This window comes from Cyprinodon tularosa, unplaced genomic scaffold (assembly GCF_016077235.1).
Source record: "Cyprinodon tularosa strain WSP-4 unplaced genomic scaffold, ASM1607723v1 ctg407, whole genome shotgun sequence".
In the NCBI taxonomy this organism is placed as follows: Eukaryota; Metazoa; Chordata; class Actinopteri; order Cyprinodontiformes; family Cyprinodontidae; genus Cyprinodon; species Cyprinodon tularosa.
Genome location: NW_024039127.1, coordinates 776,419 through 918,252, shown reverse-complemented (window position 1 = coordinate 918,252; position 141,834 = coordinate 776,419). Strand labels below are relative to the sequence as shown.

The 141,834-nt window shown below is 47.9% G+C and overlaps 3 protein-coding genes across 3 annotated transcripts; all 3 read left to right on the top strand.

Moving 5' to 3' along the window:
• The first annotated feature begins 8,615 nt into the window (after positions 1–8,615).
• abcd1 (ATP-binding cassette, sub-family D (ALD), member 1) lies at positions 8,616–21,630 on the top strand. The gene is made up of 17 exons (XM_038298435.1): positions 8,616–8,819; positions 12,220–12,432; positions 12,504–12,607; positions 12,678–12,835; positions 14,678–14,865; positions 14,949–15,123; positions 15,189–15,379; positions 15,455–15,635; positions 15,711–15,853; positions 15,922–16,096; positions 16,197–16,291; positions 17,238–17,383; positions 17,550–17,695; positions 20,141–20,225; positions 20,353–20,478; positions 20,549–20,636; positions 20,712–21,630. The coding sequence occupies exons 2-17, from the start codon at positions 12,304–12,306 to the stop codon at positions 20,859–20,861; spliced, it is 2,280 nt and encodes a 759-aa protein (XP_038154363.1). The 5' UTR covers positions 8,616–8,819; positions 12,220–12,303; the 3' UTR covers positions 20,862–21,630.
• A 1,969-nt stretch (positions 21,631–23,599) lies between these two features.
• Positions 23,600–110,446, top strand: plxnb3 (plexin B3). Its single transcript, XM_038298426.1, has 39 exons — positions 23,600–23,921; positions 57,570–57,974; positions 58,051–58,783; positions 59,893–60,072; positions 81,249–81,377; positions 81,461–81,561; positions 81,700–81,832; positions 82,591–82,750; positions 82,820–82,928; positions 90,566–90,674; positions 90,751–90,867; positions 90,985–91,098; positions 91,170–91,260; positions 93,882–94,051; positions 94,126–94,277; positions 94,430–94,535; positions 94,700–94,836; positions 96,058–96,234; positions 96,316–96,481; positions 96,560–96,691; positions 96,798–96,902; positions 96,978–97,139; positions 99,169–99,320; positions 99,403–99,503; positions 99,576–99,793; positions 99,871–100,049; positions 100,291–100,357; positions 102,803–102,949; positions 103,028–103,108; positions 103,183–103,261; positions 103,351–103,454; positions 103,535–103,613; positions 104,785–104,951; positions 105,038–105,198; positions 105,345–105,492; positions 105,575–105,639; positions 106,587–106,662; positions 108,453–108,527; positions 108,640–110,446. Exons 2-39 carry the CDS (start codon positions 57,586–57,588, stop codon positions 108,742–108,744), a joined length of 5,676 nt encoding a protein of 1,891 aa, XP_038154354.1. The 5' UTR covers positions 23,600–23,921; positions 57,570–57,585; the 3' UTR covers positions 108,745–110,446.
• A 3,725-nt stretch (positions 110,447–114,171) lies between these two features.
• srpk3 (SRSF protein kinase 3) lies at positions 114,172–132,419 on the top strand. Its single transcript, XM_038298434.1, has 17 exons — positions 114,172–114,517; positions 117,360–117,441; positions 120,648–121,909; positions 124,301–124,409; positions 124,486–124,573; positions 124,645–124,732; positions 124,809–124,915; positions 127,021–127,186; positions 127,387–127,412; positions 129,061–129,153; positions 129,276–129,327; positions 130,338–130,511; positions 131,132–131,229; positions 131,326–131,433; positions 131,551–131,620; positions 131,700–131,792; positions 131,862–132,419. The coding sequence occupies exons 1-17, from the start codon at positions 114,508–114,510 to the stop codon at positions 132,044–132,046; spliced, it is 2,811 nt and encodes a 936-aa protein (XP_038154362.1). The 5' UTR covers positions 114,172–114,507; the 3' UTR covers positions 132,047–132,419.
• Positions 132,420–141,834: the final 9,415 nt, after the last annotated feature.

Here is a 141,834-nt window from a genome sequence, read left to right as displayed (position 1 = left end):
TAAGCCAGACGTTCAGAGGTCCAAAGGGGTATGGGAGGGAAATCCAAGGCGGTGTCAGCAGACAGATCCAAGGTCCTCAGCAGGCAGATTCCAAAGGAAGTCCAAAGACAGGATAGGCAAACAGATCAGGACAGGCAAACCCAGAAGTCCAGGGGCAGAAACTAGTCAGGATCTGGCCATCAGAATAAACACACTGGGGTACGCTAGAGAACACTCACCTATGGTTCTAATAATCTGGCACTGATGGCTGGGACCAGGCAGTTTAAATAGGAACTGAAACAGATCTGATGGGTGATAATGAAAACTGGGAGGAGCTAGGAGGGTGGAAGAACTAAACCAATAATCCAGTCATCAGTGCCAAGATTATGACACAGCAGAGCTCGGTTGTAGTTTTATGCATAAAATAAAAAGGAAACCATTCACTAGGTCCATTAGAGACATCAGGTGTTAAAAATAAACAGGAGGATGCAATCAAAGACTGAGCAGAGAGAATTTAATGTTTATAGGGAGAGGGTTCTCTGACTGTGTATACGTCTTTTATATTCAGCTACTGTTTCACCGCAGACATTCAGAACTTATCCATCCTCACATTTGCAGTACTGACTTCTTTAAAAGGTATTTATAATGAATAAATATCATATCATCAACATCATTAGAGACAACAGCTGCACAGTCAGAGACTAATTTACCGTCTGATGGAAGACAGAAATAAAATGAGGAGGAATCCCATGAGATGATGAATAGGTCCTTCCTGTTTGAACAACTTCTTTATTCTTCATCTTTACCTGCTGACAGGTGCGCTTCTCTCCCATGAGATCCAGCCAAAATATAATACATAGATCCACTACCATTCAACCAGTAAGCTAGTTTTCCCCTCTTAATGTTATCGTGATCAGAAGCTATGGCAGGCTGTTTAGATATTTATTAGTTTGTCTAAATAGGTATTTCTGATATCTGAAAAAGAAATTCTTGTCAAAATGACAGTTCCAAATAAAATAAATTTCTTTCACCTAGAATAAACATTCTGGGTGTCTAGAAATTAATTTCAGATCTCCATATTCCTATCATCACTGATCATCATTTGTATTATTTTGACCATGAAGAAATTTATTTCCGTTACAAATAAAGATTCAGTCAAGCTGATAAATATCAAAATGGCCACTTATAATGTCTAAAAATTTCTAGGTATATAAAGCTTAATTCTTACTAATATAGAGGTTTTTTTTACTTTTGAAATTCAATTTTTGCTGGAAAAATGTGATTTAGAAAATATATTATTACATTTCAGTCTAGAAGTTGGATTATGATCAGGAAGAATCCTATTTTAATTATCAAAAAATGGAACAACCTCTGCTGGAGGTTTCTTCCTGTTCAAAGGAAGTTTTTCCTCTCCACTGTCGCTACAAGCATGCTTAGTGTGAGGGATTGCTGAAGAGTCAATGAGTCGATGCAATCAGCTGGTTTTCCTTAGATAGAAAACTTTGAATCAATCTGACTGGATGATCTGGTGAACTGGAAAGTGACCTGAGATGACATGATGTGAATTGGAGCTATAGAAATAAACTGAATAGAATTTAAATTGAGAGTGCTTTTGATAAATGTAAAAACGGCCTGCCATATCTCTGGAGTAACTCAAGCAGCAATCTTCTCCTTCGCTATCTTCCTCACTATCTGTAGCTCTGTTTCTCTGTCTTTTAAACACATTCTATATTTTTCCATTTCTTCTTTAAAACTTCCAGTTCCAGTCGGGTGAAATAGGCACTTCCTGTTGCCTGTTGTCATGGTGACTCGTGGAATCGGTGCTCCACTGATAATGGCTTTTCATACTTGTTACTCACGTGTTTACATCTGAGTGGATCTACTTAGAGCTGATTGAACTAATTCACAGCAGCTTTTATGAACTCAGTGTTTCCAACTTTAGGCTAGATCAATTCAGAGTTGAGGATTTGAGTCTAAATTTGTTAAACCTGCTTTATGAAAAGGAGGAGCCCTGTACTCTTCCACACCTGTGCTGTTCAACACCTGTGTTCCTCATGTTATCAAAGAAAGATTCCTGACTAATATGAAAAAAACCCCAGTGTTCTAGACCACGCCCCATTAGAAACAGGTCCCTCCCACTGCAGAGATTGGCAGCTGCTCTGCTCCGCCCACATGTTTGTTTCTTTTCCTGCAGGTGTTCCTCATCATGTCAACGTGGATCACTCTCCTAAAGACATGATGTTTATAGCAGAGCCTCAAAGTAGTACTACTGAAGTACTGTTGTGTACTACAACAGCTGCAGTGCCTTATAAACTGCAGTCTTATAGTCTTTTTTTAATAAAACAGTATTATTTTGAAAGACTACAGTACGACCGCCTGCTTCTGCCTGTAGGATCCTACAGTAGCAGCCATTCAAAATGACCTTCCCAGTCAAACGCCAGCTGAATGGCCCAATTACCATTTCCCTGCAACTCCCAGCAAAATCCCCTCCACCTTCCAGCCACTGGTCCAGCGTCTGACCAGGAGATGGCGCTTCTCTTTAGATCTTAATGTCCACAAATCATGGTAAAAAGAATATTTTAGTACAAATATTGATTGGTAAAAAGGAATTGTAGGAGAGCAGCCAAGGACTCATCATGGAAGTGTGGAAGTTTTGAATGTCTTCTACTGTATGGGAACTCCAGGTCAGTATTAACTCAGTAATCAAACAGAGGGAAGGAGGTTCAGGGTCGGTTCTGCCACCAAACTCTTTACATTCCCGATAACGTTTGCTTTTGCTGCATGTTTTCAGGAAGTTGTCTCCCTTTGGCAGCAGAACCGGACCTGCTCGGTACCGTAGCAGCTTCTGTGTGGATTGTTTCCTGTGATGGACCGGATGTGTTTGTGGTTCTGACTCATTTTGTGTGTAAATAAAGCCTATGCATGTTCCAGTTCTGTTCAGTTCTACCCCAGAACACATGAAGAGTCTCTGTCCATCGCTCTGTTCTGTTCTTCTATGCAGAGGTGTCAAAAGTATTCATGTTTATTACCAAAGTACAAGTTAGAGTATCATATTAAGCTTTTACTCCAGTAAAAGTACCATTTTAGAAACTTTTTAAAGTGTAAAAGTAATGCAGGAAATAATGTCTTCTGGTTTATTTCAGCCTCCTTTCAGTCACCCAAAACAAACATTGATGTAAACATCGTTAAATTCCCTGGAAATGCGTCCGTTTGGCTCCATTCAGACGGGTAAATGGAACCATCTTCTCTTTAGCTTGAATTGGGACAATGACGGCACCAGATCTTTTATTTATCTCAAACAAAAGTGTTTGAACAGCAGATAATTTTACCTACCAACTCAAAGCAATTGCAAAAAAATATATATATATTTCTATAAAGGTTTTATTTATTTTTTACTCCCCTAGCAGAGCTGCCAAAAGTATTCATGTTTATTACTGCAGTAGAAGCATAAATCATACGGTTTAAAAACACTTTTATAGAAGTTAGAGGATCAACTTCAGCTTTTTATTCCAGTAAAAGTGTAAAAGTACAAATTTTAAAACTACTTAAAGTATGAAAGTAAAAGTAATGCAGGAAAAAATGTCTCCTGGCTTATTTCAGCCTCCTTTCAGTCACCCAAAGCAAACATTGATGTAAACATCGTTAAATTCCCTGGAAATGCGTCGGTTTGGCTCCATTCACACGGGTAAATGGAACCATCTTCTCTTTAGCTTGAAATGGGACAATGACGGCACCAGATCTTTTATTTATCTCAAACAAAAGTGTTTGAACAGCTGATAATTTTACCTACCAACTCAAAGCTATTGCACAAAAAAAAAAAAATTCTATAAAGGTTTTATTTATTTTTTACTCCCCTAGCAGAGCTGCCAAAAGTATTCATGTTTATTACTGCAGTAGAAGTATAAATCATACGGTTTAAAAACACTTTTATAGAAGTTAGAGGATCAACTTCAGCTTTTTATTCCAGTAAAAGTGTAAAAGTACAAATTTTAAAACTACTTAAAGTATAAAAGTAAAAGTAATGCAGGAAAAAATGTTAAGGCCAGAAGCTTTCCTGCTCTACCCCATTAAAGGAACATTTTTCCTCATTTCTGGATGATAACTTCCTTAGACTTCATTTTCTTAGTTTTATAACTAATGGGAACAGAGTCACATTTAAATTTGCTTCATCTGGAAAAACTATTTTGGTATGTGGTGAGCAACAAGTTGGGGCAGCACCGAGTCCAACCACAAAGATGTTAATTGTCTGGATGAAACTAATTATTATTTCAATGTTTTTTATTTTTTTAGGCCCTAATGAAAATGAGCTTAAATGAAGCAAAACTAACGAGTCTAATTTTAAATGTAAGAGGTAGAAAGTAGAGATAATTGCATAAAAAAAAAATAAAGATTAGAAGTAAAAAGATGTTTAAAAATAATAAATCTATAAATAATAAAGTAAATAGCTAGAATTTCTACTTAAGTAAAGTTAGGAAGTATTGGTGCTTTCTTACTGACTCCTCTGGTTCTATGAATGATCTGCAGAAAATCATTTACAGTTTTTAAGATCTCAAACCATCAGAGCTGCCTGATAGATTTCTGTTCTAATCCGCTGATTGATCAAATCTGACCTGCATGACGGAGTATTAGGGACAGGATGGAGATTTTTTTCTTCTATTTCGAGAATAAAGTCATAATATTAAGAGAATAAACTCTTTATATTATGATAAAGTATTTTATAACATCTCTTCCATGAATCCCTTTCTTCCCTAAAAAGAGGAATGTGGAGCATCGTGTGAAGTTCTACTTTAGCATCGGTTTGACAAATCAGGAAATCTTTTAGCAGCAGCATCAAACTGGGCAGGATGTCAAAGTGGACTCTGGTTGCTGATTGGTGGAGCTGGTCGTCCGTCATCTGCTGGGCGGAGCTCCAAGCTTTCTTTCTGAAGCCGGTTGTTGTATGATAACTTTATTCTCGTAATTTTACGACTTTATTCTCAAAATAAAATGAAAAAATCTCTAGCCTGGCCCTAATACTCCATCGTAGACCTGAAGTAGTTTTTAAAGGAGAAGTTCGGTCAGCACGAATAATCAATGGATCTTTATTTATACCTAAAGCTAATACGTTCGCTGTGATTTAATGAATTTAGCGTTAATCAATAAAAAAATGTAAAATCATTTCTGTTGCGATCACTGAGTATGGGAGCGGCCATTTTTGCCCAAATATAGTAGCCCCTCCCTCCTGCCATCTTCCAGCAGTGACGTCACGGTGCGGTAAGCCTAGCGCCATTCTCCCCGCTTTACAAGCTAAATCAATGGGAACTACTAGACACATCTGCAATCAACAACAATTATTGAAGATTTCCAGAGGACTTCACCATTGAAATTCACCAGAGCTATAGTGAAACTGACAATGCCCACGTGCATGGCAGCTGGATGCTGGAATACATCGGGGAAAAGTGGAAAAAAGAGTTATTCCACCTTTCTGATTCCTGATCCTCCACGGACGGGTTGGTCGTTGGATCGCCAACTTGAAGAGGGAGGATTTGCCATCGAACTTCTGGCCAGAGAAAAAACCCGTAATATGTAGCCAACATTTGGAAGAAGAATGTTTTCAAGATGACTTGGATAATAGCGCGTTGTGACAAACACCAGATACAGCACTGGGACTTGATCAACAGCCGATACCGCACCGTGACGTCACTAACCAGTAGGTGGCAGTAGTGTTCTTTGACAAACATGGATGCCTCCAGTAAAGCACATTCACATGGAAAATACTCTGAATTAAAAACACTGATCATTTATTGAACAGGATGGAATCATTTCACATTTAAAGAACTTTCAGAAGTTTGGATTCTGAATATATGTGAGCTTTTCCTTTAATAAACAGGCTGATTTTTAAGTTGAATTCTGGCGCCCCCTGCTGCTAAGCCCCAGTACAGCAGGGGACCTACAGGTCTGGACCTGATCAAAGGTTCTTATTGTTCTGGATCAGAGCTGCATCATGTGAACGTTTGATCCTCAAAGAACTGTTACTGTTCCAGCTTCTAGAGACCGACAGGAAAAACAAAGAAAGTAAAAACACCCGATGGTCCTCAGGCAGGAGAACACCTGGGAGCAGGGCCGTGCAGAGACCACTAAAGGGGCAGGTGCTCAAAAAAAAAAAGGGCACATCTTATCGCATTTTAGGACAGAATATTAACAAAGTCACATAGCTTTCAGAGTTTAATGAACAATGATAAATTACAAAATTGTGAGACATACAATCAAAGCTAAGGGAAATCTCTACATAGAACTATGCATATGTAAAATATTTTATTAGTAATTTCTTTCTGCAGGTCTATTTTGTTATAGGAAAGTATTACAATATTCAAACCTGCAATTTAGCCAAAGATGTACATCAGAGCTGGACCACCAGACATATTTTGTCTTTACAGAATTAAACTGTTAAAAATGCATACAAGGGCACAATGCAACCTTTTAGTGTACTGTAACCTATAAAAAAGAATGTCTGCCTGGTTTGCTGTACTGACAGTGGAGATGGAGACGGTCCATTCAGAAAAGCAGAGCTGCTGCATCAAACTTTAACGTGGAACTGCAGAAAAAAAAAAGAACAAAACAAACATTTTATTAATGCATGTCACCATGAGAAAAGCCTACTCTGTTTGTGTCTTAGTGTATTTTGTAAGTACCTATATACATTTTCTTCAATCTTTCCTCTTCGTTTTTTCTTGTCAGTTTCTCTTTTCTTTTTTTCCTCATTGTCTCATCTTTTCTGTGTTGAGTGAAGGTCAATGTCTTATTTATTTCAGTCTCTTGCCTTTCTTTTCCCCCCAAACTAAATCCAAGATTATGATCCAAAAACGTATTTTCCGTCATGGTGATTTAACTGTTTAAAAACAAATTTCCAACTTTTAAGCATTTTTGCTATTTTTGTTCTCTTTTGTCCACAGCAGCAGTTTTCTGTTAGCCATGTCTTTAAAAATGTTAATAACCTCACTGTGAATGATTGGCACATCCTTCTCGATTGCCAACAAAAGAAGGTCTGACAACCGATCCTCCTTGCATAAGCTGCGCAGTTTTGTTTTCACCAGCTTCAGACATTATATCTATCATATATCTATCATGGTAGTTCTGGATGAGTTCTCCTTCAAGATACATTTACCTAACGCTAGAATAAATGAAATGTACATCATGCAGCAAAGGAAATTAGAAAATCAGACATATATCCATTATGGAGATAATAGGTTTTTGATGGGCGATGTGCCCCTATTGCATAAGTAATACTGAAGAATGTCCTACTGTCATTAACGACACAGGGAAGCTTTTTAGTTATCTTGCTTTGCTAGCAAAGTCATTAGCTAGCAGCTAGCTCATAGCACAAGAACAACAGCCTAATGTCTGTATGATAAAAATACTGAATCGATAGATAAGAACAGCTTTTCCTCACCTGGCTGTCTCCTCCCGCTCAGTAGTTCTTCAGAGAAAGGCGCACCGCGTCCTATACTTTCCTCCGTTTAAACCGCTACTCTTTGCTAAAGTAGAGAAATTATACAACGTTCAAAGTTTTCCGTTGTCTGACAAGTAGGAAGCCTACTCCAGTATTTTCACCAAAAATTATGTTTTTTAATTCACAAAAGAACTGTTCTGTAATCATTACAGAACAGTTTTTTGTGAATTAAAAAACATAATTTTCAATGTAAAAGACTAAAAGCACAGAGCAAACAGTGTTTTAGATCAAACAATACTGCATCATCCATGGGGCTCATTTGGTTTCACTTACATCTCTATTCAGGTTGACATTGGAGAGGCAGTGCAGACTGAAGACATAGCCATCCGTCCGATCATGGTTGATCTTGCTTAGGGCCAAATGAGCAGCGGCCACAGTGTAATGTGGAATGTTCGCTACCTTTAGCTCCGCAGTTAGCCGCCTTATCTGACTGTGCGAGAGGCAAGTGCGTCGTCACCGGCAAAAGGTCAAAGGTAACAATGTGACCAGAGGGCTTATTGTATTGTTTTTCTTGCCCAAAAAAAAAAGATAATAATAATAATTTCAGTACATGTGTCAAATAAAAAAAAAAAAAAAAAAAAAAAAAAAGGGACCAAAAGGGCACATTGGGATCATGCAGCAAAAGGGGCAGGTGCTCAAGCCCCCTTAGCCCCCCCCTCTGCACGTGCCTGCCTGGGAGAAGGTTCTCAAGTAAGGTTCTCATCAACTAGTTCATGACAAATAGAACCTTCCAGAACTTGGACACGTTCAGCGGTGTGTATGTACGATGGAGTATTAGGGCCAGGCTGGAGATTAGTTTTAATTTTATTTTGAGAAAAAAGTAATCATTCAACAACCAGTTTTAGAAAGAAAGCTTGGAGCTCCGCTTAGTAGATGACGTCAGACCGGCTCCACCAATCAGCAACCTGAGTCCACTTTGACATCCTGCCCAGTTTGATGCTGCTGCTAAAAGATTTCCTGATTTGTCAAACTGATGCTAAAGTAGAACTTAACATGATGCTCCACATTCCTCATTTTAGGGAAGAAAGGGCTTCTGGGAGGAGTTGTTATAAAATATAACTTGTTTCTCTTTATTTAATGACTTTATTCTATTAATAGAAGAAGATCTCTATTCTGGCTCTAATGATCTGTTGTAATATGCGGGCCTCGCAGAGTTGCTTTTGTTTCTATCTATATAACAAAGAACGTTCTCTGACTTTCAGAGGTCAGACTGAAGAACGTTCTCAAGCCTCTCGGCTCATTGCGTAACTTTCGGTCCTCACAGAGGCGGTAACCCGCAGCAGGCAGCCCAGGGAACACCGAGCAAACTTTGTCCTTAGAGCAGCTCATCCTGGACCGGTTCGGCCATGAGGTAAGAGTTCTGCTCCAGCTGGGGGGGTGGGGGGCCTCCCGCGGTCCGGACGGACGGACGGACGGGTTCGGTTCGGCAGAACAAGCTCGGTCACCGGAAACGGGAGTTTTTCGTTAATTTCTACATCAAAGTTCCGGTTAGCCGCTAGCTTTAGCTTTAGCTAGCCTGACTGACACCGGCCGGTTCCGTCCAGTCAGGTTTAGGTTCGGAAACAGCTGCGGCCTCAGACCGGAACTAGAACCAGTTCAAAGGTCAAGTTCGGTCCCGGTTGACCCGAACCGGTCCGGTTCCGTCAGACTCTGGACCCTTTATGTTCTGCTGATTTCTAATCCTGACAGGAAGGTTCTGATCAGTTCTAGTTCCGCCGAACTTTTCATCAACAACCGAGTTCTGGTGCAGTTCTAATAGAACCCAGCATGTTTACACTGCAGCGGAACCACAATCAGCATCTGGAAACACAAGTTCTAGCAGGACTGAAGTCTTCCTGACCCGGTTCTGATCCAGTTAGAATAAAACGGATCGATTTATAAAAAATCTAATCAGTTCAGTAATAAAATAAACAAAGGTTTCTAAAGTTAAGAAGTTCCGGACCAGGCAGACCGGGACCAGACAGATCTGGACCAGGCAGACCGGGACCAGACAGATCTGGACCAGGCAGACCGGGATCAGGCAGACCCGGACCAGGCAGACCGGGACCAGACAGATCTGGACCAGGCAGACCGGGATCAGGCAGACCCGGACCAGGCAGACCGGGACCAGACAGATCTGGACCAGGCAGACCGGGATCAGGCAGACCCGGACCAGGCAGACCGGGACCAGACAGATCTGGACCAGGCAGACCGGGACCAGACAGACCCAGACCAGACAGATCCATGATCAACCTCAGTTTGATCTAACCCAACTTGTTAACCTTTGTTTCCAGTCCTGGTTCTGGTTCTGGTCCTGGTTCTGGTTCTCTGGGATCAATGTTCTGTGTTTCAAACTAAACAAAGTTCTGGTTCTCTTCTGGATGACTTCGGGACTCCCTGTAGTTCCAGCTGTGTTTGCAGAGGAACCGGTTCTGACCCGGCAGCTGCTCCTAGTTCCTGGTTTCCCTGTTTGCTCACAGCCTTCAGCAGAACGTCTCGGATCTTTGGACATCCGGTTCCTCCTGAAGGTCTGGTTCTGGTCCGGTTGAGGTCCGAGCAGCAGTACTCTGAAGAAGTTCTGATGTTTGGATGTTGGTTCTGGTCCGGTGTACTTTGACAGCTGGACTGGACCATCTGGGCAACAGCTGTGGTTTTCAGACCGAACCAGAACCTCCTTTAAAGCTGCCGTTTCTCCACTGAGACCAAAAGGTCCGGTACCTCGGAGCTGGTTCTGCTGGGTCGGTCCATTGACTGTTGATCAACAGAACTTCTCTGCTTTAGTAGATCCTCCTTTTGCCAAACCAGCAGCTTCTAACTGCTTCCTGTAGCTCTGAATGAGTTCCTGGATCCTGGATGAAGGCATTTTCTTCTTTTTGAAAACTTTTCCAGTTCAGATGAGTTTAATGGTCGCTGAGCGACGGCCTGCTTCACATCATCCCACAGATGTTCTATAATCTTCAGGTCTGGAGATCTGGATGGACATTCCAGAACACACACACATATATATAATGCATGAACAACCTGCAACTAGGAAAGTACTGCAGCATCCAGAGACGTGTTCTGGTAATTCAGTCTTCATGTAAAATCTTGAAATTCTGTGTAATATGTAATATTATGTATATTACATTGTTACGACCAGCCAGGCCACGACACATTTGAGGACACGAGACAAACATGAGGTTCAAAAGAATTATTTTATTCTTAATCTCTGGAACTTCTTTTTAGATCCGTTTTTTTTTTTTCTGCAAAGAGAAAAGAAAACAGAGAGTCAAATTTTTCCCCAGTTCCCCGTGACCAAAAAAAAACTCTTAAGAAAAAAAAAACCCAAAGTATGAACAGAAACTTGGACCAAAGCAACAAAACGGTACAGCAGAGGGCCAACCCTATACAGGGCTGTTGAAGCCTCTGCTAGTACCGAACTAACGGTAAAACTCTAATAAAAATATATTTAAAAAAAACAAAAACAGGACAACCGGTCCCACCAGGTCAAAGTTACAAAAACCAGCAAAAAACAAAGGCTAACAAACAAAAATACCACATGGCAGGCTGGAGAGGTCAGCGGCGGCCTACAAAGACGGGAGACGTGCGCATCGCGTCTAGATGCTCCCTCTGTGGCGGCGGCTCGATCAGAAGGTTCGAAGGGAGAGAGAGAGAGAGAGAAAAACCCAGCCTACTTATAGGCGGACCGATATCACAACCAATTAACGTAATCGAATCATTTACATAAGAAAAAAGAAATAATTATCAACTCTAAAATTTAAGTGACTCAACTAAGGTCTATACAACACTAAAAGGGAAATGAAAAAAGAAACAAAAATAATTAATGTGCTCGACGCACATAACATACATGAACATCATCAATTTATCACTTTTGGCTCATCTGTGTTATTCTGCTCCATTAAAACATTAATTTTATTGGGATGGATTTGTATAAATGTTATATTAAATTATTTATAGACTTCATAATGACTCTGTAATGTGATGGGCCTATTTGTTTATTCTAAGTTAAAGTTAATCTACTGATGCTATGAAACAGCCATTCTGTCAAAGTGATGAATTTATCTTTATTTTAAAAGCTTTAAATCCCCCTGAAAATGAGAACATCATGATGTTTGATGCTGTAGCTCACAGATTGTTTACATTACGACCGGTCTAACTAGGGAGTACCAATATGGCGGCCGTTGGCTTCACTTCAACCCCATACTACCAACAGGCAATCAGCAATCCACCGAATAAATAGAGATCAGTGGTCGACAGGCACAAATAATCAATATCTTGAATTTATCATCACACAAATATGTTTATATCAAATTAAAGCTGCAGTCGGTGGAGGATCCGCTCCGGCCGACAGACAGAATCCACTTCATAATCTCTCTGCTGCCAGCTTTATAATCATAGAACTATCAACAAAAACAAAAAAACGTATTTATACATGTGTATACACTCGACTAAATTAGGTAGAGCAATTAAAGCAATGGTTATAAATAAATAACCAGTGGAATGTCTTCCCACAGCAGCCAAATGCTACACACCTCAGCGTTTTCATGGTGCAACAGAGTAGGGAGTACCAAGATAGCAGCAAGTGGCTTCACTTTTTCCAGCCTATCGGCAATCCACTGATTAAATAGAGATCTTGGTAGGGAGTTCACTGCTCTACGCTGACCCCTGCTGACACCTTACAGAACTGCCATGTGATTAAAATGGTAGCCACTGGGAATGTTTTTATTTTTTTGTAAACTATGCATTAAAACTGTAACCTTACCTGTGTGCAGGTGGAGCGTTCGGCTCTGAGGTCAGCTCAGGATCCAGGTGCTCTCCCTGTGCACTGATTGGACATCCGTCAGCTGTCCGTCATCATGCAGCTGACCTATGAGAAGCTGCCAGCTCAGCTGAGGCGGAGCTCCAAGCTCAGGAAGTTGGCCGCCGTCCTGATTGCTGCCTACGCCGTCAAAAAACTGTCTCCATATGTGTGGAGGCGGCTACAGGTGAGACGCACACCTGTCCGAAGGTCAGAGGTCATGGGAACGCTGCAGCTAACTCTGTGTCGTTTTAACAGAGGGGTGCAGCGGGTAGCCGGGAAGGGGGAGCTAAACCACCTGTGGGCGTGGTCAGCGGCGTGGATGACAGAGAAAAGGAGAAGAAGAAGAAGAAATCCAACAGGTGACAGATGAAGATGACATTTCTCAGCGTCCCAAACCTGTTCTCACCTGTACCTTCTACCCATCTACAGGTCTCCATCAGTGAACAAAGACTTCGTCCTCAGACTGACTCACCTGTTGAAGCTCCTGTTTCCACGGTTACTGTGTCCGGAGTTCGGCCTGCTCGCTCTGCACTCTGTCACTCTGATGACCAGGACCTTCCTGTCCATCTACGTAGCTTCTCTGGATGGTCTGCATCTTCCTCTACCTGTTTAACCCTTTCAGTTCACATCCGTCTTCTCCAGTGGTCTCGAACTCGGTTCCTCGAGGGCCGGCGTCCTGAACCGTTCAGACGAGTCTCTGCTTCGACACACCTGACTGGAAAATTAGCTCATCAGGTTGGATATTTGATTCAGGTGTTCAGGGCGAGGAACACGCCTAAACGTGGTAGGACGGCGGTCCTCGAGGACTGGAGACCCCTGGTTTCACGCTTGTCTACGCCTGTCCAGAGAGAACGAGATTTTCACTGTTTCTCAGTTCACCAGAGCACGAGTACCGACTCGTTCTCACCAAGTCCTTTCTTGACAAGGACACAGTCTGGACTCTGGGAGAACGCAGAATAAATCTGGGTCAATTAGAACAGCAGCGTACTGATGACATCATCACATTCAAAGCTAGTCTGGAGCTGCTTTTCACCTCCTGTTATTAATAATCTCTAGATGATAATAAATTCTGACTTTTTCATTTAGTGGAGGAATAATAATGAACACAGTCAGATAAACACAAATCAAATGAACATTTTACCAAATAAAACAAAAATCTCGCCATCAGAGGCAGCGGTACTTCACACATAGCTATGCAGAGAGAGGGCTGCTGCAGACGGGCTAACGTTAGCCTTGGCTGCGGTTAGCCGCGTTCCTCTTTTTTCATATATTAAGCATTAAATCAGTAAATGTTCCATAAAGTGAAGCTTAAAGTATAATGTTCTCGCCTCAAATGATCTTAAAACGTTCTTTTATTGAACAACGGCAACAGAAAAGAGAACTTTTGTGAGCGCTAACGTGGAAGCTGCCGCAGTGCATGCTGGGACAGCTGTCAGTCTGGAGAACGGACAAGTCTGCTCTGATGCATGCTGGGTAAAGAGGGAGGGGCCAGAACAACATCCGGAGACTTTGGCCGTTTCTCAATATGTGTTCTTGAGCGTTCTCGTGTACTCGTGACACGTCATCAGCCTCAGCCCGAGTACCGTTCCAATTCTCGAGAACGAACGCCAGATCGAGAACGCACCAAATCCCCGGATGTTGTTCTCGCCCCGCCCTCTTTATCGAGCATGCATCAGAGCAGACTTGTGCGTTCTTCAGACTGACCGCTTCCCCAGAATGCCCCGCGGCCGCAGCTTGATTCCAGACAGCGCTCACAGTGTTAAGTTAAACATTCCCTTTTCTGCTGCTGTTGTTCTTCAAAAGTACGTTTTGAAATCGTTTGAGGCGATAACATTATACATTGAAGCCTCCCTGTGTGGCCTGTTTACAGAGTTAGTGCGAAATTTAAAAAAAAAGTCCGACGTTGAGCGGACCAGAGTGACCAGCAGACCTCCGAGGGTAACCGCAGCCAGGGCTAAATTTACCCCGTCTGTAGTGCACTTCTCTCGGTCTAGTTATGTGTGAACTACCGCTCGTTGATAAATAGTTTTGACTGTTAAAGCAATGCTAAAGAACGTTGCCTGTGATGACGTCACGAGTACGCTTCTGTTCCAATACACATACGTGCTTGCGTGCTCGCGTGCTCGCGTTCTCGTCAAGTCCAATCTGCCTGCGTTCTCGCCAAGAACGGACTTGACGAGAACGCGAGTACGTACTCGCGTTCTCGTCAAGTCCAATCTGCCTGCGTTCTCGCCAAGAACGGACTTGACGAGAACGCGAGTACGTACTCGCGTTCTCGTGAATTGAGAAACGCCCATTGTCCGTTCTCGGTCTTATTCTTGTGAATTGGAACAGTGCTAGGGCTGATGCTGATGAGAACGTCCAGGTACACAGACTGAGAAACGACCTGCAGCGTCGGCCGATTCTTACCCCCCCCCCCGTTCTCTCAGGTGTGATCGTCAGGTGTATCGTGCAGAAAGATCCACAGGCGTTTGTGCTGCAGCTGCTGAAGTGGCTTCTGGTTGCAGTTCCTGCAACGTTCATCAACAGCGCCATCCGATTCCTGGAGGGTCAGCTGACACTTAGCTTCAGGAGCCGCTTGGTCAACCATGCCTACCAGCTGTACTTCACCAACCAGGTAACGCCGCGTCGCTAACGTCCGCATCGCTAACGGCCGCGTCCGTCTCGGCTGAGCGAGTCTAAATGGTCTCCCGTTCACAGACGTATTACCGCATCAGCAACATGGACGGCCGCCTGTCCAACCCCGACCAGTCTCTCACCGAGGACATCGTCATGTTCTCCGCCTCCATCGCTCACCTGTACTCCAACCTGACCAAACCCATTCTGGACGTGGTGGTCACCTGCTACACTCTGCTGCGCACGGCTGAGGCCAAAGGTACGCCTGCTGACACGCCCGCCGACACGCACACCGCCGCCAAGCCTAAATGTGTCGTCCCATAGGAGCCAACACCACCTGGCCGTCCGCCATTGCTGGCCTGGTGGTGGCGCTCACCGCCAAGGTGCTGCGCTCCTGCTCGCCTCACTTCGGGAAGCTGGTGGCCGAGGAGGCGCGGAGGAAGGGAGACCTGCGCTACATGCACTCACGCATCATCGCCAACTCTGAGGAAATCGCCTTTTATGGAGGACACAAGGTGAGCGGCGCTCTGAGCGGCGACCTGTCGATGCTTTGGTTCTGTGTAACCTGCCCGGGTGCGTCTGCTCGGCAGGTGGAGCTTTCCCGGCTGCAGCAGAGTTACGGCGCCCTGTCGGCTCAGATCCATCAGATCCTGCGGAAGCGTCTCTGGTACATCATGCTGGAACAGTTCCTCATGAAGTACGTCTGGAGCGCGTCCGGCCTGGTCATGGTGGCGGTGCCCATCATCACCGCCACAGGGTACTCCAAATACGGTAAACGCACGGCGCCGCAGGCCAGAGCGAAGGCTGCAGCGGCGCCGTGTGACCTCTGGTCGTCGCTGTGTGCAGATTCTGAGGAGGTGAAGCAGGCGGCCATTGGGATGAAGGAGGAGGAGCTGGTGAGCGAGCGCACTCAGGCCTTCACCACCGCCCGGAACCTTCTAAACGCTGCTGCCGATGCCGTGGAGAGGATCATGAGCTCCTACAAGGAGGTCTGTGTCCGCACCCCCTCCCCCCTTTCTCCCACGTAGTCATGTGACCTCAGACGTTCTTCCTGCAGGTGACGGAGCTGGCCGGCTACACTTCCCGTGTTTGGGAGATGTTTGAAGTGTTTGAGGACGTGAGTCAGGGCGTATACCGTCGCTCCGGCGACAGCGAGGAGGAGGAGTCTGCAGCACAGCGAGGAGCCCAGGTCAGACACGGACAGAGGATCTGTGGTCCGCTGGAGATCAGAGGTGAGCCGGGTCGTCCTCCGTACCAGAACTCGATGAGCGGTTCCGGTCCGAATGCTTTCAATCATGGTCTAAGTTCTGCTGGTTCTGTTGCCGCATGCAGGTCAGGTGATCGACGTGGAGACGGGGATCCGCTGCCAGAACCTGCCCATCATCACTCCTACCGGAGACGTGGTGGTGTCCAGCCTCAACATCCAGGTACGGCAGCGCCGGCGCTGGTTCTGGTGTCAGGCTGTCAGAAGGAGCCGGTCCGCTGGATCTGGTTCTGTTCCCTTTGTCTGATCAGAATCTGTGGTGAACCCAAAGAACCAAAGAGCCCGACCCGTCAGCGCTCCGTAGAACCAAACCATTATGTTTCTGAGTGTCTGCCCAGTGTTCAGGTCCGGTTCAGTTCACAAGGAGATCCAGCTGGGAACCAGAACTTCTTATGTCCTTCATTCAGATCCAAACTCTTCTAAACACAATAACAATTAAAATCTCACCACATGTGAACCAGAACCGGTTCAGAACCTGATGAGTCTGAGGCTCAGAGGGTGAAGCTTCAGCTGCTGACCAGCAGGTGGCAGCGCTGCAGCTCTGAACATCAGACCTCCAGGCAGACTGAGCTCCTGATGGGTCACAGGAGGTTCTGGTTCACAGGAAGTAGCTTCGTCTGGGTCACAGGAAGTTCCTGTACGTTCTGTATGTGTTGGGGATAAGGCACGGACCTGAAACCCGAGTGGCCGGTTCCACGGAGCCCATCAGAACCTTCCTGTTTTCCTCCAGCTCAGCTGAACAGTGTGTTCAGGGGACTGAAGACTTGAGACTGGTTTTCCTGTTCAAACAGATACAAGTTCAATCAGGATTCTACTGACTGCCTGGGCCCGTCTGGTCCGGTCCGGTTCGGGCCGGGCCGTGTGTAAAGAGTCTCTTTGTGTTGTGAGGAAGTGAAGATCAGAGGTTAGCTTGGCTCTGAGCGACAATCAGAGGAAGTCGTGGAAACAGATCGGTCACTGTGTTCTGATTGGCCCGTTTTCTCTGAGTCACGCTCTAAGAATCTGCTTTCCTAGTCCCGTGACGGCTCGGTCCCCTCACATGCTGGGTACTGGTCAGTGTGTCGGTTCTGGTTCTGCCATCGTGGCCTCATGACTCGTGTGTGTTGCAGGTGGAGGACGGGATGAACGTGTTGATCACGGGTCCCAACGGCTGCGGGAAGAGTTCTCTTTTCAGGATCCTCAGTGGGCTGTGGCCCGTCTACGGCGGCGCGCTGTACCGTCCACCGCCTCACAACATGTTCTACATCCCTCAGAGGTACAGGTCCACGGTCTGCCCGTGGTGACCCAGTCACAGCCAGACCCGTAGAATCTAGATATTAATCACTCAGATCCTGTCTGACAACATGAAGTAGGTTGAATAGATGTCAGGAAGCAGGAGATGAGAACGCCATCAGTGACGCTGCTGCTGTGGTTCTGTGCAGACCCTACATGTCAGAGGGGACGCTCAGAGACCAGGTCATATATCCTGACTCGGTGGACGACATGGTGCAGAAGGGGCTGACGGACTCGGACCTGGAGGAGATCCTTCGTACCGTTCACCTGCTCTACATCCTGGAGAGGGAGGGAGGTGAGTCAGAGCGCTGCCTCACAGGACTGTAGTATTACAGTAGTAGTACTACAGCACAGTACTATAGCAGTACTAAAGCAGTACTATAGTACTGCTATAGCATCACTATAGCAGTACTATAGTACTGCTATAGTACTACTATAGGATAGGATAGTACTATAGTACTGCTATAGTGATGTTATAGCAGTACTATAGTACTGCTATAGTACTACTATAGGATAGGATAGTACTATAGTACTGCTATAACATCACTATAGCAGTACTATAGTACTATCCTATCCTATAGTAGTACTATAGCAGTACTATAGTACTGCTATAGTGTCGCTATAGTACTATAGCAGTACTATAGCGACACTATAGTGATGCTATAGCAGTACTATAGTACTGCTATAGCATCACTATAGCAGTACTATAGTATACTATAGTATAGTACTGCTATAGTGATGCTATAGCAGTACTATAGTACTATCCTATCCTATAGTAGTACTATAGCAGTACTATAGTACTGCTATAGTGTCGCTATAGTACTATAGCAGTACTATAGCGACACTATAGTGATGCTATAGCAGTACTATAGTACTGCTATAGCATCACTATAGCAGTACTATAGTATACTATAGTATAGTACTGCTATAGTGATGCTATAGCAGTACTATAGTACTATCCTATCCTATAGTAGTACTATAGCAGTACTATAGTACTGCTATAGCATCACTATATACTATGCTATAGCAGTACTATAGTACTATCCTATCCTATAGTAGTACTATAGCAGTACTATAGTACTGCTATAGCATCACTATCACTATGCTATAGCAGTACTATAGTACTATAGCGACACTATAGCAGTACTATAGCGACACTATAGTGATGTTATAGCAGTACTATAGTACTGCTATAGTACTACTATAGGATAGGATAGTACTATAGTACTGCTATAGCATCACTATAGCAGTACTATATTATAGTATACTATAGTACTGCTATAGTGATGCTATAGCAGTACTATAGTACTGCTATAGCATCACTATAGTGTCGCTATAGTACTGCTATAGTACCGCTATAGTACTGCTATAGTACCACTATAGTACTGCTATAGCACTACTGAAGTACTACTAAAGTACAACTATAATACTGCTAAAGTACTGCTGTAGTACTACTGTAGTACTGCTGTAGTACAGCCATAGTACTACTATAATACTGCTGTAGTAGTACTGTAGTACAACTATTATACTGCTATAGTACTACTATAATACAGCTATAGTATTACTGTAGTACAGTTATTATACTTCTATAGTACCACTATAGTACTGCTATAGCACTACTGAAGTACTACTAAAGTACAACTATAATACTGCTAAAGTACTGCTGTAGTACTGCTATAGTACTAGTGTAGTACTACTGTAGTACTGCTGTAGTACAGCCATAGTACTACTATAATACTGCTGTAGTAGTACTGTAGTACAACTATTACACTGCTATAGTACCGCTTTAGTAACTGCTATAGTACTACTATAATACAGCTATAGTATTACTGTAGTACAGTTATTATACTTCTATAGTACCACTATAGTACTGCTATAGCACTACTGAAGTACTACTAAAGTACAACTATAATACTGCTAAAGTACTGCTGTAGTACTGCTATAGTACTAGTGTAGTACTAATATAGTACTACTATAATACTGCTATAGTACTGCTATAGCACTACTGAAGTACTACAGCAGTACTTTAGCTGTATTATAGTAGTACTATAGCAGTTACTAAAGCGGTACTATAGCAGTATAATAGTTGTACTACAGTAGTACTATAGCGGTTCTGTAGCTGTATTATATCGGTGCTTTAGTTGTACTACAGTAGTACTACAGCAGTATTATAGTAGTACTATGGCAGTACTACAGTATCACTATAGTAGTATTACAGTAGTACTACAGCAGTACTATAGTAGTATTGCAGTAGTACTACAGCAGTACTATAGTAGTATTACAGTAGTACTACAGCAGTATTATAGTAGTACTATGGCAGTACTACAGTATCACTATAGTAGTATTACAGTAGTACTACAGCAGTACTATAGTAGTATTACAGTAGTACTACAGCAGTACTATAGTAGTATTGCAGTAGTACTACAGCAGTACTATAGTAGTACTATGGCAGTACTACAGTATCACAATAGTAGTATTACAGTAGTACTACAGCAGTACTATAGTAGTATTGCAGTAGTACTACAGCAGTACTATAGTAGTATTACAGTAGTACTACAGCAGTACTATAGTAGTACTATGGCAGTACTACAGTATCACAATAGTAGTATTACAGTAGTACTACAGCAGTACTATAGTAGTATTGCAGTAGTACTACAGCAGTACTATAGTAGTATTACAGTAGTACTACAGCAGTACTATAGTATATTATAGTAGTACTACAGTAACCTGTGTGTTTCAGGCTGGGAGGCGCTCAGCGACTGGAAGGACGTTCTGTCTGGAGGAGAGAAGCAGAGGATGGGGATGGCCCGCATGTTCTACCACCGGTACCTGCTCTGCCAGCCCTGATGATGTCACAGCGAGACCTCGCCTCCCTGTGACATCATCCAGTGCTTTTTATATAAGGACGGCTCTGATTGGTGGGAGCTGATTGGTTGTCTCTCTGTGATGCAGCCCGCGGTACGCCCTGCTGGACGAGTGTACGAGCGCCGTCAGCATCGACGTGGAGGGGAAGATCTTCCAGGCTGCAAAGGATGCTGGGATAGCTCTGCTGTCAATCACCCACCGCCCCTCCCTCTGGTTAGAAACGTTCTTATGTTCTTAGAACCGCCAATCCTCCGGCCGCCGCTGACCTTCCCCTGCTCCACAGGAAGTACCACTCCCACCTGCTGCAGTTCGACGGCGAAGGAGGATGGAAGTTTGAGCCTCTGGACGCCTCGGCCCGGTCCTCCATGCAGGTGAGTTCACGGCGCTCACGCTCTCCCTCAGCTGGCGGGTCGGTGTTCTAAAAGCCGTTTGTTCTCCTGTTCCAGGAGGAGAAGCAGCGCCTGGAGAACCAGCTGTCAGGCGTTCCCAAGATGCAGCAGAGACTGTCGGAGCTCCGGGTTCTACTGGGAGAGACGGAGCAGGACGGCGAGGACGCAGCGGAGAGCCAGGACCCGGCAGAGGCCATTCTATGTTAGAGCTGTGTGAGAGACGGACGCGAGCGTCCACGTGAGAGACGCGAGCGTCCACGTGAGTGAGGTCAGGTCAGGTGGTTCATCATGTGACTGAATTTAAGATTTTTACTCCTAATTTTTTAGAGTAGTCCTTCTGCTGTCTGAGGCTCCTCCCCCTGATGGGCGGGTCTCCCTCCCCGTCCTGCTGTGATTGGTCAGGGCGTCACCTGTGGAGCTCAATCAGCGCACTCACCTGTGGTTTTACATTTCAAAGCTTTTAATGACTGATTAAATTATTGATTATTAGATATGATGATGTCATCCATGATGGTGCCGCTGCATTGGCTGAGCTGCTTTACCTCCGTTTAGCTCACCTGGAGACTCGGAGGGGGCGGAGCCTCACCTGAAGCAGTTTTAAAGGTTCTTCTGCTTTGATTGGTCACCAGGTGCGGGCTCCGCCCCCCACACACACCTGAGCCCTGTTATTGCGACAGTGAAGCTGCTGCTGGTCACAGCTGGCGCTGCTCGTGTCCGGGGCCGTGTGCACGGGTTCCCCTCCTGTTCCGGGTCTTAGCAGCTGAAACGGACCTGCTGACGGCCGCCATCAAGTCACATGACCCAGATCACAGGTCACGGGACCGGGCTCTAATGTGCCATTTTGACCCTAACTTTGTGAACCAATCAGAGAGCCGATCAGCGACCAATGAGCTGCTGTCGTTTCAGTGCAATCAGTGATGATGATGATGATGATGAAGAGGCCTTATTTTACAGGAAATAAAAGATTTTCTGCTAATTGATGTTTGTCTGGTTTTTTCACAATAAAAGTTCTCTGTTTGAACAGAACCGACCAACCAAACGAGGTCGGGCCTCCAGGTGTTTCTGACCCGCCCCGGTGTTACACCTGGAACAGGTAGAAGGTGCATTAACCCCCAAAATGAGTCCAGATTAAGGATGCTAATTTAAAAACAGATCTGGTTCTAATGTTTCTACGCAATGAGTGGAAAGAAAAAGTAAACTTAAAGCAACTAAAAGCGACTGAACAACTTCAGACCCCGAAGGCGTGGATGGACTGGGAATCCAGCCTCACTCACGACTCAGACAGGTTAATCATCTCGCTATCTCAAGTCAGAAATAACTCGTGATTACAAGATAATTCTCATGAAAAAAATGGTTTAACCGTGAAAACGAGATATTTATGTCATTATCTCGAGAAGACAAAAATAAATAGAGTTCGACCGCTCTGGGCTTCCGCAGAAAAGTCTCTAAATATAGCAACTAAAGCGCTAGTTTGCTAACGCTGCTTGGACCTTTTTGAACATGTGCAGCAAATGGACTGATCCAATATGGTGGACACTGAAGGGGGGGGCTGAGACACACTTAATATAATCAGCGTCCTGATGGCATTTTAGCAAAAGGATTTTTATTAAGAACACAATTAATGTGCACAAATAAGGAATAGTTGTATTAACCATACATATGAGGCCCCCAGGAACTTGGGGCCCTAGTATTGCCTAATGGTCAATCCCCTCTGCCTCGCGGCACTGTTCCTGTGACCGGTGGTCAGAACAGACGGACCAAAGGAGATTCGGTCCATTTAAAGTTTTATCTCTTTTAAAACTCCAGATTATGCTTGAAGACATTTAGAATTGTTGAAAGAACTCAGACAGAACCTTGGATGAAGTTGGATCTTTGAACAATTCTCCAGATGTTCACTATTTACTGAAGTAAGGGTCAAACGTTCTCCACCAGAACAGAAGCTTTATTTCCAGTAGGAAGGAAAAGGAAAAATGTTCTCTCTGGTTCTGTCTTCTAAAAAAAGATCCAGTACCTGGAGGTCAGGATCCATTCGGGTCACGGGAAAAGTATACTACAGTTCTGTAGGATCCAGAATCAACCAGGCATCGACTCATTGACTCTTCAGCAATCCCTCACACTGAGCCTGGTTCTGCTGGAGGTTTCTTCCTGTTCAAAGGGAGTTTTTCCTCTCCACAGTCGCTACAAGCATGCTTAGTGTGAGGGATTGCTGAAGAGTCAATGAGTCGATGCAATCAGCTGGTTTTCCTTAGATAGAAAACTTTGAATCAATCTGACTGGATGATCTGGTGAACTGTTGGCGCTATTTTAGGGAAGAAAGGGCTTCTGGGAAGAGATTACTTTATTCCCGTAATTTAAAACTTAATTATCTTAATGTTACGAATTTATTCTCGAAATAGAAGAAAAATTATCTCCACCCTGGCCCTAATACTCCATCGTATAGTTAGCTCCCTGGTTGCGCTGAGGATGAAGATATTTTAAAATCTTAAGATTTTCTTTCTGTGAAATGATCTGGCTCCTCCCACTTTTACTGACAACCATCGGACCAATCAGCTGTGAGGTGGAGGAACTGAGTTCTAGGCTCTGGGAACTTTAGACCTTCAGCGGTTTGCTCAGTTCCTCCTGGTTCCAGGGCCCAAAGAAACGAGTTCTGACAGAACCATCAGAACGAAGGTTGGAGCCGGTTCATGTGAGCAGTGGGTCCAAAAGGTCAAAGTTCATCAGCTCTGGTAACCAGTTGAGCCTCTTAGAACCTGGAAGAACTCGGTCCAGCTGTTAAGATGAACTGGAGGTTCTGGTGGAACCCAGAAGTTTGACTGGATGGAGCTTCTTCGTGGAGCCTCTCTGTCTGGGTTAACATGTTCCTGCAGGTTCCCTAACTTCTGATGACGTAAGCCCAGGTGTGTTCTCACCTGCCTGCAGACCCTCTGTGGAATGATGAGGTTCTAAAGGGAAGGTTGAAGGTTTGGCTGAATGGACCTGGTTCTGTCCCGGTTCTATCAGACCAGAGTTGAATTTGTCAGAAAATCCGAACCTTAAGGGGTCCAGAACTAGACCCTCCCTCAGAGTTCGGGTTCCGGAGCCCACGGGCCGCTCGGTACCTGTTGTTGGGTGAGGAGGAGCGTGTTCGGGTGGCCCGGCCGGCTGCGTGGGGCGGGGTCTCAGTCAGACCTGTTGTCCCTCCTGGACTCTGCTGGTTCTCTGGATCCACCGAACTTCTCTCTGGATATTTGGACCCTGAAAGACCCAGAACCAGACCTCTTCGTCCAGGTGAGTTGGACTCGGTTCTGTTGGATCCAAGTTGTCTCGCGCTGCATGAAGGAGCGCGCGAGCCAGGCGTGTCTGACGGGAGCGCGCCAGACTCCCTTCAGGAATCGGAGAGTTTTTTCGTTTCTCTGTTTTTCTCCGTGAAAGTTCTGAGTACCGGACCGGTTCTGAACTGGACCGACCTCACAGTACAAGCTCTGTGATTCGGCTTAGAAATGTCGTTCCAGTCCAGTGGTTCGGTACCGGTTCTGCTGGCTTTGGATTGACTGACTGCTGAATTCAGCTGAGAGCAGCGAGTTTAAAAGTGAACAGAAATGAAACGGGTTCTGGTCTTTGGACTGAGGGGGGTTCGGTTCGGTTCTGGGTTCTGCGTGTCGGTCCGTTATGTCCCGGCAGGAGGATCCTGACTCGGTTCGGTTCAGCCTGCAGCGGAATAACTCACATTCCTGCACATGCACGGACACGCGCACACACACATATTGAGAGGACGCGCGCACGTGCATGGATACACTCGCCTGGCGCGCGGAGTCAGATGAGCTGAGGGTCTGTTGATCTGAAGTCACCTGCTGATGTTTCATAAAACAACTTTGGACCACGTGACCATGCGACCCTGACATTCCGGTTCTGGTTCCGATCCATAATGGTGCAGTCTAAACTGTCTGATTGGTCTGCAGCTCCAGTGGTTCTGATCCAAAGCTTCAAGGCTGCAGCCCCATTCGGTTTCTGCAGAATTTCTGAAACAAACTTCCGGTTTCAGACCAGTTCTATTCTCACTGAACCAAATCAGAGCCAGTTTCTCACAACACTTTAAAGCAGGTCCTGTTCAGAACCACATCTAGAGTCCAACAGAACCAAATCAATCCAATCCTTTGGAACCCAGCGACAGAGCAGAACCAGGTCCAGTTTATGATCTGAGGACTGAGTTGGACCCTCCATCAGAACCAGAACTTTTAGCAGCTTTGGACCCAAACCTTCATGTAGTTCTGTATTTTTATGAACTATGGGAACCAAATCAGCTGCTGATTAACTTGATGAATTAACTAAATAAGTAAATAAAATGTTCACATTAAAGCAGAAACTTAACAAATGTTGCTGCTTTTTAAATGAGTCCAACGATGAGGTATGACCTCAGTCAGGGCCGGATTTAGGAAATGTGGGGCCCTAGGCAAAGACAGGCAGGGGCCCCTCTGAATGGAGAAGACAACACATAGAACAGCCCCATTCTCCAGATGTAGAAATGTTAATAGAATAGACATCCATTATCTGTTCTAGGTTGTGTCCCTCTCTTCTTGTCCCTTTTCTTCTTGTTTTCCTCTCTATGTTTTGTACTCAGCTGACTTTTCATGCTGTCTCTAAAGGAATGAAAGATTTTTTCCAAGCACTAAGCTCACTTAGCTGATTGCTCCTTCCTGTGTTTCCAAAAAGGCCAAAGTAAATAACCCAGTCCTTCTTTTCACTGTAGACAAGCCATGATCTGCTTATCTGTTTTCCATTTTTCATTTGGATGAAATAATAGCTGCATGAATCATGACAGCAGACAAGATAGAGGAGAGCAGGAGGCGGGGTTACCAATCTACTCGCTCTGGAGAGCAGAGTTCGCTGCTTTTAGATGTTGTCTCCAAAGTCTCCAGTAGCAGAAAAAAGTCTCTAGATTTGGCGCTAGGAGCTTTTTAGAAATCAAAGTGCTAGAGGGGTCTGAAAAGTGGCTAAATATAGCGACTAAAGCGCTAAGTTGGCAACACTGCTCTTTGCATGGTTTGTTTTCAAATGGTTTGCTGCTGTCTGTTTGGACCTTTCTGAAGATGTGCAGCAAATGGACTGATCCAATATGGCGGACACTGAAAGGGGGGGGGGGGGGGGGCTGAGACACACTTAATATTATCAGCGTTCTGATTGCATTTTTATAAAATAAAATAATTAATTTGCACAAATAAGGAATAGTTGTATTAACCGTACATGGAAACAGAGTTTTATGGGCCCCAGGCACCTGACGAGTATTGCCTAAATCCCCCCCTGACCTCAGCACCCAGTCTGGGACCGGATCAGAACATCAACATGTTTCTATCCAGGGTGATTCTCAGAGCCCCTCCCACTCCACCAAAACAGGCATCTGATTGGCTGCTGGTGTGATCTGGATTCATAGGAGAACCAGGTGAAGGTGTGTGACCTGCAGGGGGGCAGCAGGTCAGAGGAGAGCAGGCGGGTCATGTGACCAATATGAAGCTGTGACATCATCATCATCATCATCAGTGAGATGAAGATTAAACTAAACCTAATCTGAAGGATTTTAGTCTGGGTCCAGATTCAGATTACTGTTTGTGCCTAATCACCTCTAATCCACACACACACACACAAACTGTTAATGTGCCCTAATCTGTCCCATCAACCCAACTGGACTCAAACCAGTAACACCAGTGAGACAGTTTCCTTTGTCCGTACAGAACATGCTTCTGCTGATGGTTGAAGATGTGGTTCTGGGTCTACAGGAAGTAGGACTGTATTAAAAAAATCAGTTTTCCAAAATTTGAATACATTTTCCTAAATATCAATTAATTCAAATGTCAAAGTGTGATTTTCCTTTGGTCCTCATAGCCTCCAGCCGCTGCGTTTATTTTGAACTTCACTGTTGGACGCTACTGTTGTTCTGGTATCGGTGTGTTACAGAACCAGACTTTCAGGTAGCAGCAAAAAAAAAAAAATGTTTTCAATCCCAGAAATCCAGTTTAAAATCAGATTGAAAAAAAAACTGATTCTAAACCTTGAGAATTGGATCAAATTCTTGAATTTTGAATCTACAGCCGGCCGTAACCGAAGCGTTTAATGGTTTCAGGGATGGAACCTGATGAGGAGGAACCTGAGGTTCAGAGGTTCTACAGGTCTGAGCCATTATTTGAGTCCATAGGGACTCCTGAAGGTTCCAGGATTAAGGATCCACATCAGAGTCCAAGTCTGACCTCATTGTGGTCCTCCTCGTTGTTGGGGTTGTGGTTCGGCTTTAGAGAGGTCAGAGGCTGAGTGGACGTCTACGGATGGTCCTCAGTAAGAGTGGCGGCCTGACGGTTAGGGCATAGAGCTTGGAATCCAGAGGTTGTGAGTTCAAGCCCTAGTCTTGCAGACTGCCGCTCTGGCTCTCTGACCAAGACCCTTAACCCCACACTGCTCTCCGGGCGCTGCACGATGGCAGCCCACTGCTCCCCGAGGGGAGGGGTTAAATGCAGAGAGGGACTTTCTCCAATGTGAATAAAGTTAAATTAGTATTATTATTACTGTTAAACCCACATATGTACAGTAGCAGCCATTCAAAATGGCGCTTCCAATCAAAATCCAGGCAAATGGCAGGAAAATCCCCCCCACCTTCCAGCCACTGGCCTTCTCTTGGGCGTGCATATTTTTTATCTGACTCCTCCCTTTCCCTGAATTACAGGGTCTGACCTGGAGATGGCGCTTCTCTTTAGATCTTAATGTCCACAAATCATGATAGAAACAATATTTCAGTACAAAGATTGATGTTTACAAAGGAATTGTAGGGGACCAGCCAAGGAAAGTGGGGACAATTTGATAAAGCCTGCATACTGCTATACCTGATGGGCGGGGCTTGAACAGATGGGTTCTGATTCCGGTTCCACCTGTCCTTTAGCACAGATGAATCATTATGTGGGAGGAAAAACCAGGAGCTCTGTGTTCTGGGACACACCGTCAGTGTGACCCGTGTTTGGAGGGACATCGTCATTGGACCGGGTCGGTTCCACGAGCTGACTGTTGAAGAACACAAGGTGGACAAAGAGGGACTGGTCCTTGTGGAACCATCTTGTGTGGACCCTCAGGGTTTGACATCCAGAGCTTTTAGAACCAGGGGAATTAAGCGAGAACCCTTGCAGAGGAACAAGACCATCCCTCTGAGCCGGACCCTGGGTGGTCCTCTGGAGGTCCGGAAATCCACAATAATCTAAATTAATCCTCTCAGTGTGTTTGGCGTTAAATACTCATCTGAAGTCAGAGTAACAAGCTGTTGGTGTGAAGCTCGTTAGGTCTGAGCGTCACCATCGCACCAATCTGATGATCACATCACTCAGCAGGACATTTAATTAAAACTCTGATAAGAACCGTTAAAATCTCAGAAGTGTGGACTTCCTGATAGTAAAGAGTTACAATAGTCCAGCCTTGAAGTAACAAATGCATGGACTAGTTTCTCAGCATCACCCCTGGACAGGAGATTTCTCATTTTTGCAATGTTCCTCAGATGAAAGAAGGAAATTCTAGAAACCTCTTTGATCTGGGATTTAAATGACAGGTCCTGATCAAAAATAACACCAAGATTTTTTACTTTATTATCTGAAATCAGTTTAATCCCATCCAAATGAAGTGACTGGCTAATCAGCTTCTTTTTCAGAGACTCTGGTCCAAAGACTATAACTTCTGTTTTGTCTGCATTCAGAAGCAGAAAGTTAAGAGTCATCCAGGTTTTTATGTCTTCAGACATGCCTGTAATCTATGTAATGGGTTAGCTTCATCTGGATTATAGACAGATATAGCTGGGTATCATCAGCATAACAGTGGAAATTAATCCCATGCTGTCTAATAACTCTACCAATTGGGAGCATGTATAAAGTAAAGAGAATTGGTCCTAGCACTGATCCCTGTGGTACTCCTGTCACAGTAGGGTGGAGGTCTGAAGGAGGACCCAAATGCAGACTGAAGCTGAAGGAGGTTACTTGCAAATTTATTAACACAAAAAGGGAAACAGAAGCAAAGATCCAAAAATATAACTCCACAAAAATCGCGAACCAGGAATACTCACAACAAGGGGAGAAAGAAATGACAACAAACCAGCAACAGTGACTGAGTAGGAGGTGCATATATGGGAAACCAGGCTAATCAGCAGATTGGGAGCAGCTGTGAACGGAGGAGACTAGAAGGGAGCGAGGGAAAATTAGACTGACACAAGAGGGCAGCAGAGGGCAAACAAGAAATACCCCTAAGAACTCAAATACAATCAAAATAACTAGAATAACACAAAATGGAAATAAAACCTCAGAGATAAACCTTAAACAGAACCAAAACCATGACAACTCCACAGGTAACCTTGGAGCATGGGGAAGATTTATCATTAACCTGAACAAATTAAAACAGATCAGATTTAAACCAGTTTAGAGCTGTTCCTTTAATCCCAACGAAATATTCAAGTGTTTCTAAAAGAATATTCTGATCAACTGTATCAAATGCAGCACTGAGATCCAACAGGACGAGCACAGATACAAGTCCATTATCTGAGGCCATGAGAATATCATTAGTGACTTTCACCAGAGCTGTTTCAGTGCTATGATGAGCTCTAAAGCCAGACTGAAACTCTTCAAAAAGTTCATTATGGTGGAAGTGATCGCACACTTGATTGGCAACTACTTTCTCAAGGATTTTAGATCAGAAAGGAAGATTGGATATAGGTCTATAATTGACCAAGTCATCTGGGTCAAGAGACGGTTTCTTAAGCAAAGGTTTAATTCCAGCAACCTTAAAAGCTTTAGGTACATATCCCTGTAACAGAGATAGATTAATCACATCTAGAATGGAGGAGGAGATCAAAGGGAATACCTCCTTAAATAACCTGGTTGGAACTGGATCTAACATCCAAGTTGAAGGCTTAGATGAAGACAATAGTCTTGCTAACTCTGAAAGTTCAACTGGATCAAAGCAGTCTAAACCCGGTTCAGATTCTAGGTAAGCTTCAGCTCAAAATAAAACCAGGAAGTCAGCCTCTTATTAGTAGTTTCCTTTGTGCTGGGGGTGATTCACTGTCTAAAGCAACGCACAGAGAGGAAGGAACACCATCAACAAGATCTTCCTCTTGTGGAGAAGACAGAATTATATTTCTGTCCTCTGTGTTGTTCTCACGTGTTCTTACTCAGGAAATTAAAGATGGATCAGGTTCTTTAACTTCACGCCCTAAATTTATTTTCATCTCTAAGCATCTTATCTAGAACCCCAGGAGAAAAATGAGAGTTTGAGTGTTTCTGCTGTAGAGAACGCCATGACGCCGCTGACGGTCCTGACTGTAAACTCTGTTTGGGTTTTAGGTCCAAACCTGGCAGCTGTATGAATCTGGAAACTTCAAAGTCTGGAGCTCTAAAGCCAGACTGAAACTCTTCAAAAAGTTCATTATGTTGGAAGTGATCGCACACTTGATTGGCAACTACTTTCTCAAGAATTTTAGATCAGAAAGGAAGATTGGATATAGGTCTATAATTGACCAAGTCATCTGGGTCAAGAGACGGTTTCTTAAGCAGAGGTTTAATTCCAGCAACCTTAAAAGCTTTAGGTACATATCCCTGTAACAGAGATAGACTGTTGCCATTTTCGGGCCGATTCTCCAGTCGTGCCAAGTTTTAGCCTGATTATGCGTCATGTAGTCTGACAGTAAGTAATTCGTCGGCCGTCGTAAGGCGGTCGTGGTTAAATCCTGCTGTTGAAGCTAAGCTACGAGCCGATTGACCAGAACCGTGTGCAAACAAGGGAGTTGGAACAGACTGCCTCACAGTGTGAGAACATACATGGTGAGCTGTGAACTTGCACTGTACGACTAAACCAGTGTGAACAGTCACTGTTTATCCAGATTCCTGATCAGCCAATCAGAACAGAGCTTTCAGCTGTGGCTCCGGCTCAGATTCTGGTTCTGGAGGACCGGAGTCTATTACCAGCCGTACAGTTTCCGTTTCTAGTGGGAAACAGCCTGAAACACAAAACGCCTCACAAAGATGGGGGGGGGGTCCAGATTAGGGTGGGGTCTTCACAGCGATTAAACCACAGCTGAGTGGAGTGTGAATAAAGCGACCTTGATCTGAGCCAACTGCTGAGCACCCCCCCCCACCCAACCCTTTAAGCTACCCACCCCCATTCCTGGCCCCCCCCCACCCCCACCGCCCCCCCTTTGTGTCAGATCTCTCACACACACTCAGTGTGTTTTAGCTAGAGGTGATATTAATAATCCATAAAGAAGCTGGTTTCTCTCAATCGCTCCCAGTGGACCCCCACCCCCACCCCACCCCACCCCCCCCCCCCCCAGCTGTCTCACAGCCTGTCAGACAGACAGGCTGCTTCAATGCTTTCTGCCTACAGATCTACTCCTGGGGTGAACTGGATCATTGTGGGGCGGTTTTTGGGTCCAATATAACCTCCTATAAACCTCAGCAAGAAGAACCAGAACCTGCTAGAACTGGAGTGGATCAGAACCTCCAACTTCTGCTGGTCTGGTTATGGTCTAACGGTTGCCATCTTTGGCCAGTATGTAAAGTTCTGACATGTTAACAAGTTTTCCATCAAGCCGTGTCAAAATATATATGATTGGACCGAACCTTTCTGCTGGTTCCGTTTGGCCTCATAAGAGACTAGGTCCGTCTTTATGTCTACGCTGGTACCACCGGATGCTGAAGGTCCCTGTCCTGGTCTCCATGGTGTCTGTCCTCATCGCAGACGTCCCTGTCTCTGCTTGACCTCTTTTCATAAGGTCTCTTCAGGTGTTTCTCAGGTTCCTGTTCTCTATGCCTGCTTGTATTGCCTATTTAACTATTTCTATTAGCATGTTAGTTGCTTATAGATTCATTCTGTTTCTGGTTAAGGTCAGAGGTGCTGTGTTCAATAAACAATCAGTGTTTTTAATTCAGAGTAATTTTCATGTGAATGTGCTTTACTGGAGGCATCCATGTTTGTCAAAGAACACTACTGCCACCTACTGGTTAGTGACGTCACGGTGCGGTATCGGCTGTTGATCAAGTCCCAGTGCTGTATCTGGTGTTTGTCACAACGCGCTATTATCCAAGTCATCTTGAAAACATTCTTCTTCCAAATGTTGGCTACATATTACGGGTTTTTTCTCTGGCCAGAAGTTCGATGGCAAATCCTCCCTCTTCAAGTTGGCGATCCAACGACCAACCCGTCCGTGGAGGATCAGGAATCAGAAAGGTGGAATAACTCTTTTTTTCACTTTTACCCGATGTATTCCAGCATCCAGCTGCCATGCACGTGGGCATTGTCAGTTTCACTATAGCTCTGGTGAATTTCAATGGTGAAGTCCTCTGGAAATCTTCAATAATTGTTGTTGATTGCAGATGTGTCTAGTAGTTCCCATTGATTTAGCTTGGAAAGCGGGGAGAAGCAAAAGGATTTTGATAAAATACATAATAAATGTGCACAAATAAGGAGTAGTTGTATTAACCAGACATGGAAACAGAGTTTTATGGGGCCCCCAGGAACTTGGGGCCCTAGGCAACTGCCTAGTATGGCCTAATGGTAAATCTCTGCGTCAGCTCAATTAGCATACATTTGTGCGCTTGGTTGCATCCGGTACACAAACTTTCTCTGTTCCGCCCATTTCTCCTGTTACATTAGCATCTTTGCTAATTTAACTTTTGTTTCTAAAATTGGGGGGGGGCTCATCTCACCTTAATCTGCTAAAGATCAGACTGACCCAGTCCAGTGTTGCACTGTGACATCTGGTCATAAAGGTGTAGCATGGCTGTGCTTCATCAGGTAATAAAGCAATAGTTGGGCTGGAACAGACTGCAGGAGTGAGAATCCTCCTGATCCACGCTGAACTTCTCCAGACCACCCAGAGACTCAGACCGCCATGGATCCATGTTTTGGACCAGATAAGGATTCCAGTGATCTGCTGTAAATAAGAGTCTCTGTCCTAAAGACGTTTGGCTCCCAGTGAAGATCTGAACGGGAAAGGAAACGGAAAAGTGTCTGTGGTTTTGCTGTAATTTGCATTCTTGGAGCTTTCCTCTGATTCAGGGTTGTGCATTCAGCGGCTGTCAAACAGGACAGTTTGTCCTGACGAGACACTGCTTCTTTGTGTTTCTGTGTGTGTCCCGCTGTGTTTAATGAAGGAGGAAGTTCCCTCTGTGCCGTACAATGAGCTGTTTTTACTGTCTCGCTGTTTCCATTTCCTCCCTCTGACTGCCTTCCCTTCCTTTTCCTCCCCCTCTGTTGTCCTTTTCATGTTTCCAGCCCAGTTACACCAGTTCAAGTCAGGCTTGGTCACTTGGATGTATCTGGAGGTCTGTCTCTGAACTGTGACCCCGTCGGTGCAGATAGATAAGGACTCATGCTGAGGGTTCTTGTTCTTCGCTTGAAAAGGATCAAAAAGTCCTGAAAGTGAAGAGTCTGATCTCTGCATGCTGATTGGCTGATGAAGGAACCTGAGCCAGACACAGAAATGGTCATGAAAACAGGAAGTAGGGCCTAGACACAGTGAATGCATCAGAAATGCAGGGGAGGGAACACTTCTGACACAGAGCTCAACATTTGGAATTAGACTCCAGGAATTGTCTGGATTTGATCTGGTTTGGATCCAGTTTGGTCCCCATTAGCTGGTCCCCACCAGAGTGAAGAGCACGTTTAAACTGGTGCCCATATAGAGACGCCAACTTTAACTCTGTTTCGGACTGTTGGCTGCTCTGGTAACTGCCTGAAAACATCATCATTCCAGTAATGATGCCAACATCCAAGTATCTAACCCCTCCAAGTTATGCCCAAGAACTTTTTTATTTTATTTTATTTTTACCCCAAAAAATTGTAAGAAAATACTGTATCCTGGTGAAGGTTCTCAGTCGTCCGGTCAGAGTCATTCCAAAGAGTTTAAAGTTAATCCTCTGGACTTTGTTTCCAAGTTTGAAGACGTTTCTCTTCCATCCAGTAAGATTTTTCAATTCAAAATGTCAGAAATAGTGTTTAGTTCCAGGTTTTATCCAGCAGCCCAACAAAGCCTGGTTTTAGTTTAGAAAACATGCAAATAGAAACGGATAAACGGGTCCCCCCCTTTGGAATGGGGGTCGTTTGGCTTCTTTGTTAGCCTGCAATGCCCCATACCTGTCTATGTCTCTGAAAGGGGGGGGGATCGTTAGAGGGAATAGTTGGCCTGGATGGATAGGCGAGGTCTTTGTTCTCCTGTAAAGGGGTTGGAGCTGCGATGATAGCAGGAAGGAATCAACTCTATCGCTGCATTAGAGGTTTTTGAAAGCTGAGTCCATCCCCTCTGTTTAAAGTCGTAGGGAAGCGGCTGTTCCAATCGTTGCATTCCTGAATTCTCCCGAGTGGTGCCCGACTTTACATGAGTGAATAAAGTGAATGTGATTGGTCGATTATCAAGGGGGCGGGATTGTTGTGGCCGAAGGTTCGCAAGCAAGTTTGGTTGTGGCCGGTTTGTCGGGAGCATCTTGCTAACCAGTTAGCAACTTAGTGCTAGCAGGTTCCCAATGGGAAATTCCATTGGGACCAAGTAGCACTAAATTGGTGACTTAGAAACGACGCTGTCAAGGAACGCTATGGACAGCGGAAACATGCAAGAGGAGGAGAGTTTAGTGTCGGAGGTCGTGGATGAGTCTCCTCCGTCATCCATGTTTTATTTAGAGGAGGAAAGCGGGGACGAAGATGTTGTGGAAGAGGACGCCAGGGCGGCAGAAGCTTGGTTTGGTGTAGAAGGCTTCCAGCCGTACATGTTTGAGCCCTTGCCTCGCAACGCTGCCAGTTCTGTTAGCTCTACGCCTGCCGAAGACACAGACGTCCATCCCCGTGAACACTGGGACGCAACTCAATGGGAAAGGAAAGGATTCTGATTTCAACCGTTGCGTATATTAGCTGCGACACATGAATCAAGATGCTATGACTGAAAACATTTGATTGACAGATGACTGTTGATATATGATTGGCTGAATTTAGGTGTTCAGGCTGACGTAGAACTAACTGGCCTGCAGAAGATAACGGAAAAAAATACAGATTTTAAGACAATATTTTTTTTTAAATAGAAATTTTCAAAATTTTGGGACAATATTGTCGGATAAAGTACATTTATATACACGTTTAACCCAGAATGATTTGAGTTTGGAATATGATTTCCCTACGACTTTAACATAACTTGTAGGTGTACCGAGTCTTGTCCCTTTAATTAACTTTTTTTGGAGCAAAATGCTGCACATAGCCCTGATATTAAAGTTAAAGAAAAATCTTTTTCTATTATCATTTTCTTCTAATGTTCCATTACAGTTTTGGAGGAATTTCCCTCAACACCAAACCCAACCGAATGGCTGCATTAAAACACATAATGCTCACTGCTACAGGCAGAGAAGGGAAAGAAACAGACCTGGAATTTTTCCCTTCGCCCTGCATCAGGCGAGCTAACATCGATTTTACGCGGTACAGCCGCTCTCACCAGAGGAACGGCTTCAGACCGCAGGCAGAGCTTAACTTCAGATTGCTCTGAGCTGCAGACAGCCCGCTCTCTGTACAGGCTGTCATCATGATTTGCTAACTAACTCACAGATCTGTTGTTTAACTTTGCTTCATGATGTTACCGCTGCAGTAGGAAGAGTAGGCTGCTCTAGACTGACCTGACTATTCACTTCTATTCAGTCTATTTCTATAGCTCCAATTCACATCATGTCATCTCAGGTCACTTTCCAGTTCACCAGATCATCCAGTCAGATTGATTCAAAGTTTTCTATCTAAGGAAAACCAGCTGATTGCATCGACTCTTCGACTCTTCAGCAATCCCTCACACCAAGCATGCTTGTAGCGACAGTGGAGAGGAAAAACTCCCTTTGAACAGGAAGAAACCTCCAGCAGAACCAGGCTCAGTGTGAGCGGCCATCTGCTGAGGCCCACTGGGGTTCAAGGAGACAGAAGCAGACATAGAAAAAGAAGCATAGATACAAAAGGCAACTGTCAACCAGCTCCACAGGCGGCCCCGTCCAGGAAACACACAGCCAGGCAGACGAGCTAGCTTAGAAATTGAACTAACAGATTGAACTACCAGATTCTGCAGAGTGGGAGAATAGAGATAGAATGAAGCAGAATGATGAAAAAGGGGTCCCTATGTCCTCCAGCAGTCTAAGCCTATAGCAGCATGCCGTAAATCCTCTAATATTGAAAGACACGTTATTACCAGTAGGTCTGGTGGTAACCAGGCAACTTGGCTAGGGTAGCTTGGTCATCATCTTGCTCTTGACTCGAACGTGAGACTTTAGTTTTCAGTTTACCATGGCAGCGGAGAGATGAAAATCTATATGGCCTGAGTGAAATAAAGGCCCCGTCCTATATTAGAGGATTTACGGTAACTATAGAGATAGCTCAGGATAACCTGTGCCACTCTAACTAGAAGCTTTATCAAAAAGGAAAGGTTATAAACAACACTACCAGCCATGTCCACCGCCTCAGGATCAGGATCAGGCAGCTGCAGTGATGGAGGTGAATATTAATGAAACTAATGATTTAGTAAATAGAGTCCTACTGTAGAACCTCAACTTCTAAAGAAGTATTTTTACTATAATATCAAATGTAAATACGTCACAAGGAGAAGTTTATAATAAGGATGAAATGCCACTGCAGCGGGTATGGAAAGCCAAAAGTGTCACATTTTTAATGCATGAAATGTGAAACTTTTAATGTTGCCTGGGACACATTTATTAAAATAATAGAAAGATTTTTATTCCTAAATGGAGTTATTAGCCATGGCTAACGTTAGCCCGTCTGCAGCAGCCCTCTCTCTGCATAGCCGCGTGTGAAGGACCGCTGGCTCTGATGGCGAGTTTTTTGTGTTTATCATATTGTGTTCATTATTATCTCTCCACTAAATGAAGTAAGAATTTATTATTATATAGAGACTATAAATAACAGGAGGTGAAATGCAGCTCTAGACGAGCCGAGCGTGTGGTGACATCATCAGTACGCTTCTGCTCCAATTGACAAAGATTTGCTTAACCTGCTCCCCGAGTCCTATCTATCTATCTATCTATCTATCTATCTATCTATCTATCTATCTATCTATCTATCTATCTATCTATCTATCTATCTATCTATCTATCTATCTATCTATCTATCTATCTATCTATCTATCTATCTATCTATCTATCTATCTATCTATCTATCTATCTATCTATCTATCTATCTATCTATCTATCTATCTATCTTCTACTGTATTTTCTCTCAGGATCTGGGATTAGAGGAGATGGATTAATGTTTGTTCCTTAGAGCTCTTTAGGTTCCCAGTTGGTGCCTCAGAAATTTGTCCCAAACATCAGAGTGTCGATGAGGCAAAGCTGCTCTCTGATTAACTAGATTCCATGTCAGCCACTGAGAGCCCAAGTCAGAACCGACCTCAGCTGAACTTCCAGCTTTCAGGTTAATTAACTGCAGGGTGGAATAAATTGGTCTCTGAGCTCCTGTTTGGAGTCAGTTAACCCCCCACCCCCAAACAGACACATACCCCCGCCAAACACACACACGCGCAGACACACAGACCGCCCCCAACCCTCCAAAAACACACAGCTCCTGCTGCTCTAAATGTTGTACTGTTTCTTTAAATGACTGCTCTCCCTGCAGATTACTGCTGAGGGAATAATGTGGTGTCACTGAATCAGCTGAACATCCACTGCTGGGGTGGGGTGGGGTGGGGGTGGGGGTGGGGGGGGTGTTGCAGCTGTCTTCATTCAACAGCTTCAATTTCACTAAACTTAGAAACACATTGAGACGAGGCGGTAGCAGAGGAACTTAAGAACATCTAGCAGAGAATAACATGATAAAAAAACATCTTAGAAGAGGAACGTGATGAACAACAGACATTATAGTGTTCAGAGGAACCAGCTGCTGAGGAACATGAGAACAATCGGCTAATGAAGAAAATCATAAAAACAACCAGAAATTAAAGGATATACATTCATATAATTGTAGAGGAACCGGATGAGAACAACCACCATCTGAAGAACGTGATGAGAACAATTAGCGGCTTTTATTTCTATCATGACGATATGTGATTGGTGATCAGCTGAAACTGTTAGTGATAACTGTACGTTGCAGATACAGAGTGGTTTAGCTGTTGTCACGGTAACAGTCAATGTAGATTACAGACAGGTGAGGCATTGTACAAGGCATTGCAGGTGTGAGACATTGGAGAACAGACATCATCTGTTAGTGTGAGCACTGTGATGGATTCCACCTATGTGAGCGCCTCGATGCGGGTTCCAGCTGCGGGGGCGCCTTTATGTGGGTTCCAGCTGTGTGAGGGTCTCGATGCGGGTTCCAGCTGCAGGGGCGCCTCTATGTTGGTTCCAGCTGAGTGAGGGCCTTGATGCGGGTTCCAGCTGCGGGAGAGTCTTGATGCGGGTTCCAGCTGCGGGGGCGCCTCTATGTGGGTTCCAGCTGTGTGAGTGCCCCGATGCGGGTTCCAGCTGCGGGGGTGCCTCTATGCGGGTTCCAGCTGCGGGAGAGCCTCTATGTCGGTTCCAGCTACGTGAGAGCCTCTATGTGGGTTCCAGCTAAGTGACGGCCTCGATGCGGGTTCCAGCTGAGTGAGGCCCTCGATGAGGGTTCCAGCTGAATGAGGGCCTCGATGTGGGTTCCAGCTGCGGGAGAGCCTCGATGCGGGTTCCAGCTGCGGGAGAGCCTTGATGGGGGTTCCAGCTGAGTGAGGCCCTCGATAAGGGTTCCAGCTGAATGAGGGCCTCGATGAGGGTTCCAACCGCGTAAGAGCCTCGATGAGGGTTCCAACCGCGTGAGAGCCTCGATGAGGGTTCCAGCTAAGTGAGGGCCTCGATGCGTGTTCCAGCTGCGGGAGTGCCCCGATGAGGGTTCCAACCGCGTAAGAGCCTCGATGAGGGTTCCAACCGCGTGAGAGCCTCGATGAGGGTTCCAGCTAAGTGAGCGCCTTGATGCGGGTTCCAGCTGCGGGAGTGCCTCGATGTGGGTTCCAGCTGTGGGAGTGCCTCGGTGCGGGTTCCAGCTGCGGGAGTGCCTCGGTGCGGGTTCCAGCTGTGTGAGCGCCTCGATGCGGGTTCCAGCTGCGGGAGTGCCTCGATGCGGGTTCCAGCTGCGGGAGAGCCTTGATGGGGGTTCCAGCTGAGTGAGGCCCTCGATGAGGGTTCCAGCTGAATGAGGGCCTCGATGAGGGTTCCAACCGCGTAAGAGCCTAGATGAGGGTTCCAACCGCGTGAGAGCCTCGATGAGGGTTCCAGCTAAGTGAGGGCCTCGATGCGTGTTCCAGCTGCGGGAGTGCCCCGATGAGGGTTCCAACCGCGTAAGAGCCTCGATGAGGGTTCCAACCGCGTGAGAGCCTCGATGAGGGTTCCAGCTAAGTGAGCGCCTTGATGCGGGTTCCAGCTGCGGGAGTGCCTCGATGTGGGTTCCAGCTGTGGGAGTGCCTCGGTGCGGGTTCCAGCTGCGTGAGCGCCTCGATGCGGGTTCCAGCTGCGGGAGTGCCTCGATGCGGGTTCCAGCTGCGGGAGAGCCTCGATGCGGGTTCCAGCTGCGGGAGTGCCTCGATGCGGGTTCCAGCTGCGTGAGCCCCTCGATGCAGGTTCCAGCTGTGTGAGTGCCTCGATGCGGGTTCCAGCTGCGTGAGCCCCTCGATGCGGGTTCCAGCTGCGTGAGCGCCTCGATGCGGGTTCCAGCTGCGGGAGTGCCTCGATGCGGGTTCCAGCTGCGGGAGAGCCTCGATGCGGGTTCCAGCTGCGGGAGTGCCTCGATGCGGGTTCCAGCTGCAGGGGCGCCTCTATGTTGGTTCCAGCTGAGTGAGGGCCTTGATGCGGGTTCCAGCTGCGGGAGAGTCTTGATGCGGGTTCCAGCTGCGGGGGCGCCTCTATGTGGGTTCCAGCTGTGTGAGTGCCCCGATGCGGGTTCCAGCTGCGGGGGTGCCTCTATGCGGGTTCCAGCTGCGGGAGAGCCTCTATGTCGGTTCCAGCTACGTGAGAGCCCCTATGTGGGTTCCAGCTAAGTGACGGCCTCGATGCGGGTTCCAGCTGAGTGAGGCCCTCGATGAGGGTTCCAGCTGAATGAGGGCCTCGATGTGGGTTCCAGCTGCGGGAGAGCCTCGATGCGGGTTCCAGCTGCGGGAGAGCCTTGATGAGGGTTCCAGCTGAGTGAGGGCCTCGATGCGTGTTCCAGCTGCGGGAGTGCCCCGATGAGGGTTCCAACCGCGTAAGAGCCTCGATGAGGGTTCCAACCGCGTGAGAGCCTCGATGAGGGTTCCAGCTAAGTGAGGGCCTCGATGCGTGTTCCAGCTGCGGGAGTGCCCCGATGAGGGTTCCAACCGCGTAAGAGCCTCGATGAGGGTTCCAACCGCGTGAGAGCCTCGATGAGGGTTCCAGCTAAGTGAGCGCCTTGATGCGGGTTCCAGCTGCGGGAGTGCCTCGATGTGGGTTCCAGCTGTGGGAGTGCCTCGGTGCGGGTTCCAGCTGCGGGAGTGCCTCGGTGCGGGTTCCAGCTGTGTGAGCGCCTCGATGCGGGTTCCAGCTGCGGGAGTGCCTCGATGCGGGTTCCAGCTGCGGGAGAGCCTCGATGCGGGTTCCAGCTGCGGGAGTGCCTCGATGCGGGTTCCAGCTGCGTGAGCCCCTCGATGCAGGTTCCAGCTGTGTGAGTGCCTCGATGCGGGTTCCAGCTGCGTGAGCCCCTCGATGCGGGTTCCAGCTGCGTGAGCGCCTCGATGCGGGTTCCAGCTGCGGGAGAGCCTCGATGCGGGTTCCAGCTGCGGGAGTGCCTCGATGCGGGTTCCAGCTGCGTGAGCCCCTCGATGCAGGTTCCAGCTGTGTGAGTGCCTCGATGCGGGTTCCAGCTGCGTGAGCCCCTCGATGCGGGTTCCAGCTGCGTGAGCGCCTCGATGCGGGTTCCAGCTGCGTGAGCCCCTCGATGCGGGTTCCAGCTGCGTGAGCGCCTCGATGCGGGTTCCAGCTGCGTGAGCGCCTCGATGTGGGTTCCAGCTGCGTGAGCGCCTCGATGCGGGTTCCAGCTGCAGGAGTGCCTCGATGCGGGTTCTCGCTGCGGGAGAGCCTCGATGCGGGTTCCAGCTGTGTGTGCGCCTCGATGCGGGTTCCAGCTGCTTGACGGCCTCGATGCGGGTTCCAGCTGCTTGAGCGCCTCGATGCGGGTTCCAGCTGCGTGAGCGCCTCGATGCGGGTTCCAGCTGCTTGAGGGCCTCGATGCGGGTTCCAGCTGTGTGAGCGCCTCGATGCGGGTTCCAGCTGCAGGAGTGCCTCGATGCGGGTTCCAGCTGCTTGAGGGCCTCGATGCGATTTCCAGCTGCGGGAGAGCCTCGATGCGGGTTCCAGCTGCGGGAGTGCCCCGATGAGGGTTCCAACCGCGTAAGAGCCTCGATGAGGGTTCCAACCGCGTGAGAGCCTCGATGAGGGTTCCAGCTAAGTGAGCGCCTTGATGCGGGTTCCAGCTGCGGGAGTGCCTCGATGTGGGTTCCAGCTGTGGGAGTGCCTCGGTGCGGGTTCCAGCTGCGGGAGTGCCTCGGTGCGGGTTCCAGCTGTGTGAGCGCCTCGATGCGGGTTCCAGCTGCGGGAGTGCCTCGATGCGGGTTCCAGCTGCGGGAGAGCCTCGATGCGGGTTCCAGCTGCGGGAGTGCCTCGATGCGGGTTCCAGCTGCGTGAGCCCCTCGATGCAGGTTCCAGCTGTGTGAGTGCCTCGATGCGGGTTCCAGCTGCGTGAGCCCCTCGATGCGGGTTCCAGCTGCGTGAGCGCCTCGATGCGGGTTCCAGCTGCGGGAGTGCCTCGATGCGGGTTCCAGCTGCGGGAGAGCCTCGATGCGGGTTCCAGCTGCGGGAGTGCCTCGATGCGGGTTCCAGCTGCGTGAGCCCCTCGATGCAGGTTCCAGCTGTGTGAGTGCCTCGATGCGGGTTCCAGCTGCGTGAGCCCCTCGATGCGGGTTCCAGCTGTGTGAGCGCCTCGATGCGGGTTCCAGCTGCGTGAGCCCCTCGATGCGGGTTCCAGCTGCGTGAGCGCCTCGATGCGGGTTCCAGCTGCGTGAGCGCCTCGATGTGGGTTCCAGCTGCGTGAGCGCCTCGATGCGGGTTCCAGCTGCAGGAGTGCCTCGATGCGGGTTCTCGCTGCGGGAGAGCCTCGATGCGGGTTCCAGCTGTGTGTGCGCCTCGATGCGGGTTCCAGCTGCTTGACGGCCTCGATGCGGGTTCCAGCTGCTTGACGGCCTCGATGCGGGTTTCAGCTGCTTGAGCGCCTCGATGCGGGTTCCAGCTGCGTGAGCGCCTCGATGCGGGTTCCAGCTGCTTGAGGGCCTCGATGCGGGTTCCAGCTGTGTGAGCGCCTCGATGCGGGTTCCAGCTGCAGGAGTGCCTCGATGCGGGTTCCAGCTGCTTGAGGGCCTCGATGCGATTTCCAGCTGCGGGAGAGCCTCGATGCGGGTTCCAGCTGTGTGTGCGCCTCGATGCGGGTTCCAGCTGTACGTCATCTGTTAGCTGAGCTCCAACCATCAGATTAACTGCAGAGATTTAAAAAGGGGGATGGCAGCCTAATCTGTGTGTGAGACATCAGCTTCAATGGGCTTTAAATCACTGGGTGGCCTATTTACCAGCATCAGTTTCAACAACTACTCAACAGAACCAAAATAGAACCTGTTCTGTTCTGCAGCAAACAGTTTTAAGGTTCTGCAAGGATCTGATCACAACTAGAGTTTTCCAGTTTAAGGGTCAGTTTGTTCTATACAGGGAAGCTTTGAGTAAGTGGCGTTGTTCTGTCAGAACCTCTCCATCGAACGGGTTCTGATTGCGGTCCGATTGGCTGTAGGGCTCAGGTGTTAATCCTTTATACCGCCCTGATCTAAACATGGCCCGGTCAGGAGCTGAACCTGGTCCATTAGAGGTCGAATGTGGTTGGGTCACATATGGAACGTGGCCCGGTTCTAAAGTGAACGGATCCGCTCAGATCCAGGTCACACTGAAGCCCATCAGACTGATGAAAGGTTCTGATGAGTGAAGTTCTGTCAGCTGCTGATGCAAGTCTCTGAAATCTCTGTCATTCTCTGCGGGTCGACACCTCCACTCCTCTACAGATTTATTCCAGACATTCCTGGGTTCTGTTCAGTTGGTTCTGTTTCAGGTTTCTAAGCCCTGTTTTGCTCTGGTTCTGTGTCGGCCGGTTCTGACAGATTCTGCTGCTCTGTTCCGTACGCACCACTTCCTGATCCTGATATGGTTCAGTTTGATAAACCAGATCATTATGTTTGACTCAGAAGAACCAGAACCACAGTGGGTTCTGGTTCTGTGTCTCAGAATCTCTTTCAGTCACAGATCAGGGAAAAACTGTGCTGAGAACCACAGCCTTTGCCCTGAACTTTGTCTTCCAGGCTTCAGCCGGGGTTAGAAAAAAATCCGTTAGAAGAAGCTGAAGGTATAACCTGAAGGCCAGCAAACTTTAAAACCCAGAACCATCGGGCCAGCATTCACCCTGTAGCGTTCTTAAATGAAGTGGTCCGATCCGTTCAGATGAGAACCGGCTGAAGCCTCATTAGACCTTCAGTGATTGATGAGGGTCTCCTCTCACCGCCCTCCAGCCAGCTCCAGGTCAACAGGAAGTGATTCATTGCCTGACCTCAGAGGCGACCTTCAAGGCAGATGGAGACTGAACCAAAACCCAAATCTGTGGGACAGAAGCCAACGCCGTACGGCGCACAAAAAAAAAGAAAATGAACAAAAAGGTTCCGTGTGAGACGACCGCAGGCCCTGATAATGATGGGCTGGTTCTGGTTCTGGTTCCTCGGTTTGGCCGGACCTTAGCGTGCTTTGGGTGGCTCCACAGGTGATGCAGTGTCTGGGCTCAGGATCCAGGTCCGGGTCGGGTTCTGATACCTGCTTCAGAATATTTTTATTGCTGTCTTGCTCTTTGTGGTTCTGTTTAGTAAAATACGGATCCAAACGGATCGGAACATTGGTTTCAGATCCTCTTTATTTCAGGTTAAAATCATCTCTGTTTGAGCAAATGGACCCGGCAGAACCTGAGGAGCAGAACCAGGAGAACATTAGCGGAGCTCCTCTGCAAACCTGTCTTTCCTGTGGTTCCAGAGCGGCTCCTGATTGGCTGCATGGAGCTGTCGGCTGGAATCAGGTTCTGTAACTCAGACAGATGACTTTAATAAACCTCAATTAGCTGACGGGTTTCTGTCCCTCCTGGGTTCCTGTAGTTCCTCTGGAACCAGCCGAGGCGGCGAGCGACGAATAAAGTACTTTGATTGGATGTTTCCTCCTCAATTACTAAGAGTCACCTTTCACCTCCTCCCCTCCCCCGCAGCCGCTGCTGCAGCTGGTTGGTTGGTCTGAACGAGCTGCTGTTCACGCTCCGCAGCCCCCCCTTTATGCACCCCCCCTTCACTCGTCCTTCATCCTTTGTTTCTGCTCCAAACCCTCAGATACCTGAAACACCAGACCACACCCACTCAGCTCTACAGGAGAGGAGAGCCTCCATCCTGCAGCAGCAGATTTAATGGCAGGGGGGGGGGTCCTGAAGTAGGTTCCCTCTGCGGGCCGGTTCCCCCTCAGGGTGTGAGTTAATAATGACTGCCTGCAGCTCTGCAGCACAAACGGCATCTGGTTCTGTTCATCACGGGGGACACTGGTCCGGATCCGGCTTCAGAGTGTGGGGTTCTCACTCTGGGACCGCTGCAGAACCAGCTGCAGCTGGTTCTGCAGCTGGTTCTGGTTCCTCTGGAGGTGAACAGGTGGTTGGTTCTGCAGGTGGTTCTGCAGCTGGTTCTGCAGCTGGTTCTGGGATCGGTACCGCTGGGTTCTACAGAACCTCAACAGTTCCAGAGGGAATGGTGGACGGCGGCCTGAAGCAGGAGTCATGGACGGTTCCTGCATCTCATGATGGTTAGAAGTGAAGCTGAAGATCTGCTTCAGCTGCAGGTTCTGGTTCTGGTTCTGGTTCTGGAACCGTTCAGCTGTAAACATGGAAAAGTTGGAAGGTTGCTAAACGGTGAAAAATACTGGCCCCGCCCACTTTGTGTTGTTAGATTTCTCTTGTTGTAGAGAAAGCTCGTGGGGGGGGGGTGAATTTAAAAGGGACGTTTCTGACGTTAATGCAGAAATCTGGAATCACATCATGAACACCAGCTGCTCACACACGCCGCCGCCATGCCGTCTTTGTGAGGACATTCTGCAGGAATCAGGCCCAGGTCCTGGACCTTGGTACTGGTCCTGGTTCTGGTTCTGGTTCTGGTCCAGATCCAGGAGGCGTCTCAGGACCCGCTGGTATCTGATGGGGTGACCCTGTGTGATGAATTTTGCATGAGGGCCCCTGATGTGATGCAGACAAACACTCACACTCTTCACGTCACATTAAACATTCGGCGGTTACCGTGACAACCTGAACTCTCACCTGCTGTGGCCCGCCAGCCGGGATCCAATCCGCTGACAGCGACCCGGCTGAAAGTAGCATGGATAACAGCTGACTGATCAGAACCAATGGGTGCCGTCTGGGACCAGAACCGGCCGGTTCCATCGCGGTCCACTCGGGTTCTCCTGCTGATGTTGAATGTCTTTCTGGTTCTGTCTCTCATTGGTTAACTAGAAGATTAAGAGCAGGTTCTGGTTCTGCTGGTTCTGGATATGGACTGGTTTAACTGGGTTAGAACTGTGTTTCTGGTTCTGCAGAGGTTCTATTCCAGCTGGGCCAGTCAGAGGGGTGCGGTCTCAGATATTCTGCCCCCCTCCCCGCTCTCCTTTCAAATGTTGCGTTGGCCCCGCCCCTCATGCATAGACCACGCCCCTCTCGTTTTCTCCTAACAATGACAGCTGCTCGCACGCCCTCTCCTTCTCCGTCTCAGTCTGTTGTTGGAATGAAAGAGCAGCGGAGGTGAGTCTCTCTCTCTCTCTCTCTCTCTCTCTCTCTCTCTGTGAGTCTCTGTCAATGTCTCTCGTTCTTTGATTGGTCTGATTGACAGCTGAGTCGTTAACGAGGACCTGAGTTAATTAGTGACTCTGTGAGCTTTTATTTTGAAAGGTCATGCAGCATGGAGTCAGCTGTCCGTGTCACTCAGTGCGCTGACAGAGAACAACAGAACCAGTGTGTCTGCGGTCGGTTCTCTTTGTGTTTCTGTGGGTTGTTCTGCATGCCAACCCCCCACCACCACCCTCACCCCACCCACCCTACAGAGTTTGGATCTGCTTTTGTTTTGAAAGGTCCCATTCAGCTGTGGAAAACTCTGAGGAAGAGGCAGAACTTGTCAGTCCGTTCTACTCAGTCTAGGCTCTAAACAAAGAACTCTTAAATGGTTCTGTAGCTCCTGGAAGATGTTCTGATGGGTCACCTGACCGTGAGGTTCTGGTTTAATCGGTTTCTGCTTGGTAAATGTGGTTTCCGTGAAGCTGGTTCTGTCTGGTTCTGGTTGCACTAAAGGTGTACAGGGCATAGGTTCTACAGCTGGTTCTACAACTGGTTCTGCAGCTGGTTCTGTAGCTGGTTCCGGTTCCTCTGGAGGTAAACAGGGCACTGCTTCTGCAGCTGGTTCTGCAGCTGGTTCTGGTTCCTCTTGAGTTGAACATGGCACTGGTTCTGCAGCTGGTTCTGCAGCTGGTTCTGGTTCCTCTGGAGGTAAACAGGTGGTTGGTTCTGCAGCTAGTTCTTTGTGGTTCTGCAGCTGGTTCTGTGTGGTTCTGGGTGGTTCCGTGTGGTTCCGGGTGGTTCTGGGCAGTTCCGTGTGGTTCTAGGTGTTTGCGCTGCAGAAGCGAAGGGGAAGCAGCTCCACTGAGGTGTGATGTTGCTCTGCAGGAGCTGCTTCCTGACGGCCGCTAGAAGCTTCTTAGGTGTGAAGTTGATGCATCTCCTGACTTCCTCTGGTAACCAGAACAACTTCAGAGTCAGACGCTCTGAGCTCAGATTATCAGAACCGGACCTGAACCAGAACTGGGCCTCCAGCTGCAGAGGATCAGGAGGAAAACTTCCACCGGTGCGTTTTTCTTTGTGATTGACGTTTCTTTTCAATCAGGAATTCTCTGGAGTTTGATCAGTTCTTCATGGTTCCTCAGGATGTTCTGTTGGACTCAGATCTGCTGTTTCTGATGGAAAAGAACCTTTGAAGACGTGGCGGTTCACAGTGGAAACGCTTTGCAATTTCCATGTTTAGTGTTTTCTTTAACCTTCCATCCGGTTCGTGGTGAGGCATCTAGAGAGCTGAGACAACTTGTGAGATTATCTATCAGATTATTTTAATGGTCGTTAACTCATTTGGTAATCAAATTATAACCTAGACTAATATACACAGACTCTAAAACATGCCAATCGCTAAAAGAATATCCAACCAGCAGTAATTAAGCTGCAGTTTAAACAGTTTTTTTGCTGTTCAAAAATATTTTTAAACTTGCTATAAAGTTTTTGGCTTTTAAAATTCCAAACATTATTTTATTTAGAAAAGTAAAGTTACAAAAAATATGACTGTTGTTAAAACGATCCACAGATGAACCAATTACTGCGTTAATGGACAGCTGTAAACCCCTGGCTGTGTTATGTAATAATCCAAATCTAAACTCGCAGAGCAACATCTCGGTTCTTTGGAACATTTCTGAAAAGCAGTAGAAGATGTTGTGAAAAACGTCTTTTCTATTTTTTACTGATTGATGCTAGATTCGTAAATCACTGCGAACGTATTAGTTTTAGGTAAAGATAATGATCCGTTGCTCATACCTGCTGACCGGACTTTTCCATTATGTTAAAAGTTCTCTATTCTGTCACCATTGTTCTAAAAAAAGTACGTCTTAAGATCATTTGAGGCGAGAATATTATACTTAAAGCATCACCATATGGCCCATTTATTGATTTAGTCCCTATTTAAAGCAAGTTCGGATGTTGAGAGGACTGTGGCAACCAGCGGAGCTCTGAGGCTAACCGCAGCGTTAGCCCATCTGCAGCAGCCAGGGCTAACGTTAGCCCGTCTGCAGCAGCCAGGGCTAACGTTAGCCCTGGCTGCTGCAGATGGGCTAACGTTAGTCTGTTAGCCCATCTGCAGCAGCCAGGGCTAACGTTAGCCCATCTGCAGCAGCCAGGGCTAATGTTAGCCCTGGCTGCTGCAGACGGGCTAACGTTAGCCCTGGCTGCTGCAGACGGGCTAACGTTAGCCCTGGCTGCTGCAGACGGGCTAACGTTAGCCCTGGCTGCTGCAGACGGGCTAACGTTAGCCCTGGCTGCTGCAGATGGGCTAACAGACTAACGTTAGCCCTGGCTGCTGCAGATGGGCTAACGCTGCGGTTAGCCTCAGAGCTCCGCTGGTTGCCACAGTCCTCTCAACATCCGAACTTGCTTTAAATAGGGACTAAATCAATAAATGGGCCATATGGTGATGCTGTAAGTATAATATTCTCGCCTCAAATGATCTTAAGACGTACTTTTTTTAGAACAACGGTGACAGAATAGAGAACTTTTAACATAATGGAAAAGTCCGGTCAGCAGGTTCCTCAGGATGTTCTGCAGCAGCCAGGGCTCACGTTAGCCCGTCTGCAACAGCCAGGGCTAACGTTAGCCCGTCTGCAGCAGCCAGGGCTAACGTTAGCCCGTCTGCGGCTTCCCTCTCTCTGGATAGCCATGTGAGAAGTACTGCTGGCTCGGACGGAGGAAATTTTTGTTAAATCATTATTATCTCAAGACGATTAATAACAGGAGGTGAAATGCAGCTCCAGACGTCAGGAGTACGTTTCTGTTCCAACTGACAGATTTGCTCTGCAAGCTCCCTGAGTCCATACTTTCCTACGTGTAAAGAACACACTTGGCGAGAACACGAGTCTATACTTGCATTCTTGTGTATTAAGAAATGGCCTTATGTATGTTATGTATGTTGTATGTTGTGTAATGAAACAGAGGCTGGATCCAAATAAACCAAGACAGGTTAGTGATGTTTGAACAGTTTATTGAACAGGTTGCTTTGAGAGCGGGACTGGATCTGATTGGAGCAAACAGGCTGCAGGCAGACAGGCTGGCAGATAGTGTGAGGTTTACCAGTTCGTGATCCAGGAGGGGAAGGCTGATACTTAAGCGGAGCTTTTCCGAGTTTGTGATCCAGAGCGAGGGGAGCAGGGAGTCCGATCAGAACGATTCAGAGATCCAGGGATCCAAAGGCAGAGCAGAGAGGATATTCAGGCAGGCAGAATCAGACGGGGGTCAGGCAGGCTCGGTATCAGGAGACAGATCGGGTGAGAAACAGATATTTCTTGAGATGCTGGACTATTCTTACCGGGTTGGCACGAGATAATCTGGCACAGAGGACTGGTCTGATGGGGTTTATATACTGATGGAAACAGGAGACTCCAGTCAGAGCTGATTGCAGACGGGTGGAGCAGAGCAGGTGAATGGACTGAGTGATCAGGTTACAATCAGTGCAGAGACCATTACATACTGTGGAGCTGGATGTTCTAAGGAGGACCCTTAACGAGCTGCTGGCCTCAACGAGCTGCTGACCTTAACAAGCTGTAGGATAGGGAACGTTGCTCCAAGCACAAAGTTCCAAACCTCACTCAGAATGTTGGATATTGTCAGTCAGCTAGTTCCAGATTACATACTCTTGTTGGAGAAAAAAAAATCCAGGTGGATAATGCAATTTGGGAATTGGCCTATAAGGTTAGAGCAGGTTGCAAGTAGTCGGTTCGATCCCCTTTGGGTTCTGAGCTAAACCTCACTGGCCGACACACAATGCCAGCCCACTGCTCTCCAAGGGGATTGGTCAAAATACAGAGAATGATTTTCCCCAATAAAGGGATTAACATATGAATATCAGAACTCTAGGAAGATACTAAGAGGAAGCAGCATTGGGAGAAGAACCCCAGATGGGACCATCAATACCAGAGGTAGAGGAGAAAAGATGACATGAGATTGCTGCCAAATTTCCCCCAGACAGAGTTTGAACAGTCAGTCATCCTCCCAGTGGCCATACCATAGCTGGACTCTTTGAGGGTTAGAGTGCCATTGGCCATATCCCCTATAGCCACCAGCAGCAGCTTGAAGCCCTCCTTGAGAACCCTCTCTCAGGTAGGCCAAATAAGCAAGAAGGGTGGGACAGCGTACAAGAGAACCCCAAGACCAGGGATGAGCTTGTTCATCCCGGCTCAATCCACCCGACACCACAGAAGACAATGAAATGATGCTTCTGTAGCAAACATATCCACCTCTGCTCAACCAAAGGGGTCCCAAATCATATGCCCCACATCGCTCTACCTGGCGGGTAGTGGATGACTGAGATGCAACAAATTTAATATGAGGCCCAACTGTGACATATGGGCAAGAAGCTGGCATGTGTCCAGATAGGCTCTTGCTTGAGAGGGGACGAGAAGAAGCCAGTCGTCCAGGTACGGAAGAACCCTGATCCCTGACGTTTGGAGAGGAGAGACGCCTTCACGCACAGAGTAAACACCCTCGGCAAAAGAAAGAGGCTGAGTGGGAGCACCTGGACCTGCCCAAACCTGAGAAAGCATGTTCCACTGCAATAGGAGCATGAAAGTAGACGGCTGTCAGATCAATTGACGTAAACTAGTCTTGTTGGATCAGAGCTGCGTGTTTTGGTTTCGGGTGAAAACCAACAGACTGCCGCACAGAGCTACAAACTAGCGATAGTGTCCGAGGTGTGCCAGACGTTGTGGACGGCACCACAGCCAGAGTTTCTGCCATTAGGTACCAAACAGGAAATACGCACAGTGTAGAGCGGATGTAGAATAGGGCTGAATGATTAACTGCATTAGCAATAATATCGCGATATTGTGAAACGAGATTTTCTAACCGCAAAGGCCACGATTTGATGGGTCACATTATCAGGGGTGACCTTCTAGCAAAGTAGAACGGAGGGAAAGTTGATACTCGTATGCGAATATCAACTCGCGATGGGACATCTGCGTTAACTTCGAGACTCATGCAGAAGACTTGTTTGCTGAGCATAAACCAGGCTTTAGATGTTAACTACAATGGTGGGCGGGGCTTGTTCTTCAGCTTCCACTATGGGCGGTGTAATACTATCTGCATCTGTGGGGAGTTAGGTGTGGGCGGGCCTCATATATATACCATAGTGGATGTTCCGCTACATTTTCTGCCATGGCTTAAGGATCTGCATCAGTGTGGCTCAGAGTTCAGCTGCTCTAAAGGAGAACCTGGAACATTCCTTTGGTTCTGTAAAGCAGACCCGATCCTACATTCCGGTCGATCTCTGACTTTGTATCTCAGTAGCTAAAACTCTCTTGAGAACTGCAGTGCCTGTACGATTCTACCGCAGTGTTTTTCTTTGACTTATCCGTATGTTTGTTGTCATGACAACTGCTTGAAGAGCATCGTGTGATCTAAGGGCCCTTCCTCAGAAAGGCTGCAGGGGGCGCCAACATCTCCAGAGGAAAGGTGTAAATGTGCTGGAGGCAGGTGATGGAAAAACATTCCGTCACTCTGATGATTGGAGACGAATCTGTGTGCAAACCCCCCCCCCCCCCCCCACACACACACACACACACACACACCCCCACACACACCCACAGACCGAGGGCAGATGTTGACATGCGTAGGTTTGATGGCCGTTAATGATATTGATGCTGATTCCATCACTCTGACCGTGTGTGTGAGTATATAGTATCAAAGTCTTGTAGTTATTAATATTTCATGTCTGCAGTGATCAGTATTCAGCTGGTGGAGCTTCAGAGCTGCAGCAGCTGCTAAGAACTAGAGCAGCAAAAAGGATCCCTATAAGCTGCAGCCCAGAGTTCTGAGAGTTCTGGTTCTGAAAGCATTTCCTCTCATGCAAAAGTTTTGCACAAATGTAGTTTATTGTAGGAAAAGAAGCCGCGGCAGGACGAGGAACCTTTGACGACAGGGGTGGGTAGAACCCCGTTCTGTTCCTCCTGAAATATCTGACAGGAGCTGAGATGAAGTGTGCCTGTTTGTTTTTATCGCTGATGTTGAAGTCTTCCATTAGAACCTAATCTTCAGGTTATCAAGGTTTCTTGCAGCAGATCCGGTGTTTTCCTCATAGAGGAATCTCATTCAACATGGCATCAACAACAAGATTCAATTGGGATCGGGCCCAGAGTTCAGAGGAACTGCAGCTTTGGTGCTTCGTTTTGATTAGCTAAGGTTTACCATTTCAGTTCCTCAGGTCCAGAAGCAAGAAGGACACACTGTGAACAGAGAACTGTCCTAAAGTCAGAACCGTCAGTCTTCCTGAGTGTTTCTTAGCATCTTTCCCAGGCTAGACTGGTTCCAGCTAAATGGTTCTGAGAACCGTAATGATCTGAACGCACCACCTCAGGAAGCGAGGAAACCAATGCTAAAGTAAACCGACTGGAACCCTGAGACTCTTAAAGCCAGAACCCGAACATTTCCCGCTCTATGTAAACAGGCTGCCTCTAAACAATTCATTAAGCTCCTGCTGCACTGATCGGTGTCACCACGGCAACAAATTAACTTCCTGTTGGGACCCTGATGACGAGGAGAACTCGCTTAGAAGATGTTTTTAAAAAATGACTTTTCATCCTGAGACGAGTGAAATCCTGCTGAGCTCAAACGGGTTTGTTTCTCCGCCGCCCTGAAGACTACGGTACAAACAAATACTTCACACAAACACTGCACTACACACATATACTACACACATACTACACACACTCACACATATTCATGAGATCACGGCGGGGAGACACAACAACGCTTCAGAACAGTAGGATCCTGGCAGACAAAGGAGGAGAAACAAAGAGGGAAACTACAAGTAGTGGGTGGAGTACTGTAAGGAGTATCCTGAAGTACAGTAGGAAGTACTCTGGCAGGTGGTATGCTTAAATCTGTATTATTGTATGAAATATTTTGTAGTACAAATATGGAGTACTCTGAAGTACTGCATGTGGTACTTTGTAGTAGTGGTAGCGTAAGGAGTAATCTGAAGTACCAAATGAAATACTATGAAGTGCTCTATAGAATACTCTATAGTACCGTGACCTGAACCCAGTTACTGTTGGCTCCATCTGGGCCTGATCAGCTGATCTCTAGTTCAGAATCTGGACCGGTTCTGCTTGGCTGATGGTTGAAGACGAGGAGAACCCACGGTCCAGTCTGTTCTAGCAGGTTGTCCAGGTCCTGAACCAGGCCCAGATCATCATACTACCACCGCCCTGTTTGACTGTAGGCAGTTTTACTCTGGATGTTCTGGTTTGTCTTATCAGTGGACAAAACATTTCCCCTCAAAGTCTCTGAGCTCATCGAGACAGACAGACCTCTGGGTTCTGTTGGCTTAGCAATGGTTCTGCTCTCAGGTGTCCTCTCCTCAGTTTCTTCTTCTTTTAGTTGAATCCATAAGGGCTGCAAAAAGATATATTTTTAATCCAGTTGCCAAACTCACCCAGAGCCATAGCTCTGTTGAACCGTCCATTCCACCTGCTCTTAGCAGCAATGATTTTATGGGATTCTTTATAAATAAGATTGATCTTTTTAAAAATAAGATCATTAGCACTCCTCTATCGATTGGTTTGTCTCTGGAGGGGGGGGGGCAGCATCTGAGGTAGTGATGGAATCTGAACCGGGTTTAGACTGCTTTGATCCAGTTGTAATTTGCTGTAATTAAACCTCTGCTTAAGAAACCGTCTCTTGACCCAGATGACTTGGTCAGTTATAGACCTATATCCAATCTTCCTTTCTGATCTAAAATTCTTGAGAAAGTAGTTGCCAAACAAGTTTGCGATCACTTCCACCATAATGAACTTTTTGAAGAGTTTCAGTCTGGCTTTAGAGCTCATCATAGCACTGAAACAGCTCTGGTGAAAGTCACTAATGATATTCTCATGGCCTCAGATAATGGACTTGTATCTGTGCTCGTCCTGTTGGATCTCAGTGCTGCATTTGATCCAGTTGATCATAATATTCTTTTAGAAAGACTTGAAGATTTAGTTGGAATTAAAGGAACAGCTCTAGACTGGTTTAAATCTTATCTATCTGATCGATTTCAGTTTGTTCATGTTAATGATAGATCTTCCTCATGCTCAAAGGTTACCTGTGGAGTACCACAGGGATCAGTGCTAGGACCAATTCTCTTTACTTTATACATGCTCCTAATTGGTAGAGTTATTAGACAGCATGGGATTAATTTCCACTGTTATGCTGATGATACCCAGCTATATCTGTCTATAATCCAGATGAAGCTAACTCATTACATAGATTACAGGCATGTCTGAAGACATAAAAACCTGGATGACTCTTAACTTTCTGCTTCTGAATGCAGATAAAACAGAAGTTATAGTCTTTGGACCAGAGTCTCTGAAAAAGAAGCTGATTAGTCAGTCACTTCATTTGGATGGGATTAAACTGATTTCAGATAATAAAGTAAAAAATCTTGGTGTTATTTTTGATCAGGACCTGTCATTTAAATCCCAGATCAAAGAGGTTTCTAGAATTTCCTTCTTTCATCTGAGGAATATTGCAAAAATGAGAAATCTCCTGTCCAGGGGTGATGCTGAGAAACTAGTCCATGCATTTGTTACTTCAAGGCTGGACTATTGTAATTCTTTACTATCAGGAAGTCCACAAACTGTAGTTAAAAGCCTTCAGCTGATCCAAAATGCTGCAGCCAGAGTTCTGATGAAAATGAAAAAGAGAGATCATATCTCTCCTATCCTGGCTTCTCTTCATTGGCTTCCTGTTAAATCCAGAATAGAATTTAAAATCCTCCTTCTCACATATAAAGCCTTAAATGGCCAAGCTCAATCTGATATCAGAGATCTGATTGTTCCTTATGTTCCTAACAGAGCACTTCGCTCTCAATCTGCAGGTTTACTAGTGGTTCCTAGAACTTCTAAAAGTAGAATGGGAGGCAGATCTTTTAGTTATCAGGCTCCTCTCCTGTGGAACCAACTACCAGTTTTAGTCCGTGAGGCAGACACCCTGTCTACTTTTAAGGCTAGGCTTAAAACTTTCCTTTTTGATAAAGCTTCTAGTTAGAGTGGCTCAGGTTATCCTGATCTATCTCTATAGTTCTGCTGCTATAGGCTTAGACTGCTGGAGGACATAGGGACCCCTTTTTCATCATTCTGCTTCATTCTCTCTCTATTCTCCCACTCTGCAGAATCTGTTAGTTCAATCTCTAACGTTCTGCTCTCTCTGCTTTTTCTCATAGTAGCTTCATCTGGTCTGTTCCTGTTTGGCTGTGACTCCATCCTGGAGAGAAATATCAGCTGTGCTGCTGCCATCAACACCTTTGTTTCTAGATGTTGGAGCTTGGCCTGTTTTCCAGTGTAGTCCTGTTTCTCTGACTGTGACTAACTGGATGTGCTCTCTTCATCCTCTGACATGGGAGCTGGCTCGGAGCTCGTCTGCCTGGCTGTGTGTTTCCTGGACGGGGCCGCCTGTGGAGCTGGTTGACAGTTGCCTTTTGTATCTATGCTTCTTTTTCTATGTCTGCTTCTGTCTCCTTGAACCCCAGTGGGCCTCAGCAGATGGCCGCTCACACTGAGCCTGGTTCTGCTGGAGGTTTCTTCCTGTTCAAAGGGAGATTTTCCTCTCCACTGTCGCTACAAGCATGCTTAGTGTGAGGGATTGCTGAAGAGTCAATGAGTCGATGCAATCAGCTGGTTTTCCTTAGATAGAAAACTTTGAATCAATCTGACTGGATGATCTGGTGAACTGGAAAGTGACCTGAGATGACATGATGTGAATTGGAGCTATAGAAATAAACTGAATAGAATTAAACTGGTTCCTCTCCACTGTTCTACGTTCTCTCTCTGTGTGGGTCGTGGTTCTGACTGTGGTCCTGGTTCCCCAGATATGGACCTGTAGCTCTGATAGATGTCAGAGACTCGGGTTCTGTTTATAATCAGATCAGACAGGTTCTATGCAGGTGCTTGGTTCCTGGTGTGGCTGATGTTCTGCCTCAGTAGAACCGGATCCTGGACCGGTACCAGAGTTGGCAGGCAGTTCCTGCCGCTGGTGTCCTGCTCAGTGGTAGTGCAGTGGTGCTCTGAGGAGGGAGAAGGAGAGGAGGGAACGGTTCTGGTGAAAAAATAAAACCCAGGAACTATTCAGAACCGGGTCCCAGAACAGAAGCAGCTGTGAAGCTCCTCTGCAGACTGAAAGTAGGACGAGAACAAACGCAGTGGGAGGGAGTCGCCGAGAGGGAAGGACAGGAAATGAACAAAGAGAAGAAATTGAAGAGCGGAGGAGCTGCGCTGTGTGTGTGTGTGTGTGTGTGTTGGCTCTTTGAAGATGGAGTCGGCAGAAAAAGCATAGAGATAGTGTGTGTGTGTGTGTGTGTGTGTGTGTGGGGGGTGGGGGGGGTTGCCTGAGGTGAAGCAGCCTGTAATCATCACCTCTCTGTGATGAAAGCAGCCTGTCCCTCATTAACATACGGGGGGGGCAGAAACAAAAGAGGAGTTTAGAAAACTGCAGGGATTAGCCGAGTAAACTGCTGCAGCATCGTCGTTACCATGGTAACCACCAACGCCAGGAAGTTCAGTTGCTCGGAGCAGCACCTGGTTTCTCCTCCTGAGGTTCAGTTCCTCTAAGCTTTCTTGTCTTTCCAAACCATCAGAACCAGGCTGGTTCTGGAGGGTATGGAGATTCTGGGCCGGCCCGGTTCTGAACTGATCCGATCCAGGAATGTGTTTGACTGTGGCTCTTCATGCAGCTGCACCTCAGACCTTCTGTTCCATTAAAGATGGTCCAGATGGAACCCTGCTGATGTGCGGTGGTTCTGCATCCTCACCAACTAAAGGTCCAGTTACTCCAGAGGAACCAGCAGGTAACCCTCAGATGGAGGTTCTGGTCCTGGGAATTCCCTGGATCCGTTCAGGTTCCGTCCTTCAGGATGTTCTCTCCCTTCAAGGTTCTGCCTCTTTTGCTCTTTCTAGAGAAAAAAGGTTCCAGATTCGTTCTGCTGTTCAGATTCCTTCTGTTGTCTCTTCTTCTTCTGCCCACGTTCTGACCTCCACATCGTTCCTTCATCTCTCTTCTCCTCCATTAATTATGGATGAACCTGAAAACATGCAGGATTCCCATGGAGACGTGAACTCCAGGTTCTTTAACCAGAACCTTTCTGGTTAGTTTCCAGCACAGACCCAAACTTTACGGGTTCTGATGGACCTGTAGAACTTACCAGAACAACAACGGGAGGAACTTAGAGAAGAACAGAGAGAAGAGGGAGAGAACCAGAGATCCTGATGTTCTCTGCTGTGAGGTTGAGCTCCCGGTTCTGGAACCGGATCGGTTCGTTCAGCTGCAGAACCGCGGCCCCTGAGGTCAGAGCCGGGTTCTGCCATTACAGGAAGAATGGAACCAGTTTAACCCAGTTTACCACCCCAACTGAGTCCCGTAACATCCCAGTTTGAGGTGTTGAGATGTGTTGCTGTGGATACAGGGCTGTTGCCATGGTAACGTTGCTACAGGCAGCTACAGTTGGACGGTCAGATGGAAAATGCGAAGCGGAGAAATGTGTGAATGAGTTCTGCTGCTCCTGCTGGGCTCAGGCTCACCTGCTCAGGTGGATTTCCATATTTCCCATTTGAGGCGTGGATCATCGATGCCGCTCGCTCAGAGCGCACGCCGTCATGGTCGGGTTCTGCTCAGACCCTTCCTGCTGGATCCACAGAGGAAATCAGGCTGGATGTCTGCTCAGAGACTCTGTGGGTGGATGCTTTTCACAGCGTAGCTCTGATCTCAGGTCAGCGCCGCTTCCGTTCCCCGCCTGCTGCTGCTGCTGCTTCTACGCCGCCATTCCTCCCATAACCGCCTGAACAGCACAGGCAGAACCTGACCTCTGACCCCGACACGCACGCAGGTTCAGCGGCGGTTGGGTCAGAACGTTCCGGCTGCTCAGATCTGTCTGCTCTCTGATCCGACTTTAGCAGAACCATCTGCTGATGACCTTCTTCTTCTTCTTCTCACCTGTTGCAGGTAAAGAGGAGCTGCCATGTTGGCCTCCTCCATCTCCTCATCAGTCCTCCTCCTCCTCCTCCTCCTCCCTCCCTCCCACTCTGCAGACGACTCCGTCCAGCGGGTCCAGCTGGATGGCTCCCCCCTCTCTCACCTGCTGCTGGACCCGGGGGCGGGGCGTCTGTATGTGGGCGGAGTCGACCACCTGTATCAGCTGACGCCTGACCTGGAGGTGGTGTCGGAGGTTAGGACCGGCCCTGAGCTGGACTCCCCGGACTGCCTCCCCCCGATCAATCATCACGACTGCTCCTCAGCCACGCCCACTCATAACCACAACAAGCTGCTGCTAATGGAGCCGGGGCAGGGGGCGGAGCCAGGGAGCCTGATCGTCTGTGGCTCCCTGTTCCAGGGGATCTGTGAGAAGCGGTGAGTCTGTGCTGATTTGTGGTTCAGCGGATGCTGGACTGACCGTCTCATGATGCGTTTCCTGGTTTCTCAACAGGAGTCTGTCCAACGTCTCTCAGCTCATCTACCGGACCTCCAACCCCGTCGACACTCAGTACGTGGCGGCCAATGACCCCCGAGTCTCTACGGTCGGCGTGGTGATAACCGTCCAGAACAAACAGGAAGGGGCTGCGGCCGGCGGCGAGCTGCATCTCATGCTTGTCGGTAGAGGCTACACCAGCAGGGGTCCCGGGGACATCCCACCAATCACCACCCGCCGCCTGCACCCGGTGACTCCGCCCCGCAGAGCCTTCTCCCAGGAGGAGGAGCTTGGAAAACTGGTGGTGGGAAGTTACTCCGAGTACAGCAACCACTTTGTGAAGGCGATCGTCCACGACGATCACGTCTACTTCTTGTTCTCCCGACGGGACATGCGACATAAGAAGGAGTACCGCACGTACGCCTCGCGGCTCTGCACCTCCGACCGCAGCTTCTACTCCTACGTGGAGGTGCCGCTGCTCTGCCGCGAGGGATACAACCTGGCCCAGGGGGCGTGGCTCGGAAACGTCTCTGGTAGACCAGCGCTGTTTGTTGCCATGGCAGCAGGGCAGGCGTCCACGCCTGTAGCGACGAGCCGCTCTGCGCTCTGTATCTATGGGATGACGGAGCTGGACGCCATGATGCGGCGAGCGCAGGAAGTGTGTTACACGAAGGAGGGGCGAGACGACGGAGGGCATGAAGTGGCGTACATCGAGTACTACGTGTCGTCGAAGTGTCTGAAGCTGCCGAAGGTAAAGATGTGAGAACTGGACTGATTTTATTAGCTTACCTGTTTCTAACCGGATCTAAACTGCATAAACCACAATCCCTCTGATGCCCCGTCGATATGACATCATCACATGTGATGAGGTCATAGATGGGTCTCTCATAGTTTCACCTGAATAACAGCAGCAGATGTTTATACTGAACCCATTAAGAGAGGAAGAATTCCTGTTTTTAGAGAGCAGTGCTGCCCCCTATAGGTGTAAACGGGTATCGGCTGTTTTAGGTGAAAAAAAAAGTTCATTAGCAGGAATCATCTGGAGACGACTGGAAACAGCTCAGCAGAGCAGGAGCATTCTGACAATCACATAGAAAAAGCAAAGCATTTAGGGCAGAAACTAATGATTATTTTGCAAATCGATTAATTGATAAATAATCGCACAGTCAAAGGCTCCTTAAAAAAGTTTTTTCACAAAATGAAACCAGGTGCAACTAAAACTTTTCCACTTGACGAGTTCTGGATAGAGAATATTAAAGGATGAAAATGTATTTTTTAGTTTCGCCTGGTTTAATTTTGTGAAAAAAAAAACTTCTTTAAGGAACCTTTGGCTACCTGATTATTAAATAATTAATAAAAAAAATTATTGATTTGCAAATAATGGTTAGTTGCAGCAGTTTACGCGTCTCAACCTGTGGATGTTCCAGTGAACACGGTTAGCTTCACTAATCGACGCTCAGCGCAGCAGAAGAAGAAGCAAAATGAAACTTGCTGAAAGTTTAGTCCAGAACGTTTGAGTGAGATACTGTGAGGATGTGATCTGATCAGAACCATGAAGACATCGGTCCTCTAACAGCTCAGGCAGGGAGGTTGGAGGTGTGAGCATCATGGTGAGGGGATGAAAAGGTTGCATCAGACTGATCTGCAACATGTGAGCCATCCTGAAGCTCAGCTGGGGCTGAACCTTTGATCCTCCTGCAGCAGAGAGGAGGGATCATCCGCACGGATCAGCAGGCAGCTGTCAGTCAACCAGCTGCTGGGCAATCTGACCCAAATACAGCCGCCTGCATCTGGCCGGGGGGGGGGGGGGCATTAATGTGTTTGTAAACATCAGGCTCTCTCTCTCCATTCACTCTAAAGGACTCTCTGTCTGAGTACCCCTGTGGGGGGGAACACACCCCCAACCCCATCGCCAGCGCCGTGCCCCTTGGAGTTCCGCCCACCGTCACCCTGGAGACCCAGCTGACTTCTGTTACCACAGCAACGGAGGCTGGACTCACCATCGCCTTCCTCGGAGATCGAGAGGGACGTCTGCACAAGGTGACCCCCCCCACCCCACACACACCCCCACCACACACGTTCAGGTAGTTCCCAGGTGGAACGTTGAGTCGAGACATTTCTGAACACATGGGGGCGCTGTAGCTCAGGCAAACTGATTAAAAGGTTGATGGCCGTTTCTCAATTCACTAGAACGTGAATACGGACTTGTGTTCTCACCAAGTCCGTTCTTGAGAAGAACCCAGTAAAGTCTGGACTCTGGGAGAACGGGAGCACGCAGAATAGATCTGGGTCAATTAGAACAGCAGCGTACTGATGACATCAACACATTCATAGCTCGCCTGGAGCTGCATTTCACCTCCTGTTATTAATAGTCTCTAAATAATAGCTGACCGCATCACGGGCTAACATTAACCCTGGCTGCTATAACGTACATTTCTTATTTAGAGGAGGAAAGCGGGGACGAAGATGTTGTGGAAGAGGACGCCAGGGCGGCAGAAGCTTGGTTTGGTGTAGAAGGCTTCCAGCCGTACATGTTTTTTTTTAGTTTTTACGGCTCTAGCGGCTCGTTTTTCTGACAGTAGGCTGACAGGAAAGGGTGTATGAGAGAGGGGGATGAGATGAGCATGCGGCACAGGACCACAGGTCGGAATCGAACCCAGGTCGGTCGCTTCGAGGACTAAGGCCTCCTGCCGAAGACACAGACGTCCATCCCCGTGAACACTGGGACGGAACTCAATGGGAAAGGAAAGGATTCTGATTCCAACCGTTGCGTATATTAGCTGCGACACATGAATCAAGATGCTATGACTTAAAAAATTTGATTGACAGATGACCGTTGATATATGATTGGCCGAATTTAGGTGTTCAGGCTGACGTAGAACTAACTGGCCTGCAGAAGATAACGTGAAAAAAACAGATTTTAAGACAGGATTCTTTTAAAAATAGAAATTTTCAAAATTTTGGGATGATATAGTCTGATGAAGAGAACATTTATATACATGTTTAAGATAGAATTATTTGACATTTAAATATGATTCCCTACGACTTTAAGGTTGGTTTTTCTTTCCTGACATAGATGGCTTCCTTCCTCTCAAACCACCTGTCTTCTTTGTCCAAAATGTGAACATTCTGGTCCTCCAAAGAATGTCCGTCCATCAGGTGTAGGTGTAGCGCAGAGTCTTCTCCAGAGGAGGGCGCTCTCCTGTGTTGGGCCATGCGTCTGTGGAGAGGTTGTTTGGTTTCTACAATATAAAGATCAGAGCATTCCTCACTGCATTGACCTGCAGACACTCTGCTCAGATTGGGGGGGTTGGTCTTCAGGATGAACTAGTCTCTGTTTAAGGGTCTGTTTGGTCTTAAATGTTCTGGGAATTTGTGTTTGGAGAAAATCCACTTTAGTTTCTATTTGGTTGTTCTAAACTAAAACCAGGCTTTGTTGGGCTGCTGGATAAAGCCTGGAACTAAACGCTATTTCTGACATTTTGAATTGAAAAAGCTTCCTGGATGGAAGAGAAACGTCTTCAGACTTGGAAACAAAGTCCAGAGGATTGATTATTTTTTAACTTTTTTGGAACAACTATGACCTGTATAACTGAGAATCAGCACCAGCATTTGCCGATGGTCCTGCTGATGTTTTTACTTTCTACATTGCATGTGGGCATGTATGTGTTTTAAACCACTGTTGAACAAATCTACCTGCGGGTAGAAATGAAAGACCTAGAAAAATCATTTCCAGTAAAGTTGAAGAGTTAACGCCTGTTCTAGCTTGAAGGCATGCTAATGACGTGGTGCTATGGTGGCCCCTGCCTTTACCTGCTTCATATTATTCTGCCTCTTGATTAAATATTTAAATTGTTTTTTCCTCTGCGGTTCGGTTTATTTCGCCGATGGGGGAAATGTTTTTGTTTTGAATCGAGTCCCTGACTTTGCAGCATTCGCTCCTCCTGAGCGAGCGCTGAGGAACAATATAAAAGAACTGGGAGGGAGCATTGGGGGCCCCTGGGGGCGCCCAGCTATTGTCTCCACTGTGTTTGTGTTGGTGGGAGGGGAGGGGGCCAAGCAGGGGCCAGTTGGGGAGCTGCTGGGGCTCCTTTGTTCCTGCCTATGAGCCCGTACTGGTCGAGGTGTGAGGACGGCCTCGGGGGTTCAGCGGTGCCGCAGGTGTGTGTTGCGGGGGGGGTGGGGCTTCAACTCTAGTACATTTTGACCTTTGGCCCCTGGGACCCCTTCTTTTGAACACCTGGCAGCTCACCAGGTATGTTTGGTGTCAATGTAAACGTCTGCAGAGGCGCCTAGATTCAACATTTGGGTTAATAAATGATGATTCTGCTTCCTGTTCTTCATCTATTAGAATAAAAGTTACTATTAGAAGTTAGTATTTGGAAGAGCTTTAAGGAAACAGCAACATTCAAATACTTTTAATTCTGACTTTATGGGATTATGACTTAAAAAAAGAGTAAAGAGGAGATGGAAACAATCCAATAAGTTCTGATCTAGTGTTTTATTTTACATGCCTGATCAGCTGTTTCTGCTGCCGGAAATGAAAACACTCTGCAGCAACGGATCACAGCATCCAGTGACGGTCAACTCAGTTCACGCTGCAACACGTTGATTAAAACCATCACTGATCTGTGGCCAGCGCTAGCTGCTAACCGCTAACTCTAATTGACGTTTTTCGTAGAAGCTCCTTTAACCTGTTGACCCCGGGGGGCCCGGTACGGGGCCCTACTGACCCCTGCTCATGTTTATCTATTCATCGAAATGCACAAAACGGTCACATGGTGTTTCATCCACACGCCCTTAAAAGGAGGCTTTAAAATTTCTAAAACATGTTTCAAAAGTGTAGTTTAAACAAATAAAATGAGATTTAAAATTCCACCTGACATGTTCATTCTTAGCCCCGCCCCCTAATGGCCGCCATCATTGGAAACTGAAACTAGAGGCTCAGACCTTTCCAAGGAGGGGTCAGAGGTCATTGTGCGATCGTTTCAGGTGATGTAAGCAGCATGCGTTCCATAAGCTGCTCTGTTATTCTTATTTTCTATTCAGTTTGTTGATATTATTGGTAAATTTCAATGAAACAACTAAATCTTAGAAGCAAAAGCTTTGCCTCATGCAGAAGGTCTCCAAAAATGTAAATCAGCATATTTGTCTGACCAGATTCACTTTTATGTGCGGAAAAATGCATTTTCGCACTTTTGGCACCTGAAAAATATACTTCAATGCCTTTCTGTTATAAAAATACTAACAGTTGTATTACCGATGTATAGTTTGGGAGCTGAACTTGCTTTAATTCACATATATAACTTCATTTGCTCCTAAAACCCTCAGAGCTTTAGGAGTTAAGCTTGCAGCGGGGTTGGATGGCGGTCAGCGGCCGCTCTTAGAAGGTCAGCGTAACTATAGAGCAGTGGGTGAAATCAGCTGAGAGAGAAAAGAGGTCAGTTGGTCTTCCAGCAGCTGTAACCTAAAGCAGCATAACTACAGATTTCTTTGGGCTGCTTATCATCCGCTTCCCTCCACTGTTTGGATCAGAACCAGCATGTTGCTATGACCCTGCAGAACTTTGTGCAGATCTCGCGAGCTTTCAAGGTTTCACTCGCAGATCAGTCTGGAGACTCTCCGTTAAAGAAAATCTGGAGCCGTTCACCAAACGAACATCCAATCAGCGTTGGCTTTGAGGCGGGTTGAGGTGTGACGCAACGAGAAGCGCGACAGTTCAGTCTAAAGAACATGGCGGCTTCAGCCGATGAAACTAGCGTTAGCGTGGCTATCGAGCAAGTTTTATGGGAATTACAGAGTATTTCTTCACTGAAAGAAGAGCAAAACACTGCTCTGGAGGCTTTTCTCAGAGGAAAAGATGTTTTTGCTCTTCTCCCCACTGGTTTCAGCAAGAGTTTGATCTATCAATTGGCTCCTCTTCGTCGTCGCTCTGTTAGTACGTCATATGCTTGGTTGATCTGATTGGTTTATTTGGCCCGTCTATCACCAACATAGGCCAATCAGCTAACCAGTATTTTGGCCCCTTCCCAAAATTACTTCAACGGAAGGTTTCCAGATGGATATGCGGAGCAAATCCATCTGGTGGAGTCAGGTTAGAACCCATCTGTGCTTGATAGTGTTCTTGCTTCATGTAGGTTAGATCAGCAGATCCATCACAGGAGAACATCAGAACCACATGAGGTAAAACTACTGACATCATCAATGAGAAGCTTGTTTTTTTCCAGGACTTCCTGCAAAGGTTTGCGTACTTAACATGGTTCTGTGGGCCTTTGGATCAGTGGTTTGGTTTAGTTCAGATCCTAATGAGGATGGAACCAGGCTGAAGGTTTTCCAGGGATTCATGGGGATCCAATCATCTCAGATCGGTTCTGTCTGTCTGAGCAGAACTTTGATATCAGATCCTGGAGGTCCAAAAGAATCAACCTTCATATAAACCTTCCTTAGACACACACACACACACACACACCATGTATTATTGATGAGGAGCTGCAGGCCCCTCGGTGTGGCTGTGTGTGTGTGTACCTGTCTAGCTCTCATTTTTCCAATTTAAGTGCTGAACAGGTGTTCAGCTCGGGGGTTTGCTGAAACTTAACTTGCTGATTGGTAATTTTGGTCCCAGGTGGATTGTGGGTAATGATTAAGCATGAAGACCCTGAAGTGTAATCTAGTGTAGTGAAGTGCTTTGATTCTCCGTGTTAATATTTAATCACTCATCTTTTTATTCCAACCTTGATAGGCGTTTGTATTGATTGCTGTTTATTTTAGAAACAGCAATTCTACCCGACCCTGAACGTGACCCTGACCCGGGTCTGAACCTAAGCCTGACCCCCCCCCCCCCCCCCCCCCCCCCCCCGTACCTCTAGTGCTACGTTCAGACGTAAAGCAGCAGGAGCAGTAGAAACTAGGGTTGTCACGATACTAAACTTTTCAACTCGATACCGATACTAAGGAAAATATTCGATACTCGATACCATTTTCGATACCACAAGGATAAAATTTCAACAGAAATATTTTGATTAATAATTAAAATACAATAAATAAATAAATACAATAAACAATAAGAACAACATTTTGAGGTTGTTTGCTGTGCACAGTATTTAGCAAGCTTGATAAAAAACTTACAAAATTAAAATTAAGTTTCCCTTCCTTGGCTATGCTTGGCACACATAACAATGACACTAGCCAAACCGGTTAAGAAACAAAAATAATTCTCAGCAGCTGCAACTGTTACAAAAAAAGTCTGAAACTGAAAAGTGCGTAGAATTATTCAATCACACAGTGTTCAGAAAGTGCATTTTCCTCTATTTTGCACTTTAGATGAATGACTGTTTAGGTGCGACTGGTACTCGATACTTTTGAAAATGAGTATTGTATCCGGATACAACATTTCAGTATCGATACTTTTTTGAGTATCGATACTTTTGACAACCCTAGTAGAAACGCCATGCTGCTTCATTTCTGATGCTTGTACCAGTTAAGTTCTGACCCGGCTGAAGCATCTTTGCTGCTCTAGCTGAGTGATTGTAAAGTGGGTCTGATGCGCGGTGGGCGGAGCTACTCTATCCTTTCTCCGCCTGGAACAATGGCAGCTATATTAGCTGTGATCAGCGGGTAGAAAGTAGTTAGAATCTATGTTGAAGTGAGAAAGTCCTCCTGAAAACATGGTCTGTGCAGTCAGTTCATCCAGATTATCATCCTGCCTTCAAAGATTATTTCTCTGTGGGAGCCGCTCAGACCCCCACATACCGGCGCTGCGCTGTCACTGGGAATCCCAAGCAGCAGCTGCCTCAGGCCCGCTCGCCTCTCCAGGGTTTTCCCCTCCTGTTGGTGGCGGCTGGAAGTAGATGTTAGCGTTTTTCAGGTCTGTTCTACAAACTGCAGGCAGCAGGATAATAAAAGCCAACATATTCTGCCGGCAGGTTTCTACGTTTGAAGTTAATTTAGGCGTTAATAAACTGTTTCAGAGGAGTGATCAAAGCGCTCTGCATCAGCAGTGCTGCGTCTGACTCCCTGCCAGCTCCCAGATTAGCTTCTCTCATTGGTTGATGCGGCGCGTCCAGCAGCTAAAGCTCAATGTTTCCAACTCCTGCAGCTGCTACTTCTGAAGCGCCTCAGATGCTCAGAAGCTCATGATGCGCTGCTCCTTCTGCTCCTGCTGCTCTAAACACGCTGCAGGACTTTTTGCTGCGCCTTGATTCGCGTCAACCATTGACTTTACATGGAAATGAGCTGCCTCTGCTGCTAGCGGTTTGAACTTAGCATAACTAAACCCTGAACCTTGAAGCTTCGCTTCTGGCCTTTGGTCTCCATGAGGCTCATCGAGCAGATGATCTGGTAACATGAACATATACACCACAGCAGGTAGTGGATTATTACCTAGAGTTCCTGGTGGAACCTCGTCTGTTTTCCGTTGGGGAACTGGAACCTGTTCTGAACCAATCAGCAGACACATAGAGAGACGACACTCTGGGCGCATCCCAGTCGGTGGCTCCTCCCTCCCACACGCTGCTGAACTGGTCCCCTTGATGGTGCTTTTCCTGGACCAGGAAGCTGTCGTTACCATGGTAGCAGTCCAAGCTCTGGCAGCGACTGCAGAGGACGCTTAAAGGAAAAGTCCAGTCAGTTAGGAATAATCAATGGATCATTATTTACACCTAAAACTAATATGTCACAAAACTACTTCTTCACATACGTTAATCAGTAAAAAAATACAAATAATTTTCGTTGCGATCACTGAGTCTGGGAGCGGCCATTTTTGCCCAAATATAGTAGCCCCTCCCTCCTGCCATCTTCCAGCAGTGACGTCACGGTGCGGTAAGCCTAGCGCCATTCTCCCCGCTTTCCAAGCTAAATCAATGGGAACTACTAGACACATCTGCAATCAACAACAATTACAGGTGCTGGTCATAAAATTAGAATATCATGAAAAAGTAGATTGATTTCAGTAATTCCATTTAAAAAGTGAAACTTGTATATTATATTCATACATTACATACAAACTCATATATTTCAGATGTTTATTTTGTTTAATTTTGATGATTACAAATGACAACAAATGAAAATCTCAAATTCATCATATCAGAAAATTAGAATATTGTGAAAAGGTTCAAAATTGATGGCCCCTGGTGCCACACTCTAATCAGCTAATTAACTCAAACCACCTGCAAAAGCCTTTAAATGGTCTTTCAGTCTAGTTCTATAGGCTACACAATCATGGGGAAGACTGCTGACTTGACAGTTGTCCAAAAGACGACCATCGACACCTTGCACAAGGAGGGCAAGACACAAAAGGTCATCGCTAAAGAGGCTGGCTGTTCACAGAGCTCAGTGTCCAAGCACATTAATAGAGAGGCGAAGGGAAGGAAAAGATGTGGTCGAAAAAAGTGTACAAGCAAGAGAGATAACCGCACCCTGGAGAGGATTGTGAAACAAAACCCATTCAAAAATGTGGGGGAGATTCACAAAGAGTGGACTGCAGCTGGAGTGAGTGCTTCAAGAACCACCACACACAGACGTATGAAAGACATGGGTTTCTGCTGTCGCATTCCTTGTGTCAAGCCACTCTTGAACCACAGACAGCGTCAGAAGCGTCTTGCCTGGGCTAAAGAGAAACAGGACTGGACTGCTGGTGAGTGGTCCAAAGTCATGTTCTCTGATGAAAGTAAATTTTGCATTTCCTTTGGAAATCAAAGTCCCAGAGTCTGGAGGAAAAGAAGAGAGGCACTTCATCCACGTTGCTTGAAGTCCAGTGTAAAGTTTCCACAGTCAGTGATGGTTTGGGGTGCCATGTCATCTGCTGGTGTTGGTCCATTGTGTTTTCTGAGGTCCAGGGTCAACGCAGCCACATACCAGGAAGTTTTAGAGCACTTCATGCTTCCTGCAGCTGACCAACTTTTTGGAGATGCAGATTTCATTTTCCAACAGGACTTGGCACCTGCACACAGTGCCAAAGCTACCAGTACCTGGTTGAAGGACCATGGTATCCCTGTTCTTAATTGGCCAGCAAACTCTCCTGACCTTAACCCCATAGAAAATCTATGGGGTATTGTGAAGAAGAAGATGCAATACACCAGACCCAACAATTCAGAAGAGCTAAAAGCCACTATTAGAGCAACCTGGGCTATCATAACACCTGAGCAGTGCCACAGACTGATCGACTCCATGCCACGCCGCATTGCTGCAGTAATACAGGCCAAAGGAGGCCCAACTAAATACTGAGTGCTGTACATGCTCATACTTTTCATGTTCATACTTTTCAGTTGGCCAACATTTCTATAAATCCTTTGTTTTTATTGGTCTTCAGTAATATTCTAATTTTCTGATATGATGAATTTGAGATTTTCATTTGTTGTCATTTGTAATCATCAAAATTAAACAAAATAAACATCTGAAATATATGAGTTTGTATGTAATGTATGAATATAATATACAAGTTTCACTTTTTAAATGGAATTACTGAAATCAATCTACTTTTTCATGATATTCTAATTTTATGACCAGCACCTGTATTGAAGATTTCCAGAGGACTTCACCATTGAAATTCACCAGAGCTATAGTGAAACTGACAATGTCCACGTGCATGGCAGCTGGATGCTGGAATACATCGGGTAAAAGTGGAAATAAAAGAGTTATTCCACCTTTCTGATTCCTGATCCTCCACGGACGGGTTGGTCGTTGGATCGCCAACTTGAAGAGGGAGGATTTGCCATCGAACTTCTGGCCAGAGAAAAAACCCGTAATATGTAGCCAACATTTGGAAGAAGAATGTTTTCAAGATGACTTGGATAATAGCGCGTTGGGACAAACACCAGATACAGCACTGGGACTTGATCAACAGCCGATACTGCACCGTGACGTCACTAACCAGTAGGTGGCAGTAGTGTTCTTTGACAAACATGGATGCCTCCAGTAAAGCACATTCACAGGAAAATGACTCTTTTCTGCAGCGCCAGAAAAATCAGGCTGACAGAAAAAATGCTCATTAATAACAAATAACTTAAAATAATAATGCATGAAGCTTTTTATTTGATATAAGAATTATAAAATTCTATAGAAAAAAGAGATTTCTAGAGAGATTTCTATAGCGATATGAAATAATAAATGCAACACGTATGCAGAAGTAATGTCCCATCCTCCATGCAGCTGCACCTGCTGCTGGATGGGAAGCAGATCCTCGCTGAGACTTTATGAGCAGCTGGTTTCAGATAGACTGATATCCCAGAATGCTTTGCAAGGAGAGCTCTCCTCTCAATGCATCATGGGATTTGCTGTTACAGCGGCCCGCTAACGCCATAGGCTGCCGCTACCCGACAGTGGCGACTAATAACAAAGATGGCGTAGGCACCGCGTGGAGGAGGAGTTACGTGACGAACGGAGCTAAAAGCAGTGATCATCTGTCTGAACGGTCAGGAAACTGAGTTCACTATAAAGTTCACTATATAGTCCCCGCTCTATAGTGATGGAGGGGTTTAGGGGTTAGGGTGGACGGTCGAACACAGTGAGCTGCTATGAGCCATGAGAAACTTTTAAACAGAGCGTGCACGAGTCCATTTCTCCTCGTGCACGCTCTGTTGACTCGCACAAGTCTAATAGGAGTGGGTACAGGGCCGTGCATGTGCATTTGTTTTTTAAAGTGCAGTGGATTTTAAAACATCCTCCACAATACCTTTAAAATGGCCGACCCTCCACGGGCAAACGGTGAGTAGTGGGCAAGGGACCAGCCGCCGATCGGGAAAACGCCCTCATTGACCCTGATCTGTGAGGTCAGGTGGAGAGCTGGACTGGTTCTTCTGTCTCAGAATCAGCAGCAGGGCAGACATCATGCATCTTCTCTACCTGTTAGAAGGGAGTTTTTCTCTCCGCTGCTGCATGTCGACCACAGGAGGAATGATTACAGTCAGTGACTCGATGCCAGTTTCCTCAGAAACAAACCTTTTCATTTCAGGGCAACTTCAGAAAAGAGGAAACAGATTCAATCTGTGGTTTATAAAGAGCCTGCAGACGACATGTGCTGTGAATTGGCTCTAGATAAATTACCACGTGTAATTTAATTAACTTTACATACTCTGCATAACGTTGTTATGACAACCAGCCCTTAGTCTGTTTCACTGTAACAGAAATAGTTTAATCAGATGATCTATAGAAACAAAGCTGGAGAAAAACCATGAATCTGTTCTAACAGGAGATCAGCTGGTCTGCAGCACATAGAGAAGCACTGAACAATAGATCAGCAGCAAGGCGGCCATTTTTAGCAGATATGGTTATAATGGGGGGGGGGACCAGAGACGGAACAGCTGCAGGAAAATAAGCCGATGATGACAAGCAGCAATTTGGCCCTCAGTGTCGGAAATTACATTTAGTCAGCAAGAAACAAGAGGAGATCAGGAGGAGAATAGGAGACGAACTGGAGGAGAACTGGAGGTGAACAGGAGGAGAACAGGAGATAAGCAGGAGAACAAGAGGAGAACTGGAGGAGAACAGGAGAAGAACAGGAGGAGAGCAAGAGGAGAGCAGGAGAACAACAGGAGAGCAAGAGGAGAACAGGAGAAGAACAGGAGGAGAGCAAGAGGAGAGCAGGAGAACAACAGGAGAGCAAGAGGAGAGCAGGAGAAGAATAGGAGACGAACTGGAGGAGAACTGGAGGTGAACAGGAGGAGAACAGGAGATAAGCAGGAGAACAAGAGGAGAACTGGAGGAGAACAGGAGAAGAACAGGAGGAGAGCAAGAGGAGAGCAGGAGAACAACAGGAGAGCAAGAGGAGAGCAGGAGAAGAACAGGAGGAGAGCAAGAGGAGAGCAGGAGAAGAACAGGAGGAGAGCAAGAGGAGAGCAGGAGAAGAACAGGAGGAGAACGGGAAGAACAGGAGGAGAGCAGGAGAAGAACAGGAGGAGAGCAAGAGGAGAGCAGGAGAAGAACAGGAGAGCAAGAGGAGAGCAGGAGGAGAACGGGAAGAACAGGAGGAGAGCAGGAGAAGAACAGGAGGAGAGCAAGAGGAGAGCAGGAGGAGAACGGGAGGAGAACGGGAGGAGAACAGGAGAAGAACAGGAGGAGAACAGGAGAAGAACAGGAGGAGAGCAAGAGGAGAGCAGGAGAAGAACAGGAGGAGAACGGGAAGAACAGGAGGAGAGCAGGAGAAGAACAGGAGGAGAGCAAGAGGAGAGCAGGAGAAGAACAGGAGAGCAAGAGGAGAGCTGGAGGAGAACGGGAAGAACAGGAGGAGAGCAGGAGAAGAACGAGGAGAGCAAGAGGAGAGCAGGAGGAGAACGGGAAGAACAGGAGGAGAACAGGAGAAGAACAGGAGGAGAGCAAGAGGAGAGCAGGAGGAGAACGGGAAGAACAGGAGGAGAGCAGGAGAAGAACAGGAGGAGAACGGGAAGAACAGGAGGAGAGCAGGAGAAGAACAGGAGGAGAGCAAGAGGAGAGCAGGAGAAGAACAGGAGAGCAAGAGGAGAGCAGGAGGAGAACGGGAAGAACAGGAGGAGAGCAGGAGAAGAACAGGAGGAGAGCAAGAGGAGAGCAGGAGGAGAACGGGAGGAGAACGGGAGGAGAACAGGAGAAGAACAGGAGGAGAACAGGAGAAGAACAGGAGGAGAGCAAGAGGAGAGCAGGAGAAGAACAGGAGGAGAGCAGGAGAAGAACAGGAGGAGAGCAAGAGGAGAGCAGGAGGAGAACGGGAGGAGAACGGGAGGAGAACAGGAGGAGAACAGGAGGAGAGCAAGAGGAGAGCAGGAGAAGAACAGGAGGAGAACGGGAAGAACAGGAGGAGAGCAGGAGAAGAACAGGAGGAGAGCAAGAGGAGAGCAGGAGAAGAACAGGAGAGCAAGAGGAGAGCAGGAGAAGAACAGGAGGAGAGCAAGAGGAGAGCAGGAGGAGAACGGGAGGAGAACGGGAGGAGAACAGGAGAAGAACAGGAGGAGAATAGGAGACGAACTGGAGGAGAACGGGAAGAACAGGAGGAGAGCAGGAGAAGAACAGGAGGAGAGCAAGAGGAGAGCAGGAGGAGAACGGGAAGAACAGGAGGAGAGCAGGAGAAGAACAGGAGGAGAGCAAGAGGAGAGCAGGAGGAGAACGGGAGGAGAACGGGAGGAGAACAGGAGAAGAACAGGAGGAGAATAGGAGACGAACTGGAGGAGAACTGGAGGTGAACAGGAGGAGAACAGGAGATAAGCAGGAGAACATGAGGAGAACTGGAGGAGAGCAAGAGGAGAGCAGGAGAACAACAGGAGAGCAAGAGGAGAGCAGGAGAAGAACAGGAGGAGAGCAAGAGGAGAGCAGGAGAAGAACAGGAGGAGAGCAAGAGGAGAGCAGGAGAAGAACAGGAGGAGAACGGGAAGAACAGGAGGAGAGCAGGAGAAGAACAGGAGGAGAGCAAGAGGACAGCAGGAGAAGAACAGGAGAGCAAGAGGAGAGCAGGAGGAGAACGGGAAGAACAGGAGGAGAGCAGGAGAAGAACAGGAGGAGAGCAAGAGGAGAGCAGGAGAAGAACAGGAGAGCAAGAGGAGAGCAGGAGGAGAACGGGAAGAACAGGAGGAGAGCAGGAGAAGAACAGGAGGAGAGCAAGAGGAGAGCAGGAGGAGAACGGGAGGAGAACAGGAGAAGAACAGGAGGAGAACAGGAGAAGAACAGGAGGAGAGCAAGAGGAGAGCAGGAGAAGAACAGGAGGAGAACGGGAAGAACAGGAGGAGAGCAGGAGAAGAACAGGAGGAGAGCAAGAGGAGAGCAGGAGGAGAACGGGAGGAGAACGGGAGGAGAGCAGGAGGAGAGCAGGAGAAGAACGAGGAGAGCAAGAGGAGAGCAGGAGGAGAACGGGAAGAACAGGAGGAGAGCAGGAGAAGAACGAGGAGAGCAAGAGGAGAGCAGGAGGAGAACGGGAAGAACAGGAGGAGAACAGGAGAAGAACAGGAGGAGAGCAAGAGGAGAGCAGGAGGAGAACGGGAAGAACAGGAGGAGAGCAGGAGAAGAACAGGAGGAGAACGGGAAGAACAGGAGGAGAGCAGGAGAAGAACAGGAGGAGAGCAAGAGGAGAGCAGGAGAAGAACAGGAGAGCAAGAGGAGAGCAGGAGGAGAACGGGAAGAACAGGAGGAGAGCAGGAGAAGAACAGGAGGAGAGCAAGAGGAGAGCAGGAGGAGAACGGGAGGAGAACGGGAGGAGAACAGGAGGAGAACAGGAGAAGAACAGGAGGAGAGCAAGAGGAGAGCAGGAGAAGAACAGGAGGAGAACGGGAAGAACAGGAGGAGAGCAGGAGAAGAACAGGAGGAGAGCAAGAGGAGAGCAGGAGAAGAACAGGAGAGCAAGAGGAGAGCTGGAGGAGAACGGGAAGAACAGGAGGAGAGCAGGAGAAGAACGAGGAGAGCAAGAGGAGAGCAGGAGGAGAACGGGAGAGCAAGAGGAGAGCAGGGGGAGAACGGGAAGAACAGGAGGAGAGCAGGAGAAGAACAGGAGGAGAGCAAGAGGAGAGCAGGAGGAGAACGGGAGGAGAACGGGAGGAGAACAGGAGAAGAACAGGAGGAGAACAGGAGGAGAATAGGAGACGAACTGGAGGAGAACTGGAGGTGAACAGGAGGAGAACAGGAGATAAGCAGGAGAACATGAGGAGAACTGGAGGAGAATAGGAGAAGAACTGGAGGAGAACAGGAGAAGAACAGGAGGAGAGCAAGAGGAGAGCAGGAGAACAACAGGAGAGCAAGAGGAGAGCAGGAGAAGAACAGGAGGAGAGCAAGAGGAGAGCAGGAGAAGAACAGGAGGAGAGCAAGAGGAGAGCAGGAGAAGAACAGGAGGAGAACGGGAAGAACAGGAGGAGAGCAGGAGAAGAACAGGAGGAGAGCAAGAGGACAGCAGGAGAAGAACAGGAGAGCAAGAGGAGAGCAGGAGGAGAACGGGAAGAACAGGAGGAGAGCAGGAGAAGAACAGGAGGAGAGCAAGAGGAGAGCAGGAGGAGAACGGGAGGAGAACAGGAGGAGAACAGGAGAAGAACAGGAGGAGAACAGGAGAAGAACAGGAGGAGAGCAAGAGGAGAGCAGGAGAAGAACAGGAGGAGAACGGGAAGAACAGGAGGAGAGCAGGAGAAGAACAGGAGGAGAGCAAGAGGAGAGCAGGAGAAGAACAGGAGAGCAAGAGGAGAGCTGGAGGAGAACGGGAAGAACAGGAGGAGAACAGGAGAAGAACAGGAGGAGAGCAAGAGGAGAGCAGGAGAAGAACAGGAGGAGAGCAAGAGGAGAGCAGGAGAAGAACAGGAGGAGAACGGGAAGAACAGGAGGAGAGCAGGAGAAGAACAGGAGGAGAGCAAGAGGAGAGCAGGAGAAGAATAGGAGAGCAAGAGGAGAGCTGGAGGAGAACGGGAAGAACAGGAGGAGAGCAGGAGGAGAGCAGGAGGAGAACGGGAAGAACAGGAGGAGAACAGGAGAAGAACAGGAGGAGAGCAAGAGGAGAGCAGGAGGAGAACGGGAAGAACAGGAGGAGCTCAGGAGGAGAACGGGAAGAACAGGAGGAGAGCAGGAGAAGAACAGGAGGAGAGCAAGAGGAGAGCAGGAGGAGAACGGGAAGAACAGGAGGAGAGCAGGAGAAGAACAGGAGGAGAGCAAGAGGAGAGCAGGAGGAGAACGGGAGGAGAACGGGAGGAGAACAGGAGAAGAACAGGAGGAGAGCAAGAGGAGAGCAGGAGAACAACAGGAGGAGAACGGGAAGAACAGGAGGAGAGCAGGAGAAGAACAGGAGGAGAGCAAGAGGAGAGCAGGAGAAGAACAGGAGAGCAAGAGGAGAGCAGGAGGAGAACGGGAGAGCAAGAGGAGAGCAGGAGGAGAACGGGAAGAACAGGAGGAGAGCAGGAGAAGAACGGGAGGGGGAGCAGGAGAAAAACAGGAGGGAGCAAGGGGAAAGGCAGGGGGAAAACGGGAGGAGAAGGAAGGAGAACGGGAAAAAAAACAGGGGAAACAAGGAGTTAGGAAGAACTGGGGGAGAACTGGGTAAAAGGGGGGAAAGGAGATAACAGGAAACATGGGGAGAACTGGAGGAAATAGGAAAGAACTGGAGGAAAAAACAGGAGAAGAACGGGAGGGGAGAAGAGGGAGCGAAAACAACGGAGACAAGAGGAGAGAAGGGGAAAACGGGAGGAAGCAAGAAGAGCAGGAAAGAACGGGGAGGAGGAAAAGGGGGAAGCAGGAGAAGAACAGGAGGAAACGGAAGAACGGAGAGCGGGAAAGAAAGGGGGAAACGGGAAAGGAAAAGAGGAGAGCAGGGAAAACGGAAGAACAGGAGGGAGCAGGAAAGAACGGGAGGAGACAAGGGGAGAGCAGGAGAAAACAGGAGGAGAGCAAGAGGAGAGCAGGAAAAACAGAAGCAAAGGAGAGCAAGGAGAAGGGGGAAAAAAAAGGGAGGAGAGCAAGAAGAACAGGGGGAAAGACAAAGGGAGAGCAGGAGAGAACGGAGGGAACGGAGGAAACAGGAAAGAACAGGGGGAGAACAGGAGAAGAACAGGAGGAGACAAAGGAGACGAGAAAACAGAGGAAACGGGAAGAACGGGAAGAGCAGGAAAAACAGGGGAGACAAGGAGGCGGGAAAGAACAGGAGAGCAAGAGGAGAGGGGAGGAGAACGGGAAGAACAGGGGGAGACAGGAGAAGAAAGAGGAACAAAGAGAGCAGGGGGGAAAAACGGGAAGAACAGGAGGAAACGGGAAAAAACAGGAGGAGAAAAGAGGAGAGCGGGAGGAGAACGGGAAAAAAAGGGGGAGAGCAGGAGAAGAAAAGGGGAGAAGGGGGAAAACAGGGGAAGAGCGGGGAGAAAACGGGGAGGGGGAGAAGAGGAGAGCAGGAGAAGAACAGAGAGCAAGAGAGGCAGGAGGAACGGGAAGACAGGGGGGGAGAGCAGGAGAAGAACAGGAGGAGAAAGAGGAGAGAGGAGGGAACCCCCCCCCCCCGGGAGGAACGGAAGGAGAACAGAGGAGAACGGGGAAAAGAACAGAGGGAGCAAGGAGAGCAGGAGAAGAACGGGAGGAGAAGGGGGAAAAGAACAGGAGGAGAGAAAGGGGGGAAAACAGGAGGAGAGCAAAGGAGGCAGGAAAAAAACGGAAAGAGCAAGAGAAGCTGGAGGGAACGGAAAACAGGGGGAGAGCAGGAGAAAACGAGGAGAGCGAGGAGAGCAGGAGGAAAGGGGAGAGCAAGGGAGACAGGGGGAAAGGGGAAAGAACAAGGAGAAGGGGAAAACGGAGGAGAGAAAAGGAAAGAGCAGGAGGAAACGGAGGAGAACGGAGGAAAACGGGGAGAAAACAGGGGGGAAACAGGAGGAAATAGGAAGAACTGGAGGAAAACTGGAGGTGAACAGGGGGGAGAACAGAGATAAGCAGGGGAACATGAGGAAACTGGGGAGAATAGGGGAAAGAAGGGGAAGGCAGGAAAAAAAACAGGAGAAGCAAGAGGAGAGCAGGAGAAAAACAGAGGAAGCAAAGGAGAGCAGGAAAAGAAAAGGGAAACGGGAAGAACGGGAGGAGAGCAGGAGAAGAACAGGGGAGGCAAGAGGACAGCAGGAGAAGAACAGGAAGAAAGGGGAGGCAGGGGGAGAAGGGGAAAACAGGAGGAGGCGGGAAAAAACAGGAGGAAGAAAAGGGAGAGCGGGAGGAAACGGGGAGAAACAGGAGGAAAACAGGAGAAGAACAGGGGGAGAACAGGAAAAGACGGGAGGAGAGCAAGAGGAAGCAGAGAAGAACGGGAGGAAACGGGAAGAAAGGGGAGAGCAGGAAAAAACGGGAGGAGAGCAAGAGGAAGAAGAAGAACGGGAGAGCAAGGGGGAAGCTGGAGGAGAACGGAAGAACAGGAGGAAACAGGAGAAGAACGGGGAGGAGAGCAAGAGGAGAGCAGGAGAAGAACAGGAGGAGAGCAAGAGGAGAGCAGGAGAAGAACAGGAGGAGAACGGGAAGAACAGGAGGAGAGCAGGAGAAGAACAGGAGGAGAGCAAGAGGAGAGCAGGAGAAGAACAGGAGAGCAAGAGGAGAGCTGGAGGAGAACGGGAAGAACAGGAGGAGAGCAGGAGGAGAGCAGGAGGAGAGCAGGAGGAGAACGGGAGGAACAGGAGGAGAACAGGAGAAGAACAGGAGGAGAGCAAGAGGAGAGCAGGAGGAGAACGGGTAGAACAGGAGGAGAGCAGGAGAAGAACAGGAGGAGAACGGGAAGAACAGGAGGAGAGCAGGAGAAGAACAGGAGGAGAGCAAGAGGAGAGCAGGAGGAGAACGGGAAGAACAGGAGGAGAGCAGGAGAAGAACAGGAGGAGAGCAAGAGGAGAGCAGGAGGAGAACGGGAGGAGAACGGGAGGAGAACAGGAGGAGAACAGGAGAAGAACAGGAGGAGAGCAAGAGGAGAGCAGGAGAAGAACAGGAGGAGAACGGGAAGAACAGGAGGAGAGCAGGAGAAGAACAGGAGAGCAAGAGGAGAGCAGGAGGAGAACGGGAGAGCAAGAGGAGAGCAGGAGGAGAACGGGAAGAACAGGAGGAGAGCAGGAGAAGAACAGGAGGAGAGCAAGAGGAGAGCAGGAGGAGAACGGGAGGAGAACGGAAGGAGAACAGGAGAAGAACAGGAGGAGAATAGGAGACGAACTGGAGGAGAACTGGAGGTGAACAGGAGGAGAACAGGAGATAAGCAGGAGAACATGAGGAGAACTGGAGGAGAATAGGAGAAGAACTGGAGGAGAACAGGAGAAGAACAGGAGGAGAGCAAGAGGAGAGCAGGAGAACAACAGGAGAGCAAGAGGAGAGCAGGAGAAGAACAGGAGGAGAGCAAGAGGAGAGCAGGAGAAGAACAGGAGGAGAGCAAGAGGAGAGCAGGAGAAGAACAGGAGGAGAACGGGAAGAACAGGAGGAGAGCAGGAGAAGAACAGGAGGAGAGCAAGAGGAGAGCAGGAGAAGAACAGGAGGAGAGCAAGAGGAGAGCAGGAGAAGAACAGGAGGAGAACGGGAAGAGCAAGAGGAGAGCAGGAGAAGAACGGGAAGAACAGGAGGAGAGCAGGAGAAGAACAGGAGGAGAGCAAGAGGAGAGCAGGAGAAGAACAGGAGGAGAACGGGAAGAACAGGAGGAGAGCAGGAGAAGAACGAGGAGAGCAAGAGGAGAGCAGGAGGAGAACGGGAGGAGAACGGGAGGAGAACAGGAGAAGAACAGGAGGAGAACAGGAGAAGAACAGGAGGAGAGCAAGAGGAGAGCAGGAGAAGAACAGGAGGAGAACGGGAAGAACAGGAGGAGAGCAGGAGAAGAACAGGAGGAGAGCAAGAGGAGAGCAGGAGAAGAACAGGAGAGCAAGAGGAGAGCTGGAGGAGAACGGGAAGAACAGGAGGAGAGCAGGAGAAGAACGAGGAGAGCAAGAGGAGAGCAGGAGGAGAACGGGAAGAACAGGAGGAGAGCAGGAGAAGAACAGGAGGAGAACGGGAAGAACAGGAGGAGAGCAGGAGAAGAACAGGAGGAGAGCAAGAGGAGAGCAGGAGAAGAACAGGAGAGCAAGAGGAGAGCTGGAGGAGAACGGGAAGAACAGGAGGAGAGCAGGAGAAGAACAGGAGGAGAACGGGAAGAACAGGAGGAGAGCAGGAGAAGAACAGGAGGAGAGCAAGAGGAGAGCAGGAGAAGAACAGGAGAGCAAGAGGAGAGCAGGAGGAGAACGGGAAGAACAGGAGGAGAGCAGGAGAAGAACAGGAGGAGAACGGGAAGAACAGGAGGAGAGCAGGAGAAGAACAGGAGGAGAGCAAGAGGAGAGCAGGAGGAGAACGGGAAGAACAGGAGGAGAGCAGGAGAAGAACAGGAGGAGAACGGGAAGAACAGGAGGAGAGCAGGAGAAGAACAGGAGGAGAGCAAGAGGAGAGCAGGAGGAGAACGGGAAGAACAGGAGGAGAGCAGGAGAAGAACAGGAGGAGAGCAAGAGGAGAGCAGGAGGAGAACGGGAGGAGAACAGGAGGAGAACGGGAAGAACAGGAGGAGAGCAGGAGAAGAACAGGAGGAGAGCAAGAGGAGAGCAGGAGGAGAACGGGAGGAGAACGGGAGGAGAACAGGAGGAGAACAGGAGAAGAACAGGAGGAGAGCAAGAGGAGAGCAGGAGAAGAACAGGAGGAGAACGGGAAGAACAGGAGGAGAGCAGGAGAAGAACAGGAGGAGAGCAAGAGGAGAGCAGGAGAAGAACAGGAGAGCAAGAGGAGAGCAGGAGGAGAACGGGAGAGCAAGAGGAGAGCAGGAGGAGAACGGGAAGAACAGGAGGAGAGCAGGAGAAGAACAGGAGGAGAGCAAGAGGAGAGCAGGAGGAGAACGGGAGGAGAACGGAAGGAGAACAGGAGAAGAACAGGAGGAGAACAGGAGGAGAATAGGAGACGAACTGGAGGAGAACTGGAGGTGAACAGGAGGAGAACAGGAGATAAGCAGGAGAACATGAGGAGAACTGGAGGAGAATAGGAGAAGAACTGGAGGAGAATAGGAGAAGAACTGGAGGAGAACAGGAGAAGAACAGGAGGAGAGCAAGAGGAGAGCAGGAGAACAACAGGAGAGCAAGAGGAGAGCAGGAGAAGAACAGGAGGAGAGCAAGAGGAGAGCAGGAGAAGAACAGGAGGAGAGCAAGAGGAGAGCAGGAGAAGAACAGGAGGAGAACGGGGAGAACAGGAGGAGAGCAGGAGAAGAACAGGAGGAGAGCAAGAGGAGAGCAGGAGAAGAACAGGAGGAGAGCAAGAGGAGAGCAGGAGAAGAACAGGAGGAGAACGGGAAGAGCAAGAGGAGAGCAGGAGAAGAACGGGAAGAACAGGAGGAGAGCAGGAGAAGAACAGGAGGAGAGCAAGAGGAGAGCAGGAGGAGAACGGGAGGAGAACAGGAGAAGAACAGGAGGAGAACAGGAGAAGAACAGGAGGAGAGCAAGAGGAGAGCAGGAGAAGAACAGGAGGAGAACGGGAAGAACAGGAGGAGAGCAGGAGAAGAACAGGAGGAGAGCAAGAGGAGAGCAGGAGAAGAACAGGAGAGCAAGAGGAGAGCAGGAGGAGAACGGGAAGAACAGGAGAAGAACAGGAGGAGAGCAAGAGGAGAGCAGGAGGAGAACGGGAGGAGAACGGGAAGAACAGGAGGAGAGCAGGAGAAGAACAGGAGGAGAGCAAGAGGAGAGCAGGAGAAGAACATGAGAGCAAGAGGAGAGCAGGAGGAGAACGGGAAGAACAGGAGGAGAGCAGGAGAAGAACAGGAGGAGAACGGGAAGAACAGGAGGAGAGCAGGAGAAGAACAGGAGGAGAGCAAGAGGAGAGCAGGAGGAGAACGGGAGGAGAACGGGAGGAGAACAGGAGGAGAACAGGAGAAGAACAGGAGGAGAGCAGGAGAAGAACAGGAGGAGAGCAGGAGAAGAACAGGAGGAGAGCAGGAGAAGAACAGGAGGAGAGCAGGAGAAGAACAGGAGGAGAGCAGGAGAAGAACAGGAGGAGAGCAGGAGAAGAACAGGAGAGCAAGAGGAGAGCAGGAGGAGAACGGGAAGAACAGGAGGAGAGCAGGAGAAGAACAGGAGGAGAGCAAGAGGAGAGCAGGAGGAGAACGGGAGGAGAACGGGAGGAGAACAGGAGAAGAACAGGAGGAGAGCAAGAGGAGAGCAGGAGAAGAACAGGAGGAGAGCAGGAGAAGAACAGGAGGAGAGCAAGAGGAGAGCAGGAGAACAGGAGAGCAAGAGGAGAGCTGGAGGAGAACGGGAAGAACAGGAGGAGAGCAGGAGAAGAACGAGGAGAGCAAGAGGAGAGCAGGAGGAGAACGGGAGAGCAAGAGGAGAGCAGGAGGAGAACGGGAAGAACAGGAGGAGAGCAGGAGAAGAACAGGAGGAGAGCAAGAGGAGAGCAGGAGAAGAACAGGAGGAGAGCAAGAGGAGAGCAGGAGGAGAACGGGAAGAACAGGAGGAGAGCAGGAGAAGAACAGGAGGAGAGCAAGAGGAGAGCAGGAGGAGAACGGGAGGAGAACGGGAAGAACAGGAGGAGAGCAGGAGGAGAACGGGAGGAGAACGGGAGGAGAAAATGAGAAGAACTGGAGGTGAACAGGAGGAGAAAAGGAGAAGAGCAGGAGAACGAGAGAAAATCCGATTGATGCCTGAACTGATTTAAAAAAATAAAAGTTTAAGTTAGGTTAACTCCTCTCTATATTTTCGGACCTTTTTGTCCCTAATCAGACCCTGTAGCTGAGAGCAGGTAGAACCTTCAGATGTCCTCTGCTCTGGTCTGACTGGCTGTCTGTGCCGCAGGTGTTGGTGCGCTCTGATTGGTCTGGTGAACTCTACGGCAGCCTGTTGGTGGACGAGGGCGGAGCCATAGGTGCTGACCTCCTATTGGACGAGAGCCAGCAGCATCTTTATGTTTTGACCGAGGAGCGGGTGAGACACGCCGCTGTCCCTCTACCATGCCTTGGTTTCCTTTGTCTTCTCCAGAAAAAATCAGCTCCTTTTTCTCGTCTCAGGTGTCAAAGGTTCCCGTTTCGTCCTGTGAGAGACAGACGGACTGCCAGTCCTGTCTGTCCATCAGAGACCCTTACTGTGGCTGGTGTGTCCTGGAGGGAAGGTAGGTCTGTCCATCACCTGTCTCTGCCCATCCCTGGATTTTTTCTCATAGGAGTCCTTTGGCCCCATCTAGTGGACATTAAAGGGACTGCATTTTGTTTCAGAAACTGATCCTTTATTTGGACTTCCTGTTTTCCAGGTGTTCCCGTAAACATGAGTGTGAGCGTCACCTGCTGGCCAACCATTGGCTTTGGAGCTTTGAACAGACCAATCAGTGCGTCACAGTGCAGAGCCTGCAGCCGGCCAATCAGAGCAGAGAGGAGCAGACTCAGGTATAAGGAGCTGTGGGGTCATGCGGTTGAAGCCTCTGATGTACGAAAGGGTTTTGGTTCTGATCCGATCCGGTTCAGGCTTTCAGTTCAGTTCTAGGTATAGTTCCCTGTTACTGATTTAGTGCAAATACTCACCATATTCCAAGGTCTTCCCCGAACATGGCCGCCTCTGGGGAAACCGAGAGGAGACGACGGAACCAGCACAGCTGTGAACTCTCAGAAATGGAGCCTGCTGTTCTGCACAGATAATAAAATCTACAGATGTCTTGCCATACAGTTCCTTTTAAAGCAGTAACAGTAGACAGGCTGGGAGAGAAAGAAATCACTTCTTCATAACACGGTTAAGATTCTCAGTCATCCAGGTCATTACATAAAAATTTAAAATCAATCCTCTGGACTTTGTTTCCAAGTTTGAAGACGTTTCTCTTCCATCCAGGAAGATTTTTCAATCCAAATGTCAGAAATAGCGTTTAGTTCCAGGTTTTATCCAGCATCTCAACAAAGCCTGGTTTTAGTTTAGAAAACATGCAAATAGAAACGGATGAACAGGTCCCCCCCTTTGGAATGGGGGTCGTTTGACTTCTTTGTTAGCCGTCAATGCCCCATAGCTGTCTATGTCTCTGAAAGGGGGGTATTGCAGGTTAACAAAGACCTCAACGCTCCCCATTACTGAGAGGTGGAACACTTCAATTAGCATTTTTTCTAAGCCAAAATAAGGCTGTTCCAGATCCACAACTTTCCTTCTGTTTGTCTCCAAGGTAACGCTGTCCGTCATCCAGCTGCCTGAACTCCGGGGGGAGGAGTCTCTCTCCTGTGTCTTTGGGAATCTCCCCCCTCACCCAGCCGTCGTCATGGGAACAACTCTTACCTGTCAGTCACCTGCACAGAAGCTCCTCCCACCATTGCCAGCAGGAAGTGGTGAGTTAATAACATCTGCGGAGTTCCCATGTCTCCTGTCCTGGTGCTGAGTGACCTCTGTCCCCACAGATCACAGGATCCTACCCGTGTCTCTGATGTTCGGTCACGTGACCATCACCACGGGAAACATGACCTTCTACGATTGTGGAGCCGTAAGCCGACTGAACCAGAGTTCTCAGTAAGAGTCCAGAATCTTTACAGCAGCAAATTTAGGCCAGAAAGGAGCAGAGGAGGGGGAGGAGGAGGAGGAGGAGGAGGAGAGGAGGAGGAGGAGAGGAGGAGGGGGAGGAGGAGGAGGAGGAGGAGGAGAGGAGGAGGAGGAGGAGGAGGGGGAGGAGGAGGAGAGGAGGAGGGGGAGGAGGAGGAGAGGAGGAGGAGGAGAGGAGGAGGGGGAGGAGGAGGAGGGGGAGGAGGAGGAGGAGGAGAGGAGGAGGAGGGGGAGGAGGAGGAGAGGAGGAGGGGGAGGAGGAGGAGGAGGAGCAGAGGAGGGGGAGGAGGAGGAGGAGGGGAGGAGGAGGAGCAGAGGAGGAGGAGGAGGAGGAGGAGGAGGAGGAGGAGAGGAGGAGGAGGAGGAGGAGAGGAGGGGGAGGAGGAGGAGAGGAGGAGGGGGAGGAGGAGGAGGAGGAGCAGAGGAGGGGGAGGAGGAGGAGGAGGAGGAGGAGGGGGAGGAGGAGGGGGAGGAGGAGGAGAGGAGGAGGGGGAGGAGGAGGGGGAGGAGGAGGAGAGGAGGAGGGGGAGGAGGAGAGGAGGAGGAGGAGGAGGAGGAGGAGGAGGAGGGGGAGGAGGAGGGGGAGGAGGAGGAGGAGGAGAGGAGGAGGAGAGGAGGAGGGGGAGGAGGGGGAGGAGGAGGAGGAGGAGGAGAGGAGGAGGAGGGGGAGGAGGAGGAGGAGGGGGAGGAGGAGGAGGAGGAGAGGAGGAGGAGGAGGAGGACCACCACCATCATGGTGATAATGTTTGTTTCCCAGTGAGGATAATTGTGATAAAGATGAATATGGTGGTGATACTAGGGATGATGATGATGATGATTTCCTTTTTGAAGCTTCTAGTTAGAGTGGCTGGTTGACAGTTGCCTTTTGTGTCTATGCTTCTTTTTCTATGTCTGCTTCTGTCTCCTTGAACCCCAGTGGGCCTCAGCAGATGGCCGCTCACACTGAGCCTGGTTCTGCTGGAGGTTTCTTCCTGTTCAAAGGGAGTTTTTCCTCTCCACTGTCGCTACAAGCATGCTTAGTGTGAGGGATTGCTGAAGAGTCAATGAGTCGATGCAATCAGCTGGTTTTCCTTAGATAGAAAACGAAAGTTACTACCGTAACTACGGTTCTATGAATCCCGGATGACCGCCAGAGGCGGTGCTTCAAGCACTGAATGATCATTCTTGCGCATGCGCAGGTCGAGTATTAATGACAACAAAGTCAGCTTGGACCTGCCGGGGACCCACGTGACTCTATATAGTCACGTGGCACCCGGCAATCAATCCCTCAATCTTCTCGCGAAAGCAGAGATTCCGAGGACCAAGCAACTCTGGCGGTCATCCGGGTTTCATAGAACCGTAGTTACGGAAGAAACCCTTTCCGTTTCTATTTTTTCCCAAATGCCCGGGCCAGAGGGGGGGGGGTTTGCTTAAAAGCACTGGTGACTCTTATAAAACAAGGTAAAAGGGGGGGGGAAATCAGCAACTTTCCCAAGGGAACAACGCCCTTAAAAAACCCCCCACCTAATGTGATGGAGGCAGGGTGCTCGGGGGGTTCCCCTGAACGGATGGGGCGCACCCAAATTTTTTCCCCCCTGTAAAAAACCGAGTAAAGGTAAAAAGGTGTTTTCCCCAGGAGGCCCCCCACGAAAATTATAACACCCAATGGCACCCCATTCATAGCAGAAAAACGATGCCCGACATGCCCCCTTGTAGAGTGGCATTTCACTCCCCCCGGGCTTTGGCCGGCCCCTGCAAGGCATAACCCCTTTGGGAAAGACAAAATCCAAAAACCCAGTGTGCAAGTCGTTTGCTTAAAAGTCCCGGGCCCTTTCCCGTGAGCCACCGCAGCAAAAAAAAGGCTTTTTTGCCCTTTTCAAAGGGAGGGCCGTGGCTTTGGGTGTTTTGTTTTAAAAGGGGGCCAACGGACAACACAGTGGTTCGAGGGTTTTTCCGGGGGGTCAAACCGGGCAAGTTTGGGGGGGGGCGGGTGCTGCCTGCTGGCGGGGATCCCTTGGGAAAAAAGCACATCAGCCCACCGTGTAACGTGAGCCATCAGGTTTCCACCGGCAGCGGGGTTCGGCTATCGAGGGGCCCTGTAACTCCCTACCCCTTTTTTGGGGGGAAAACCCAATAGCAAAAAAGGGAACGAAACTTCATTTAGAGCCCATTTGAGGGCCCCGCCACCCAGGGGCCTAAAAATGGGGGGGGAAACCGAAAGACCCCAAAGCACAAGGGGGAAAAGGGTCCCACCCTTTTTGCCACAGGGGGGTTTTGGGTGGGTGAAAACCCGCCGAGCACCTTTTTAAAAACAGTCCCAACACCCTTGCTGGGCCCCAAACAGAAAACCCATTAAACCCCCAACATTCCAACGGGGAAAAGGCAGCCACTTTAAAACCTTTAAGGTGAGGGGGGCCGTCCTTGAACCCAGCAAAACCTGCAGGAAGGCAGAAAGCCCAGAAACGGAGCACTGCACCGGGTCCTGCCCTCTATAAACGGCACCAGGCGCAAAACCGTCCACTTTTAGCATAACAGCCCCCGGGGGCCGGCGCCCATGCATTAGCCTTTGGGATTGCCCTATGGACCCAGTGTATCTTGAAAAAGGGGTGGACCCGGCCTTGCGGGGGCCAAATCCAGAGATGGACCCGGGTTTCCGGGTTTCGGGGGGGTGTGGAACAAAATTCTGCCCCCCCCATCTGGAAAGAAGGCCCCTCTGGAGGGGAGACCATTGGCGAGCCGGACCCTGAGTTTGCACAGTAGGGGAAAAACCCAAGTCCTCCGGGGCCAGTAGGGGGCCACCAGCAGGCCCCGTGCCCCCTCCTGACGTACCCCTAAAAAGGAGATTTAAAAAGGGTTTAGGCAAATGGGGGGAAAAGGCAAAAAAAAAGGGGAAGGGTCCGGGGCCCAGTCTTTGTCCCAGAGAAACGGGCCCAGGGGGCTGCTGTTGTCCAACGAGAAAAAAAGGGGGGACAGTAAAATGCGCCCCTTGGGGCAAAGAGGCCCAAGGGCCGCCCCCCAAAAAGGGCCCCTTTTAAAGAGCCCCTCCACCACCCCCCTTGGTAAAAGCTTCCATCCCCTGGAAGGGGCCCTTCTGACGGGTTTAGAAAACCCTGCGGCACTTCTCCGGCCCTGGGATGTAGGCTCTCTGGGGGCTGGTATGCTTTGGAGCTCCCCAAGGTCAGAAGCCGTTGATTTCCAAGCAAAACAGTTTCCTTGACCCCCCGTCCCCCCCTGGGGGTTTGATGGGGAAAGACCACTGTGGTGTTGCCCCTGCCCCTCACCAGCACGTGCTTCCCCCCCCAACCCTGGAAGAAAGCTCTGAAGAGCCAGAAGCACAGCCTGTAACCCCGGACTTTTGATGTTTCCCTGCCCGGGCCGGGGGGCCATGCCCCCTGTGCCATTTGCCCCCCGCCAGGTTGCCCCCCACCCCGGGGGAGGATGCATCTGAAACACAACCCCCCCGAGGACACGGGGGGGGAACCCCGACCCGGGGACCCCTTTTGGTCAAAAAACAACCTCCCCCTCCTTTGGGGACAGGGGGATTTGAAGACACTGAGGCCCCCCCCGAAGTCTTCGGAGACGATGATTTCCGTGTGGGATCCAGTTTCAAGCTGTTAAACCCACATCGGGGGGGCCGGCAATAAAGCAGCCCCAAGGGCACAAGGGGGAGGGCCAGCTGTAAGCATCCCCCAAGATCGAAGATACCCCCACAAGAGGGAAACGCCATGCCGCGCCTAAATTTTCCGGGGGAGCACGCCCCAATATACTGTCCACCCGCTGGGGGGGCCCGGGAAAGGGCAGTCATTGAGAGGGAAAATCCTGGAAATGCCCAGGAAGACAGTCCCCCTGTGAGGGGGTCAGACTGTTTTTTCCCCCATGTTCACCCCCGAAGCCCAAGCATCCCACATGATGGAGCACAAACCCAGTATCTGGGAAACCCCCTGGTCCCACGTCGCGGCACAAATGAGCCAGTCGCCCAGATTTTGGAAAGGATCCTCAATCCCTGTCCTGCAGGGAAAAGGGGGGGGCCCCCCTGAAAAACACATCGGGGTGAACCCCCTGGGGGACAGGGGGAAAAATTCCCGAACGGGAGGACCCTGAACGGGAAAAATGCCCCCCTTAAAAAAGCAAAACAAAAAAAAAACCGCCAATGGGGGGGGGAGCGTGGGAAGGGAAAAAAAAGCATCCCGAGATCTAGGGAAAAAGTGAACCAATCCCCCGGGGGGAAAATCCCCTGCAACATTTCCCTTTTGGTGGAAGCAAATTTAAAAGGGGCCCCATGGCCTTCAAGTCCCCCATTCAGGCCCTGAGGTCCAAAAACGGGGACGCGGGCCCCCCGGGGTTCTTCTTGGAAAACCAGAAAATACGGGGAAAATTAAAACCCCCCTGGATCCACGGGGGTCCACAGGCACAATTAGCACCCGGGCCCAAGCAAGGTGCAATTTTTTGGGTTAAAGTGCCGGGCCTTCCCACCGGGTCGTGGATCACGGGTCCATCCTGCCCCCCCCCCCCCAGGAAGGGGTGGGGCCGCGGGCGAATTGAAGAGGGTTTTACCCCCCCGGGCCCGGGGGGGAAACAACCCCCACAAGTCCGGGGAGTTGGGCACCCAGAAAGCTGAGTTTGCCCCCGGGGGAAAAAAAAAAAAACCGACCGCCGGCCCAAAGGCATCATTGCGGGTCCCCCGGCCCTTCGAAGGCCCGGGGGGAAAGGACCCCGGCCGGGACTGCGCGGCCCCCAAAAAAGGGATGAAAGGACCTCGTCCCGGGCCGGGTTCTCGAGCTCTTTTTCCTCCGATCTAAGCGGGGTCCCCGGACCAAACCGGGATTTTTTTAAAAAACAAAACCCGGGGGGGCTCAGTGGAGAAGGAAAGGGCACTAAGGACCTCCGTAAAGGGGACCCGCAGCTGCCCAGGGGGCTTACTGGCTGGCAAACCCCGTTTTTTAACCCCTGCCAGCTGTTCCCTTCGTTTTAAGGCCCTGGCCGTACGCCCCAAAGGCGTCCAGTGCCGCTAAACCCAAAAAAAAGTTTCCCCCGGGCCCACGGCAGGGCCCGGAGGGTCCTCCCAAAAAAAGGCCCCAGTTATTTGGTGATTTTGGCCCCAAAACCAGCCCCTGGGGGGCGACATGAACCAGTGTGGAGGGGTGGGGTGCCCAATTTTCCCTCTTCAAAGAGAAAAGGGGCCTTTGCAAATGAAACAACCGGGCCCTTTTGCGGGGCATGACCAGGGGAAACCCGTTTCCCAAAGGGGGAAACAGGGCCAGCAAAAGATGGGAGGAGAGTTCCCAACCCTGGCCCATGCGGGCCCCAAGTCATAGGCCTTACAGAAAAAGGTCTGGGTTTAAATACGGCACCTGAGGCGCCAACAACGGGCTTTGGGGCCCCCGAAAGGGCCTCATCAGGCGGGATTTAAAAGAGAGGCAATGGGGGGTTTCCCACCGCTGGCATTCCCCCAACCCAAACCTTGGGTCCCTCCTGCATAGCTCCCAAAGGACCCTCCCACCCCGTCGTCAACGTAAAAACCCCTTGGTGTCCTGCCCCGCAAGCATGCATTTCCCCGCAAAAAAACCCCCCCGGGGGAAAGGAAACCCAAAGGCGGGCTCTGACCTAAAAAGGGGGCCCCCTGGGGAAAAAATAATCTGTAAAGGGCAAGAGCCTTTTCGAAAAAAGCGGATGTAAACAGACTCCCCCGTATCCCCGGGGAGGAAATGGAGCCCGGCCCCAAAGGGGCCCCCGGAGCCCACTCCGGAAGGTCCTCACAGAAAGGGGTTTTGCCAGAGGCCGCCCCCCAAAAAACAGAAATGCGGTCATTGACTGACTTTCATCCTGTTTCGGTAGGGAAAAGCCGTGCCCCCATCCCCACAGTCCAAAAGGGGAACTGGAGGGGGGCTTTCTTTTGGGGCCGCCAGCCAAAGGAGATAAATCCACTCGGGGTGGACAACCTCCCTGCATCGGCCCCGCCCTAGCACCTTCGTGGGGGACCCGAAGGTGCATCCACAGTAGATGGGTTTGCAAAACCGCTTTCTCCTCGGCAAAGGCACGCGGCGGGGGCGCTCGCCCAGTCGGAAGGTTTGCTCCAGTGCAGAAAACCGATCCATGTGCCCCGGCCCCGGGGCTGACGCGACAGTTGGGGCAAGGCCCATCTGACAGCCCCCCCGGAGATGTTCCACCCCCGAGGAGGAGGGACACAAGTCAGGGCCCGCACCCCCGGCTGAAGGGGGAGCCAGAAGGTCGAGCAAATAAATTACCCAGCCTTTCATCCTGCTAAAAAAAGGCGGTGATCACCCTTTGCAAACCAAAGGGGCAAGTCAAACACGAGAGGGGAAAACGCTACGGGGCGAACTCTTTTGTGGGAAAAAACCCCCGCAGAGTTTCCCAAAACTCAGCGGGGAGCAAAAAAGCCACTGCAAATCGATTATTAATAAAGATAAATCAGACGAGCGGGAGACGCCATGGTGATTTTAGGAAAACCCAAAATAAAAGGAAGAACCCCCCCCGCGGCAAAAACCGCAAACGGGTGGGAAAGGCAAACAAACAAAAAAACAACTCAGCGCGAGCAAAAACGCCACTGGGAGGGGAGATAAACAAACTATAGAAGAACCCAACGGGGGGCAAAAAAACCGAAACTGGGGGGGCTTGGGCAAACAAATAAAAACCCAACTAGCGCGACCCAAAAAACGCCAATGGGGGAGGTAGATAAACAAAATTAAGAAAAACCCCAACCCCCGAGCAGAAACGCAAACTGGGGGGGTTTAGGCAAAAAAAAACTGAAAAAACTCAGCGCGAGCAAAAACCGCTACCGTGAGTCAAAAAAGCCAAAAAATTTAAACCGTGGAAAATTAAAAGCGAACAGAAAACTACTGCTGAGAAAAGAACAAAAAACCTTAACCAGTCACCGCAGATCTGGTAAGGTGAAAGCGCTTGGGGCACCCCCTGGGGGGCGGATTTAAACCCGAGCCCCGGGCCCAAAAAACCGGGTTCCCCGGGGCTCCCAAGCAACAACCCACCAGGAAATTGGTGGAAAAAAATACACAGAAGAAACCAGTTCAAAACAAACCCACACTCCGGTACTCAACACACATGCGCGCGAGAAGAACAAAAGGGATTGATTGCCGGGTGCCACGTGACTATATAGAGTCACGTGGGTCCCCGGCAGGTCACAGCTGACTTTGTTGTCATTAATACTCGACCTGCGCATGCGCAAGAATGATCATTCAGTGCTTGAAGCACCGCCTCTGGCGGTCAGTAGGGATGAAATAGAACTTTGAATCAATCTGACTGGATGATCTGGTGAACTGGAAAGTGACCTGAGATGACATGATGTGAATTGGAGCTATAGAAATAAACTGAACAGACAGTCATAAATGATATTGATGAGGATGATCATCATCATGATAATAATGATAGTGATGATGATGATAATGATAATAGTGATTAGTGATAGTATCTCATTCTGACATTGCTACCAGTGTGTGCAAGCAGGGATGATTACTATTATTTCTATGACTCACAGGGTCAATGGCTGATGAAGATGTTTATGATCATTTTAATGATGATGATGATAATGACGATGATGATGTTAATCATGATGATGATGATGATGATGATGATGATGTCACCCTGTGCTGCAGGTGTCTAGCCTGTGTCAGCTCCTCCTGGAGCTGTAACTGGTGTCCTCTGGATCAGCTGTGCACTCACACCTATAGCTGCCCCAGCAAGAACCTGATCCAGAACCAGAAGGTCTGTCCGCTGATAACCATCGATCGTTCTCAGTCTGTCCACCTGTTTGACTGTCTTCTGGTCTTCATCTCTACAGGACTCTCCTGGTCCCAGCTCCTGCCCTCTGGTCTTCTCACTTAGAACTTCTGCTCTAGTGCCAATGGGCTTTAACACCACTGTTGTGTTGGAGGGTCGGAACCTAGATGTCTTCATGGTGAGACTGTTTTTAAATAAAACCCCCTCAGCTCCCCAGCTGACTAAACGTCAACCTGTAAGGAGAACTACTGATACCAACATCTCAAGTTCTCCCTGAATCTGTTTAAATCTTCAGGACGAAGCTCCGTATGTGTGTGTTGTTGAAGTTGAGGACGTGCAGTTTAACCTGACAGCTGCTGTGCAGAAAACAGAGGACGGCACCAACATCTTCACCTGCAGCTCCCAGCAGGTAAACACACCTGCTGGCTGAAAAGGTTCCCACAGCCTTCAAGTCACTGAAGCTGCTCTCTGTGTCATTAGTTTCAGTTTGGCCTCAGTCAGCTGCAGTACTCTGCTGCCATCTACCTGCGCAGAGGACAGAGACGCATCGACGCATCACCTGGACTCAGACGTAAGAAACTCACCTGTTTCCCTCTGCGTGTTGAAGTAGCCCAGTATCAGACCCCCAGGGTCCAGTTCCAGACCAGTAACAGACCTTAAGGCTCCAGTTCCAGACCAGTAACGAACCTTCAGGGTCCAGTTCCAGACCAGTAACGGACCTTCAGGCTCCAGTTCCAGACCAGTAACGACCTTCAGGCTCCAGTTCCAGACCAGTAACAGACCCTCAGGCTCCAGTTCCAGACCAGTAACAGACCTTCAGGCTCCAGTTCCAGACCAGTAACGGACCTTCAGGCTCCAGTTCCAGACCAGTAACAGACCTTCAGGCTCCAGTTCCAGACCAGTAACAGACCTTCAGGCTCCAGTTCCAGACCAGTAACAGACCTTCAGGCTCCAGTTCCAGACCAGTAACGACCTTCAGGCTCCAGTTCCAGACCAGTAACAGACCTTCAGGCTCCAGTTCCAGACCAGTAACAGACCATCAGGCTCCAGTTCCAGACCAGTAACAGACCTTCAGGCTCCAGTTCCAGACCAGTAACGGACCCTCAGGCTCCAGTTCCAGACCAGTAACGGACCTTCAGGCTCCAGTTCCAGACCAGTAACGGACCCTCAGGCTCCAGTTCCAGACCAGTAACGGACCCTCAGGCTCCAGTTCCAGACCAGTAACAGACCTTCAGGGTCCAGTTCCAGACCAGTAACAGACCCTCAGGGTCCAGTTCCAGACCAGTAACAGACCCTCAGGCTCCAGTTCCAGACCAGTAACGGACCCTCAGGCTCCAGTTCCAGACCAGTAACAGAACATCAGGGTCCAGTTCCAGTCCAGTAACGGAACATCAGGCTCCAGTTCCAGACCAGTAACGGAACATCAGGGTCCAGTTCCAGACCAGTAACGGACCCTCAGGCCCCAGTTCCAGACCAGTAACAGACCCTCAGGCTCCAGTTCCAGACCAGTAACGGAACATTAGGGTCCAGTTCCAGACCAGTAACGGACCCTCAGGCTCCAGTAACAGACAATCAGGCTCCAGTTCCAGACCAGTAACAGACCCTCAGGCTCCAGTTCCAGACCAGTAACGGACCCTCAGGCCCCAGTTCCAGACCAGTAACGGACCCTCAGGCTCCAGTTCCAGACCAGTAACGGAACATCAGGCTCCAGTAACAGACCATCATAGTCCAGTTCCAGACCAGTAACAGACCCTCAGGCTTCAGTTCCAGACCAGTAATGGACCCTCAGGCCCCAGTTCCAGACCAGTAACGGACCCTCAGGCTCCAGTTCCAGACCAGTAACGGAACATCAGGCTCCAGTAACAGACCATCATAGTCCAGTTCCAGACCAGTAACAGACCCTCAGGCTTCAGTTCCAGACCAGTAACGGACCCTCAGGCTCCAGTAACAGACAATCAGGCTCCAGTTCCAGACCAGTAACAGACCCTCAGGCTCCAGTTCCAGACCAGTAACGGACCCTCAGGCCCCAGTTCCAGACCAGTAACGGACCCTCAGGCTCCAGTTCCAGACCAGTAACGGAACATCAGGCTCCAGTAACAGACCATCATAGTCCAGTTCCAGACCAGTAACAGACCCTCAGGCTTCAGTTCCAGACCAGTAATGGACCCTCAGGCCCCAGTTCCAGACCAGTAACAGACCCTCAGGCTCCAGTTCCAGACCAGTAACGGACCCTCAGGCTCCAGTTCCAGACCAGTAACAGAACATCAGGGTCCAGTTCCAGTCCAGTAACGGAACATCAGGCTCCAGTTCCAGACCAGTAACGGACCCTCAGGCTCCAGTAATAGACCATCAGGCTCCAGTTCCACACCAGTAACAGACCTTCAGGCTCCAGTTCCAGACCAGTAACAGACCTTCAGGCTCCAGTTCCAGACCAGTAACAGACCTTCAGGGTCCAGTTAAAGACCAGTAACGGACCTTCAGGCTCCAGTTCCAGACCAGTAACAGACCTTCAGGCTCCAGTTCCAGACCAGTAACAGACCTTCAGGGTCCAGTTCCAGACCAGTAACAGACCATCAGGCTCCAGTTCCAGACCAGTAACAGACCATCAGGCTCCAGTTCCAGACCAGTAACAGACCATCAGGCTCCAGTTCCAGACCACTAACGGACCCTCAGGCTCCAGTTAAAGACCAGTAACTGACCTTCAGGCTCCAGTTCCAGACCAGTAACAGACCATCAGGCTCCAGTTCCAGACCAGTAACAGACCATCAGGCTCCAGTTCCAGACCAGTAACAGACCATCAGGCTCCAGTTCCAGACCAGTAACGGACCTTCAGGCTCCAGTTCCAGACCAGTAACAGACCTTCAGGCTCCAGTTCCAGACCAGTAACAGACCATCAGGCTCCAGTTCCAGACCAGTAACAGACCATCAGGCTCCAGTTCCAGACCACTAACGGACCCTCAGGCTCCAGTTAAAGACCAGTAACTGACCTTCAGGCTCCAGTTCCAGACCAGTAACAGACCATCAGGCTCCAGTTCCAGACCAGTAACAGACCATCAGGCTCCAGTTCCAGACCAGTAACAGACCATCAGGCTCCAGTTCCAGACCAGTAACGGACCTTCAGGCTCCAGTTCCAGACCAGTAACAGACCCTCAGGCTCCAGCATGTTGACCATTTCTCCTTCTGTCCCCTCAGTCCATCTGTACGACTGCTCAGCCGGCCAATCAGATTGCTCGCAGTGCAAGGCAGTGCCTAAGGAATACGGCTGTGTTTGGTGTCCAGGAAGTCCCGCCCCATGCTGTGTGTACAGCCAATCATGCTCTAGCTCACCCTCAGACACCTGTCCCTCTCCTCAGATCACACAGGTGAGCTCTGCCGTCCCATTGACAGGCTGCACATGTCCTGTTACCGTGGAAACATGTAACATGTCTGTCTCCAGGTGTTCCCTGTGTCCGGGCCTTTGGAGGGTGGAATCCTGGTGACAATCACAGGGTCCAACCTGGGCACCCGGTATCAGGATGTGTTGGGCGGAGTTAAGGTGGCAGACATCCCGTGTTTGGCACAACCCGGAGGATACCGGATCTCCACCAGGTAACCTTCTCTGTACTCAACCTCTGATTGTTGAAATAACACCTAATCCAATCAAAGGTCAATGTTTTAGGTAACACGGATGTTGAGTCATTTTCCTGTCTGTACCTTCCGATGCACCCCTTCACCTGTGCTGACCCATTCACCTGTCTTAGGGTTGTGTGTGAGCTGCAGCGCAGTGGGAAGAATAGGGTCGGGCCTGTTCAGGTTACCGTGGGAACAACTTCACCCGGCCGGTCGGCGCAGATGTTCACCTATCAGGTAAGACTTCACCTCCAGAGGCTGAACCCGATCCGTTCGGAGCCCAGTTACTCAAGAAAAGATTACGTCCAACTCAGCGAACTTTCTGCCAACTACAGTTCTGACCCGCTCAGCTAGTCGGACCCATTTAAAAAAGGTTCTGCTGTTTTTGTTCCCCCAACAAGGACCCTCAGCTCACCAGTCTGGTTCCAGATAAAGGTCCAGTTTCTGGAGGAACCAAGCTGACCATCAAGGGACGACAGCTGATGACAGGACAGAAGTCAGACCTGACCGCTTTTCTGGGTCAACAGCCTTGTTACATGTAAGTCCCGGTCCGGTTCTATTGCATCTTATAGTACTCTACTGGTTCTAATGCCACAGACAATGCCACCGTTATTAGGCTGTAATGACAGGACTGACCCAGGTCTTCTGGTCCTGATAGCACTGACCTGGTCTTTCTAGTCCTGATAGCACTGACCCGGTCTTTCTTGTCCTGATAGCACTGACCCAGGTCTTCTAGTCCTGATAGCACTGACCCAGGTCTTCTAGTCATGATAGCACTGAACCAGGTCTTTCTGGTCCTGATAGCACTGACCCGGTCTTTCTTGTCCTGATAGCACTGACCCAGGTCTTCTAGTCCTGATAGCACTGACCCGGTCTTTCTAGTCCTGATAGCACTGACCCAGTTCTTCTAGTCATGATAGCACTGATCCAGGTCTTCTGATCCTGATAGCACTGACCTGGTTCTTCTAGTCATGATAGCACTGACCCAGGTCTTTCTGGTCCTGATAGCACTGACCCGGTCTTTCTTGTCCTGATAGCACTGACCCAGGTCTTCTAGTCCTGATAGCACTGACCCGGTCTTTCTAGTCCTGATAGCACTGACCCAGTTCTTCTAGTCATGATAGCACTGATCCAGGTCTTCTGATCCTGATAGCACTGACCTGGTTCTTCTAGTCATGATAGCACTGACCCAGGTCATCTGGTCCTGATAGCACTGACCCAGGTCTTTTGGTCATGATAGCACTGACCCAGGTCTTCTGATCCTGATAGCACTGACCTGGTTCTTCTAGTCATGATAGCACTGACCCAGGTCATCTGGTCCTGATAGCACTGACCCAGGTCTTCTGATCCTGATAGCACTGACCCAGGTCTATTGGTCATGATAGCACTGACCCAGGTCTTCTGATCCTGATAGCACTGACCTGGTTCTTCTAGTCATGATAGCACTGACCCAGGTCATCTGGTCCTGATAGCACTGACCCAGGTCTTTCTAGTCCTGATAGCACTGACCCAGTTCTTCTAGTCATGATAGAACTGATCCAGGTCTTCTGATCCTGATAGCACTGACCTGGGTCTTCTAGTCATGATAGCACTGACCCAGGTCATCTGGTCCTGATAGCACTGACCCAGGTCTTCTGATCCTGATAGCAATGACCTGGTTCTGCTGTTGCCGGGGGAACAGGCCCACACTGCAGCTTGTATACAGTTCAGGTTGTGTGTCCCTCCATCTTAAATGTCTTCTTGTCTCCTGTCCTCCTAGTTTGAATGAGGTGACTGATTCCCATTTTGTGTGCAAGACCGGTTCCAGTAATCAGACTGGTGCAGTTCCAGTTCAGGTTTTCTTCGGTAAGGCTGAGCGGACTGGTCCCGACCTTACCTTCCGTTACCTGGACGACCCGGTCATTACCAAGGCTACACCTGCAGAGAGCTTCTATGCGTAAGGACCGACCTCTGAGCGTTGACACCCTTTGGCCTTATAGCCACGTTTCCTAATAAGGGGTTGACTTCCGGTCCTCAGAGGGGGGCGTGTCATTAAGGTGACAGGCAGGAACCTGGACGTGGTGCAGGAACCAGCCATATCAGTGTGGGTGGAGCCTCTGGAGGTTCAGAGGGTTAAGCGAAGAAGACGATTTGCTCTCTTGACCGCCAAGCAGCAACTGGTTTTTAATGGCACCATGGCAACGGTGAGATGATTCGACCAATCAGAACCATATCCCTGACTTACCTGTTCTAACCTGTGTGCTCCCCTGTCCACCTCTCAGGTGACTGAGCGCTGCTCGGTCCTGTCCTCCTCAGAGATCACATGCAGGACGCCGGCAGTGAGCCCAGAGTTCAGAGTGAAAGGGGTCTGGTTTCAGCTGGACAACGTCAGGGTCCACTTCAACAGCATTGAGGTACCTTCATGTTTACCCACCCTCTCAACCAACAGCGTGAAGCCCTGGGCAGGGAGCAGCCTCTTTGTCTCTAACCTGTCCCCCTCCATCTGTCTCTGTCCACCAGGGTAAGACATTCAGATATCTTCCGAACCCTCAACTCTTCCCTCTGAACCGAGAGGCTCCGGATGCTCCGTACCGCTTCAAACCTGGTGGAGTGATCGCCGTAGAGGTACAGTAACACTCATAGCCTGGTCCGATGGACACAGCAGGTGGTCATGTGTTATGATGTCATGGCATCCCTCAGGGTCAGGACCTGACCAAAGCTATGACCAAGGATGAAGTCCAGGCTCGCCTTGGAGAACAAGGCTGTGAGGTGAAAACTCTGGACAGGACTCACCTGTACTGCGAACCGCCTGAGACTCAGCCTCTGAGCGTGGACGGCAGCAACGAGCTTCCCAGTCTGAAGGTAATGAAAGCAAAGATCAACATCTATAAAGAAAACCAAGAACCTCTTGTGGCCCTTTGGGCAGCAGTAGGAACTCTCAGCAGTGGTGTTCTGACTGATCCGTCGGTCTGTCGCTTGGTGTTGCACGAATTTGTTACTTTAGCTCATAGACGCTCCTGCTCAGCTCCCGGAAAGGCTCACCACAACATTCTAATTAGGTTGAGATCTGAGCTTTGACTGAGCCGATGATGCTTTTTGTCTTTTTCAGCCATTCTGTTGCAAATTGACTTCTGTCTGGGATCATTGTTCTGTTGATGGCTCAGTTAAAACCAGCCGTCAGCTGCTGGATAGCTGGACTCTAAAACACTTGGTGTAAAATTTAAGCATCAGACGTCCACATTGGTTCAACATGTCAGTCCTGACCAGGGTTGCCAACTGTCTCTTGAAAAACTGAGTCTTTCCATATTTATTAATCGAAGTACCTGTCCCGTATGTAGTGGAAAAGTAAAGCACTTTGTCCCGTTACTGTGAGAGTAAAAAAAATAGTTAGTAAAAAGCTAATGGAAACAAAGAACAAGGGCACGTTGGATACAAAACTTACGGTAAACTTGTTCCCGGGCCCTTTCCTGCGTTGTGACCAAAGAGCTGACAACATAAATGTAATGATCCAGAATCCCCTCATCCCATTGGTCAATTCAAGTGTTGCCCAGGGAGAAGAGAGCGAGATACAACAGAGGAGTATGGGGGACGAACTGAGGAATTTAAATGCTAAAGGATGTGGAACTGCAAATAGTCTTCTAGAGCACCTCACTCAGGAAAAGGAATCCTGGCAGTCCAAAGGACCAACAGAGAGGTGGATGGAGGTTCTTCAGGCAGCTGGCCCCACAACATCCAAGCTGCTGTGTCTTTTGTCCTCAGCATCCCATCTTCAACTGGTTTTGTGGAGGATTTTACGGTGGCCCTGAAGTGCAAACTGCAACTACAAATCTAAAAGCGCAACTACATTAAGGAAATCGCAACTACATAAAGCAAAGCGCAACTACATTAAGGAAAACACAACTACATTAACCTACTGGAAAAGGTAGGTACCAGTGGGAAACATGAGACATCGCTGATTGGACGACGGCGCCGTTTGATCCTTGAACCGGAAGTCATTCTGCCTGCTGTGGCTTTTGAAAACATGGATATTGTCGGCGCCCCAAACATAGCTGCCATTATCCAGGAATATTTTGAATCAGGACATACGTCCGAGGTGATACTGGATATGCTCAAGAATAATCACCAAATTTCAGTTAGTTTGCGTACACTGAAGACACACTTAAAAGAAGCTGGACTGTTCAGACGACGCAACTTCCGGTTCAAGGGTCAAACGGCGCCGTCGTCCAATCAGCGATGTCTCATGCTTCCCACTGGTACCTACCTTTTCCGGTAGGTTAATGTAATTGTGTTTTCCTTTATGTAGTTGCGCTTTTAGATTTGAAGTTGCAGTTTGCACTTCAGGGCCACCGTAGGATTTTCTCCTCAATGAAGAACAAATGGACTGATGTGCAGAACAAATGTTCCACTCAATGAATTGAAGCTGAGCTCATTGTCAGCCTCAATCATGAACTGTCCGTTCAGAGTTTTACTCTGCAGCTCTGAAAGACAAACAAATTCTCACTGCTGCAAGAGGAAATACAAGTGGAAAAAGCAGGCTATCACCACATAATGTGGCATTGAGCTAACCATTTTTTGTTTTTGTTTTATAACTGTAGCCTACAGTCATTGCAGGAAAGGCACAAATATGTTTGAAAGTTTGCTGTTGCACCAAAAATGTGCACTATTTATTGCTTTAAATTCATTTTTACAGTTTGACATTAAGTAGGACAGACTTATGTTTAAGATACATATTTTATCCAGCAAATTTATTTGTATTAAAGTGAATTGCTGGATAATATTTTTTTTCCATGTGTTCATGTCACTCACAAATATGCATCTAATTCAATGCAGATTTGAGTCAAATAGTTAAAAAAAAGTCTTCCTACCCTCATATCTAACAACTGTTTCTCAGGTGTTTATGGGGAACCTGAAGGTGGACCTGGGACTGGTTCAGTACGACAGTGACTCGTTACTATCCCCCATCCCATTGGCTGCTCAAATCGGTCTTGGCGCTGGAGCTGCTGTCATCATTCTGTCGGTGCTGGTTGTCATTCTTATGTACAGGTAATCATCTGTCTGTTCCAGGGTTCTGTAGAACCAGGATAACTGTTGGTTACTGATTAGAGTTCCACTTGTTTCTATGCAGGAGGAAAAGTAAACAGGCACTCAGAGATTATAAGAAAGTTCTGCTGCAGCTGGAAACTCTGGAGATCAATGTGGGAGACCAATGCCGTAAAGAGTTCACAGGTAAGCAGGTGATGGAGACTCTGACCCACCTGCTGTTCTCCTGATCTCACTGTCCTTCTCCACATCCTGTAGACCTCATGACGGAAATGATGGATCTTAGCAGTGATGTGGGAGGACCTGGTCTCCCTCTGCTGGACTACAAGACGTATGCAGATAGGATCTTTTTTCCTGGACAGCAGACGGCGCTGCTGAGCCACCAACTGGACCTGCCGGAGTCCAGAAGACAGACTGTAGAGCAGGGCCTTCAGCAGCTCAACAACCTGCTCAACAACAGACTCTTCCTTACCAGGGTGGGTTCTGTTCAGGTGCTGTCTGGGCTCAGGTTTAGCAGCAGGTAAATCTAACACTGTAGTTCTGTTCCTTCCAGTTCATTCACACCCTGGAAGCCCAGCAGGGGTTCTCTCAGAGGGACCGCGGCTACGTGGCCAGTCTGCTCACCATAGCTCTCCATGATAAGCTGGAGTACTTCACTGAAGTCATGAAGACTTTGCTGCAGGACCTGGTGCAGCAGTATGTGGCCAAAAATCCCAAACTCATGCTGCGCCGGTACGTAAAACAAACACACCTTCAGATGAACGATGAATGTTTTCTTGATTAAACCAGACCTGCTGTCCAAGGGAGACCTGAGCAGATGTCCTGGGTTTAGGGACATGGTATCCATGACAACCCAGAGTTTGAATCTTTTGGTTTTTGGAGGGGAGAGGCCCGATCAGAACCAGATGACCTGATTAACCCCAGAGCGTTCGTCCTGAACCGGGACTAAACTGTGTCTCTTGCTGTCTTTCAGGACAGAGACAGTTGTTGAGAAGATGTTGACCAACTGGATGTCCATCTGTCTCTATTCCTTCCTGAAGGTAACGCTATTTGTTCTGTCTATTCTGTCTATACCCGTCTGCCCCCTCACTCCTTTTCTCTCCCCCACCTGTCTGTCTTTCACTGTCTCTCCCCCTGTCTCACCTATACCTGTCTGTCTTTCACTGTCTCTCCTACTGTCTCACCTATACCTGTCTGTCTTTCAGTGTCTCTCTCCCACTGTCTCACCTTTACCTGTCTGTCTTTCACTGTCTCTCCTACTGTCTCACCTATACCTGTCTGTCTTTCAGTGTCTCTCTCCCACTGTCTCACCTTTACCTGTCTGTCTTTCACTGTCTCTCCTACTGTCTCACCTATACCTGTCTGTCTTTCAGTGTCTCTCTCCCACTGTCTCACCTTTACCTGTCTGTCTTTCACTGTCTCTCCTACTGTCTCACCTATACCTGTCTGTCTTTCAGTGTCTCTCTCCCACTGTCTCACCTATACCTGTCTGTCTTTCACTGTCTCTCCTACAGTCTCACCTTTACCTGTCTGTCTTTCACTGTCTCTCCTACTGTCTCACCTATACCTGTCTGTCTTTCAGTGTCTCTCTCCCACTGTCTCACCTATATCTGTCTGTCTTTCACTGTCTCTCCTACAGTCTCACCTTCACCTGGCTGTCTTTCACTGTCTCTCCCCCTGTCTCACCTTCACCTGTCTGTCTTTCACTGTCTCTGCCCCGTCTCACCTTCACCTGTCTGTCTTTCACTGTCTCTCCCCCGTCTCACCTTCACCTGTCTGTCTTTCACTGTCTCTCCCCCTATCTCTACTATACCTGTCTGTCTTTCACTGTCTCTGCCCCGTCTAACCTTCACCTGTTTGTCTTTCACTGTCTCTCCCCCGTCTCACCTTCACCTGTCTGTCTTTCACTATCTCTCCCTCTGTCTCACCTTCACCTCTGTGTCTTTCACTATCTCTCCCTCTGTCTCACCTTCACCTCTGTGTCTTTCACTATCTCTCCCTCTGTCTCACCTTCACCTGTCTGTCTTTCACTGTCTCTCCCCCGTCTCACCTATACCTGTCTGTCTTTCACTGTCTCTCCCCCGTCTCACCTTCACCTGTCTGTCTTTCATTATCTCTCCCTCTGTCTCACCTTCACCTCTCTGTCTTTCACTATCTCTCCCTCTGTCTCACCTATACCTGTCTGTCTTTCACTGTCTCTCCCCCGTCTCACCTATACCTGTCTGTCTTTCACTGTCTCTCCCCCGTCTCACCTACACCTGTCTGTCTTTCACTGTCTCTCCCCCGTCTCACCTTCACCTGTCTGTCCTTCACTGTCTCTCCCCCGTCTCACCTATACCTGTCTGTCTTTCACTGTCTCTCCCCCGTCTCACCTTCACCTGTCTGTCTTTCATTATCTCTCCCTCTGTCTCACCTTCACCTCTCTGTCTTTCACTATCTCTCCCTCTGTCTCACCTATACCTGTCTGTCTTTCACTGTCTCTCCCCCGTCTCACCTATACCTGTCTGTCTTTCACTGTCTCTCCCCCGTCTCACCTACACCTGTCTGTCTTTCACTGTCTCTCCCCCGTCTCACCTTCACCTGTCTGTCCTTCACTGTCTCTCCTCCAGTCTCACCTTCACCTGTCTGTCTTTCACTGTCTCTCCCCCTATCTCTACTATACCTGTCTGTCTTTCACTGTCTCTGCCCCGTCTAACCTTCACCTGTTTGTCTTTCACTGTCTCTCCCCCGTCTCACCTTCACCTGTCTGTCTTTCACTATCTCTCCCTCTGTCTCACCTTCACCTCTGTGTCTTTCACTATCTCTCCCTCTGTCTCACCTTCACCTGTCTGTCTTTCACTGTCTCTCCCCCGTCTCACCTATACCTGTCTGTCTTTCACTGTCTCTCCCCCGTCTCACCTTCACCTGTCTGTCTTTCATTATCTCTCCCTCTGTCTCACCTTCACCTCTCTGTCTTTCACTATCTCTCCCTCTGTCTCACCTATACCTGTCTGTCTTTCACTGTCTCTCCCCCGTCTCACCTATACCTGTCTGTCTTTCACTGTCTCTCCCCCGTCTCACCTACACCTGTCTGTCTTTCACTGTCTCTCCCCCGTCTCACCTTCACCTGTCTGTCCTTCACTGTCTCTCCCCCGTCTCACCTATACCTGTCTGTCTTTCACTGTCTCTCCCCCGTCTCACCTTCACCTGTCTGTCTTTCATTATCTCTCCCTCTGTCTCACCTTCACCTCTCTGTCTTTCACTATCTCTCCCTCTGTCTCACCTATACCTGTCTGTCTTTCACTGTCTCTCCCCCGTCTCACCTATACCTGTCTGTCTTTCACTGTCTCTCCCCCGTCTCACCTACACCTGTCTGTCTTTCACTGTCTCTCCCCCGTCTCACCTTCACCTGTCTGTCCTTCACTGTCTCTCCTCCAGTCTCACCTATACCTGTCTGTCTTTCACTGTCTCTCCCCCTGTCTTACCTTCACCTGTCTGTCTGCCAGGAGGTGGCAGGGGAGCCTCTCTACATGCTCTATAGAGCTATAAAGTATCAGGTGGACAAGGGGCCGGTGGATGCTGTGACTGGAAAGGCCAAACGGACCCTTAATGACAGCCACCTACTGCGGGAGGACATCGATTACTCTGCCATGGTAACCATAGCAACACCACTTCTTCCTATGTTCCTCATCAGTTTGGCCTGTCACCCATCTGTCTCACCTCATTCTCAGACTCTGAACGTCCTGGTGAAGAACGGAGTTGAGGTCCAGCCATGTCCTGTTAAAGTACTTGATACCGACACCATCACACAGGTGCGTAGATGCCCCACCAGCTGTTTTTCACCCCGTGGTCTTATTCACACCTGTCAATGAATGTCTGGGTGCAGGTAAAAGATAAAATCCTGGATCAGGTCTACAGAGGAGCTCCGTTCTCTCAGCGACCAGCAGCTGACAGTCTGGACCTGGGTAGGCATCTGTCCATCTCCCCCGAATGTCTCACCAGTCTCTGTCTTCAGCCAGACAGCTTGTTTTCACCTGCATACATTTGCCTGCAGAGTGGCGTTCTGGTCAGGCCGGCCACCTGACTCTTTCTGATGATGATGTCACAGCAGTTGTTCATGGTCGCTGGAAACGGCTCAACACGCTGCAGCACTACAAGGTGGGAAACAATCAATAGCTGCATGTCTGCATCTGCCCTACGCTGCAGCTCAATCTGGTCTCATGTTCTCTGTTCTTCAGGTTCCGGTTGGAGCCACAGTCGCTCTGATCCCTCGATTTCACAGTTCAGGAATCAACCAGGTGTTTCAGACCGGAGAAAGTAAGAACCCAAACATCTTACAAAGAAGAATCCCACAAAACAAGAAGAATCAGCTGATATCAGACTAAATCATAGAACAGGGGAACCATAGAGACGATCTGGACCAAAGAACAGGGAGAACTATAGAGACCGATCTGGACCAAAGAACAGGGAGAACTATTGAGAACTATCTGGACCAAAGAACAGGGGAACTATAGAGAACGATCTGGACCAAAGAACAGGGAGAACTATAGAGAACTATCTGGAATAAAGAACAGGGAGAACTATTGAGAACTATCTGGAATAAAGAACTGGGAGAACTATAGAGAACCATCTGGACCAAAGAACAGGGGAATTATAGAGACCGATCTGGAATAAAGAACAGTGAGAACTATAGAGACCGATCTGGACCAAAGAACAGGGAGAACTATAGAGAACAACTGGACCAAAGAACAGGGGAATTATAGAGAACGATCTGGACCAAAGAACAGGGGAACTATAGAGAGCGATCTGGACCAAAGAACAGGGAGAAATATAGAGAACTATCTGGAATAAAGAACAGGGAGAACTATAGAGAACGATCTGGAATAAAGAACAGGGAGAACTATAGAGAACTATCTGGAATAAAGAACAGGGAGAACTATAGAGAACGATCTGGACCAAAGAACAGGGGAACTATAGAGACCGATCTGGACCAAAGAACAGGAAGAACTATAGAGAACTATCTGGAAGAAAGAACAGGGAGAACTATAGAGAATGATCTGGACCAAAGAACAGGGAGAACTATAGAGAACTATCTGGAATAAAGAACAGGGAGAACTATAGAGAACGATCTGGACCAAAGAACAGGGAGAACTATAGAGAACTATCTGGAATAAAGAACAGGGAGAACTATAGAGAACTATCTGGAATAAAGAACTGGGAGAACTATAGAGAACCATCTGGACCAAAGAACAGGGGAATTATAGAGAACGATCTGGACCAAAGAACAGGGGAACTATAGAGACCGATCTGGAATAAAGAACAGGGAGAACTATAGAGACCGATCTGGACCAAAGAACAGGGAGAACTATAGAGAACAACTGGACCAAAGAACAGGGAGAAACAGTTAGTAGTACATTTGGAGGTAACAGCTTAGTCATTTGTTGTTTTAGCTGTGAGTGTTGACTTAAAACCTCTCTTGTCGCCTTAGAGGCACCAATGCTGGAGGGCGAGGAAGAGGAGGGTCTGCGTCTGTGGCACCTGGTGAAGAGCAGCGAAGATCCAGAAATGCCAAAGCACCGGAAGAGCAGCATGAGGGAACGGGAGAGAGCCAAGGCCATTCCTGAGATCTATCTGACCAGACTGCTGTCCATGAAGGTACCCCTGACCTTCAGCCCCACCCCCACCTCACACACACAGGACTTTACCAGAGCCTCTCATTAACTGTCCTTTTGTCTCTGTAGGGGACACTGCAGAAGTTTGTGGACGACGTCTTTGTGGCCATCCTTAGCACTAAGCGTCCTCCACCCATTGCTGTCAGGTTTTTCTTTGATTTTCTTGACGACATGGCTGAGAAGCATGCAATAGACGATCCAGAGACTGTCCACATCTGGAAGACAAACAGGTGAGACCCACCTCACTCACCTGAGGCTCCCCAAATGCTTGCCTTCACCCAACTTTCTGCGTCCAATGCGCTCCGTCTTGCTAGTCCTTGATGGGCTTCTTTGACCCTTGTCCCTGACCTGTCTTTCTGACCCTTTTTGTCCCCAGTCTCCCTCTAAGGTTTTGGGTCAACATTCTGAAGAACCCACAGTTTGTTCTGGATGTCCAAGTAACTGACAGCATCGACGCCGTGCTCTCTGTGATCGCTCAGACCTTCATCGACTCATGCACCACCTCGGAACATAAAGTGGGACGGGTAGGACCTGTCTCTCTCTATACTTCACCTACTGGTCTGGGTTCTCTGGTCATTTCACACCTGTGTCTTTTTGTCCAATCAGGACTCTCCAGTCAACAAGCTGCTCTATGCCAGAGAAATACCTCGGTACAAACAACTGGTGGAGAGGTGAGACGGCTTCCTGTCATTGGTTCTGGTGCAGTTTATTCTCAGTGTCACCACCTGCTGGTTAATCCGGACCCAACCTGATTTAAAACATTTATAAATTACCGCATGTTGTCTGACACAGTGTCTAACGTCACTTGCGCCGCTTCTGTTACCCTGAAATCCCTCATGCTCCATCCTCCGCTCTGCCCCGCAGCGTTCCAGACCTCCTGCCCAAAGCAAAGCCTACAGCCTCCGCTGTTCCTCCCGTATTGCTGAGCTCCGACTTATCCTCGGAGCTCGAGGAGAGCATGCGCGATATTATTATTAAACCGGATCTTCTCGCCGTTCTTTCTCCCGTTTGGTGCGATTGCGATAGCGGATCCTGACCTGGCCGGACCGGAGCGGAGCCTGAACATTTAAAGGATGTTTGGCTCAACCTGCTGCTGGGAAGCAGGATTCTCCACCATGAACAGAATCAACAATAAATCTGGATCCAGGCTCAAAATGAGCACCTTGATATGTGCTTGAGAATGGCTTAGTCTCCATTCAAACCCAGGTTTAAAGCCTTGCAGGGCAGCCTAAAGCCCACTGCCAACATTAAGACAGAAAAAAGAAAGAAAAAAACAAACCATCAGTTCAGTTGTTGAATATATAAAAAAATATGTGAATCAGGAAATTGTCTATATACCAAACTGAACGATTGTTCTCTACTTTTAATTTTAATATGGACATTTTTTTTTTCATTTGTTTTTAATATTTTTGTATTTAAAAATTCACTGTATAACATGGATGCATAAACATCTCATTTTATTTCATTGTTAAATTCTGTTTAACGTAATATATATATTTTTGATTAAAAATCTCCGGACCTTAACTGGTTGATGTTTTTCTTTATTCAGACCCGCTGATTTTTAGTTGTTTATCCCTGCTGTAGAGACTTCCTGAGGTTGTTCTGTATGTGTTTGTAGGTACTACAGTGATATCCACAGCGCCGCATCAGGATGCTATCAGGAGATGAACTCTACTCTGACTGAACTTTCCGGGGTAAAATGACCCAAAACCAGAACGACTTCAATCTACCCATCAGTCTTTATTCATCACGAATTCTCTGTCTGACTCTACCTGTCTCTCTGTCTCTGTCTGACCCTACCCGTCTCTCTGTCTCTGTCTGACCCTACCCGTCTCTCTGTCTCTGTCTGGCTCTACCTGTCTCTCTGTCTCTGTCTGGCTCTACCCGCCTCTCTGTCTCTGTCTGGCTCTACCTGTCTCTCTGTCTCTGTCTGGCTCTACCTGTCTCTCTGTCTCTGTCTGACCCTACCCGTCTCTCTGTCTCTGTCTGACCCTACCCGTCTCTCTGTCTCTGTCTGGCTCTACCTGTCTCTCTGTCTCTCTCTCTCTGTCTCTGTTTGACCCTACCCGTCTCTCTGTCTCTCTCTCTCTGTCTCTGTTTGACCCTACCTGTCTCTCTGTCTCTGTCTGACCCTACCCGTCTCTCTGTCTCTGTCTGGCTCTACCTGTCTCTCTGTCTCTGTCTGGCTCTACCTGTCTCTCTGTCTCTGTCTGACCCTACCCGTCTCTCTGTCTCTGTCTGACCCTACCCGTCTCTCTGTCTCTGTCTGGCTCTACCTGTCTCTCTGTCTCTGTCTGACCCTACCCGTCTCTCTGTCTCTGTCTGGCTCTACCTGTCTCTCTGTCTCTGTCTGGCTCTACCTGTCTCTCTGTCTCTGTCTGACCCTACCCGTCTCTCTGTCTCTGTCTGGCTCTACCTGTCTCTCTGTCTCTGTCTGGCTCTACCTGTCTCTCTGTCTCTGTCTGACCCTACCCGTCTCTCTGTCTCTGTCTGACCCTACCCGTCTCTCTGTCTCTGTCTGACCCTACCCGTCTCTCTGTCTCTGTCTGACCCTACCTGTCTCTCTGTCTCTGTCTGGCTCTACCTGTCTCTCTGTCTCTGTCTGACCCTACCCGTCTCTCTGTCTCTACCCGTCTCTCTGTCTCTGTCTGAACCTACCTCGGTCTCTCTGTCTCTGTCTGACCCTACCTGTCTCTCTGTCTCTGTCTGGCTCTACCTGTCTCTCTGTCTCTGTCTGACCCTACCTGTCTCTCTGTCTCTGTCTGGTTCTATCTGTCTCTCTGTCTCTGTTTGACGCTACCCGTCTCTCTGTATCTCTCTCTGTCTCTGTTTGACCCTACCTGTCTCTCTGTCTCTGTCTGATCCTACCTGTCTCTCTGTCTCTGTCTGACCCTACCCGTCTCTCTGTCTCTCTCTCTCTGTCTCTGTTTGACCCTACCTGTCTCTCTGTCTCTGTCTGACCCTACCTGTCTCTCTGTCTCTCAGTCTGACCCTACCCGTCTCTCTGTCTCTGTCTGACCCTACCCGTCTCTCTGTCTCTGTCTGGCTCTACCTGTCTCTCTGTCTCTGTCTGACCCTACCTGTCTCTCTCTCTGTCTCTGTCTCTGTCTGGCTCTACCTGTCTCTCTGTCTCTGTCTGACCCTACCTGTCTCTCTGTCTCTGTTTGACGCTACCCGTCTCTCTGTCTCTCTCTCTGTCTCTGTTTGACCCTACCTGTCTCTCTGTCTCTGTCTGATCCTACCTGTCTCTCTGTCTCTGTCTGACCCTACCCGTCTCTCTGTCTCTCTCTCTCTGTCTCTGTTTGACCCTACCTGTCTCTCTGTCTCTGTCTGACCCTACCTGTCTCTCAGTCTGACCCTACCCGTCTCTCTGTCTCTCTCTCTCTGTCTCTGTTTGACCCTACCTGTCTCTCTGTCTCTGTCTGACCCTACCTGTCTCTCTGTCTCTCAGTCTGACCCTACCTGTCTCTCTGTCTCCCTGCAGAGCTTTGCCTCAGAGATGAACAGCCTTGTTGCTCTTCATGAACTTTACAAATACATCAACAAATACTATGACCAGGTAATGTTCTCACTTTCTCATGTCATGTGACCGGTCAACTGCACAGGTACAAACCATAGTTCACACTCACACGCCTCTATCCTCTCCTCAAACTGTTCACCTGTGACTTTAGATCATCATGTCCCTGGAGGAAGACACCTCTGGTCAGAAGATGCAGTTGGCCTATCGGCTGCAGCAGGTCGCCGCCCTGGTGGAGAATAAAGTCACCGACCTCTGACCTGTGAGTGCTGATGAAGAGGATGAGGAGACGGGGGCCAAAGCAGTGAAGCTGATTGGACACCCCTGTCTGTCTTTGTGTGAGGGACATCCAGTCTTTTTATAATGGGTCTTCCGGTTCCCCTGCACGGCAGCAGCTGCCAACTGACATCCCGACTAACGACAATCCAACCAACCAGATCAGGGAACATCGTCGTCACCTTCTGCCTTGCACTACGATTCCCAGTGTTCTCTGTTGTCTGAGTAAAAAAAAAGCACAACTTAAGTATTTTCTTCTGTATCTAAAGTGATGATTGACCTGCTGTTTTATATGTTTTTCTACTGAAGCCAGCAGATCGGACTCCAAACGGCGCATCATTCCCAGGCGCTTCTGGAAGTTTACTGAACGCAATAACAGAATCTGAATCAGGGCGTTTTCACCATGTTTCAGTGTGACTCCACTTTCCAACTGCTTGACGGCGTATTGCTCAGAAAGCTCGGGACTCCTGACCCGAAACAACACAACCTCCAGTTTGTTCCAGTAGTGCATCTAATCCAGCATAAAGTCTGAAACTAACACGTCTACTAACGAACTAGTGATGTTGGTTTAGTTTATAATCCAGATTAACACAGCTGGCACAACAGAACCAGACCCAATCAATTGGGTCCATTTCCAACATCACTGGATCTTACAGGACAGGAAGAGATGTGTTTTTTAGATAATGTGTGAGAAAGGAAACTCTGATATTCCCATACTCCGCACTGCGTGTGTGGTTTCAGTTTGGTCATGTGACCCGTACCAGGAAGTGGAGTCGCAGCTGGCGTGTTTCCAAAGCGTAGAGGCTCTGGAATAATCGAACCGATCAGAAACGAGAAACAATCAGAGATCCGTGTGAGTATTACTAACTTATTGTTTGTACAGACTATTTATATTTATTTATCCCAGCTGTGCCTTCGCTCTGCAGCTAGGGGGCAGCCTAATATGTCCCAGTGCATGATGGGAAGATGATTTGAACAGTTCAGGCCAACTCACCTGTGTCCTTCAGCAGGAAATCAGCCCAGGTCTGGTTCTTACTGGTTTTCACTGGTTTGTCCGGGTTCTGTCAGAGTCCTCTGGACCCTGTTGGATCCTGGAGGCCATCAGATCCTCCTGAGGAACCCTAACCCTGGACTCTTCTGTTGGGTCATCATGGAGGGGGGTCGATAAACAGAACCAATCAGATGGATTCTGATGGATTCCCGGTTATAGAACTGGACCGGAGTTCTGAACTCGGTTTTCTTTTTCTGCTGCTGATTAAATTTCTTCTTCAACTTTTGATGTTTGTGTTTTTTGGGCCTGTGTTCGACCCGTAGTCGTAGTTCTTTGCTCAAAGTAGCTTCTGCATGATGACGATGATGATGATGATGATGATGGTGCTTCTTCTTTTTCTGAACCTTCAATGTTTACTTTTTAAGAAAAGGGGCGGGGCTCTCATGACCTAATGAGTGCATGAAATAATGCTGAGCTCTGATTGGTGGAGCTGTTTTCTACTGAATACATTCATGGGGGGGGTGGGGGTGTATGGTTACAGTGAGCTTACTGTGTGTAAATGTGCCTGTAAATATCTGTGAGGAAGACCATGATGAAGATGAGTCCGTCTCAGATTTAAAATGTGCTTTTATTGTGAAGGGCCACGGATCAAACAGTTTGTATCATAAAAATAAAGCTCTTATTTTTAACCTTGTTTCTTTGTGCTGACTGCTTCTGCTGTCAGGGCCGATTCTAAGCTCACACTGTCGGGGGGCCCCCAGCCTTGAAGAGAAGAAAATATTTGTTTTTTGGTATCGTTTAATGAGGAAAAAGAGAGAAATAAAATGAATATTGAGTCAGACTGAAACAGCTTCTGTTTTAGCTCGACTTAAGAAAATATTATCTTTCATTTTAAAAAACTCAAAATCAAACTGAAAAAAACCCAACCTATATCATTAAAGAAAACTAGTAAAATTGACCTAAAGACCATATCTACAACTTTTTCAAACTGATTACTTGTTGAAGAATATTAAACCCATATAAGGTCTAGAAGAGGGGAACATTTAGGACATTTTGGGCCCCTGGCAAAGACAGGCATGGGCCCCTCTGAATAGAGAAGACAACACATAGAACAGCCCCGTTCTCCAGATAGAGAAATGTTAATAGAATAGACATCCATTATCTGTTCTAGGTTGTGTCCCTCTCTTCTTGTCCCTTTTCTTCTTGTTTTCCTCTCTATGTTTTGTACTCAGCTGACTTTTCATGCTGTCTCTAAAGGAATGAAAGATTTTTTCCAAGCACTAAGCTCACTTAGCTGATTGCTCCTTCCTGTGTTTCCAAAAAGGCCAAAGTAAATAACCCAGTCCTTCTTTTCACTGTAGACAAGCCGTGATCTGCTTCTCTGTTCTCCATTTTTCATTTGGATGAAATAATAGCTGCATGAATCATGACAGCAGACAAGATAGAGGAGAGCAGGAGGCGGGGTTACCAATCTACTCGCTCTGGAGAGCAGAGTTCGCTGCTTTTAGATGTTGTCTCCAAAGTCTCCAGTAGCAGAAAAAAGTCTCTAGATTTGGCGCTAGGAGCTTTTTAGAAATCAAAGCGCTAGAGGGGTCTGAAAAGTGGCTAAATATAGCGACTAAAGCATTGTGTAGCTTTGATTTGAATAAACATTTTTTTTATTAGTCATATCGCCACCAGCAGCTCAAAGTACTGAAAGTTATATTTTGGAGAACATTTAGAGCCTTTTCCTGTTTCATAGAGCTCACTTCCGGTCAGCCGGAGACCGCAGCATAGACGTAGATGCCTCATTGGACGCTGGTCGACACATAGATATCCATAATAAAGGCTAGATGTCTTACGGCGGAGTCTCAAACGTCATCACCGGCGGCCATCTTGCCTCAGGCAGGCTTTCTGTTGTGCTCTGTGGTACCTAATGTAAGGTGAGTGATCAGCACGAACACAAATACTCTTACCTCACTGAATTCTTGACGGATTTACAAACAGTTTGGTTTCTTACAAACATTATGAACGTGGCTATTATTCTTGATGCTTGAACATGTCGAAATTGCAGATTTTCTTGTCGAAAAATGACTTAATCATGCAGCATAGTTGTGCATCACGGCTACTTGCGCAAGTTATCAAGGCCGAGATTATTAGGCAATTATATAGGTTTTACTGACACCAATAACGATTGTATGACAATTAGTCTTTGGTGTAAATTACAATCTTTGTGGATGTGGTTGTAGTTATTAGTTGGCTAATAACAATAATCTGAGTGTTGTTGTATTTTCATTATTAGCCTAACGTTAGCTGGCTAATAACAAGAAGCTGCGAAGTGAGACCTAACGTTAGTAAGTTAGCAGCGTTACAGTTAGCGTTACAGTTTAGCTAGCTGCTAACGTTAACAAGCAACTTTACATCAGTGGAAGAGGCAGAATTTAACATGATTTCCAATCGATTTGGTCTGTCAACACATCTTACATTATGTTACAGGAATTTGCTGGGTTTATTAAAAGGAAGATGCCAGACTTTTGCTATGACATAATAGTATTACAAGACTGTTGTTGACTCAAAGCTTTTATAAGTTTGTATTAGTTTCATTTGGACAACTTAAAGATGGTGTTGTGCCAAACATGTTCAACTTTCCAGCTCATCTTCAAAGGGCATGTGTATCATTGAAATTTAATCACATATTGATAGACCAATCTTATACACTGTGAATTGTTGTTGGTCACTTTTGTTTTTGTTTCTGCAGGTTATATAATGTGTAAGCAGGAGGAGAAGATCTTCCATCCCCGTTTGCTGACATTCCTGCACTAGTACATGACCACAGCTACCTTCCTGTCCGCTTTGATGGCCTTGTGGACAACGGTCTCTTGTACATTACACAGAAGCTCAATAAAACCTTCCTTTTCAAAGGGCATTAGCCAAGCTATGTTTTTTGGGTCATTTTTTAAATCTCTGTCTTCCATGTGTATACCATCACAGTAGTGTAGGTGGGGATTTCAACATGCTACATCTATATATACTTGTGAAGGGGACTATTGTACCAATTTTAAAAGCAAATAAATGTCACTTTTATAATGGTTTAAAAATAGGAACTTTTGTGTAATTACCCCTGATATATAATCCGAATAGTCTACATGAAACTTCAAAGTGTTACCTTTAATTTGAAACCTGGATTATGCTTCTACACCAAGAGGTTGCCACACAATAAGCCTTTTTTGTCAGTATTTCATATTTTATTATAACAATAATATTCATATTATAAAAGTATTTATGTAAATATAAATAAATTAGGACTGTGAAATAATTAATCACACCCAAATAAAAGTGTTTATTTATATATATGTATATATATATATATATATATATATATATATATATATATATATATATATAAATGTGTATATATATATATACACATTTATATATATATATATATATATATATATAAATGTGTGTATATATATATATATATATATATATACACATATTAATATATATATATAAATGTGTATAGACCACAGTTCAGACAGCTGCTGTCAGAATGAATCGGCGCCTTAGTTCTCATTTTTATCACATGAAAGATGAGTCAGAGATTTTATTACAATAATATCCTACATGTCACAATCCCTTAAAAGACAAAAACAAATTATAAAATGACCTTTAAGTTACATTACACATATTTATGCAGATTAAAATCTATTTAAACTGAACTTAAACTGGATGAGATCTATGCAGTTATATATTTTGCAATGAAATATTAATATGATGAACAAAAAGTTTTATATAAATATATATTATAAAATTATATTTTACAAATATTATTTATATAGTATATTATTGTTACTAATCAGTATTTTTAAGGATTGCTGTTTGATAATGAGTATTATGATCCTTAGGAAAAAAAGAGTAAAGTTTTTTTTTTTAATTAATTTTATGTTTTTTTTGTCATTGTAAAGACTTTTATGTCAAATTGTAGTGAATGGTAAATTTATGTTGTGTCTAACTAAAGGCTTTTTGTCTCTCTAAGTTTGTCTAAACTTCTTCCAAAACTCTTTTTCAAACTATGTTTTATTTATTATTGTTTATGCATATGTGAACATATGTTTTTTAATTAATTAATGTGTGTCATAAAATATATATATATATATATATATATATATATATATATATATATATATAAATGTTCGAATTTTAATTTTTTCGAGTTTTATTCTTTTAAGTGGCTGTGACATGCAAGAGATGATTTTAATATTATCTTCTACTTGTCTTTTATTGATTAAAATGCGATCTAAGGCGCCTCCTGTTCATCCTGACAGCAGCTGGTCTGATCCAAGATGGCCGCCCTCTAGGCACGTCGGCCAGCGTCCAATGAGGTGTCTGTCTGTCTATGGACTCCACATCCGCTCCAAACCGCTCATCCTGACGGGTCAGTGCGCATGCGCAAAGCAGGGTGTCCGGTGTCAAACCGAGCAGCTGTTGAGTTCGTTCAGGGCAGAACCGAGCTAGCACGTGCTACACGCCCACATTACCTGAGCGGAACCTTCCAAAAACCCACAGGGAACCGGATTTCTCCCGATACCCGGAGTCCGGATCGGAACCAGTGGGAAAGCTAACGGAGCTAACGGTGCCGAACCGGCAGCTGACCCAAAGGCCGCGGTCCGGCCCCGTCCGGACCAGAGGATCCGAGGAGCATCTCCTGGTGCTGCTGAATCACCGGAAAGGTTCAACCTGTGAACCCGTTTGGCCTGAAGAGAGGAACCGGACATGCTGATAGGTGAGCAAGGCCTGGTCCTGGTTCTGGTTCTGGGGTCGGTACTGCTGCGTGTGTGTGTATCAGGTGTCGTTGGGTCCAGTTAGCCATAGCAATGGTTCATTTGGTTCTATCTGTCCGGATCCGTAGATCCAGAATGACTAGAACCTCACTGTAAATCCACTCTGCTGGACCAGGTTCTGCTGGACCAGGTTCTACTGGACCAGGTTCTGCTGGACCAGGTTCTGCTGGACCACCTAAGGTTTGGTCCAAAGCTCCAGATGAAGGTTTCTTCTGCAGCTGTTCCAGAACCTGCTCTGAGGAACCACCTGTTTGGATCATGAACTGTTAGTTTCTGGCGTTTAAGTTCTTCCATCCAAACATGGTTCTGGACAGACGGGTCCGTTTAAACCCGAACCCTGTCGTTGGCCTGACTCGCTGCGCCCTTCATGTTTCCAAACACAAGTTGTCCAGAAGATTCATCCAAGAAATCCACAGAGACGTTTAAAAACGTTTTAGTGAGTAGATAGAATGAAGGGACGCCAAACATAAATACAAAAGCTCAGGGCGACAGTGGTCAAAAAACCATTTGCTCACAGCCACCAAACTCCCATGATGCATCGTGACACATATGCATCCTGAAACCAAAGAAGTAATGAAAATAACAAAATAACCACAACAGCTAAATATACAAATTTGCCTAAATTAATAAGAATTACCAATAATAATACATGAGGAAATACGATTAAAGCACATGGAGATTTCAAAACGTACTTTAAAGGAAAAGTGCCGTCAGCGAGGAATAATCCATGGATCATTATTTATACCTAAAGCTAATACAATCGCAGTGATTTAATGAATTTAGAGTTATTAAGTAAAAAAATCTAAACAATAATTTTCATCACGATCACTGAGTCTGGGAGCGGCCATTTTTGCCCAAATATAGTAGCCCCTCCCTCCTGCCATCTTCCGGCAGTGACGTTACGTTTCATCGGCAAACTAAAGTAGCCAGAAGTCGTAAACAATCACTGTTTGTCTGGAAGGACAGACAGACTGAGCTCTGCCGTTTAACAAGGTGACAAAAAGTCTCAGAACTTCTTAACATCTGAGGTCAGAGGTCAGATGGAACATCCTAAAAAATGACTTTCATAGACATTTTAGACCAAGTAAACAGTTATTCTACTTGCAGAAAACTAACAGTTGCTGTTGACAGAAAGTTAAAAGTAGTGTAGCTTTATGTGGCTAACTGAGCGAGCTAAAAAGGCTAACCTGTTAGCTACTGAGCCCAGCTAGCCGCAGCGCTACCCAGCTCTTTATATCACGGTTAATCTATCTTCCACTGGTCAGGTAGCCTCGTGAGACCATCCTGATCTCGCGAGCTTTCAAGGTTTCACTCGCTAATCAGTCTGGAGACTCTCCGTTAAAGAAAATTTGGAGCCGTTCACCAAACGAACGTCCAATCAGCGTTGGCTTTGAGGCGGGTTGAGGTGTGACGCAACGAGAAGCGCGACAGTTCAGTCTAAAGAACATGGCGGCTTCAGCCGATGAAACTAGCGTTAGCGTGGCTATCGAGCAAGTTTTATCGGAATTACAGAGTATTTCTTCTCTGAAAGAAGAGCAAAACACTGCTCTGGAGGCTTTTCTCAGAGGAAAAGATGTTTTTGCTCTTCTCCCGACTGGTTTCAGCAAGAGTTTGATCTATCGATTGGCTCCTCTTCGTCGTCGCTCTGTTAGTACGTCATATGCTTCGTTGATCTGATTGGTTTATTTGGCCCGTCTATCACCAACATAAGCCAATCAGCTAACCAGTATTTTTGCCCCTTCCCAAAATTACTTCAACGGAAGGTTTCCAGATGGATATGCGGAGAAAATCCATCTGGCGGAGTCAGGTTACTGGTCAGATGGATCTCCTAATAACAGCAGCCCCCCCAATAAGAAGGGAGCCAAATGCTGATTGTTGGCGGGTGTTTGAAAACACGCTTTAACACGCTATTCTTAGTGGGAAAAAGGCTTTTTCTGGCTTCAGTCTCTGTGTTTGATTGGACGCCATTTCTCTACCCGATCCGCCACGGGAGCACGATCCGTCCTGCACGAACAGATATACATCCGGGTGTCCATAAATAATGTAATTATGCTACTAAAATCACTTATTTCTCTCCTTAACTCACTAAAAAATGCTAATACACATCTTTAAAAATGATTTATGACTTTTGTGAGACAATTTTAATGCTTTTTTACATTTTGTCCATTAAACTGCTTCTCTGACGTCATCATGGGACATGCTCAGAGCTGATTAAACCATGTTTATCTGCATTTTAGTTGTTTCTTTCTTTAGATTACGCACTATAAACCATAATGTTAACATGAAAGGAAAACATTTAACTCAAAAAGACCAGAAACTACGGAGATCCCATTTCCTGTACAGATTGGGAACAAAGTGACAAAACAGGCATTTATTTTCTCAGGAAATACATTATTAACATTTAACATTTTATATTTTAGTACGTTTACTATTTTCAGGGAGGGAAAAATGTAATTTAGGTCTTTTGAACAAAATGTAATTGAGATGGACCCAGATGCATATATGGATGAGCTGATGGGCAGAACGGATCGAGCTTCCGGGACGGATCGGGTTGTGATGTCATGACGTTTTCCAGATTTAACTTACTGAGTTCCTCACTTATCCTACTTTCTAAAGCGGCGCCCTGCTGCTTAGAGGCAGATTTTATCTCCTAAAATGTTGACTGCCCTGCGTTCTCTGCAGAACCAGGCTCTGTTCCTGCTGACCGACTCTGGAAATCGGACCTTTTCTCGGTGAGCTTTGCTGATTGATGGAAACCCACTCTAACAATGTTTTTCTCCTCAGCTGCTGTTGGAAGCTCCGCCCCCACAAGCAAGAAACGACGGAGAGGCAAGAAACACAAGAGAGTCCGAGCTGAGGAGAGCCGGTGAGACCGCACACTCTGATGGGTTTGCTCAGCAGGAAGAAGTGACTTAAATGCGGTGGGAGGGGCTTATCAAGGGGGGGGGGTCTGTGTGGGAGGGGGAGGGAGTTTTTGCATGACCTGAAGGTGAAGGTGAATCCACAGCGGGCCGGATCTATGCGCTCTGGTTCTGAACGTTTCTGAGCGCAGGCTTGCTGTGAGAGATGAGTCGATGCAATCAGCTGCTTTTCCTTAGAAAACTATGAACCAATCTGATTGTATGATCTGGTTGATCTGGATCTATAAAGTCACCTGAGATGACATGAATTGGAGCTGTAGAAACAAACTAAATAGAAGTTATTTCCTGAATGATGATTCTGGTGACATTTTGTCAGAACTGGGTCGGCCCATTGTAACCCGTCACTGACGGCAGCAGGTTCAGTTCTGCACTGAGCCACAAATAGAAGCTGAAGTGACGTCCTGATCCGGCGAGCAGCAGTCTGAGCATGGTGTCAGCTGCACTGGAATGGGCGGGGCCTGCTCGCCGTGGCTGTTATATGAGCCGCGGTCTGTGACATCATCTGGTGCTGTTTTTAGTTCACATAATCAGTCAGGCTCAGTTTCAGGTTCCTTCACCCCCCAACATCGTCCCGCCGGAGGACAGGACTGAGCACGCTCAGTGAGTGGATATATGACTTCCTGCTGTCTGTGACATCATCAGACGCGGCACCAGACTGAACCTAATGGGGATCTAAAAATGGATGGGGTTCTGCTCCCCCAGCTGTCGGTGTGGGTTTAACCATCAGCAGTCTGTTAGTTACAGGAATCCAAAGTTCTGAAAGTTCTTTAAATCTGAAATGATTCCATCCTGTTTTTAATTCAGAGTAATTTTCATGTGAATGTGCTTTACTGGAGGCATCCATGTTTGTCAAAGAACACTACTGCCACCTACTGGTTAGTGACGTCACGGTGCGGTATCGGCTGTTGATCAAGTCCCAGTGCTGTATCTGGTGTTTGTCACAACGCGCTATTATCCAAGTGTAGTGGGAAAAAAAGTATTCAACTATTTACTCCAGTTAAATAAGGCGAGATCAATGGATTCAGTTGGAAAGTTATTTCTATCTTTGCAAAGAAAGAACAGTTCATCATATGGCCCTTATTACGGTAATCAGCCCTGTTCTGATCCAGCAGCGTTCGTTCCTCCTTACTTACTATAATGGAAAGTAGTCATTCAGAACTATTTACAGACACTTTGGCTAAACAGTAACATGTTATAAATAAGAGTCAGGAACAACACCTCCGACGTCATCACCCTGAACACCGGCACCCCCCAGGGCTGGTCCTGAGCCCCCTGCTGTCCGTGCCTCAGGTCCAACCACATCCTGAAGTACGCGAACGCCCACAGTAGTGGGCCTCATCCAGGACAACAACGAGGCGGCCTACAGGGAGGAGGTGCAGCATTTGGTGCAGAGGGAACAACCTGATCCTGAACGCCAAAAAGACCAAGGATATTATCGTCGACTTCAGGAAATCCAGACCCACCCGCACACCCCTCCTCCTCAACGACTCAGCTGTGGAGGACGTCAGCAGCAGATCAGGGGGGCGCCGCTCCCCTGCATCAAGAACATCATGGACAGGCGCTGCCTATCCCGGGCTCACCAGATCCTCTCCGACCCCACCCACCCCAACCATGGACTGTTTTCCCCCCTGGCGTCCGGCAGAAGGTTCCGCAGCATCTTCTGCAGAACGACCAGACTACTGAACAGTTTCTTCCTCCTGGCCATCAGACTGCTAAACGCCACAGAACACTGTGGCTCTGTTCTTGGCAGAAATAGACATTTTAAAAAGCCTTTTATTACCCTAAAAAGGAACTTGTTTCACGTAAGAAGAAAAAGACTAAATTTAACCTAAATTAGACTGAGTGAAAGGGTAGAACAGGGTTTGTCTTCACATTCAGAACAAAGGTTAACGGTTTTGTTATTCAAATGTAGATATATTTTTAGGAATGATGCGAAATACAGAAGAAATTAGGCCCTGTCCCATTTCTCTCACTTGCACTCGGTTTGGTCCCTAGCACTCGGTTTGGTCCCTAGCACTCGGTTTGGTCGCTAGCACTCGGTTTGGTCCCTAGCACTCGGTTTGGTCGCTAGCACTCGGTTTGGTCCCTAGCACTCGGTTTGGTCGCTAGCACTCGGTTTGGTCCCTAGCACTCGGTTTTGTGCGTTCATGTGTAGGTTAGTGTGTCCCAATAGTTATAGGAGCTAAAATGCTCCCTTCAGACAGAGTGAGGTCGGGAGCTGACGTGAACGAAGTGGCCTCCCAGAATACTTTGGGAACTCATTCAGCGAGAGGAGAGATGGCGTTTCGCAGTAGAAACAACGTGCCGAAATAAGGCAAAAAGTTGATTTCTTAAAAAAAAGATAACTGAAATACTTACAAGGAAAACTTAGGAAATTGCTGAGTGGGACACTGTAAGCTAAAGTTTATTAAAATGTATAAGGAAAATCTAAATCTTCCTCTGGTTAAGCTAGAGAACATGTTTGCCTTGGTATTTTGATATAGATTTAATGTGTAAATGTGTTAATCTGAGAGCATAGTCACAGGTACTTTAAGAGTATAGATATGATCCCGAAGGTTAAAGAGACTCCGTAAGCGACCGGCGTTAAAATCACCTCGGCTCTGATCGACATAATGTGGAAATGGCAGACCCGGCTCGACCCGCTAAATTACGTGATACCATTGAACTCAACGTACGGACATCAACACACCTCACCAGTTGCGTCTGATTTAGCAAGCAGAAACAACTCTGTTTACATTCAATAAACATGGAGCAGCTCTGCTGAGAGGGATTCAGTCAGATAATAGAGTGAAACAATAAAGAACATTGACTACGCCCTGACTTCTTGACATGCTGCTCTCCATTGTTTACTTCCCTGATTTCTGTTGCACTGGTGACATCAACACTAACCCAGTTCATTTGTGTCTGCTGAGATGCAACGACTCACACAGCTTTTTTTTTTTTTTTTTTGCCTGTGGGAAGGGAGACAAAAGCCGATCGTTAGCTTGTGAAAATCCGGCGTTAACAAACTAATTCACGGGGAAGGATAAAATATTTCAAAATTGAACCAAAAAGTAAAAACCAGAAGCACTTTTGTTGTAAAATGTTTCTCTGAGAAAAAACTTAATCTTAGTATGTTTGTCCTCACGACTCCAATTTGAATCTCTTTCAGGCCTGAGGAGGTTTCTGATTTTCTGAAGACTGATGGTACTCCTCTCCCAATACCCCAGAATGACCCCCACAAAGACCTGCTCCCACCAGAATGTTCCACAAACACTCCTGAAAAGGAAGGCCCTGAGGGTCTGGCAAAGCCAAGCACATTATCCCCTCAGAGAGCCGCCGTAAGCCAGTCCTCCCGTCTGCATGGTCCGCAGGACTCCCCGAGCCCCCAGATTCCAGACCAGATCACACAGCCACCGACTCCACAGAGCCCCCGCCAGACAACCCAATGCCCCCCTCCCCAGAGCCCCCGGCAGACAACCCAATCCCCCCGTCCCCAGAGCCCCCACCAGACAACCCAATCCCCCCGTCCCCAGAGCCCCCACCAGAATGCCCAGTCCACCTGTCCTCAGAGCCCCCGCCAGAGAACCCTGTCCCCTCGTCCTCAGAGCCCCTTTCAGACAACTCAATCCCCCCGTCCTCAGAGCCCCCACCAGAATGCCCAGTCAACCCGTCCTCAGAGCCCCCTTCACAATGCCCAGTCCCCCCGTCCTCAGAGCCCCCACCAGAGAACCCAGTCCCCCCATCCCCAGAGCCCCCTTCACAATGCCCAGTCCCCCCCTCCCCAGAGCCCCCACCACAATGCCCAGTCCCCCTGTCCTCAGAGCCCCCACCAGAGAACCCAGGCTTCGCTTCCCCAGAGTCCAAATCAGAAACGCCCACCAACTCCAGACATGAAAAAGGCCCCTGTTGAAGGTGAATTGGCCCCTGAAAGTCCCCTGAGAAACCCCCTGTATCAGAGCCAACCACCTTGTGCCACATTAGACGCTCTTAGCCAAAGTCTCAGTAAATCACCGCTGAATGTTAACAACATAACCCAGAATGCCTCGCTGTTTCCTGGTAGGACCGCAGACGGTCAAACCGAGTTCTTCCAAGCACCTCCAGCCTCACCTCACAGTGTTACCTCTGAATCTACAGCAGTATTTGCACCAAACTCCCTCAAAGCTCCTACTACGATGATGGCAAGCCCCGCCCACTCAGATCCATTTCTCTTGCCCTCAGTTACGTTTTGCACCGGCATCCCTTCCCACACCCTGTGCTCCCCCCCCACCTCTCTCCTCTGCTCTCTGGAATCTCCATTCAGCTTCCCCTCTCCTCAGATGGCTATACCCCCCCCACATCAGAGCCCGCCCCCTCTGGAGCTAACCCCGCCCCCTGCCCAGCTGCTTGGCTCTGATGATGAAGAGCAGGAAGACCCTTCAGATTACTGTAAAGGTGAGTTTATCTGAACTTTTGGGATATTACTGATATGATTGTTTTCCTAAATAGTGTTTGAGGATAGAAACCCCTCGTCCTTAACATGGACAAGGTTTCTACCTAAAACCAGAGGCTGGTTCTACAGCAGAAGAGCTGGATGCAGATTAACTAAATAAAGTCCAGATGAATCCTTTTTACAGATCACACTTTAGATGACTGAGGTCAGTCCAGTTGACTGATTATAAGATGGAAGGTGGCCGGTTTAAGATTTCACTGGTTACTGTCCAAATCGGAACAGAAACCAAGCATTGAAGGTATAGTAACTGTAGAATCGCAGACTGGGTGGCATAAGGTAGAATGATGCCACCCAGGGATGCAGGAAGGAAATCCCTTTGGGAAACACCTGCGAACCACTTTGGTCTTCATTGTTTTGAATTATAAAACATTTAGAACCACCAGGCCCGTCTCTAGACCTTCCTGCCCAACCAGAGAAGGATTCGTCCATAGATTTTGAAAATATATCTGGCCAGATGCCAACAGAATCTTTGGCCTCGATACTAAAATGCTTCGCACCAATGAAATTGAAAAGGGTGAGGGGGGGACCCGTTCATCCGTTTCTATTTGCATGTTTTCTAAACTAAAACCAGGCTTTGTTGGGCTGCTGGATAAAACCTGGAACTAAACGCTATTTCTGACTTTTGGAATTGAAAAATCTTCCTGGATGGAAGAGAAACGTCTTCAAACTTGGAAACAAAGTCCAGTGGATTGATTTTAACTTTTTTTGGAAAGAGCAATGAAATGCAGCGACGTGTATGTCACCTCGTCAACCATAGAGGGAGGCTGAAGCAAAACAAACATGGAAGCATCGGATCGGTTTTAGCTGGAATTGCCTCTATTTCATTTTGAAAAAACTTGCTGAAGGACAATATGTTTTTGTATTTTTGGAAAAAAATTTTGCTCGTCCCCCCTGCCGGGATTTTGTAAGAGTTTGATTTATCAGTTAACTGAACTAAAAGAATACGATACGTCTCGACATGGAAGGCAGAGGGCCAGTCGGCTCGAATTAAACCGATTGTCTCTGCCTTTTGCAAACATGTACAGGAGGCTTCCCAGATTGATGTCATGTAGAATTTAAATAGAACTACATGTATTAATCTGGTTTATGTAAGGTTAGAGGTAGCCTCGTGAGACCATCCTGATCTCGCAAGCTTTCAAGGTTTCACTCGCAGATCAGTCTGGCTACTAAGAAAATTTGGAGCCGTTCACCAAACGAACGTCCAATCAGCGTTGGCTTTGAGGCGGGTTGAGGTGTGACGCAACGAGAAGCGCAACTGTTCAGTCTAACGTGGCGGCTGCATTGTTGATATCGTTGTCTGGGCAACCACAATGTTTTACATCATGTGGGAACGTTCAGCCAGTCATGTAGCTGTTAGGAAGCTGAGGCAAGGTTCTGATTAAACGTTCACAGATGGAGAGATAGAGCTCTGACTGAGGCAAAGCTCAGTACAAACATTTATACCTTAGAAAATCCCAACACTCAAACCCCAACCCACCTCCAGCATAAAGAACTTAACATATGGAGGAGAAATACCTTAAAAAACAGGTTAATGTATCTTCCACTGGTCAGGTAGCCTCGTGAGACCATCCTGATCTCGCGAGCTTTCAAGGTTTCACTCGCAGATCAGTCTGGAGACTCTCCGTTGAAGAAAATTTGGAGCCGTTCACCAAACGAACGTCCAATCAGCGTTGGCTTTGAGGCGGGTTGAGGTGTGACGCAACGAGAAGCGCGACTGTTCAGTCTAACATGGCGGCTTTAGCCGATGAAACTAGCGTTAGCGTGGCTATCGAGCAAGTTTTATCGGAATTACAGAGTATTTGTTCACTGAAAGAAGAGCAAAACACTGCTCTGGAGGCTTTTCTCAGAGGAAAAGATGTTTTTGCTCTTCTCCCGACTGGTTTCGGCAAGAGTAGCCTGGCTTGTGGGTGTGTTTTCGCCGTCGCTCTGTTAGTACGTCATATGCTTCGTTGATCTGATTGGTTTATTTGGCCCGTCTATCACCAACATAGGCCAATCAGCTAACCAGTATTTTCACCCCTTCCCAAAATTACTTCAACGGAAGGTTTCCAGATGGATATGCGGAGCAAATCCATCTGGCGGAGTCAGGTTAGGTTAGAGGAGGGCGGTCTCTGTTAGAGAAGAGTTCGACGTCCCACTGTTAAGTCTGAACTTGGCGATTCTCTCGTGAACATGTGAGAAGCATCCATATTTTACTGATTGTTCCTTTATGACCCAAAGCTGCTTCAGGAAAGGGTTAAATAAAGGCCGCCCAGAAAAGGGGCGGAGTGTGAATACTGTCTGGAGTCACTGCTCTCACAGGTGAACCCGCCCTGTGCTGTCTGAACCTCCAGGCGGGTACTACCCAGTGAAGATTGGTGACCTGTTCAACGGCCGGTACCATGTGGTTCGGAAACTGGGCTGGGGACACTTCTCCACGGTTTGGCTCTGCTGGGACCTGCAGTAAGTAATCCTCTCTGATTGAAAGGTGTGTTTCCAAAGCTGGACTGGTTTCAGACTGGGATCCTGTTTCCTTCAGGAAGAAGCGCTTCGTGGCCATGAAGGTGGTGAAGAGTGCTCCTCATTATACCGAGACGGCTCTGGATGAAATCAAACTGCTCCGATGTGTGAGTATCCCGTGTCCTGACCTCTGTACCCTACAGCTCCAGGTGTGCTCAGGTAACCCGTCTTTCTCCAGGTGAGGGACAGCGACCCCTCCGACCCCTACAGAGAAACCATCGTCCAGCTCATCGATGACTTCAAGATCTCTGGGATCAACGGAGTTCGTATCCTTGGCTATGCGCTGTCCTCCCCTCCACCCGTAGGTCTACCTGTCTCGGTATCTTCCTCAGCCTCTCCCAGATGTCTGCATGGTTCTGGAGGTTTTGGGTCATCAGCTTTTGAAGTGGATCATTAAGTCCAACTATATGGGACTTCCTCTGGTCTGTGTCAAGACCATCATTCGACAGGTAACATCCCAGATATGCTACAGCTTAGACTCTTTATCTGCAACTAGGGCTGCAACTAACGATTATTTTAAAAATCGATGAATCGGACGATTATTTTTTCGATTAATCGATGAATCGGACAAAAAATATTTTTTATATTAACCTCTTTATTCCAAAATAAACATTATAGACAGAACAAACAAGCACACAAGTACAGGTTGCTCATTAACTGTACTGGTGCAATATGAAAAATAAATGTTTGTGTTAAAACTACGCAAACTTACATGAGAAATGTAGCTGTACATCCACAAAATATAGGCTACTTTGTTTCATAAAGCGCAAAAAAAGAAATTTTTGTTTTTAAAGCCCCTAAGGGGTTCAAACAATAGGCCCCCCCATTTCAACAAATGAGTTTTTTTTAGACTAGAAGAGTTCTGCCTTTTAAGACAGGAAAGTATAGCAGTTAAAGTTGCTACTTGAGAAAATACTGAACCAGAGATAAAAATAGCCCTGTGATTCAAATTATAAATTGTATTTGGAATAAAATTGAGAGAACTAGGGGTGCTAAAAACACATCCTCCAAAGACAGATATTTACATGGAAATGTGGCAGATAATTAATTGACATATTACTGATCTTGCTGGATTTTATTCTGCTTTACTTCCATAAATTGCAGGATCATCTTTACTTTATCTTTGCCAGAAGATTTAAACTTTAAAAGTCTTGCCCTCATAATTTGCAAGTTAATTTATTTATAAAGTAAATGTAAACGCTGCTAAAGCTAATTCAAATGAAATTAAAAGTAAAATAAGTAGCCAACCTTATCACTGTCTGTAACCTACTAACACGGTAAGGAAAGCATCAGATGAGCTACCTGAGAAACTAACGTTACGTTTCCCCACTTTAAAACCAAACAAACATGGTGGTTCCGCGCCATGTTAATTTCTTTTGAAAAAAGTTGCATGTTATCACTTTTTTCGCTTTACAAAGCGCAGGCTATTTTAATTATTGTGATCAATTTGCGCAGTCAATCCCGGTGCATGCGCGCTTCATTTGCAGTCTGGACGCTGAGGCTCTGACTGCAGCGCTGAGAGGGACTCCTGCGGGAAAACGCGGTTGGGGTGGGGGAGGCGCCCCACGGCAGAGCAGGAACGATACATGCTTTCACGTAAGAGTCTCCAAAAGCCGCCAGTGACACCGAAAAAAGTCGCCAGATTTGTCGCTAGTCGCTTTTTTGAAAAATAGTCGCTGGAGGGGTCCGAAAAGTCGCGGAGTTGGCAACACTGCGCCCTGCAGCGCTGACTCGCTCTGCCATATTTTTTTTTCTTCCTCTTTCAGTCAAGAGGCAGTGATGACGGCGCAGCGGATGACGCAATAATCGCGCGACACGACTAATCGATGATGAAATTCGTTGCCAACGCTTTTAAAAGTCGATTTTTATCGATTTTATGGATTCGTTGTTGCAGCCCTATCTGCAACACATTTCAGCTGCTGAACGCGACAAATCCTACTTTCTGTCTGGTCAACAGAAAGTCGAGCCTTAGAGGTCGTGGCGTTTAGCGCTCGTTGAAAGTCAATGGGGATGATCACACCCGACACAATTTCACATAAGGGGCTTGGGTCAGAGTCCTGCACGTGTCTGATTCTTCAAAACTGTATCCGTCCGGGAGTTCAGAACCAAGACCCAACCTGTTACCCACAGTTTGTGGAACTCTTCCCAATATGGTTTTATTACCTGACAGTCCCAAAACACATGGAAGTGGTCGGCTCCTTTAGACCTGCAGAGTCTCCGTTGTTCTGATGTCGTCTCTGAATAAATCACAAAAAAATTGTACAATGTTTTTTTCCATGTGACGTGGAAAAAAATCGGAGTGGAGATTAAAAAGTCGCATGTAACCCGTGTGTTCAGGCCTTTACTGACTTGTTTGGCTCCAAGTTGTTGATGTTTGGGTCGGATCCGGACTTATTGACCAAATGGGTCTAGTCAGCGTAACTTAACGGTTCTTCCATAATAAAGACTAGAGTCAAATCTTCGTCGTTAAACTAATCACTTATTCCATTGAATGGTATCGAGTCTTTTTTCGAGTCAGTTGGTTCTGATCCGTTGTCGGTTTGTGGGCCTCCAGGTGCTGCAGGGACTCGACTACCTTCACACCAAGTGTAAGATCATCCACACCGACATCAAGCCGGAGAACATCCTGCTGGTCGTTGACGACGTTTACATCAGAAGGTTAGCGGCCGAAGCCACCGTCTGGCAGAGAGCTGGAGCCCCGCCCCCTTCAGGCTCATCAGGTGATTGGTCAACGTGGTGCCGGACGAGTGTAAATACCAGAACCCTCCTGCGCTTCCCGCTGTCACTGGGAACTCTGGTCTCTGCTTACTGGGAGCTGTGGTTTCCAGGCTTTTCTTCGTCTGCTTTTTTCTAACTGAGCTGTTTCTTCTTTCTGTTTCCACCTTTTCTTCCTGTTTTCCTTCCATCCGTGTGTCTCTAGTTAGCACGGCCCCCAGGGATGAAGAGGTGAGTGCCTAGGTGTCTTCTTTCCTCTGTTCTGATTGGCTGTTTCTCAAACCAGGAAATTCATCATCGTTTTCCATCGCGGTCAGATTTTACTGCATGTCACCAGAAACAAAACGTAACAAAGTGGGCGTGGCCAGCATGACATCACACACGGCTTGGGCCCGTCCCAATAACTGCACTCCAGCTGTCATGTCCTTGAAGTCTGTTTTCCCACTGATGGATTTCAGTGTGTCCAAATGCTGTCTGTAGCCCCGCCCCCTGATCCACACCTCCACATGCATCTGAGCGGACTTTGGGGAATTACCCACAATCCATTGCTCCGTCTGAAGTTTTAATCAGAAAGGTGAACAGTGTTGCTGATTGAGCTTCAGTGGGCTGGAATGTAAATCTCTCAGCGCTAACGGATCCCTCAGAAATATTAACTCCACACTGGGGAAAAAAAAAAGGAAATCTAAACAAGTCATTATTTCTTAAAAGAAGTGATTTGTTCTTAAATTGAGGTCAGTGAGACACTTTGTCAATTGAACAAAACAATTTAATAACTATTTAAATAAGGAAAATTAATTAAATTGTCTTATTTCAAGTGCATTTTATCCAATTATCATATTTTAAGAGTAAAAATACTAGTTCCATTGGAAGAACATCTTATTTACCTCCTTAAATTAAAGGTAAATACACTTAATTTAAGAAATGACTTATTTCTTTATGGTTTTTTTCAGTTCACACGTTTTTGTGTTATTGACCTACAGGGTGAAAATTTACAACAAAGGCCCATATTCTGTCAAATTTGTTTTTTTTTTTTTTGCATGGAATAAATTTAGCTAAAGATTTATTAGATTAGAATAGAAAATCCCTTTATTGTCCCACAATGAGGAAATTCTGGTTTTTACAGCAGCAAAAAAATTATAGAAAAAATGGTCACACAAATGTGGACCTTAGAAAAATGTATAATAACATTATAGTAAAGTAAAAATATTGTAAAGTGTTTAAACAATATAAATACTGTGCACATACTGGAACAACTGGTTGAGGTTGTTGGGAACAGTGGTGGTTCTAGCGTCTTCCGGCTGCTGGGAGGAAGGATCTGTGATAACGCTCCCTGGTGCATTTAAGGTGCAGCAGTCTGTCACTGAAGGAGCTGTCCAGTTCAGCACCAGCTGAACCAGCAGATAACTGTTGAATGTAAATGTTACGTAAAACTAAAGTAGATCGTTTGGAATAGAGCTGTTATTATTTCGATATATGCACCTTCTAAAGTATTCTGGTCTCATTTAAGTGATTATCGCTCCAAATGGATCATGCTGGACTTTTGAATCGTAGACTTAGTAGATTTGACCCTTTTAATTTGAAGATGTCGTATTTATTCCAGTAAATGTTGAAACGTTGGTTTAACTGCTTTCTGAGTGGTTTACATGTTAAACTAAATATATAACACGGCTATCAGCGAAGTTACACCGTTACAGATTGAGCACCAGACGTGACTCCACCCACCTTTTAGCTACAGACTTAACCCCGCCCCCAAACACCACGCCTTTTGAGGCAGGAAGTCATTAACAGTTTTTTTTTGTGTGAAACTAAACCAGTTGGATCCAGTTCTGGTCGTCCCCCCTGCCTCTGCTCACCCCCCCCGATGTGTCTGTGTGTGTAGATGGGGAAGTTGTCTAAAAACAAGAAGAAGAAGCTGAAGCGGAAGGCAAAGCGCCAACAGAAGCTCTTAGATGAAAGGCTCATGGATATCCAGGTACATCGGTCTTTCTACACACACTGCATACTTCCAGTAGTACTACACGGATATATGCATACTACTGATGTACGCAGCAGCTGGTCACAACATGAAGGCTTTGCTTTGTTTTATTATTTCAGAGGATGGATGAAGAGGAGGGTCTCCACCAGGCTGACGACGCAGAACCGACCTGTGAGTAGAAACTCCTCCTGATTGACGAGTCGAGTCGAGTTTCCTGTTTTATGGTGGAGCAGCGTGAACTTCTATAAGATGGAGAATCCATATATTGGCATCGTTAGCATTGTTGCTTCCCGATCCGTAGCATCAGCCCATGTGCAGGCAGACATTCATCCAGATGGTCATAAATAATGTAATTAAGGACCTAAAAGGACTTATTTCTATCATTAAATCACAAAATAATCTCAATACACATCTTTGTTGGATTGTCTTGTGATAAACATTTTCTTTCAATGTTTTTCTTAATTACTGTTAATAAAATAGGCATCAAATATTAATTTTATTTTTGAAGCTTGTTGATGAATTATACCGAAATACATAAGCTTGATCTCCTACATCTTTGAACTTTTTAAGGACTTTTCTGAGATAATTTAATGCTTTTTACATTTTCTTCGTTAAACTGGTTCTCTGACATCAGACCAGCTCAGAGCAGCTAAATCTGATTAAACCATGTTTATCTGAGTTTTAGTTGTTTTATTTCTTTAAATTACGATACATTTATGTTTAAATCCAAGCCGTTTTCATTTGAGCCTTTTTCCACCTGAATCCCCGCTCTTTTTGGCCCTCATGTCCCTCCGTTGTCGCACAAACTTGCCCCCCCTTCCTCACCGCCTCGGCCGTATCTAGACCCACAGCTAGTTCCTGATTGGCCCTCTGGCGTTGTGGCGTGGAATAACATAGCGCAGACCACGCTACAATATTGGGTATAAACCAAAAATATCTGCGACACGCTGCTGCGGGAGGAGAACCAGCCTTTTAGTCCTCGACGCGAGCAAACCGGGTTCAAATCCTGTGGTTCTTTGCCGCATGTCATACCCCCATTCCTGCCAGCCTACTGTCCGAAAAATTAGTAAAAACTCAAAAAATAAAAACATCCATGTTTTCTTCTTCTGTGGTTTTAACTTTGCAGATTGTTTCCGCATTCTCAGCTTCTGTCATCAACTGTAACATTTCCTGTTCCACAGCCAATCACAAAGCCAGCCCAGAATCCAGCGGCTCCTGGTTGGACGACAGGTCTGCTGGCCACGCCCCCGGGCGCTTCTCCAGCCCTGCCTCTGGTTTATCAGGGTTCTCCAGCTCAGTGATGTCAGCAACGTCAGAGTCCGCCCTCTCCACCCAGTCGGGATACTCCAGCGGTGGTGAGTAAAGCAAACGCTAGCTCCTCTAATGGACGTCATTAGACGACGGAAACACGCATAGATGCTGCCTGTTACATTAGGACTGCAGACAAACAGAAGAAAAGAACAAGAAATGCAGTAAATGTCTGAAGCGTTTCATTAAGAAACCCGAAATATTTGAACATTAGCATGTGGGACACAGACATGTAGAGAAATAATGTGCTTTATACTGTGGGAGGTGGGCTGTGCCTGATAGTGCTGATGTCCATGATTGTGGGAAACGGTATCAGATCGGGACAATCTGTGACGGGAACATCAGAAGCTCGCTGTTAAGGAAACTATCAATAAAGGATTTGGCTGGCCGGGAGGCGGCGTCGCCTGGGCCTGGGAGGAGGCGTCGCCTGGGCGCGGGAGGAGGCGTCGCCTGGGCGCGCGCGCGGGAGGAGGCGTCGCCTGGGCACGCGCGCGGGAGGCGGCGTCGCCTGGGCGCGGGAGGCGGCGTCTGTGTGTAACATCTGTTAAAGGTGTGATCAGTCTTTGATAAACCTCTCAGGCAGACATGATGCTAACATACGTTAGTGTGGGCTGACAGCTGATTGGCTGAGGTTGGACCGATGGCTTTGAAGTTCTTTTGCTTGCAGGATTCAGCTCCTCAGACTTTGTGCTGAACCCTCTGGATCCTCGAAACGCCGACCGGCTCCAGGTGAAGATCGCTGATCTGGGAAATGCCTGCTGGGTGGTGAGACATCTTCCTCCTCTCCTCTTCCTCCTTCACAGCTCACCTTCAGCTCTGACCAATCAGATGTCTTCCTCTCTCCGTGTTTTTCTCTACCAGCACAAACACTTCACAGAGGACATCCAGACTCGGCAGTACCGAGCTCTGGAGGTCCTGATCGGAGCGGAGTACGGACCGCCGGCGGACATCTGGAGCACAGCTTGCATGGTAAACACACAAACACAGCAGAACACTGATCCAGAACACGCTGAGCAGAACTGGACCTGAGAGGCCAGAGGAACTCAGCTGGAGCATCCTGACAGGTTCTGGGCTCTTTCTCCTCAGGCGTTTGAGCTGGCCACCGGAGACTACCTGTTCGAGCCGCATTCAGGAGAGGACTACACCAGAGACGAAGGTAACCGTCAGAACTGGGCTCGGTTCTGCAGACCCAGCTTTCCTCCACACGTCACGGATGAACCTTTGTCTGCTTCCAGATCACATCGCCCACATCATCGAGCTGCTGGGGCCCATGCCTTTGCCCTTCGCTCTGTCTGGCAGGTATTCCAGCGAATACTTCAACAGGAGAGGTGAGACGCCGTCCCGCCTGTTCAGGTAGAGTCCGGTACCTTCCGGTTCCTCACCCGCTGTGTTTCCAGGTGAGCTGCGTCACATCTCCAACCTGAAGCCGTGGGGACTGTTCGAGGTCCTGCTGGAGAAGTACGAGTGGCCGCTGGACCAGGCGGCGCAGTTCAGTGACTTTCTGCTTACCATGCTGGAAATGGAGCCTGACCGCCGAGCGACGGCGGCGGAGTGCCTGCAGCACGCCTGGCTGCACACATGAACCCTCACTGTGACTCATTGACTCATGGTTGGAGATGCCTCAGCTGATTGGTCAGCCGACAGACCGATCAGAGCGCCAGATCCACCCAGACACACCGGAGAGGAGCCGCCGCCTGTCCCGCCTGAGCTGGGCTCCATTTGCTCAGAGACGACGGGCTGAGCTTCCTTCCTCTGGCAGCTGAAACCCTCAGAACCAGAATCTTCCTCTGCTGTCGGTCTGAGCCGACACGGCTTCAGGAATCCATTTCCTGCGTGTGATCACTTCCTGTTCCTCTAACGTCTGATTAGTTCATGATCGACCCGATTCATGAAGCCGCTCAGCTGATCGATCACCAAACCGTCCGTTATTGGCGGGTCGGTCGGCTGATCGATCAGCAAACCATCGGTTATTGGCGGGTCGGTCGGCTGATCGATCACCAAACCGTCCGTTATTGGCGGGTCGGTCAGCTGATCGATCAGCAAACCGTCCGTTATTGGCGGGTCGGTCGGCTGATCGATCAGCAAACCGTCCGTTATTTGCGGGTCGGTCGGCTGATCGATCAGCAAACCGTCCGTTATTGGCGGGTCGGTCGGCTGATCGATCAGCAAACCGTCCGTTATTTGCGGGTCGGTCGGCTGATCGATCACCAAACCGTCCGTTATTGGCGGGTCGGTCGGCTGATCGATCAAACCGTCCGTTATTGGCGGGTCGGTCAGCTGATCGATCAGCAAACCGTCCGTTATTGGCGGGTCGGTCGGCTGATCGATCAGCAAACCGTCCGTTATTGGCGGGTCGGTCGGCTGATCGATCACCAAACCGTCCGTTATTGGCGGGTCGGTCGGCTGATCGATCACCAAACCGTCCGTTATTTGCGGGTCGGTCGGCTGATCGATCACCAAACCGTCCGTTATTGGCGGGTCGGTCGGCTGATCGATCACCAAACCGTCCGTTATTGGCGGGTCGGTCGGCTGATCGATCACCAAACCGTCCGTTATTGGCGGGTCGGTCGGCTGATCGATCAAACCGTCCGTTATTGGCGGGTCGCTCAGCTGATCGATCACCAAACCGTCCGTTATTGGCGGGTCGGTCGGCTGATCGATCAAACCGTCCGTTATTGGCGGGTCGGTCGGCTGATCGATCACCAAACCGTCCGTTATTGGCGGGTCGGTCGGCTGATCGATCAAACCGTCCGTTATTGGCGGGTCGGTCAGCTGATCGATCACCAAACCGTCCGTTATTGGCGGGTCGGTCGGCTGATCGATCAAACCGTCCGTTATTGGCGGGTCGGTCGGCTGATCGATCACCAAACCGTCCGTTATTGGCGGGTCGGTCGGCTGATCGATCACCAAACCGTCCGTTATTGGCGGGTCGGTCGGCTGATCGATCACCAAACCGTCCGTTATTGGCGGGTCGGTCAGCTGATCGATCACCAAACCGTCCGTTATTGGCGGGTCGGTCGGCTGATCGATCACCAAACCGTCCGTTATTGGCGGGTCGGTCGGCTGATCGATCACCAAACCGTCCGTTATTTGCGGGTCGGTCGGCTGATCGATCACCAAACCGTCCGTTATTGGCGGGTCGGTCGGCTGATCGATCACCAAACCGTCCGTTATTGGCGGGTCGGTCGGCTGATCGATCACCAAACCGTCCGTTATTTGCGGGTCGGTCGGCTGATCGATCACCAAACCGTCCGTTATTGGCGGGTCGGTCGGCTGATCGATCACCAAACCGTCCGTTATTGGCGGGTCGGTCGGCTGATCGATCACCAAACCGTCCGTTATTGGCGGGTCGGTCGGCTGATCGATCACCAAACCGTCCGTTATTGGCGGGTCGGTCGGCTGATCGATCACCAAACCGTCCGTTATTGGCGGGTCGGTCGGCTGATCGATCAAACCGTCCGTTATTGGCGGGTCGCTCAGCTGATCGATCACCAAACCGTCCGTTATTGGCGGGTCGGTCGGCTGATCGATCAGCAAACCATCGGTTATTGGCGGGTCGGTCGGCTGATCGATCACCAAACCGTCCGTTATTGGCGGGTCGGTCGGCTGATCGATCACCAAACCGTCCGTTATTGGCGGGTCGGTCGGCTGATCGATCACCAAACCGTCCGTTATTGGCGGGTCGGTCAGCTGATCGATCACCAAACCGTCCGTTATTGGCGGGTCGGTCGGCTGATCGATCACCAAACCGTCCGTTATTGGCGGGTCGGTCGGCTGATCGATCACCAAACCGTCCGTTATTTGCGGGTCGGTCGGCTGATCGATCACCAAACCGTCCGTTATTGGCGGGTCGGTCGGCTGATCGATCACCAAACCGTCCGTTATTGGCGGGTCGGTCGGCTGATCGATCACCAAACCGTCCGTTATTTGCGGGTCGGTCGGCTGATCGATCACCAAACCGTCCGTTATTGGCGGGTCGGTCGGCTGATCGATCACCAAACCGTCCGTTATTGGCGGGTCGGTCGGCTGATCGATCACCAAACCGTCCGTTATTGGCGGGTCGGTCGGCTGATCGATCACCAAACCGTCCGTTATTGGCGGGTCGGTCGGCTGATCGATCACCAAACCGTCCGTTATTGGCGGGTCGGTCGGCTGATCGATCAAACCGTCCGTTATTGGCGGGTCGCTCAGCTGATCGATCACCAAACCGTCCGTTATTGGCGGGTCGGTCGGCTGATCGATCAGCAAACCATCGGTTATTGGCGGGTCGGTCGGCTGATCGATCACCAAACCGTCCGTTATTGGCGGGTCGGTCGGCTGATCGATCAAACCGTCCGTTATTGGCGGGTCGGTCAGCTGATCGATCACCAAACCGTCCGTTATTGGCGGGTCGGTCGGCTGATCGATCACCAAACCGTCCGTTATTGGCGGGTCGCTCAGCTGATCGATCACCAAACCGTCCGTTATTGGCGGGTCGGTCGGCTGATCGATCAGCAAACCATCGGTTATTGGCGGGTCGGTCGGCTGATCGATCAAACCGTCCGTTATTGGCGGGTCGCTCAGCTGATCGATCACCAAACCGTCCGTTATTGGCGGGTCGGTCGGCTGATCGATCAAACCGTCCGTTATTGGCGGGTCGGTCGGCTGATCGATCACCAAACCGTCCGTTATTGGCGGGTCGGTCGGCTGATCGATCACCAAACCGTCCGTTATTGGCGGGTCGGTCGGCTGATCGATCACCAAACCGTCCGTTATTGGCGGGTCGGTCGGCTGATCGATCACCAAACCGTCCGTTATTGGCGGGTCGGTCGGCTGATCGATCACCAAACCGTCCGTTATTGGCGGGTCGGTCGGCTGATCGATCACCAAACCGTCCGTTATTGGCGGGTCGGTCGGCTGATCGATCACCAAACCGTCCGTTATTGGCGGGTCGGTCGGCTGATCGATCACCAAACCGTCCGTTATTGGCGGGTCGGTCGGCTGATCGATCACCAAACCGTCCGTTATTGGCGGGTCGGTCGGCTGATCGATCACCAAACCGTCCGTTATTGGCGGGTCGTCGGCTGATCGATCACCAAACCGTCCGTTATTGGCGGGTCGGTCGGCTGATCGATCACCAAACCGTCCGTTATTGGCGGGTCGGTCGGCTGATCGATCACCAAACCGTCCGTTATTGGCGGGTCGGTCGGCTGATCGATCACCAAACCGTCCGTTATTGGCGGGTCGGTCGGCTGATCGATCACCAAACCGTCCGTTATTGGCGGGTCGGTCGGCTGATCGATCACCAAACCGTCCGTTATTGGCGGGTCGGTCGGCTGATCGATCACCAAACCGTCCGTTATTGGCGGGTTGGTCCGATGATCGATCAGCCAATCTGCGGCGCCGTTTCATTTTGCTGAAGTTCTAGTTTTCATGGTCGGACTCCCTGATGTTGAGCTTCCACTTGTTTACCTGTTCTGATGACATTAGTGCCTTGAAAAAGCCCCGCCCCCTGAGCCGCAGTGACATCACTGATTATGTCAGGAGGAATCTTCTTTTCTATGTGTGTTTGTGTGAAAGCAAAGATGGATGTCGATCCTGGGTTTACTGGGAATGAAACGGAACGGAGAGTTAAACCGACCAGAACCAACCAATCGATCACAGAAGACGCTATGATGCTCATTTATTGGATCTGCGTCCAACATTTGGACCGCAGCTAGACACGCCCATATATGGACATCCTACTGAAGGTAGTGTGAGCTAGTTTGGCCTTTTTTGAATAAACGGCAAACAGACCAGAAGCACAATAAAAAGTGAATTTAAAACGGTGAGTGATGGGAAGACAGTCCTGCTAGCATGTTGGTCTGAAGACACAACAGTTTCTGGGCTTTAGGACTTTTTATAAGTTTTCAAGATTTCAGATGCAAACAGAAATGATTTTAAAAAGAATGAAATTAGAGGAACTTTGAGTGTTTTTGTTCCTGAGAATAAAAAATGGAGTGGATTTAAAATAAAAGGCACTCTTTAGAGACATCAGTGATGGTGGAAATCTATCGATTAGTCATGTCTGCAGCCCCGATTAACATGTTTGGTTGATTATTTTCACAGGATGTGGGGGGGGGAGTTGTCTCCATCATGTCGTCTCACTGAAGGTTCAGACGTTTCTGTAACTTGAAGCTAAATAAACACTTGGATCTTAGTTAAAGGTTAAATCTTTATCATGTTTATTCCAGAGGTTTTTATTTTGTCGCCCAGAACCAAACAGTTTAACACTTTCTAAACTTTACATGTGGGGGTTTGTTCAGGGTCGGCCCCTGAGGGCCGCTGTCCTGCAGGTTTCCAATACATCGGATGATGCAATAAAAGGCTGTTAATTAAATTCTAAAACGTGCTGGACCGCGGCCCTCAGGGGCCGACTCTGGACTGCCCTCTTTTAGAGCAGCTCTATGATTATATTCAGAAAACTAAATTCTCAGGGAAGAGCTTTAAAGGCTCACTGTGGACGCAGTGACCTAAAGAGCCAATATACTGAGCTTGACTCTATCGATGCTACCAGCAGGGATCCCCTCTTCAAATACAGACTGTTAGTTGGAACAAGATGCACAGTCGTTGCCAGGTCATGTGACTTGGAAGAACTGATCACTTTATGGCCACAGGTTCTTATAGGATGTTTCTCAATTCACTAGAACGTGAGTACGGACTTGTGACATCACCACATTCAGAGCTGGTCTGGAGCTGCATTTCACCTCCTTTTATTAATAGTCGACTTTTTTTTCATTTACTGGAGGAATAATAATGAACACAGTCAGATAAACACAAATCTAATGAACATTTTACCAAATAAAACAAAAATATCCATCAGAGCCAGCGGTCCTTCACACATGGCTATGCAGAGAGAGAGCTGCTATAGATGGGCTAACGTTAGCCCAGGCTGCGGCTAGCCTCAGAGCTCCACTGGTTGCCGCGGTCCTCTCTACATCAGAACTTTTTTTAAATTACAGACTAAATCAGTAAAGGACTGTATAGTGAAGCTTAAAGTATAATATTCTCGCCTGAAATGATCTTAAAGGGGTGATAGAATGATTCTATAGGGTATCTGGTCCTGCAGGTCTCTAATAGGGTGATAGAATGATTCTATAGGGTATCTGGTCCTGCAGGTCTCTAATAGGGTGATAGAATGATTCTATAGGGTATCTGGTCCTGCATGTCTCTAATAGGGTGATAGAATGATTCTATAGGGTATCTGGTCCTTCAGGTCTCTAATAGGCGATAGAATGATTCTATAGGGTATCTGGTCCTTCAGGTCTCTAATAGGGTGATAGAATGATTCTATAGGGTATCTGGTCCTTCAGGTCTCTAATAGGGTGATAGAATGATTCTATAGGGTATCTGGTCCTTCAGGTCTCTAATAGGGTGACAGAATGATTATATAGGGTATCTGGTCCTTCAGGTCTCTAATAGGGTGATAGAATGATTCTATAGGGTATCTGGTCCTTCAGGTCTCTAATAGGGTGACAGAATGATTCTATAGGGTATCTGGTCCTTCGGGTCTCTAATAGGGTGACAGAATGATTCTATAGGGTATCTGGTCCTTCGGGTCTCTAATAGGGCGATAGAATGATTCTATAGGGTATCTGGTCCTTCGGGTCTCTAATAGGGCGATAGAATGATTCTATAGGGTATCTGGTCCTTCGGGTCTCTAATAGGGCGATAGAATGATTCTATAGGGTATCTGGTCCATCGGGTCTCTAATAGGGCGATAGAATGATTCTATAGGGTATCTGGTCCATCGGGTCTCTAATAGGGTGATAGAATGATTCTATAGGGTATCTGGTCCTTCGGGTCTCTAATAGGGTGATAGAATTATTCTATAGGGTATCTGGTCCTTCGGGTCTCTAATAGGGTGATAGAATGATTCTATAGGGTATCTGGTCCTTCGGGTCTCTAATAGGGTGATAGAATGATTCTATAGGGTATCTGGTCCTTCGGGTCTCTAATAGGGCGATAGAATGATTCTATAGGGTATCTGGTCCTTCGGGTCTCTAATAGGGCGATAGAATGATTCTATAGGGTATCTGGTCCTTCGGGTCTCTAATAGGGCGATAGAATGATTCTATAGGGTATCTGGTCCTTCGGGTCTCTAATAGGGCGATAGAATGATTCTATAGGGTATCTGGTCCTTCGGGTCTCTAATAGGGCGATAGAATGATTCTATAGGGTATCTGGTCCTTCAGGTCTCTAATAGGGTGATAGAATGATTCTATAGGGTATCTGGTCCTTCAGGTCTCTAACAGGGTGATAGAATGATTCTATAGGGTATCTGGTCCTTCAGGTCTCTAATAGGGTGATAGAATGATTCTATAGGGTATCTGGTCCTTCAGGTCTCTAATAGGGTGATAGAATGATTCTATAGGGTATCTGGTCCTTCAGGTCTCTAATAGGGTGATAGAATGATTCTATAGGGTATCTGGTCCATCAGGTCTCTAATAGGGTGATAGAATGATTCTATAGGGTATCTGGTCCATCAGGTCTCTAATAGGGTGATAGAATGATTCTATAGGGTATCTGGTCCTTCAGGTCTCTAATAGGGTGTGTAATATTGGTTGGGCTGAAAATGGCATATTAGCTGTTCTGTGAGCCCTAATGCAGCCTGGTTAAAAGCTCTAGAATGAAACCACAGGTTTTCTTCCTTTTATGGTTTGATCATGAATATTTAGATGAGCTGTGCTCTGATTGGTTGGTTTACAACGAGCCAAGCTGCTGAGCAAAGACGCATCATAGCAACAAGCACTCACTCACTGAAACATCAGATTGTTGATATGGTAGGGGGACCAGACGTCCTCTCTTTCCCAGACATGTCCTACTTTTCAGACCTAAACAAATGTCCGGTGGGAATTTCAAAATCGGGCGGGATTTTGGTCGACTACAGTGCAACCCCCCTCTCCCTCGCGGTGAGTGACAAAAGGACAGACCAAAACCAAAAGGCAACATCCCCGAATTTACGTCAACTCGGTGGTTCGTTTGGACTCGAACACACAACACAGATTGAGAAACAGCCATATAGTCATGGAGCTAAGGCTTTAGCTCTATTATTTTCCCACCTGCTCTACTATTGGTCATGGCTGAGGCAAGGTAAAGTTTACACCTTCTGAGGAGGATAAAAAGAGAAAACATGAAAGGAATCGAGGGAAAAAAATCTTGGAATCGATCTTGGAAAGGAGTTTATTCATTGGTGCAGAATGAAAGAAGAACCCTTTCCTCAACTTTATTGTTAGACTGGTAAGTTAACTTTGCTCCTAGTTTACAGTCAGATGTCTTTATTATTTTCTATGTGTAGCAGAAGCAGAAAACAGGCAGTTACAGGTCTAGCGCCTCTAGTGGCTAAAAGTTACACGGCGTCCCTTTAAGTAGACGACAAACTTTGGTAAAAATGATTTGGCTGATTTCTTTTTAGTTTGAATCTGCAGTCGTAAAAACAGCGTGTTCAGGAGCGGATGATTTAATCTAATCAATTCTAGATTAAAATAATAGAACTGAATTTGCTGTTTAAATGATTTAGAGCCACATGTTCCCAAACCTTTCTGCTGACCCTGATCTTTCAATAAGTTTTATTGATCTAAACATCAGATGATCACAGCGTGTGTCACCCTATTTCCTGCTTTTTGATCCTTTTATGTTTTTCTTTTTAAACATTTCTAAAATGTTTCATTTAAGGAGTTTTATAAACTTGGTGAAATAAATGTCCTCCGTTTATTTGGAGGGTTTCTGTCTGAAGCTTTTATTTTGTTAAGTTTTGGCCAAAAGGTTTAGCTCCCTTTAATGAGCGATTTTAACTTCCAATAAAATAAAATAAACTATCTTGTTTAAATAACAGAAATACCATCTGTAAAGTTTCCTTATTTAAATGTTTGCTGTTTATTTTACTAATCATTTGTCCCGTCCTCATAACCGCCATCTTTACTCCACCTCCATCTGTTATTTCAGCAGTTTCGTGTTTTTATCCTCTTAATGTGAAGGGAAACCTGTTGCCATTGTTTGTCCAATCCAATTTTATTTAAGCACTTAAAAAAGCAACCACAGCCGACCCAAGTACTGAACAGAAAACAAAAAAAAACATAACAGCTAAAAATAACATTCACATAATCAATTCTATAAACTTGGATCAAAGGAATAAAGGATAAAATAATGACTCAAGTCTGTAATGTAGGAGGGAGGCTGACCTTGGAAGGCCCTGAAGGTCAGAACCAGGATTTTAAATTGGAGCTGAAAAGAGAGACTGGGAGCCAATGAGCTTTTAGAAATGGTGTGATACGAGTCCTTCTGTTTGTACGAGTCGGTAACTTCGATGCAGAGCTGAGAACCTGCTGAAGATGAGACAACTCCTTTCTGTTTAGACATGAGAATAGACTTTTACAATAGTCTAGAGGGGAAGACACGAAGGCATGGATTAACATTTCAAGATCATCTCTGGACACAATTGTTCTAAAGCCGGGCACACACTGTACGATTGTTTTTTTGTCCTTTCCGCCTAGCCTAGTAAACTAGCCCCACCCACCAGCGGCCAAAATCCTTTTTGCCTGCAGTGGTCTAGCCTCCATCAATGCCCCAGGCCCTAGAACTGGCTGGCCAATCACAACGCAGAGATGTGTTTTGAATTTTTGGATGGAAAGCGCGTGGGACGGCAAAGCTGCGTGACGCTGGAGAAAACTCAACAAGGTATGGAGAGATATTTGTGCCATCGGTTTGAGCGCGCAGGAACCAATCCGAGCGCGCAGTGAGACAACACGCGCGCGCGCAAAACCGGTCTGGCGCGCGCTCAACTCTGAAAAACCCTCTCAACACACTGTTCTCGCGCTCAGTTTCATCTCTGCGCGTGCTCGAATCCGTCTCTGCTCGCGCTCGCTCCACCTGCTCTCTCTCCGCGCTCAACACCAGCTGTGCGCTCGGCTGTTTCTCCGCTCGCTCGACTCTCTGCGCTCGCAACTTCAGCAATGTATGTAAATGAACCATACCATCAGCCAATCACACTCAGCTTCTTTTCATCCAATGAAAGCATTCCTTCCTTCTTCTTCTTCTTTTCTATCATGGCGGATCGCAAGCAACTTTAAGGTGCATACCGCCACCTACTGTTCATGAGTGTGTAGCAACATTGTTTTACATCTATTAAATTCTATTTTTTAATTTTGCATTCTGAAGATAACTAAATAATGCTTTCCTTAATCTATAAACATCCTTTATATTTCCTTTATTTCCCAATAATCCTTTAAGACTCCATTCTTGGCCTGTCATTTCAACTACTCTTCTCAATTTTTCCCTTTCAGGTTCATATGTTTTACAGTTCATTAATATGTAAGCATTCGTTCCAAATACTACATCCGGTTAGATGAAAAT

Coding starts and splice junctions, on each gene's coding strand:
- abcd1 (XM_038298435.1), top strand. CDS start 12,304: ATGCAGCTGACCTATGAGAAGCTGCCAGCTCAGCTGAGGCGGAGCTCC. Junction 16,292..17,237: donor TGTCCAGCCTCAACATCCAG/GTACGGCAGCGC, acceptor TGTGTGTTGCAG/GTGGAGGACGGGATGAACGT. Junction 17,384..17,549: donor ATGTTCTACATCCCTCAGAG/GTACAGGTCCAC, acceptor GGTTCTGTGCAG/ACCCTACATGTCAGAGGGGA.
- plxnb3 (XM_038298426.1), top strand. CDS start 57,586: ATGTTGGCCTCCTCCATCTCCTCATCAGTCCTCCTCCTCCTCCTCCTC. Junction 90,675..90,750: donor ACCTGATCCAGAACCAGAAG/GTCTGTCCGCTG, acceptor TCATCTCTACAG/GACTCTCCTGGTCCCAGCTC. Junction 104,952..105,037: donor CCAGACTGCTGTCCATGAAG/GTACCCCTGACC, acceptor TTGTCTCTGTAG/GGGACACTGCAGAAGTTTGT.
- srpk3 (XM_038298434.1), top strand. Junction 130,512..131,131: donor GTCGGGATACTCCAGCGGTG/GTGAGTAAAGCA, acceptor TTTTGCTTGCAG/GATTCAGCTCCTCAGACTTT. Junction 131,434..131,550: donor TCTGGAGCACAGCTTGCATG/GTAAACACACAA, acceptor CTTTCTCCTCAG/GCGTTTGAGCTGGCCACCGG.